The sequence below is a fragment of the Gymnogyps californianus genome, chromosome Z, assembly GCF_018139145.2.
Source record: "Gymnogyps californianus isolate 813 chromosome Z, ASM1813914v2, whole genome shotgun sequence".
NCBI lineage: Eukaryota > Metazoa > Chordata > Aves > Accipitriformes > Cathartidae > Gymnogyps > Gymnogyps californianus.
Window position 1 is genome coordinate 45,240,342 of NC_059500.1, and position 125,306 is coordinate 45,365,647.

At 39.7% G+C, this 125,306-nt stretch overlaps 1 protein-coding gene across 1 annotated transcript; it reads left to right on the forward strand.

The window, feature by feature from the left end:
* The first annotated feature begins 28,471 nt into the window (after positions 1-28,471).
* Positions 28,472-101,705, forward strand: TMC1 (transmembrane channel like 1). Its single transcript, XM_050913071.1, has 20 exons — positions 28,472-28,646; positions 37,149-37,214; positions 37,344-37,716; positions 43,220-43,360; positions 58,712-58,802; positions 60,088-60,169; positions 68,237-68,343; positions 69,611-69,709; positions 73,983-74,125; positions 77,096-77,240; positions 79,278-79,472; positions 86,560-86,739; positions 86,959-87,111; positions 88,508-88,636; positions 92,543-92,610; positions 95,348-95,587; positions 98,171-98,296; positions 99,969-100,047; positions 100,144-100,279; positions 101,237-101,705. The coding sequence occupies exons 1-20, from the start codon at positions 28,607-28,609 to the stop codon at positions 101,503-101,505; spliced, it is 2,862 nt and encodes a 953-aa protein (XP_050769028.1). The 5' UTR covers positions 28,472-28,606; the 3' UTR covers positions 101,506-101,705.
* The last annotated feature ends 23,601 nt before the right edge of the window (positions 101,706-125,306 follow it).

Consider the following 125,306-nt stretch of genomic DNA (forward strand, 5'->3'; position numbering starts at 1 on the left):
GCATGGCAAGCAGACATTTTGAGTGCCCCCTGCCATGTTTACTTAATATACAGACTAATTCGGAGCATCATCTGATACCAGCTCCGGGGAAAGATATTTCCCTTGTTTGAAAATAGGTCAGTAGGAAACCTGACATTTCCTTGACTATCTGGTTGCTGTGTTTGCCAGTCGAGGCAGCCTTATTCAGAATATCTTCTGGGAATGACAAATAAAAAAAGTGTCAAAGGGGCTGGGAGTCCTTAGTCTGCTAAATTCATTTACCGGTTTCAGCTTTCTGCTCTTTTTTTTCCCAAGAACAAATGACTCTCAGGCTTTGCAGCCGCAGTGTTGTGAGCATCTGATTAATTTCTTGGGTAATCCAGAGCAGAGAGGGGAAGCGGCTGGTTGGAGGGGACTGTTTCTTACTGGCTGGGGAGATAACTGCGAGGTGTGGCTGCGACGACAGCTTCGGGGGTGACTCAGCAGACGCTCCTATTGTTGCTGGGTTGAAAAAGTCGTCCAAAAGCAGCTGGTGCTTCTCTTTCTATTTTCGTTCACTTCATCCAACTGCACCAGTGAAAAACCCTGTAGTAACATGAATGAGTCATTTCTTACATTGCTCAATATTTGTTTTGAAACTCTGACGCAGATTTGAGCACCAGGCTACTCCTTCTTCCATGTTGACTTGGTTTTAAAAACAAATACAGAATTGTTGAACACTTGGTTTACGGAGTTACAACAGGCAACAGCCCTGATGAAACAGGAACACGCTTCTATGTATCTGAGAGTAGGGTTAGTCTCTGGGATGGCTCGAGGATTTTTTGTGTGTGGTGCAGCTTACGCTGGAGTGATGCTCTGGCTGGAGTCTCAAAAAGAAGAGTTTTGTGGCCCCCAGGCACACAGAGTTACAGCATCCATGCATACAAACAGGCAGGGAAGTTGTTTTTGTACACATACACATACCTACTTGTGCAGTTGCAACAAGTGCTTTCTTAAAATAGTTAGGCATCAGCAAGTGATTCTGGAAGGCTTGCAAAGTTTCAAACCCCAAGTTCTCAGAGCTACACACCTACCTTCTACATAGCAGGAAAAGGAACAGAGTTTAACCTGCTGTGTGCAAAGGCTATAATAAAAATGGAGCTGCACCCACTAAAAGATGGTTGGAAAGTCTACAGATTAGGGCCAGCCTTTTTCTCCCTGTCTTCCGAGCTTTCTCTGAGCCGACTCCTCCATCTCGGATTACTTCCCCTCTCTCTCCCCCCTGCCTGCACTACAAGCAGGTGATATGAGATGATGGATGTGAAAGTCACAGGATGCTAGCAGCTGACTTGTCCAGCTCTGGACAACCCTCGCAGCTGTTTGGCGTCTGCAACGTGCTGCCCTATGTGGACCTGAGGAGTGGGGACAGCTGCCACCACCCTCCTCTCAGTGCTCCGCAGCAAGTCCTGGCAGCCTGAGGGAAGGGGATTAGAGGAAAGTCAGGTGTCTGTGACCATTAATAACAGAACAGGGTTTGTTGTGTTGTTAAACTTGCTGGGCCTACTTCTTCCTGCTGAAGCGTGGCTGTTCAGGACAGCTGAGGCAAGCTCTGTGGTTTCCTAAGACTGCCCCTGAAGGGGATGGAGGCTCATGCGGTGTCTTTGTTTCAGCTGGGATAGAGTTAATTTTCTTCTTAGTAGCTGGTACAGTGCTGTGTTTTGGATTTAGTGTGAGAATAATGTTGATAACATACTGATGTTTTAATTGTTGCTAACTAGCGCTTATCCTAAGTCAAGGATTTTTCAGTTTCCCATGCTCTGCCAGCAAGCAGGCATGCAAGAAGCTGGGAGGGAGCATAGCCAGGACAGCTGACCCGAACTAGCCAAAGGCGTATTCCATACCATAGAAGGTCATGCCCAGTATATAAACAGGGGGGAGTTGGCCAGGAGGGGTGGATCGCTGCTTGGGCATTGGTCAGCAGGTGGTGAGCAATTGCATTGTGTATCGCTTGTCTTTTCTTGGGTTTTATTTCTCTTTTTTTTGTTACATTCCTTTTCATTACAATTATTATTATTATTATTATTATATTATTATTAATCTTAGTTAGCAGTATATTTTGTTTTACTTTAGTTATTAAACTGTTCTTATCTCAACCCATGAGTTTTACCTTCTTTTTCCAATTCTCCTCCCCATCCCCCTGGGTTGGAGGAGGGGGAAGCGGCTGCGTGGTGCTTAGTTGCTGGCTGGGGTTAAACCACGACATGCGGTAACACAGCTTCTGCCCCGACGGCGAAATCTGGCTGATCCCACAAGGAAAAAGTAGTCACTGATGTGGCTTCGCCTGTATTTGTCTTGCAGTGAATTGGTACTTTCTAATTACCCTGATCAGTAACTATAGATTCCTTTAGGAAGGTGAACCAATCTGGTGCATGCTGCAGCATCATGAATCATGGGCTTTGCTGCTCCAAGCTACATTTATCATGGATGGCTGAATGTGCTTAAAGGGTATAGGGACCCTGTTTAAAACTGCACCATTCTGCTTTCTGTTTGCATGACTGTGTCTTGAAAGGTTTCATGATATGTGGACAGAGAGTGAGTAAATTTTCTGGAATACAGCCCTGGACTGAAGAATTTGGCTGTCCCGTAGGGGCTGCCTAAAGCAAGTGATCGCAGATGTTCCCTGAGTGCACCAAGCAATTCCAGGGTCTCCTGCTTCTTTCCCTGGGCAGACCTGTGACTGTTACACAAAAAATGCTGGCCAGGTGAACGCAAAAGAGCGACAAAGACTTGCTGGACTTGGAAGACAGACATGTGCATATCAGAGATCTGTGATAGAGGAATCGCTCATTGCAATGTAGGGAAAGAAGAGAGGAACTGAACAGGGGGGGAAAAGGGGAAAGGAATGGTAGGTGAAGATTTAGCCATGTGGTACAGGGTAGTTGAAAAAGGGAGAGAGCCAGGACGAGGTACAGGGTGAGGCCATGTTTCAGTAACAGCACTTGTGTAAGGATATCAATTTCCATTCCCATGCTGCCGCATGCATAGCATAAGCACCATTACACCATAGTCAGGAGTGTTGGGATATGGCCCTGCAGGGATGGGAGGTTCTCAGCCTCATCCCCATCCGGTGAATCTTAGCTGAGGACACCTGTCCAACTCCTTGGAGTAAATGAGACTTCACAAAATGCTTAACTAACCCTGAGCCTCTGTACCTGCGCCGCTGAGTCTCAGCCAGGGAGACCACCCAAGGTCGAGAGAGAAGGACGGGAGCGGGAGGGGGAGAAAACGTGTGGGACTGCAGACAGAGGCCCCGGCAGGAGGAGCTTTTCCAGCGTGCACGCTCCGACTCAGCTTTGAAAAATCACATTGCCAGCACACATGAACTTCGCAGTGTGAAGTAGATTGCTTTAGTCATTGTTTTGGCATGTAAAAAGCCAAACTCCCCCTTGCCCCTTGTAGCAGAAGAGAACATTGTTCATTAGGCTCAGTAGATGCTGGGGTTTTTTCTTCTCTTTTAGCAATCAGTGAAAGGAAAAAGGCAGCAAGAATGAATAAATAAACAAAAAACCAAACAAGAGCCAGCCTCTTAATTCCCAGTGGCAATGTGTGGCTTTTGCTCTGGGAATCATGCTTGCTTCTGTACAGAGATCCCAAGGGTCCAAATCGCCCCTGCTCCACTTTTCAGTAGGCATCTCTGACTGTAACTTATGGTGACTTATCCCAGTATGTCCCCACAGGATCTCACTGTTACTGCCTCAGGAAAAACTAGCAGTAGCTCCTTTCTCCTCATACCATGCCACTGTGTCTGTTGTATCAGTCCCATCAAAGGTCTGGATTCAGAATATTTCTTCTACTGAAATGAAAAAATTTTGATTCACTGCCCAGCACACAGAGTTAGCTCAAATTGAATCTTCTAAAAATAAAGTGTTTGAAATTCTTTCACATCTATGCTGACGGCTATTATCTAGCTCTTACCAGTTCTACATGCAAATTAAATAAGCAGCTTAGAAAATAAAAGACTTTCGGAAAGCTAATGTTTGCAAAGAGGGCAGAAAACCACCCTGCCATGCCTATGTTGCCACTGAGCTCCGCGGCAACTCGATGGCAAACCTTCAGCTGGCCTGTGCACGGCATGGCACGTGGCAGGACTTGGCAGAGGGTAGCCACGTCTGAGATACCAGACCAGTGTGGCTTGTCCTCAGGGATCTGTCAAATCATGAATGCAATGCATCAGACAGGGTCATTTGTTTGTGGTCTCTTCCAATGTGAGTGTTGGGGGGAACCAAAGTGGGGCTGGATTCGGCACGAACAGAGGCACTGGTTCATCAGGCTGATAGGGGTCAGGGTGTGGAAGGGCGCCAGAATAATGCATGGGCTGAAGGACAAATTCATGGAATAGAAGTCTCCTGAGGACTGGTTAATGCACAGGAACCACGTCAGGCTCGGGAGGTCTGTGAACTGAAGAGGGTTAGAGGCTGTGAGGAGGGCACTAGAGGGAAGAGTCAGAGATGCCTGTCTTCCATAGCTTGTGCTTATGGCCACAGTTACAGGCGGGATGGACCTTTGGTCTGGTCCAGAAAAGCTGTTCTTATTTATATATATGCAAACGTACACAACCTATTTTGAAATAACAAGCCATTAAAAGAGTGGAGTGTTACTTTGAAAAATGCCCTAGGAATATTTTTGAAAATAACAAAAATGACAGAGGATCTTGATTCTCCTGATGATTTTTTACAATATTGTTCTCTTGCTCACTCTTCTAAAATACTTCTAAAATGTTCATATGTAGACGAGGAATAATGACATTGCTGCGGGTGTCTATCATGAATAGGGATTGGCCTTTGTCATGGGGAAACGTTTTAACTCAGAATTTTTATGTAGGCTCTTAGCATCAGTCATAAGTGTATAGTCATATATTTTTTAGGAATTCCATGAGTTAGAAGGAAATTACAATACAAAATGTAGGTGGAATGGTTTCCAGAGGCAGGCTCTGCCTTTGCAACAAGTGTTCCCACACACATTTTAGTACCTGTGACTCACCGTGGAGGCTGATATTAATTGTTAGTGCCACTGCTTTCATGAGAGCCCGCTGATTTAGTGTGGCTCAGTGTTTGGGTGCTCAAATGAAGATGTCACCGGGAACTGCCTCTAACTGACTAAGTCCCACTAGCTTCAGTGGGTGTTAAGTGACCAACTATGTAAACATCCCTTGTGAATCTCACTGCCTGTTCTTCTGCATTGTAGTGAATATCTTTCTTGGTGCTCTATGTTCTGTCCTGGGGACAAACAAATGTGTCTAGAGGACTTTATTTGCCCTCACACATGCCTCTGCTATGGAAACTGTCCTTAAAAGATCCCCATAACCTTTGCTCACCAAAAATTGATTTAGCTGAGGTCTTTGGGAGGGCATTAATAGTCCAGCACAATGTTTTCTTAGCTCATGAGGCAATGAGTAACCTAGCTAGACTTGGCATCGTCTACAAGAGTGGCACAACTCTCACATGACAGATCAGTGTGGTTAAAAACAGGAAGGACAACTTCCATTTTTAAATCATGGGGCGCTGTATAAACAGTAGCACATGTGAGTTTTTTATAGCTAGCACTGATCAGTGCAGTTAATTAATGTAACTGTCATAAAGTCACAAGCTGGTAATTAGCCTGAAGCACGTTTTACTATGGTTGTGCTTTTTATATTGACTCACAATAAGTCAGCAGAAATAATGGGAATGTCATGATATAAAATCCATTTTTTTTTTTGTTGTGACAAAACAAAACTCACGTGCTGGATTGTTTGCTGTCTAAATTGTAAGAAACTGGAGCCAGAGCACAAATGTTAACTCCTGGTTACAATTTTGTTCTGGGGCTTTCTGCCAATTAGGAAGACATTGCTTTTCCTTGAGCATGCCCTCTGTAAAAGCAACTGAGAGTTGGTATAATGTCATCACTGGCAATATTACACTATCTGTGCACCCTGAACTGGTTTGATTGGCTTACTGACAGTAGTGATTTAATTACTCTGAAAGGCACAGAATCCAGGTGCCTACCCTTGCAAATGGTGTGTGTATATGAATAAGTTCTTTTTTAATGGTTAGTGTAAAACAAACTAATAGAGAAACAATCACAAATAGTTATACTAAATCTGACTGATTTAGTGCACACCAATTAGGCTTCTGCTTATGGAGGACCATCTCTGTTCTCTCTCCTTCAGAAAGAACCTAGGGAGATAAACTGATCATGTTAGTTCATTAATACAGATATTGAAATTTGAATGAAATATATACCTACAGTATATAAACAGTCATCCACAAAAATGGGATTTTGTATGATTTTTTCATCTTCTGCATTATATAATTAATGTCAATGAAATTTTGACATTAAAAATGAAATCCAATGAAAAAGTAGCATATTAGTACAAAAGTAGCTTTTGTATTAGTTTGGCTCAGTTTAAAATTCTAGCTGTGAAAATCATCTGACATACTGATATTCTTTTTTGATTATTTTTCTGTCTATGTCCATTGTCCTGCCTGAACAAATGCAGTAAGCCTTATACATAAACTACAGCACTACAAATTTGCAATTCCCCAATAATAATTGAACAGGCTCTACTGTGAAACTGCTTCAGATCTTTCAATAATGAAATCTATTTATATTTCATCTTATCAAAAATCAATCTTTTTGGTTGAAAATATGTGATCTGTGTAGTATTTTTTAAAATTAAATTATGAGGGCAAGAAAAAGGAGTGAAAACAAAAGGAGCAAAGGAGAGACCACTCTCTTAGAAGAGAGTAAGCTGAAAAGAAGGTAAGAGAGAAATTTATATTAAGTTCATCATTAATTTTAATCGAGTAAAATGTTAAGGAAAAAATAATTCCCACAAAGGATTTGAGATTTGCTCACTGCTGAATTACATCACTTTTATAGGTTCGAAACTGGTTTTCAATGGAGTTACATGTCCAAAACCAGAATAATGAAATGGTGAATTGCAACAGTGCCTTGCCATTTGTGGGAAGACTCCCACAAACCTCCACAGTCTGATTTGGGCACTCTTTGGAGCGTGTGGTTGGGCTGATCCCTAGTCACTGACCTTGACGTGGTCTGTTCTTCACGAGGGGTTTGCCATTGGCTTTGCTGAGAATGAAACACCTCATGCTTATGCCATTTGATAAGTAGGAACAAGATTAGTCACTTAAATGTCTAATGGCTAATTGGTTTCCTGGATGAGGCTGCTCACATGCTTCAGGGTAAGCATGTGCTTCAATGTTCACCTGAACCAGGGTCTCCACTAGTCATCTGGGCAACCTCTACGGTAGTCTGCTGGCTCTGGTTGACAATGGCTCTTTGTAGGCCGTGACAAGGTGGCTATACTTTCTGAAGGTTTCATTTCATGCTCACAGAGTCTCAGAAAAAAAACCCCTACATTACTGTATGCTTCAGTTAATTCCTAAAAAACGACTGTGAACTAATAATAGAAGATGCAGAAGTAGAAATAAAAGAAGAAACAAAAAGATTGCAGTATTCTCTTACTCACTCTGCACCAGCGTAGCCAGGCTGCAAATACACTGCAGGAGAACGCTGGCTATAGCATGTGTACTACAACGTAGCTTGTACAGATGCAGTCTTCTATCGCTAGGTCTCAAGGTGGTGATCCCTTGCAGCAGATGAGGAAGCAAGAGCACAGAGAGGTGAGATGTTCTGCCTAAAGTCACCTAGCATTTTGATATTAGATCCAAGTCTCCCAAACAGTAGCAGTCCCTTCTCCATGCAGCAGGCCAGAGTCACTTCCAAATACATTCAGGAGTCTGTATAGACAAATAGATAATCTAGCAGTATTTCCGTCTCGATGAGAGAAAGAACAAGAAGCAGCAAACGGTAGTGAGTTGAAAAAAAAGCAGAAGTGATAACTTAGACACATCTAGAATTCTTGGAAGCTCGGAGTCTGATGCGCTCTCAATTAAAAATAAGCATCATCATCTCATTAATGCGTGCCAGCCACAACTGTTCTGAAATCATAAGTCTAAATAGCAACATGTAAAATGTTCACATATACCTTCTAGCACTTGCAGTTTTCAGAACATATTTGTAAGCTTATTATGAGGGCTATTCTTTTGAAAGAGAGGCTATGTTCAGATGACTGAAGATTGATGATTTTAAGAAGAAATACTGAATATTGTGAAACTTCGAAATAACTTGCCAGTGTAGCAATGTTATTGTTTGCTACTAGTTGAAAAGTAGGGATGGAAGACAGAAGAGGAATAAAATACAAAATAATTTGTGTCTATGCCAAAATTGAATCAAACATATATATCTTCTGATTCCAAAATATATAATTGCTGTTCAGTTTTATTTGAATTCCTGATTTTGCCTGATCAGGATAAAGAAATGCTAATATAGTAAAAGTAAGACCACAATTTTTCTGGCCTGGCTTGAAGATTTGAAGATCTTGTAAATTTATCTGTTCTTGTAACATTTAAGGTTTCTTTGCTGATGCAAGGGGCTTGTTTAGTTAAAAAAAAGGCACCAGTTCAGGACTTTTGTCCTTCACCATTACTGTTGAGTTTGAATAGTGAACCAAAGTGACTTAAAAGTTTACAGATATTATGTCAACTTATAATATGGAGGATGTACAATTTGAAATGTAACTGCTCCCCAGAGCTATACATAAGAAAGTGACCCCTTTTTCTACATCAGCTGTACAAGTGAGTGCCACCATATGCAGGGATAGGTGTGACACACTGATTCTGTGGGAAAAATGCATATTTTCTGGTAATTGCACTTTTTTGTAGTGTTACGGGTCTTTAGGTTTGTGTGTAATGTGGAACATGTAGCCCCATTTACTGTGACAATTAAAATATGACAAGGGAAAGACACTGGGACATCATAAAACATGATTGAACTTTGGGGTAGACATGGATGTTTTCATTTAAAGTCATCACTCTGTGTGCACTCCAGTGACAGGCCAGCCCCTGTCTGCTGGGGAGCAAACTCTTTCCACAGGTGGGTGCATGAAAGAAGTTGCCTCCATGGTTTAAAGGCCAGTGAGGCAGAGCCTCTTGGTTATCTCCCTTCAGTCTGCAGTTCTGTTCTGCAGAAGAGGCAAGCGAAACCTGCCTCTTTTTAAATTTTCAAAACAACTTTTAAAGAACTTGGCCATGATCTGTTAGAAACAGAAATGTGCTGAAATCCCACAACGAAAAGGTCCTTTGTGATTCATGAGGAGAATATCCTTAAACGGTAATCGCTAAGTGAGTTGGAAGCACCTACAACTGACCACAGCTGTTGCTAACAGGGCTATGAAAAAGGTTGTATTTGGCAGACTGACTTGAATCTGCTGGTTGGTGTTAGTGTCTATATTAAGGGATCTGTGAGAGCGTCATCTGCATTAAATGTGCTTTCATTTACAGTACTGAAATTGAAGACTGCTTTGTATACGCGTGATACTGCAGAGAGCAGAACATGACCCATAGACATACACACATATCCCCAAGACAGCCTTAAATGAAAATCCAGAATCTGAACATCATAAAAATTTTAGTGATGCTCTGATGTGGTAATGAACTTCATGTCTTTCCTTCTTATGACAAAAGTCTGATGTCATTTGCACAGTTTACTAGAGTCTGTTCTTTAGGGTACGTAGGATTTACACGAGTGAGAATGAAATTAAGTTGCCTAGATCTAATACCTTGAATCTCTGAAAGATTTCGACCCTGTTTCAAACACAGACTCATTTAAATGACTTGTCATAGAATCATAGAATGGTTTGGGTTCAAAGTGACCTTAAAGACCATCTAGATCCAAACCCACTGCCATGGGCAGGGACACCTTCCACTAGACCAGGTTGCTCAAAGCCCCATCCAACCTGGCCTTGAATACTTCCAGGGAGGGGGCATCCACAACCTCTCTGCACAACCTGTTCCAGTGCCTCACCACCCTCACAGTGAAGAACTTCTTCCTTACATCTGATCTAAATCTATCCTCTTTCAGTTTAAAGCCATTACCCCTTGTCCTATCACTACATGCCCTTGTAAAAAGTCACTCTCTGGCTTTCTTGTAGGCCCTGTTGAGGTACTGGAAGGCTGCTATAAGGTCTCCCCAGAGCCTTCTCTTCTCCAGGCTGAAAAACCCGAACTCTCTTTGCCTGTCTTCGTAGGAGAGGTGCACCAGCCCTCTGATCATCTTCGTGGCCTTTCTCTGGATTCACTCCAACAGGTCCATGTCCTTATGTTGGGGGCCTCAGAGCTGAATGCACTACTCCAGGCTGGGTCTCATGAGAGCAGAGTAGAGGGGGAGAATCACCTCCCTCAACCTGCTAGTCACACTTCTTTTGATGCAGACCAGGATACGGTTGGCTTTCGGGGCTGCAAATGCACATTGCCGGGCCATGTTGAGCTTTTCATCAACCAACACCCCCAAGTCCTTCTCCACAGGGCTGCTCTCAATCCATTCTCCACTCAGCCTGTATTTGTGCATGGGATTTCCCCGACCCACGTGCAGGACCTTGCACTTGGCCTTGTTGAACTTCATGAGGTTCGTACATGGGCCTACCTCTCAAGCCTGTCAAGGTCCCTCTGGATGGCATCCCTTCCCTCCAGCATGTCGACCGCACCACATAGCTTGGTGTTGTCGGCAAACTTGCTGAGGGTGCACTCAATCCCACTGTCCATGTCGCCAACAAAGATGTTAAACAGCGCCGGTCCCAATACCAACCCCTGAGGAAAGCCACTCATCACTGCTCTTCGCTTGGACATCGAGCCATTGACTGCAACTCTTTGAGTGTGACCATCCAGCCAATTCCTTATCCACTGAGTCATCCATCTGTCAAATCCATGTCTCTCCAATGTAGAAACAAGGATGTCATGCGGGACAGTGTCAAATGCTTTGCACAAGTCCAGGTAGATGACGTCCGTTGCTCTTCCCTTAGCCATCAATGCTGTAATTTCATCATAGAAGGCCACCAAATTTGTCAGGCGTGATTTGCCCTTCGTGAAGCCATGTTGGCTGTCATGAATCACCTCCTTATTTTCCACGTGCCTTAGCATAGTTTCCAGGAGGATCTGCTCCGCTATCTTGCCGGGCACAGAGGTGACACTGACTGGCCTGTAGTTCCCCAGGTCTTCCTTTTTTCCCTTTTTAAAAATGGGGGTTATGTTTCCCCTTTTCCAGCCAGTGGGAACATCCCTGAACTGCCACGACTTCTCAAATGTGATGGATAGTGGCTTAGCCACTTCATCCGCCAGTTCCCTCAGGACCTGCAGATTCATCTCATCAGGTCCCTTGGACTTGTGCACCTTGAGGTTCCTTAGATGGTCTTGAACCTGATCTTCTCCTATAGTGGGTGGTTCTTCCTTCTCCCAGTCCCTGCCTTTGCCTTCTGTGACTTGGGCAGTGTGGCTGGAGCACTTCCTGGTGAAGACCAAGGCAAAAAAGTTGTTGAGTACCTCAGCCTTCTCCATCTCCGAGGTAACCAGGTCTCCTGTTTCCTTCCTGAGAGGGCCCACACTTTCCCTAGTCTTCCTTTTATTACTGTAGAAGCTTTTCTTGTTGCCCTTGACGTCCCTGGCCAGATTTAATTCTATCAGGGCTGTAGCTTTCCTAACCTGATCCCTGGCTGCTTGGACAATTTCTCTGTATTCCTCCCAGGCTGCCTGTCCTTGCTTCCACCTTCTGTAGGCTTCCTGTTTGTGTCTGAGTTTGTCCAGGAGCTCCTTGTTCATCCATGCAGGCCTGCTGGTGTTTTTGCCTGACTTCCTCTTTGTTGGGGTGCATCGCTCCTGAGCTTGGAGGAGGCGATCCTTGAATATTAACCAGCTTTCTTGGGCCCCTCTTCCCACCAGGGCTTTATCCCATGTTACTCTACCAAGCAGATCCCTGAAGAGGCCAAAGTCTGCTCTCCTGAAGGCCAGGGTAGCGAGCTTGCTGTGCACCCTCCTTGCTGCCCTAAGGATCTTGAACTCCACCATTTCATGGTCACTGCAGCCAAGGCTGCCCTTGAGCTTCACATTCCCCACCAGCCCCTCCTTGTTGGTGAGAACAAGGTCCAGCATAGCACCTCTCCTCGCTGGCTCCTCCATCAGCTGGAGAAGGAAGTTATCATCAGTGCATTCCAGGAACGTCCTGCATTGCTTATGCCCTGCTCTGTTGTCCCTCCAACAGATATCGGGGTGGTTGAAGTCCCCCATGAGGACCAGGGCTTGTGAACGTGAGGCTGCTCCTATCTGTCTATAGAGGGCCTCATCTGCTCGATTTTCCTGGTCGGGCAGCCTGTAGCAGACCCCCACTATAATGTCACCTGTCCCTGCCCTCCTTTTAATCCTGACCCAGAAGCTCTCGGTCAGCTCCTCATCCATCCCCAGGCGGAGCTCCATGCACTGCAGCTGGTCATTGACATAGAGGGCGACACCCCCTCCTCATCTCCCCTGCCTGTCCCTCCCAGAGAGCCTATATCCTTCCATTCCAACACTCCAGTCATAGGAGCCATCCTACCACATCTCCATGATGCCAATAAGATCATAGCCCTGCAGGTGTGCGCATGTCTCTAACTCCTCTTGTTTATTCCCCATGCTACACGCGTTTGCGTAGAGGCATTTAAGTTGGGCCCCTGATGAAGCTGACTTAATGGCTGGAGTGGCTGGAATTCCTTTGTGCAGCTCTTCAGGTGGTCTCCTGCTGACCTGTGATCCCTCTCCAGGCTCTGGACATCTGTTGCTGGCACTGGCATCAAACTGGTAGGAATGGGATGGATTGAGGTTCCCCTCCCCCAGCACCTTTAGTTTAAAGCCCTCTTCACCAGCTCGGCAAGCCTATGACCAAAGATGCTCATCCCCTTCTCTGACTGATGGACCCCATCAGCCCCCAGTAGACCAGGTTTCTCAAAGCGAGTCCCATGGTCTAAGTAGCCAAACCCCTGGCTGTGGTATCACTCCCGTAACTATTTGTTGATTTGCCAGATTTACTGGCCCTTTCAACCCCTTCCCTTTGACCAGGAGTATCAATGAAAAAACTACCTGCACTCCAGAGTCCCTTGTTGCCACTCCCAGGGCTCTGTAATCCTTCTTAATACTCCTCAGACTGCTTCTGGCTGTATCACTGGTGCCCACGTTAAAGAACAGCAGCGGATAATAGTCGACTGTACGAGGCTTGGTGGATCATGAGGATCTCGGTGACATCCCTGATATGAGCCCCAGGTTAGCAGCACACCTCTCTAGAGAGTGCGTTAGGTTGGCAAATGGGTGCCTCCGTACCTCTCAGAAGAAAGTCGCCTACTACTATCACCCGTAACCTTTTCTTAGTTGTGCTGGTTGTTATACGGGGAGCAGATCGGGCTGCCTTACTCAGCTCCAGCCTCTCTCCTGATGTGACGGGTCTTTCCTCTTCAGTCTGCAGAGCAGTGAAGTGGTTCTGCAAGGACACCTCAGGCTTCGGGGGAAGTCTCTTCGTTCTGCTGGTCCTTGCCATTGCAAGCTTCCATTCTTCTGCATTATTGTCCCCCCTTCCCTCCATGTGTGCCGGTGGGAGAGTTTTTGGCTGTTTGGCCATGGGCTGTGGATCCAGTGCAGACTGCACTTGGAACCAGCTATCTAACTCCTTCTCAGCCTCCCTGATGTTACCAGCCTTCTCACAGCCTCCTGCAGCTCAGCCACCTGCTGAGGTCCTCCACCTGGGCACACCTTTTGCAGGCAGGTCTGCCGCCTGTCCCTGCCCCAGGAGAAAGGTCTAGGCACTGCCTGCAGTCTGAGGTCTGCGCTGCAGCCTCTCCCTTCAGCAGCTCCCTCTGGGTGGAGGCATCGGCCACTGCTGGGGGAGATGGTGCAGACCCCCCAGCCGGAGCTGCAGCCTCTGCTCTCAGACGAGTGCCCACCGTTCTGCCTTGAGGGTCAGGCAGGATGAGTGCCCTTGACCTGCGCAGGTGGTCACAGAGCGGTGCCTGGTTGCTGGGTTATGTGGACTTCCAGCCTCTCCACTCGGCCAGCGGAATGCCCCTCCTTTGCAGAGGCGCCCTCCCACGCGAACTGCTGCGCCAACTGCTGCGCCACGCCCTGGCTGACGCGCCACGCCCTGTTCTCCCATCCTGGTCGCTAGCGCTCCCCAGGGCTGCCTTTTGTGGGAGCAGGGGGTGGCCGCCCTTACTCCTGGCCCTGCCCAGGCCTCGTCAGCCGCTCTCCCTCGTGAGAGCTGCTGGCTCCTGGCAGGTCTCTGCACTCCCATGGGGTTTCCCCGGCTCAGGAAATCCCCCCCGTATGCCGCCATCCCTCGCTGCGCTGCGGAACGCGCCTGCACTGGAGCTGACTGCCTCTGCTCTGTGTTAGAAGAGAGGACAATTTGAGTCTGCTTTACTTGCAGAACCTTTCCGGAAAGCGCCAGAAAGAAGCTTTGTCTCCACACCACTGCTTAGCTTCTCCATCTTAAATTCTTGTATTGTGTTGACATAAAGACAATGAAAAATATTCTTCATAATTAGAACAAGGTGAAAATTTAAAGGAAATTTAAGTCTTCAGGAAGACCTCATTATTTAAAAAAAAAAAAAAAAAGGACAAGACATGAAAAGTTTTATAAAGGAACTTATGGAAAAAATGTGATACTTGACAGAAAAACTGATTCCCTCCCCAATTTTTTTATTTAGCTGCTACATGAGGCACAAAATTAAAGAAATACTTGGCTTTTATGAGCATTTTAGTGTTAATTTCCTCATTGAAGGTATCAGAGCTCATTGGAAGGATTTGATGAAGCCTGGGGCTGCTCCAGTGCTACCTCTCCACCTCCAGGTAGGTACGTGGTCAGGCACTGCAGGCTGCATCCTCAGTGCATCACTTCTGCCCTGTCCTGGTTTTGGCTGGGATAGAGTTAATTTTCTTCTTAGTAGCTGGTACAGTGCTGTGTTTTGATTTAGTGTGAGAATAATGTTGATAACACACTGATGTTTTAGTTGTTGCTAAGTAGTGCTTATCCTAAGTTAAGGACTTTTCAGTTTCCTATGCTCTGCCAGCAAGCAGGTGTGCAAGAAGCTGGGAGGGAGCATAGCCGGGGCAGCTGACCTGAACTAGCCAACGGGATATTCCATACTATGGAATGTCATGCCCAGTATATAAACAGGGGGGAGTTGGCCAGGAGGGGTGGATCGCTGCTTGGGCATTGGTCAGCAGGTGGTGAGCAATTGCATTGTGCATCACTTGTCTTTTCTTGGGTTTTATTTCTCTCTTTTTTTTTGTTATATTCCTTTTCATTATAACTATTAATATTATTATATTTTTTTATTCTTAGTTAGTATTATATTTTATTTTACTTTAGTTATTAAACTGTTCTTATCTCAACCCACAAGTTTTTCTTTTTTTTTCCAATCCTTCTCCCCATCCCCCTGGGAGGGAGGAGGGGGAGGCAGCTGCGTGGTGCTTTAGTTGTTGGCTGGGGTTAAACCATGACATGCCCATTGAGCTACTTTGGTACAGCCTGACCACTGCTGCCTGAAGGGAGAAAAAAACATGGTCAGCTGTAATTTTGAACTCATTGCTGTTGGTGAAAGAACACCCTTTAAAGAAGCGCTACAAAAAGTTGGATCCTATCAGAAGATAAGAAGGGTCTGTGCATTCAAAGCACAGCTATCCTCTGCTGGTTATTTTTCTAAAACACTTTCCTCTGCTAAGTCGACACCTACTCTGATTTGCACATTGACTTTGTCTGACTGACTTCTGCAGCTTGCCCAGTTGAGTGGTGAAACTTTGGTGATTCAGCGTAGAAGCTGCAAGGTCCCTCCAGCACCTTGGGGACTGTGGAGGCCTCCAGAAACAGACTCATATGGACCGGTGTGGAGATGCCTCATTCCTGCGCCTGCATTTGCAACATCCCTAAGAAATTCAGATTCCCCCACTGCGTGTAAAAAGCAGCGCACAGCAACCCGTAGGCATGTACAACAGCAAGTTTTATCTGTCCTTGACAGTCCCATGAAGAGTGCTGCATATTCTTGAGTGCCACCTACTGGCACTTTCCCTACGTCATATATACAGTCATACTTTTCTTACAAGCATTTTCATATTAGTTTCTTCATAATAGCTTTCACTGCCAACTTTGGTGGTGGGGGTTACTTTATCCAGGACTGTAGGGTAAGTTCTTCACCATGCATCCCAAGGAGGACCCTCGCATCTCCCACTGCATCCAGGACCCAGACCCCCAGAGACCTGCACCCATCTCCTAGACCTACAAAGTCTTCATGCTGATCCTCAGACAAACACCGTACATATCTCAGCATCCTAGTTCTTCACTTGCAATGGTTATTCCTTCTCCTTACCCTTTCTGCTGCCTTTGAAGGTATCTTGGGACAGAAGCTCAAGTGCCCCCGTTGAGGCATATAAACAATGTACAAATAGTTAGCTAATAGCAAAACAGCTAATCATAGAATTACAGAACCATAGAATATCTCGAGTTGGAAAGGACTCATAAAGATCATTGAGTCCAACTCCCTGCTCCTCACAGGTTTCCTGGTTTTGGCTGGTACAGTGCTGTGTTTTGGATTTAGTGTGAGAATAATGTTGATAACACGCTGATGTTTTAGTTGTTGCTAAGTAGCGCTTATCTTAAGTCAAGGATTTTTCAGTTTCCCATGCTCTGCCAGCAAGCAGGCGTGCAAGAAGCTGGGAGGGAGCATAGCCGGGACAGCTGACCTGAACTAGCCAAAGGGATATTCCATACCATGGAACATCATGCCTAGTATATAAACAGGGGGGAGTTGGCCGGGAGGCGCGGATCGTGGCTCTGGCATCGGTCAGCAGGTGGTGAGCAATTGCATTGTGCATCAACAGGTTTTCTTCCCTGGCGCCACCCCCCCTTTTTTTTGTTATATTCCTTTTCATTACTATTATTATTATTATTATATTTCATTATTATTATTGTTAGTGTTATACTTTAGTTATTAAACTGTTCTTATCTCAACCCACGAGTTCTGCCTTCTTTCCCGATTCTCCTCCCCATCCCACCGGGAGCGGGGCGGGGTGGGGGCAGGGAGTGAAGGAGCGGCTGCGTGGTGCTTGGCTGCTGGCTGGGGTTAAACCACAACACAGGACTACCTAAAACTAAACCATGTGACTAAAAGCATTGTCCAGACACTCCTTGAACTCTGACAGGCTTGGTGCCACAAACACTCTCCTGGGGAGCCTGTTCCAGTCACCGACCACCCTCTCAGTGAAGAACCTTTTCCTAATGTCCAATCTGAACTTCCCCTGACACAGCTTCATTCCATTTCCTTGTGTCCCATTGCGGGTCACCAGAGAGAGGAGATCAGCACCTCCCCCTCTGCTGCCCCCCTTGAGGAAGCTGTAAACTGCAATGAGGTCACCCCTCAGTCTACTCTTCTCCAAGCTGAACAAGCCAAGTGACCTCAGCTGCTCCTTATAAGTCTTGCCCTCAAGGCCTTTCACCATCTTGGTCACCCTGTTCTGGACATGCTCTAATAGTTTGATGTCCTTCTTATACTGAGGTGCCCAAAACTGCACGCAGTACTCGAGGTGGGGCCTCACCAGTGCAGTGTAGAGTGGGACAATCTCCTCCCTTGACCGGCTCTCTCTGTAAGGCCTCTCTACCCTTGAGGGAGTCCACAGCTCCTCCTAGTTTAGTATTGTCAGCAAATTTACTGAATGTACATTCAATTCCTGTGTCCAGATCATTTATAAAAACATTGAAGAGCACTGGCCCTAAAATTGAGCCCTAGGGAACCCCACTGGTGACTGGCCACCAGCCTGATGTAACCCCATTTACTGTAACTCTTTGAGCCCAACCCATCAGCCAATTGCTCACTCAACGTATTATGCACCTGTCTAGCTGTGTGCTGGACGTTTTGTCCAGAAGGATATTGTGAGAGAGTATCAAAAGCTTTGCTAAAATTTGAAAAACCCCACATCTACTAGCTTCCATTGGTCAACCAGATGGATGATCTTGTCATAAAACGAAATTAAGTTGGTTAAGTAGGACTTCCCCCTTGTGAACCCGTGCTGGCTATGGCCAATGACTGCATTGTCTCTCAAGTGTTTTTCAATAACTCCCAGAATAACCTCCATAATTTTACCAGGCACTGAAGTGGGACTGACAGGCCTGTAATTACCAGGGTCTTCTTTCCTTTCTTGAAAATTGGGACATTTGCCAGCTTCCAGTTGACTGGGACCTCTCCAGACTCCCAAGACCATTGAAAAATAATGGAGAGAGGTCCCGCGATGACATGAGCCAGCTCTTTCAGTACCCTGGGATGAATCCCATCAGGCCCCATAGACTTATGCGCATCCAGCTGGAGCAGCAAGTCTTGAACAAGTTCAGGGTCAGCTGGGAGTTTGTCATGCCCCCAGTCATGGTCTTCCAACACAGGGCTCCGGAGGTCCCAGGGCCCACCATCAGTGTTGAAGACAGAGGCGAAGAAGGCATTAAATGTCTCCGCTTTGTCTGCGCCCCCTATTTGTGAGGTGACCAAACTCATCAAGCAACAAACCAATGTTATCTCTGATTCTCCTTTTGCTATTAACATATTTTAAAAGCCCTCTTTGTTGTCCTTCACAGTGCTGGCTAGCTTGAACTTTAATCCAGCTTTGGCCACATGCATTTTCTCCCTACAGTGATGAACAGCATCTCTGTAGTCCTCCTGTGTCACCTGCCCTTGCTTCCAATGTCTGTACACCTTCCTTTTCCACCTAAGTTCTAGAAGAAGATCTCTGCTCAGCCAAGCTGGCCTCCTGCCCTGCTTGCTTGACTTCTGACACTTTGGAATTACCTGCTCCTGTACTGTTAAGAGACAGCTTTTAAAAAGCGACCAGCATTCATGGACCCCAATACCTTCAAAAGCAGATTCCCAGAGGACCTTACTAAGGTCAATCACTAAGATTTGGAGTGATGATACAGGTAAATAAATTTATGTGACTGATTATTAGAGGAAAACTGGACTTTATTTAAGAAGAGGGGAGAGGTGACTGGCAAGGTCAATATATTTGAAAATACTTGTTTGCACCTGTCCACCTGCCTGTCTCTGTATTTATGTCTGTCTTCTCTGTATGAGATTGTTGCTACATATTGTTCCTGTAAGGATAGGTTCACAGAACTATTTGTAGATGTTTAAGTCTTACAGCCACATTTAGGTTTTTGATTCATGTGCCTTCTGAATACGTGGAGGTAGAATTATGTTTCTAAACCTGCCTTTTCTCCCAGATGGAAGAAGAGATGGTATAAAGCACATATATCTTCTTGCTCCTCTTTCTAGTTTGCATTGTTGAGTGGTGCATTTTGTGCACTTCAGCATCCATTTACTGTTAGAAACAACAGCCAGAGAAATGAGGTTTGCGTGTAATACCAAAAATGGACTGTCTTCACAGCCTTTATCTCCTGTAGTTAGCTGCAGTCTAGGTGTGGTTCTGAAGTTGTTTTGCTTAAGCCATACAACAACACTGAAACAGAAGAGAACATTGTTTATGTCACTGCCAAATTGACCAAGAATTTTACCTCTGCCATCCAAATGGTTGATCAATTTAAATCCAGCAAGTCATGGAAAATAGGGATATAACTGACATGGTACAAGATTAAAGTGGTTTAATTTCGTGCTCTCTCTTTGCTGCTTCTAAGCAAAACGTCTGTTGGGTGGTCCTCTGCTTTCTTAAGTAATGAGTCCGTGATTTTTCTTTGACTGAGGGTTTTGTTGTTGTCCTGGTTTCGGCTGGGACAGAGTTAACTCTCTTCTTAGTAGCTGGTACAGTGCTGTGTTTTGGATTTAGTGTAAGAATAATGTTGATAACACGCTGATGTTTTGGTTGTTGCTAAGTAGCGCTTATCTTAAGCCAAGGACTTTTCAGTTTCCCATGCTCTGCCAGCAAGCAGGCATGCAAGAAGCTGGGAGGGAGCATAGCCGGGGCAGCTGACCTGAACTAGCCAAAGGGGTATTCCATACCATGGAACGTCATGCCCAGTACATAAACAGGGGGAGTTGGCCGGGAGGGGCGGATTGCTGCTCTGGCATCGGTCAGCGGGTGGTGAGCAATTGCATTGTGCATCACTGGGTTTGTTTTCCTTCCCTCCCCCCCTCCTTTTTTTTTTTTTTTGTTATATTCCTTTTCATTACTATTATTATTCTATTTCATTATTACTGTTGTTAGTATTATATTTTACTTTAGTTATTAAACTGTTCTTATCTCAACCCACGAGTTCTGCCTTCTTTCCCGATTCTCCTCCCCATCCCACCGGGAGCGGAGTGGGGGGAGCGGGGAGTGAAGGAGCGGCTGCGTGGTGCTTGGCTGCTGGCTGGGGTTAAACCACGACAAGTTGTGAATGGAGCCCTTGCCTTAAGATGCGACTGACTCACATGCATTGCCATCTGCTGATAGCAGCTGAAACTGCAGCTTCTCGGGAGAGGTCTTCATGGTCTGGAGTTTCTTACAGCAAATTGTAATCCAAATAGTTTAACAAAACCTCTGTCTGTCTGTCTGTGTATCTATCTATCTATCTATCTGTCTACATCCACCTATCTAGAAGTTAGAGATATGACATATCATTCATCAACACTGCCTATGTTTCTAGCTTTGCATATTTTTACAAACTGAGTGATGTGTTTTGAAGATGTATGAAGGCTCTTTCCTGACACTTTTCATTACTGTGATAGTCAAAGAATGACAGAAATATTAAACTAATAATCTTTCTCTACTTCTGCAGTAGTTAGGAGTATTAATTAAGTCAATTAATATAATTTGACAGATATGCATGTGTGTATGTGGAGAGCTGAAATTATTGGGTGAGTGTTGCATCACATAATAAAAACAAGTATGTGCTAATAAAACTGTCCTATTCTTTCCCAGAATTTGACCCAGAGGCCTGGGCCAGGACTGTGCGACACGGCATGTTAGGCACAGAAAGTGGGTACTGAAACCTCCAAGGCATTAAGAAACATTAGGAGGAAAAGGAAAGAAAGCTCTTTCCATGCCTCGTGCTCAGTTGCCTCACCTCCTCTTGGGGTTGGTTGGAAGGCTGACCCAGGGTTTGGAGTACCAGGAATGTCACTGATATTAAACCTTTGATTGTGGCATCTTATCATGGCGGTGCTGGAGTCGTCTCTGCTCAGGAACACAAGGCTGTGTTTTTCCTAAGGATCTTCCCTTGATAAATGATGACACAATGCTGCCATGTTCAGGAACAAGGACAAGGGTATTCTGAAAAAGCTCTTGCAAAATTGCCTTTGTCTTTCAGCAAGTAGCAAAGCTTTTGTGAAGAAAAGCTCACTTGCAGGTCATAATGGTGTAGATTTCTGTAATTTTTTCAGTAGCTGATGATCTGCGTTTTGCCCAAATCATAGTAATTTTAAGACAAGCTTTAGTCTCTGCTACATTTACTGATATTTTTTCAAAGGATCTTTGACGTTGCAAATCATTCTTTCAAGGGTGCTTAACTTTATGGCTTTGGTTTTAATGAGAATGTGTTTTTATGGTTTCAAGCATATATTTCAAGCCTCAGTTTGTGTGTTCAGGGTTGGACCATACTAGTATTTTTCCAGTCATTGTTGGCTTGTACGTATGTGTGTATTTTTGCAGGCCTTCATGTTTTGTTTTCAAAACATTTTCTCTTATTTTATCCTTGGTTTGTTCTGTGTTCACTTGATACAAGCATATTTATTTCTCTTATCAGTTGAATTGCTGGGTTTGTGTCTCCAGAGATCATTAATAGTCTAGGAAACCCTTAGCATGCAGTTAACTTGTTAAAACTTTAACCTGTTGTATGAGTTTGTCCAGGGTTGCCAAATAATGACTTATCACTGTTCAGCAACTATTCAAGAGGTCAGTAGAGAATGAGTTAATACTTTCAAAATCTTTCCTAGTGAACGGATGTCCACATATCAAAGACTGATATTATCATTGACACTGACTGGCATCCATTCTGGCACATCATCTCACAAAACTACAGCTGAATGTGTATGGAAGTTAAAAAATAACTTTTCACTTATATGTTCATATTCTCATAACAACCCTGAGGCAAATGGGTTTTATGGGAAGTTTGCCATATTAGTAGTTGAAAAGACTCTAAGTAGTATGTTTCTGGGTTTTTTTTGCCTTCATGAAAACAATTTTCTTTTTATTCTTCTAGTACTAGGATTTTTTCAGTACTACAATAAAGACTGCTGGTGTGCTTAGCTTGTTTGTCCATGTCCTCTCAGGATACTTATTAGCTCCTAGGAGCAGGCACTGATTGAGTGCATTGGAGGATTATAGGCAGTGTTATTAATAATCTTTCATTCAGTGGCTGAAGAATTTGTCACTGAATTGACTACTTGTTGCACTGTTCTTCCCTCGACTCCTGCCTTTCATTTGTATTGTATTCACTTGATTTTACAGGCAATGTGAAATGGAGAGGTATGAATAGACTGGTTCCTCTGGCTAAAGGCACTGTGCCCTTGGTCATTCTGCAGAATTTGCTTTTTTACCTCAGGGTTTTGTTATTTTGCTGAAGCTTCACATTCAAGATTTTACTTTCTAACTCCTGACTGTGATGGAACAAGGTTCTGCTGCTCTTTGCTCTATGATTTCCCTGCAAAATAAAAAAAAAAAAAAAAAGAGAGGGGTCATTGTTGTTTTTATAGCATTTACCACTTGCCATGACAGCAGAGGAACCAGAGTAGGGTACAGATGATAGCTAGGGAATATGCAGAGCTCGTTATGGTCCTAGTGCCTTCATGAGATATAGACAGGCCTGTTCCAAGGTGCAATGGTCAAAGTCCAAAGAGAAGAGTCCCTAAAGATGATTACAACCTTTCCACTTCCTCTGGCATGTGCAGTGGTGAGGAGAGTTTTGAGCTGTGCCACCTGTGCCGGCTAAGTCCTTTGCAAACAGTCTGCCTGAAAAATGCAATGAAACCTTGGAGTGGAAAGTAGTCACTTGAATGTTATGTTCTCTGAGTGATAATGGCTTGTGCAAGTGTTATCTGCTGTAGTAAAGTACATTAAAGTGGACATGGTATTTAGGAGGACCTGATCTATGATTTACATGGAGCATTGATGGCTATGGAGTCATAAAGTCTCAGGATTTTAGTGCTGCCAAGTACATCCTGCCTCAACCAGTACGTTCAGGCTAAGACTTCTGTTGACCCCTTTTTGGCTGCTCCAGCTGCACTTACTATACAAATAGGTACTTCAAGACATGTAACAATTAGTGTTTTTTTAAAATCTCATTTTAGAACAAATAAGCAATAAACGGTTGCACCGAGAAGTAAATCTGAAGTCCCTCCACTGAGTGCAGCCACAACTAAGCAGCAAATGCAATTATCTGAGCAGTGTGCCCATTTGTCAGCATAGCAGGTGCTGCAAGCAGTCAGACATAGCCAGCAGTGTGTGATATCCGTTGTTATTAAAGAAAACAGCTGTATTAACGACCATTCAGTCACCCATTCATTTTGGATAGGATAAACACAAGAATATGACTCTTAAGTAGAATTATCTAGTTCTAAGTAGCGTTATTGTTAGAGGATATATATACACACACATCTTCAGGTGAACTTCTTGAATGCTTGCGGCTACAAATTGTCAGAAGTGGTCTAAAGAACAGAGCATACGGATATGTAGAAACTCTGCTAAATATTTCCCTTTCTAATAAAAAATTAATTTGGCAGAATTTTAATGAATATTTAGGAATTTAAAGCTGTTTTTGATCTTTTAATAAAACATTCTGATTAATGATGGATTCAGTGATCAAGAGCAATTTGGATAAATTCCTCTAAATCATATATACCACCCCAATTTCTTGTGATCCACATTAATTGACTAGAAAATTAAAAAAAAATGGCTTCTTCATGAAAGTTCTAATTTTTTTTTACTCTGACTCTGGTGATCATGTCTACCAGGAGAGTGTAAAGCACATAAGTATAATGAAAAATACATCCTGCTGTACTTTTAGCTTAAATTCCAGTTTTTCAGAGAAACTTGAAATACAGTATTTCAGAAGTGTCTGAAAAGCTACAAATGGCTTAATAAACAATAATTGCAGAAGTCTGTTGGAATTTCATGTAGTTTTTTGACTTAGCTGTTAGATTTCCTTTTCAAGAGCTGCTCAGAGACGTCTACCCAAATAAGTTTTTTTCTGCAAGTAGATTTAAGCTGTAGCTGTTTTCTCTGTGAATACCAGTGCAGCATCAGAGCAAGGTTACTTGTGTTTCTGTTACACGGCATTCTCTAAACAGTGTTCAAGAGCTGAACATGTTGACTTGGGGTTTTATGTTTGAAAAAGATGCGAGTCAGCTTTTGAAAGTTTCTTGCATGAAATTAATCAGTCATCTCATTTGTCATCTGACTGTGCCTTCCCACCCTCGCCAGGGTCCCCCCAGTGCCAGTGTCACCACCCTGCTCTGCTTGCCCTGCTGCAGGATGGTGCCCCTCGGGGAGGTTTTGACCCTCATCCTGCCTTGGCCCCCTCCTGGTGCAGCCTCCTGCTGCTCCCAGACATGATCAGCATAATCATCCTCTCAGCTGTGAAAAAATGTGGGATAATGAGGATGGTAGTCACAGACTTACCAGTTAATGCTGTTCAGGCTCATCTGACTCATTTCAATGCAGCAGGTTAGGGAAAGATCAACCTGAGTATTCTATTACATAGGAAAAGGCATTTTCACTGGCACAGCTACAGTGCCATGACTTCAGCTTGTTTTTGTATCTACTTCCAGAACTGCCTGATTTTATCATGTCCTTCAACAGGGCAGAATATACATTTTGCGTGCCTCAAAACAAATGGCATTTTAAAATCCCATCCTGAAAAGAGTCACCTTTAGCAACAAAGTCTGACAGAAAATCATTTATTGCCCTAAGTTTTGCAGTATGTTTAGAAACCAATGGAAAATGCACCTTGAAACATGGAAAAATCAACATTCAGGGTATTGCATTGTGGTAGAAAGTGTTCACAGCTGATGTGCAGAAGTGACAGGAAAGAAATTACAGTGGTTATTTCTTTGTGAATAGGTTGTGGCACTGTAACTTAAATGCTGATTACAAGCAAAATTGGTGCTTGCAAATTTACTGGGGCAGTAATGTTTGTACCAAACATAGTTATGTCATCGTTCTTTGGTGTCATCTGTATTTCCCTTGGATGGGTTTATCTGGTTGGCAGATGGCTATCAAATGGGTTATCAGTTTAGTGGTATGAGGAAGGAAGGGTATATGCACCAATACTTTCCATTTCTCCTTCATTACAGGTTTTCCCATGAGTTTCAGCTGTGGTAAAGGGATAAGTGTGTATTTCCATCCTCACCTTTCGTGTACCATGCGTGCTTCAGCGCTTTGAATATATAGTAAGTGTCTCTGACAAGGAGATACAGATTTGAACAAAGAAACAAAAATGTGGCATGCTTGCCAACAGAAATTTTTGCAGTGTTCAACAAACTCATTTAGGAATGAGCCCAGTTCTCTGAACCTGTCTGCACTGGGGCTATTTTCATAATTTATTATATATTAAAACCACCCTGTGTTTTTCTGATCTTATTGCTATTAAATAGAGCTAAATTAAATTAAAGGCCTTTTTTTTTTTGCAAGACTGGTATGCTGTAAAGAGAACCTTGTGTAAATGAAAACTGTCTGTGCTCTCTATGCAGTCATTTATATTTGTGCTAGAGAAGTAGGATGCTATGAAGTTAAACCAGTACAGTTTGTCCTCAATCTCTGCTTGGTATTTGGTCTCCAAGGATAAACAGAAATATAGGATGTAGCTCCATGCTATGTTATCTGCAGTGGCAAGTCTGTCTTCAAAGGTTTGCACCCTCTTTCTGCCTCCTGACCCTGGCTGCCCTTTCCCACATCATGTCACCATTTGACTCCCCCTTCTGTACTAATACAATTGTTTGTGGGACCATGCTGTGGATGGGATCACTGCACTAAGCTGACTTAAGAAAATGATTATTTTCTTTGATTAGTGACCCAGTTTACAAGGCAGCCCCATGGACAGTTTTAGTGGTACACCAATGAGGGCAGCAAGTGGTGGAACTCATGGAGACAGTTAACTCTTGCAGCCACAAAAGTAAACCACAAACCAGACTGGATCTGGCTTGTCTATGCTAAAAAGTTGCACTGTGGTAAAAGTATTTCACTAAATCTGATCACTGTCTGAGTCAGGAGACCTTGAGAAACAAATAAAATGGAGTGTGTAATTCACCTATATCATAGCCAATGTTCACCCAGAGACCACATTCAGACTGTGTATATGACCTTAATTCTTTTATTTATCTATCTTTTTGAATACTGCCTTTGCATCTTTGATATTCATGTAATGTCATTCTTGTTGGTAAGATTAATAAATAAGCCCTTAATGTATGTCCCTTTCCTTTTCATATATCCAGTCAAATATTTTCCAATGTCGCTTATAAATGGAAGTGAGGTATTATTAACATAAATTTCTGACAAAGGCTTATACAGTTCTGTCAAGGCTAAGGTCCTGATTTGACTGCAACTGCGAAACATCTTGTTACAGTTCTTTCACTGCTTCTTTTTGCAGGTACTTGCAGAATCATTAACTTGAATGCCATGCTCATCATTCCTCCCAAGGTGTTCTTTCCGTTATTAAAGAAGTACAGAAGTCTACCAACTGAATTTTTAGAACATGATTATTCTTTTTCTGAGTTGTTAAAACCAAGGCTTACTAGACATGGTCTAACTATGGATTTTTAGAGGTGGTTTGAGTGTTTTCTTGCAATTCTTTTTTGCATTAGAAGTCTTTCCCAAGTATATAAAAGCACAGGAGCTAGCATGTTATATAATGATTAATATGAGAAGGCAGTAAAGGAAATAATAGTTCAGAAAACATGTTTTATAGACCAAGGCGTAGGACCTCTTATAATTGTATGCGTAGATTTAATCTTTTTGGGAATATTTGAAACATAGGATGTTAATGTTCTAACAGAAATAGGACTAAACACCTGGATGTGTTTTGTCTGTAAACTGAATTTCAAGTCAGTCCAAACAACACCCACAAACATTTTCAGCATTTCCAAAAAAACCCCGATGCTAAAATTTGAAAATGAAAAAGTAAGGTAGCCAGCATCACTGGATAAACTTCCAGATAAACTTCCTTCAGACATCTGAATGACAGCTCCAAAGAAAAACAAATAGCTTTCATAGTCATGTGGGTAAGAGGATCCAGAAACTGCTCCAGAGCATCTGAGAATGTGGAGTATTCTGCAGATGCTTACCCTTTTTTTCAAGCTGGGTCACACTGAAAGAATTCCAGATGAGGAATACTGGGGAAGTGTCGTGGTTTAACCCCAGCCAGCAGCTAAGCACCACGCAGCTGCTCCCTCACTCCTCCCCTGCTCCCAGTGGGATGGGGAGCAGAATCAGGAAAGAAGGTAGAACTCGTGGGTTGAGATAAGAACAGTTTAATAACTAAAGTAAAATATAATACTAACAATAATAAAAATGAAATATATTAATAATAATAGTAATGAAAAGGAATATAAAAAAAAAAGAAGAGGGAAAAAAAAGGAAAAAAACCCAGTGATGCACAAGGCAATTGCTCACCACCCGCTGACTGATGCCCAAGCCACAATCCACCCCTCCTGGCCAGCTTCCCCCAGTTTATATAATGAGCATGATGTTCTATGGCATGGAATACCCCTTTGGCTAGTTCAGGTCAGCTGCCCTGGCTATGCTCCCTCCCAGCTTCTTGCACACCTGCTTGCTGGCAGAGCATGGGAAACTGAAAAATCCTAAACTTAGGATAAGTGCTACTTAGCAATAACTAAAACATCAGAATGGTGTCAAGATTATTCTCACACTAAGTCCAAAACACAGCACTGTACCAGCTACTAAGAAGAAAATTAACTCTATCCCAGCTGAAACCAGGACAGGAAACTATGAAGGAATTACCTAGTTAAATACAGATAGAGAATTGCATTTTATGTTGTTTTGTTTGTAACATGTTGTTTTATTTGTAACAAGTTGCTTCAAATCTTTTATTTGCAAGCCTGACCTTTCTTGTTAATTAAATTGTTGCTTTGTTTCACCATTAAGCTTGTCTGGTGTTGTAGATACAAGGTGAATCAGGGTAAAACCGGTAAACTTAGGATGTAATACCTGCCTAAATGCAGAAGCAAGGAGTCTTAACGGAACTGCAAGGAGATGCAAATATAAACCAGCAGATATATCAGCATCCGGCTCCTTTTGCTAAGATGTTTTAAATCAGTGTCAGGCTGTTAAAGCTATGCAATTTAAATACATCTAAGGTAAAAGCTGTCTTTCATGAGAAAAAAAATCCATATAACGTCCTCAACATGCTGAAGTGTAGACCTGTATACAGCATCAGAGTGTGCCCGTGTGGACAATGTGCAACATCCTTGCTCAGTACGGCACTTAAGCATTTAAACATTAGTGTTAGTCATAAGTAAGTACATTGGAGGAGAGTTTTTCTTTTTTCAGTAATAATAAAGAACGTAAACAACTCCTTCCATTCTTTTGACCCTAGCATGCCAACCCTAAATAGTAAACTAAACATTCATGAAAGTTTAATTACTTAGGAAATTAGTATCTTCTTATATTTCAGTCAGTGAAACTTCACCAGCACCATCCGTTCAGTGACAGACAGCACAATGTTGATGCGGTACACTTCATCTTGAGCCACTCAACCTTCAGACGATCTCTTGTATAGGTAGCAGCTGGAGCAGCCCTGTGAAATAGTCACGATGCCTAAACATGAAAAGCCAACCGCCACTGAAGGAAATGGTAATTACAACTATAATTATGCATCTTAAGCACATATTAATTTTCTGCGTGTAGCTCAACAGTGTGCAAGTTTTGTTTTCTTCTTGTTCTTTCTAATACAAAATCTCCTTTGCCACAATTCATTATCTTTTGTTCAGAAATGTGTTTTACTTGGCTTTTGAAAGCAGCTTTGCTGTGTAAGTTGGCTCGTTTTAGCATGGCAGTGTGGCTTTCCACTTGTTAGTAAATCAAAAGAGTGCAAACACAGCCCTGTTACTTGTCTTACATTTATATGTAGTTTATAGGGAAGATGAAGAAAACAAGGGTATTTTGTGGCTTCTGTAAGCTGCACAAAGGCAGTGCCTCCTTTTCTTATTGCTTTCAGTATTTGGTATGAAATATCAAAACATTCTTCATAGTAAGATTAACAATATTTCTATACTGATACTGCACCGTTCTGGATGTAAGAAATGTTTTTGTAGGATGATAATGCCTAATGGCTTATTCTGGCAAAGTGCAAGGCAACTCTTTGATATGGGAAGTGCTTTCAGTCTCATGGGCAATACTGATCTTTCCAAAATATGGATCTTTTTCGTATGGAACAGGTATGACATTTCTTATCTTCAGCATGGAAGAAAATTGGCAGGGACCTTATTCTAGACTGGTTTCTGAATGAATTCATTAGGTCTTGCTAAGTACCAGGGCTGATACTACTAAACAGTGCTTTCTATATTTTTAATCCACACTTGTAATGTGCAATAGTAATAAAATGGGTTCTGCTTCCATAGAAAACTTCAGAAGGGACTGCTTAGCATTTCAGCAGAATATAACATGTACTTCATTTTAAGAGTCCATTCTATTTTCTTTCCTTTTGTTGTCTGAACACCTTAATTTTTTTTTCCTCCCAGTTTTTTCTACAAGTCCCTTTACTGACCAATTTAATTTTCAAGCAGTACATGCTACTGGAGGTCGTTTTAACATGAGAGAAGCACAGAATTCAATGTAGCATAGGCAAAATACTTACTAGCTTCAGCAGAATTTTTATCTGAATAAGAAACAAAATGAGCATGACCGTAGAACATACACATTTTTATAAGCATTTCTAATGAATAAATTCTTAGAATATCAAGGTTCTAAGTTTACCATAAACATCTGCCTTCTACTTGCAGATATCTGATTGAATTGACTTATCTTCTGATTCAGTGACTTTATTATTCATTCAAAGTACTTAGGTTAGCATTCCCATGGTGAACAAAAACCACACATCTTTTAACTGGAGAAGGATGAGATCTTCAGGCTGCAGAATCACTCTTTGACACATTTTGCATGAAAATTTATCCTGTACATAATTTATAATAAAATCTAACTACATTAATGACAGTGATGAGTATATTTGGAGATGAGATTGTGTGAGTAAATTCAAGACTCTGTCTTAATTTAAGAAGACTTAAAAAGCTGGACCTCCACTGTAAGTAACTATAAGACACTTTCAGAATGTGGTTCTCAGTCCACTTCTGACTTAAAATGGTCCAAGGGCTGGAGTTAGTCAGCACAGAGCCCAGGCACCAATCTAGTTGCAATTTCTTTACAAATGGTTTTGCTTCATCATTGCAGACAGTCCTGAGGAATATTCTTGCAAAGAATGGACCACCCCTACAGTTGCAAAAATGCAGTCTAGGGCCATACATTTTTGCTTTTTGATATCTTTAGCTCTAGTGAAGCCCTGGTTTGGCCAGTCTTCTTGTTTCATAGCATGTCTTCTGCAAAATCTACGATAGTAGGAGATGTATGGTTCATTATACTAAGTTAGTGAATGTGAATTCATTGTTCTAAGGCTTCTCATACAGGAAAAGAAGACTTAGGGCACAAATCTTCAGAGTGGTTGTTTAAAAGAGATCAGATGGAAAGTGCCTATTATCCTCTAAAAATAATAAAGAGGATATGTGGTGAGCTGGTCAGCTGTAGGTATCAACCTTAAAAGAGCTGTCTTCTCATGAGGTACTCAAAAATGCAATTGACTTCAGAGCCATTAAGGATGCTACATTTGTAACATGAACATAAACTGTTTTCCCCGTATTAAGATGTGTTCTTCCCATGTTAACAGTACTATGAATGAATGACAATAAGCTAAGTAAATCACATTTCAGAACCTGAAAAGGTCAGATTGGTATGATTTACTGCAGTCTCATACTTCTCAGAATGCCTTGGACACAATATTATGATGCTAATTCTTGCAGTAAAGACTGCAATGAAAATGAAAAATTGCCCACCATCAAGCCAACTGTGTCATGAAGACACAATGCAAATGTGGCTTCTCCTTGTTGTTTTATTACAATAACTAACAGGTCCTGCAAGCTTGTCAGATCTCTGGTCTTAGGTAGGACAAAGCACTACATGGTTAGGTCTTTGTCTGGCATAGGCTGGGCAATGCAGATGTATCCACAGAGATAGTGTAAGACACAGTGGCCTGGAAATTTTTATCCATGCTTTCCTGAGGGGAGTGAAATACTGAGGGGTTTCTCACTGAATTATCTTTCTCCTCTACCTTCTGTAGGTTTTAAAATAGCAAAATTGGATTAGGCCTAAAATTCTTGCACTGAAATCATGCAATAAACTTATCTGTCCCTGAAGGGGAACTTTGCCTAAGAGAAGTCCTGACCCACAAACTGAGAGACAACACTCAAACCTCGTGGTGTGTAAGTACAGCCCAAAAGGAAACTGGAAAGAAGAGAGTGTAAACAGATGATGTGCTCAATGCCAGCCACAGTACCAACTTGATCTATGCAAGCTCAGTCTCTGTTGTTTTGGTAGAACATTTGTAATTTTTCCTTACCAGCAGAAAACAAATGAGCAATTTATGGATGTGAATTGAATGGATTGCATTTGTTCCCTGTGGTCCCCATCTGTAATTTTCAAATGTTGACTGGGCTACAATTAGCTGAGCAAATTCTCTTTAGTGGCAATCTGCAGAAAGGGAAAGCTTATTGCCCCTCAAACAACTTCTGGAAGCTCTCTGGGTGTAGAAGTCTGCAGGCCACAGCATATACGTTAAGACTAATAAGTCTTCTGAGACACTAGTGGCTTTATGACATAGTAGTATAAATGTTCCGCCTACTTTATTATTTACAACCTTGCCAATTCAGGTGCAGAAAAATAAGCACTATGTTTGCTAGTGTGAGTGTAACTGAATAGGAATTATTATTTTACTTCATAAATTCATAGCTATTGCTGGACAGGATATTTTTGGGGGGGTTATGATTTTTATTTCAGTCCTTTGGAAGAAAAAATTGCACTAACTGGAAAAAACATAGAAGAAAAATCAAGCATGGTCTCAAATACTAAGTGTTCTGGTTATTCTATAAATGTAATTTTTATTTGTAATTTCTGTGTTTCAAGTCCTCTTCTCCTGTGCCCAAGGTGGGCCAAGCTGTTTTTCCCAGTGTTTAGAAATACACTAAGAGGATGGGGTCTACAGTGTTAAGGTCTCAAATCTTGGATGTTGAAGTCTACACCAATTCACTCTTGCCATAGACTTCCTGTGAGCTCTTGGTATATTATTTCTGGTGTGTTTCACAGCTGTTACTTCTAGTGATATTCATCCTCACAGAAGTGTTGTGAGACACTCTCATATTTACACGATCAGAAAGAATAATATGGAAACTTATGTAAATATCTAGAATTGAGTATTATACAAGTCTTCCTATTCTTTTTGACTAGTACTTCACATGCATTTGTTGTCTAATATGATCTTGCATTGATGACATTTCTATGTGTTGGGCACCCAGTTTATTAGCTATCTAGGCTGTTGTCTTTCTGGCACTGAAAAAAGTCCAGCACGGTCCAGTCCAGAGGAAGACACAATAATTGCTTGCAAGGCTCTATCTGCATATGATCCATTTCATTGGCTTGACAATTAATTAATAAAGTAGAAATTTATTTTAAAACATATACAAAAAATCTGATAGCATTTTTTGAATTACAGATTACTTTGCATACCACTGAAATTTTATGGCACCAGCATGCAGAATTGCTTAGCAGCAGTCAGTTTTACATAGAAGTAATGTGAGCAGTAATATTACAATAGTGGGCCATATTTTATGGGGTAGTTCCAAGAATCGTTATCCCCCTCACAGTGAAAAATCAAGGAAACTATGTCAGTATACAAGAAGTTTAAAAAAAATTGAAAACATGAAATCTGAGTAGTACCCTCTGATAAGTGGTGTACAAACAACTTGGGAAAATAAGGTAAGGATACAACAGCCCCCACAATCCGCTAAATGGCCACCTCATATAGCAAAGACTCCTATGGTTTTATACATATTTTCTGTCCTTAATTTCCTCACCAGCCAACATGTCAACAGTTTAAGCTCTCTCCTAAGCTGTCTGATGTTCTGTCTTCACTGCAGTCTGTGACTTGAAGGTTAGTCTGAGCTCATATTCAGGACGCCCTCCTTTTGTCTTGTTGGCTCATTTGTGGCTGTAGTCTAAAACATAAATAAAACTTCAGGTAAAATGATAGCTTAGTCAGATTACATTTTCCCTGCCCTTAGCCTAGAAAGATGAGAAAGTTTCCCTTAAACTACTGTGGAAAAAAAATAATCAGAAAGTGATTAGGTTTCCTAGAGCATAAGGACTTAGGGACTATAGCTCCAAATATACCTAATGATACATCTATCATTAGGGCAGGATGATGTATCCTGGAAGAAGTAACAGCTGAGCAATAGTTTGCTCTGGGTCACATAAACTCAAGTTAGCTGACTCAAAGCTGATTAACCTGATATTAGCCCTATGAATATTAATACTGTGAAGAGATGAGGTCCTACCAACCCTTTTCTAGAACAATGAGTGATTCTCGACAGTGCTTTAGTGAGACTTAGTTTATCTTAGTGGAGGGTTCACTGAATTTTTGGTAAGTGGCATCACATGAAGACCTGTTTAAAAAAGCAGAAGACAAGTATATCAACCTAAAATGATCCCACACAGTGATGATTTTGTTCCTGCATCAAAGACGTGTTTATTTTAACAAACCAGAGCATTACAAATGCTCTTCAGTTTTCCTAGAGGATGATAATACAGTGCCTGAGGAATGCACTCCACTGTTTCTCTATTTTATTTAGAGAAAAACATTTAAATTTAGTGCTAAACTGCATTTAGATTTAATGTCACCATGAAATGTAATTTGTGTATCGTTGAAATGCTTCTCCAATAATTCAGTAAGACAGGGTTTGCCACAAGCACCTAAAGCCCTGAGTTATGAGCTGCCGAGCCTCTTGCTTTCCTCTTTGAACAGTATTACAGAGTCAATGACCTGAAATAGCTTTCTAATAATAATAGTTAAGCACAGTAATGATTATTTATCTTATTGCTCAAATACCCAACCAACTAACAACATTGATCTTTTAATGATATATACAAAACCCCCAGACACAAAAAGACGTTTATTAATACAACTTGTCTGAATTACAAGTCTCCAGGGATAGCTGTAATGTGGGTGCGGTGTGGGGTGACTGTGTAGCTTACATGAACGCATGCATATACTCTGTACAGCACATACCTCAGGGGTGGTAAAGCTCCTTCATCCCCCCTCCTCAGTGATTTTGTTCCTCCTAAACAGCACCAACTGCTATCACAGCTGACACAAGTGAATAACTTTTAGTTCTACCCTGAGCTTCAGCTTTTATGCTAGTGACACAGCTCATGACATAAAGTAGAGTGCGAGGAAACTGGAGGATCGGAGAGTCCTCCTTGGCTTCCAGCTTCTTTTAAAAATAAATTCTAGTACAATGCTTTCTGCATTATACCCCAAGACCTAGGAGAGATCTCTTATTCTGTGGACACACCAGAATGAGAAAGACAAACCTCTAACATTCTTCATATCAACACGTTTCATCTCTATATGAGCATGGGGCTGTGGATGCAGGAATGTTCTGAAGTTCAGAACAAGCTATAATTTTAGTTTTTTTCAGAAATAACTTTTGAAGCTGCACTTGTGCTTGTTGGGTATGTCTGTAGTACCCACTACTCTTCTAGCTGCATGATTCCATGTAATCACTGGTCATGTTTTCTAGGCTTGTTTTGTGGCGATGTATACTTCTGTTTGATTTTATGTTTTTTCTTAATTTCTTTAAAAACTTCTTCTTTATCACTCATGTGCCTGAGCATTTGGAAGAAAAAAAGACATAAACACACAGGAGTCACTATTCAGATACACTCCCCTCTAGTGGTGTTCCCAGTACTTTCTTCAAGCAACTTGAACTCTATTAATTAGTTTAACACTTTATTTTACCTGAAATGTTGGATTCAGACTGGCATATTTGTTACCTTTATGCTGTTAGAATTAATTAAACCCCAATAGCTACCTTCTGCCCTGCTTAAGGCTCTGTATTGCATAGTCCATTGTCCCTTTCACTTTTATGTCAATATGATTTCGACTCGAGCACAATACACTTTCACTGCTTATGCATGTTTCAGTATATATGATAAACCTCCAGCTGTTTCCTTGTTATATGGGCTCATCAGAATCTGCAGTGAGGTGAATCTTGTACCATTAAAGTGCTTCCCTGGGAATTTCTGTTTGGCTGGAGGAGATCAGCAAAAGCATTAGTTGCAATAAAAGGCCGTGCCCTATTGTTGCATGCAAAGTATCTCTTTAGAAGTGTCTGTCTTCATCTTTGCAAGCTTTCAATAGCAACGTAATGATCTTTGTCAAATGCAGATCCTGTTACTGTCAGCAGCAGAAGGCATATGTCCAGACAGAACAAAGGAGCACTTATTTTCACATTCTACTGATGATATTGAATGATAATATTTTTGCATAGTCTTAAAAAATTATTGTGGAGATGCTGTGGAAATGATAGAAAATGTAATTACAATTAAATGTTTTGTGGAGGGAACTTAGACTCCTGACATATATCCCAGTTTTAAAATGCCTGTCAAATTCTGGATAGTAACCCTTTGCCCATTATTGCACACAGTGAAACAAGACCCTAGATTTCTTCTTGTTTGCAGCCTTACATACTTTACTGCTTTTCTTTGGTACTAGGTAAAGCTAAGAAGTTGTGCCTGATAGTTAGCTACAGCAGTCCCTAGATAAATCACTTTGTGTATAAATTTTTGATGAATCACTAGTGGCTTAATAAAATTTATAAAAGGAACTAGGGAACCAGGGAATAGGTGGAGAAAGACAGAATGCAAAGAAAAATTCAAAATCATTACAGATGAGCGAAGAAGGAAGATAACTAGTTTCTTCTTGCCTGAAAAATGCAACTATATGGATCATGACAAGTCACGTGTCCTGTCTGCACAGAGGGGAAATTAGACAACATACATCTGGAACACACATGATATATAGGGGTGGTATGACAGCTGCGTATTTGTATTCATGGTAATATTTCTTAGTCTTCTCATTAATCTCCTACTACCGTGTGTTTCTATATATTCCACTGATGTGTCTCAAGTGCTGTCCCATGTGTACCAGCACAAAGATACCTCAAGAGAGCCTATCAGCTTCTGGCTTCTCAGGTATTAGTTGAATTGCTTCTGAAGAAACATTGCTGGTGAATACCACTAGCAGTTTCAGGAGTGACCCGTTAAGTAATATATTCATACCAATATTTGCAGAGAGAGTATTAATTGAATATTGTGATGGATATAATGCATATGAAAGAGAGGAGTATTTTTCTTTCTTCTCTATATATGCATGATCCCAGTTTCAAAGTGTACCAGGCAAATGAATTGGATACTTTCCTGGTTGCTGATGGGTAGCAGAGACAGCATCTCTTACTGAACTTACTGAGACTGAAAAACTTAAGCAAGATCCCATCCACCCCAAACCAAAGATATTTCTGAGCAGAAATACTACTTGCTTCGGTAAATAGGCTCTCTCTCTAGAGAGGCTCTCTAGAGTCTCCAATGTTTTTATCATCTCCTGAGTGGTAGAAGAGTACTGTGGTACAGCACACAAGTGTGCTGGGTCAACTTTTGTCACTATGCTTAAGATTTGGTTGCTGGAAATGAGTGTAAGTCTCCTCTTTCTTCTGGGACTGCACTCTTCAGCCATGCTGCAGCTATGAAGCTTCATGCCCTCCAGTCAGTCAAATCAGAAAATGATTCTTTTAATATTCTTTAATCTCAGCCAGTGCTTCTCTTTCATATGTTTAAGAAAATCTCTGAGAATTGCCTGAGAAGCATTTTCATCTTCCTTGTTCTTTTCCCCAAATTGTAGGATATTGCTACCATGTTTCTTTTAGAGGGTCCTCCTGTCCTACATACTTCTTCCATGAGAGGGAGTTCTTCATGGCATCACTTTGGGGCTTACTTATTTGAGTGCCAAAGGAAAGTATAACTGTTTTTTCTGTCTTCATCTTATTTCTTGAAAACTATTCGCCGTGTTCCAAAAAGCTGGGTTTGTGAAATAGTGTAAGGGAGTACAATGCAGTAATTACCAAGAATTTCTTAAAACCCCCACATTCCTAATGACTGATCTACACTCCGCATTCACTGGCCTTTGTTTTCACTCCACAGATGGCAGTGATGTTGACAATGAAGAAGGCAGTGCAGCTGAGAATGAAGAAAATGTCAAAGAAACAGGTCAGTAGTGTGGATTACTTTGAGGCCACACTCAGATGTTTTCTGATTATCTGTATGAATAAAGGAGGAGGAAGGGTCTCCTTCTAATGTGCTGCCTTCTTTCATGTGTCTTTTTTTTCTCCATCACAGATAAAGGGGGTAAGAGAGCAACACCGAGAACCAGAAGGGGACATGCCAGAGGGAGAGCCAGGCGTGGTGGTGAGGAGGATGAGGATGATGAAGACGGGACAAGGAGAGCTGGGCATCGCAGGCACAGAAACCGTAGAGGACGGGGACGAGCAGCTGGAAATGAAGGCAGTGATTCTGATGGAGACCCTGCAAAAGCCAGGAAGAACCAGGCAAATCAGAAATCCAAGGAAGATGATGAAGAAGAGGAAGATGAGAAAGGGGGTAAAAGTGGCAAAGGCAAAAATGAGAAGAAGCAGGACAAAAAGCCTGATAAGAAAGGGAAAAAAGAGAAGGCCAACAAGAAGAAAAAAGACAAAAAGAAATCAGGATCTGGGTAATTCAGTAGATTTTTTTTTTTAATATAAAACCATAATTATCTTACATAAAACCTGCTTTCATTTATAGGTGTGAAATACCAAGAGTCAGTATGACTCCCTTACTCATTACAGTTCAATTAGAGCTGGACAGATATTTTTTTTTCCTGCAGTGAGGAAATGCTGGCTAAGTGAAATGTGAACTTTCCACAAAGCCATATGCACTTCAGTGGAACGAAGTCAGGGGTTTGTCACAGCTCCAGGGTGGGACCTCGGGAAATGACCAGCCAGGATCTTCTGGGACTGCTGACACCCTGAAGATTCGGTCAAATCTGGTCAGGCAGAACAAGGACTCAAGCCAGGGTCACCCTTATGGTAGTTAAATATCCTAAGGTTATGAGCTGTTCTCTGGAGAAAGGGAGTGAAAGTGACAGAGGAGGGGAGCAAATGACAGAGAGTGGTGATAACAGGGGAGATCTCTCCTGCTTTTTCCTTTCCCCAAAACTAAAATCCCCAAAGCCCAAGCTGATAACCGTCCAAAAACCCAAGGTCTAGTTTTATTTCCAGTGCAGAACTAAAATCTTGACACTTTTCACAAGATTGAGTTCTTGTTTCCCACCCAGGTTTGAGCCAGCTTTTTATAAAAGATCAGTGCCAAAATTTCAAGAACACAGAACCAAGGCCTGAGATGGGTTTTTCCAGTCTGTCTCCCACTCACTCCCTCTGAAACATTATTGTTCACTTTTACAAAGTATTTAATGCAACCTGGGGTCTTTGGAAGACCTCACTGACATGGAGCACTTCAGAAAATTATTTTGTATTTTTCTGCCATCCTGGCATTCTTTTGTTCCCTGTCCCTTCTTGTGCTATTGAAAGGAAACAACCCCTGGGAATGGTGTATAATGGAGCAAATGGAGCTAGGCATGCTTATCTCAGTGGAGAAGGAGAGAGATTCCCCTTCCCCCATTCAGCACTTGCTGCAGCTGTCTGTGTTCCCAAAGGCATCGCTGGAGAGCACAGCAGGAGTCAAAGGAAAGAAAAAAATACAGTGAGACATGCTATTGCATTAATTTGTCCATGATCCCATTTCAATATACTTCTACTTCATTTCTCTTCCCTACAAGAATGCCTAAAATCTTTCTTTGTGCTGGTTCTTCACTGTGGTGCCAATTATACCCCTCTGTGCAATTTCCTATACTTATATAGCAACAGTCCTGAATGTGTCAATCCACGTTCCTTTGCTTATTATTTTCTTCCATTGTAAACATTTACTGAGTGTTAATTAAAAAAAGACCATTGAAAAGATATAATTGAATGAGGGCACAAGGTTTTTTCGCTGTCTTCCAAAGTTCTTAACATTGAAATACCTATGTTTGGGCTAAATAATTAGAAATCACTACCTGGATCAAGACTTTGTTCTTGAAACAGTAAGCATAACATTTGAGGAAAACTGGAGGATGGTCTGGAAGATATTTCAAGAACATTATATTTTTGGACTTTTAGGGGACCAGCTGACAGGTTTGCAGAGTAATAAATATATTTTAAAAGATTTTTAAAAGAAAAACAAAAATAATGTAAGAACAAAAGAAAATAGGCTGGTGATCAGTTCAACTGTGATTCAGATAAAGGATTTGCAAACCTTCAGGACAGAAGAGAAGGGTGGTAGCATAGAAATATAGCCTGCCTAACAAGTCCATGAGAACCTATCAAAACAAATGCTATGTACTGTTTAAACGTACATCTTGCTGATGTAGTTTTTTAATTGCCAAGACATTTCAGCAAGAAAAAGCATGATAAGAGTAAAATAAGAAATTGAGAAAGAAAAAACCCAAGAAAACGCTGAAAAGAAAAGTAAAATTAAATGTGATGTTATTCCACAGGGACATAATATTGTATTTGCTGCTGTCATTGTGGATTTTGCTAAACTCTACAAACACTGCCCTTTTTGGCTAGGTCACAGTACAAGTCAGTAGAATCTGCTGCTGTTACCCTCTTCCTCCCCGCTACTTTTCACCTAAATCAGGAAAACCTCTTTATTCTGCCTAATTATTATTAGATTTATATCTACCTAATTAAACCTGATTATTCTACATAAAGGACATAAAGGAATCCTAGATGAACTCTGTGTTGATTCTTTTTTTTTATTTAACCTGATTATTTTGATCTCTGCTAATTTGTGGTAGTGAGTTTCCCAGGGTAATTCCATGGTGAAAGGAGTTATTTCTGGGGGAGTTTTAAATCTGCTCTTAGATGCTATTGGTTGCTGATGTGGCTGATTGTTACCTGTTAATGAGGGTGTGAGGAGGGCCTGCTCTACACTGTTTATAATCATCATCCCAAAAATATTCATGATAAATTGCTCCTTATAGTTTCACTGTGAAGATCTGGGATATTCCTAGGTTGAAAAGCCATTTTGTTCTTTACTGGCTCGTCTGGTTGTGACTGATTCGTCTTAGATAGAAACTGTAGACAGTCACTTGAGCTACAAATCCTCAGAGAAGGAATCTTATATTCTGCCTAGCCTGTGCAATTTCTGTTTTTACTGTATAGCTCTATATGTGAGCAAATCAACTGATTTTTAGCAGGATTACTCAAGAGTGTAAAATTTATGCAAAAGTCCAGAGGTACACGGAAGATTAAGGCAGTACAGGCACTGCATCTTTTTGCTAGCAGGAAGATTGCTGAAGAGCACTAACTGCCAGGGGATGTTATGGGGATTATCAATAAACAATAGAATTTTCACAAAAAACTAGGAAGAAATGTAGTCAAATCTATTCACTCATCACTCCAGACTCTTAAAGTCCTACCAGTCTTTTCCCTGAAAACATCCAAGCTCCAGGAAAACATTTTCATCTTAATTTTTACATCTATAAAATAGTTTTTACAAAAATCATGAGAAAAGCAGATTACAACCATAAAGAGGAGATGAAACTAAAACCAAAACACAGATGTATAATATGGGCATAAAACCAAAACACAGATGAATAGTATGAGCAAGTTCATTATGTGTGTGATTTAAGGAAGTGCCATTGATTTCAAGAGCTCTAATGACTTAGGAAAAGAGGCATTGTGTACACTGAATTGGAGCCAAGGAAGAAGGGGGCTTGATGTGCGATTATTTAGTGATGCTTTATGCTCTGTGTTAGCCTGAAGGTCACAGTGAATCCTTCTGGCCTTCAAATGTATGAATCGCAACCTTTCATGAAAGGCTAAGACTTTTGGCTGCAGAAGACAGAATTTTGATTTCCTGACTTGAATCTCATAGTGTTCAACGACTCAAGCTAAAGGAAAAATCTTCTGTAACTGCATGAAGTTTGACTGCGTAGTGTAAACACTCTTGAAAATACTGATTTCTTAAAGATGCTTAGAAATTTGGAATTTTTATTATTTTCCTGGTTCCAAAGGAAAGTGAAAAATGAAAGATGAGATGTGTTTGCAAAGACAAATAAAGCAGTAGTGGGCAATGGGCAGAAGAGCCAATATTATCCCTACTTCACCTTTTGTGTTCTGCTCAGCTTCCTTTCCTCAGTAAGCTCACTGCATTAGCACCTACCACTCAGATTTCCCACCACTCTCACTGCAGTCTTGTAAAACTGCATATTTCAATTTTGCATAACCCAGCAATCTTCTGTCGAAGGAAATCCTCAATGTTGGGCACGTTGCTGTCTGCTTTGTAAAATGCAAAGCAGCTGATTGTTTCAAGTATGGATTTAAAGCTCTCTCAAAACCAGACTCCTGTAATACTTCTGTTCTTCTTAAAGACATGACTCTCTTCACATTATAATGCCTCAAAACTATATGCAGAAATCTTTTTATTGACCTTCATCCATTTGACTTAAGTTTTCATATAGCTCTTCACTTGCTTATCGCAATACTGGAATAACAATAAATATGTCCAATGTTCAGTAGCAGTCTTTCTTTCTGTAGATGTATATTTTCTGTGGCACCTTTTATCACAAGAAGTCTGAAATTTTATGGCTGACGGGTTCAACTTTCTAACATGACAGTCTTTTAAATAAATAGCATTTGAGTCTTTAATAGCAGGGCATCTGATAACTATGAAAGCCTCCTTCTTTCCTTTGCTAACTTACTCTGTGTGTCTGAAATTTTTAAACTGATCCCCTGTAGCTTTTGCTATAATGATGTGTATTTCATGAAAACTAAAGGTAGAAGACCAATGAGAAATTCATATTTTGCTGTGTTGCAAAAAGAATTTTGCTTTTATTGTATTTGTTTGTTTTGAAACTTTTCATAAATATTCTTGCTGATAAACCCTTTTGTCCTTTGTGTCACACAAATAAACCCTTTGACCTTTATGTCACACAGATCTTTAACTACAGCTGTGTTATCTGTTTTGGTAGAAGAAGAAGTTTATAATTCTTTAGTTATCCAGAGGATAGAAACTCTACAATTAGGTGACTTAGGTAATGAATCATTCAGCTCTGACATCAGATTTTGAACTTCAAACTCTCAGAAAGGTGACTTATAAGCAAAACAGTCTGAAAACTGCTTGCTTGATAAAGTCTGAATGAACTGTTCCCAAAACAAACTAGAAAATATTTAAAAGAAACCTGCAGTACATTTTCAAACATTCAAAACAGAAAAAAAAGAAGGCAAAATAAAACACAACAAGAAACAAATAGAAATGCATCAAACTGCTTTTACTAAGAGCTCACTTAGTGGTAGTCATCACTGTCAGCTTTTTAGGGCAGGAAGTCAGAGTCTAATGATTGCCTTTTTATCATTTTCCTGTTTGCTGGCATAAGAAGAGGAAACACCTGTTGCTAATGATTTGCTATATGCCATTATATGAGATGTAAGATTGCTCACAGAAAAGGATATCTATGCAGGTTTTAGGAAAGTGGACATTGCCTTAATCAGCAATGCTTTCCAAAGATACTACAAACCGGTGCATGGGTGAGAAGTTCAGATTACAAACACAACACATCAGGAGGTGCCATTACTATTGCATCTGTGCTAGGACACATCACAGCCTTGCTGCAATGTGGCTTTGAATCTTTCCAATCTCTGAAATGTTACTGCCTTGATCAGTGGATGGGCTGTCATTTGGTGCTTAAACTTGTCTTTGCTGTGGCTGTGGTGTCTCTTCTCACTCCTGTGGCACACTGAAGTGGGGTGAACAAATTCATTTTTGTGGCTGCAGTTGCAGTGTCCTCACTTGCCCATAATGAGTTTGGGTTGGACTCTTAGGAGGCTGCTTACTCCTGCAGAAAAAATCAGTGGCTGTCAGATACTTCTGCGAGAGCACTGCCCACTCTCCATGGAATGCTCTGGGTGTAGTGCTGGTTCAGCTGGGGCCCTGCACTTTGTGTGCAGGCTTTGCCTTTCATACTGAAATTAATAACAAGTCTAAGTGAATTGTGTCCTTCCTTCTGTGCAACAATGAAGGCATTTATCTAGGTCTCAAAGTTAACAAGAATTAACACCAAGTATGTTCTTCATTGAAAACTTCTGTCCTTGCTGAGTTTTGGTGATGGTTTTTGTTCCTGCTTTTGTTTGAAGCTCTGATTCTGACTCTGAGGAGGAGCCGATTACAGAGGAGGAATTGGCCAAGCTGAAAGAAGAGGTAGAAGAAAAAAAGAAACTAATTGCCACACTACGAAACAAGCCATGGAAGATGAAAAAGAAGTTGTCTGTCCTGAAGTACGGTTTGATTTCCATAACGAATATCTGCCATCCTGCTTTGCACTTTGCACTGTTTATCTGAACTTTCACTTTATTTCTAGACCTACTGACACAATTAACTTCAAACCATCTCTAATCTGTCTTTCCCAGGATGTGCTTTCATAGAAAGTGGAGGTAAATGGCATTGCAGATCAGTGCCTTCTTGTCTCTGCAGACCTGAAATCAAATATGAAAAACTCAGGTCTTTTTCTTTTTTAAGTTTCCTGCAAAATCTTTCATTTTCTTCAGTTAGGTTAATGTTGGTAAATTCTTCCACTGATAAGTTTAATATCTCATTCAAGGAAAATGATGCAATTTCAGGAATACCACAAGATTACTGGGGTGTGAAGAGAGGATTTATCTTTCTATTCTAACTTTTGGAAAGAAAACCAGATTTTTTTTAACTTATGAAAAAGCAAACTGATTGGAAACTGAGCTCGCATTTTCATGCATTTTTAGGTATGCCACATATAAAACTGTATTTTGCCCTAGCAAAACTATCACTACATTTTCATTAAGGCTAAAAATTAAGTTTTCATTTACAGTTAAATTTCCACCAAGCACAGCAAACTGGGTAAACACAGAGAACTTTATTCTTTTGCCAAAACTGTTACGCTCCTCTGTTTCGAATAACTCATTCACTGCAGTACTGCCCAAATACCAACAAAATGTATGGTCATGTTTTGTTAGACACATCTAACAGAGAAAAGATGGTCTCTTCTGCAGACAGTTTTTGATACGGATAGAAAACACAGACATAATGGTAGGAGAGAACATATGAAATATGGTGTGGAAGGTCTACAAATTTTTCCTTCTAGAAGGTAAGGTCATTTTGGGAAGGATACAGTTGTGAAGAGGAAATGGAAGGTATGTTGTGAAAGAAGTTGACATGGAAGGGCGTAAAAGAGAACAGAGTACCTAGGAGATGTAAAGTAAAAACATTGTGAAGGTGAGAGAAATTTCAGAAAAAATAGATGAACAGATTACATAATCAAATAGCAATTACTTTATTTTGCATTGTCTATAATTGAAGAATCCCCATGTACCTAAAGTTAAAATTTGTTGTGTTCTTACTATGAACAGAGCTTCTATTTTTATAGCCATTCTTTTAACCCAGTATTGTTAGCAATTCCTAGTTCCTAGGAAACTTCCTAGCCTGGTACAGCCCTCGGACTATTACCCATTATTGCTCTTCCATGTGGGTGGCAATGAAGCTGCAACACGTAGTCCAAGGGCAATCAGAAGAGACTTCCGGGCCTTGGGACGGTTGGTAAGGGAAGCCAGAGCAGAGGTAATTTTTCCCTCTATCCTTCCAGCTGCGGGCAGTGATATTGGAAGAAACAGATAGATGCAGTCTGTTTTCATTAATACATGGCTCCGTGGCTGGTGTCACTGACAGAATTTTGGATTTTTCAATAACGGGATGGTCTACACAGCACCAGGCCTGCTGGTGTTGGATGGGATTCTTCTCTCTCAAAGGAGGAAGAGGGTCTTTGCTCATGAGCTAGCGAGGCTGATTGACAGAGCTTTAAACTAGACTTGAAGGGGGAAGGGGATAACATCAGGCTTGCCCATGACAAGCCAGGGGATGATTCACCAAGGTTTGAGGGATGGGGTGCTGGCGAGGGCCCTCAGCCTGTTGCTCTGTGACATGCTGGTTACACTGGAGCACACTTGAAGTCTTACAGAGAGGAGCCAGGGGCTCCTGAGGTAGTAGGAGCCAAGAGGGAAACACCAGGGAAATACCTCAAAGGAATTAAGGTGTGTTCCTCTAAAAAGATGACACGGCCGACAGCCCAGCTGAAGTGCCTCTACATCAATGCATCCAGCATGGGCAACAAACAGGAGGAGTTGGAAACCACTGTGCTGCTAGAGAGCTACGACCTAGTTGCCGTTACTGAAACTTGGTGGGATGAATCCCATGACTGGAGCACTGCTATCGATGGCTACAAGCTGTTCAGAAGGGACAGGTGAGGAAGGAGGGGCAGAGGGGCTGCCGTCTATGTCAAGAAATGGATAGATTGTGAAGAGCTGTCTCTGAAGAACAGCCATGAGCTGGTTGAAAGCTTGTGGGCAAGAATTAGAAACCGAGCCAACAAAGGGAACCTTGTGGTTGATGTTTGGTACAGGCCGCCCGATCAAGGGGAGCCTGTTGACAAAGCCTTCTTACTCCAGCTACAGGAGGCATCATGCTTGCAGGCTCTCATCCTGCTAGGGGACTTCAACCACCCTGACATCTGCTGGAAAAGTAGCATGGAGAGCAGTAGGCAATCCGGGGGACTCCTGGAGTGCATCAAGGATAACTTCTTAGGCCAGGTAATAGACAGCCCTACCAGAGGGGATGTGATACTGAACCTGTTGGTCACCAAGGCAAGTGAGCTAATCAGACGTCAAGATTGGAGGCAGCCTGGGCTTCAGTGATCATGCACTGGTGGAGTTTGTAGTCCTGGGGGATATGGGACAGGCAAAGAGTAAAGTCAGGACCCCGAATTTTAGGAAAGCAAACTTCCAGCTGTTCAAGGAGTTTTAGTCAATGGGACCCCTGGGAAACTGCCCTCAGGGGCAAGGGAGCAGAACAGAGCTCACAGATCATTAAGGATGCTTACCATAAAGCGCAAGAGCTCTCAAACCCCGTGTGTAAGAAATCAGGAAAGGATGGCAAGAGATTGACATGGATGAGTCAAGACCTGCTGGTCAAACTAAAGAGCAAGAAGGAAATGCACAGGCAGTGGAAGCAGGGACAGGTATCCTGGGAAGAGTACAGGGACATTGCCTCGTTGTGTAGGGATGGGATCAGGAAGGCCAAGGCCCAGCTGGAGCTGAACTTGGCAAGGGATGCAAAGAATAATGAGGGCAGCTTCTATAGGTATGTCAGCCAGAAAAGGAAGGTCTAAGAAAGTGTGCCCTCCCTATGAACACAACTGGCAAATTGGTAACAACAGACAAGGAGAAGACTGAGGTACTCAACAACTTTTTTGCCTCAGTCTTCACTGGCAACCTCTCTTCCCACGCCTCTTGAGTGGATGGACCTCAAGGCAGGGATTAGGGTAGAGAAGTCCCTCCCATCATAGGAGAAGATCAAGTTTGAGACCATCTGAGTAACCTGAACGTACACAAGTCCATGTGATCCACTGAGATGCATCCCAGGGTCCTGAGGGAACTGGCTGATGTAGTTGCCAAGCCACTCTCCATGATATTTGAAAAGTCAAGGCAGTCAGGCAAAGTCCCCAGTGACTGGAAAAAGGGAAACATTGCACCCATTTTTAAAAAGAGTAGAAAGGAGGGCCCTGGGAACTATTGGCCTGTCAGCATCATCTCTGTGCCTGGGAAGATCATGGAACAGATCCTCCTAGAAGCTATGTTAAGGCACATGGAGGACAGGGAGGTGATTTGAGACAGCCAGCATGACTTCTCTAAGGGCAAGTCTTGCCTGACCAACCTAGTGGCCTTCTGTGATGGAGTAACTACATCAGTGGACAAGGGAAGACCTATGGATGTCATCTATCTGGACTTCTGTAAGGCCTTTGACATGGTCCCCCACAACATCCTTCCCTCTAAATTGGAGAGATATAGATTTGATGGGTGGACTGTTCAGTGGATGAGGAATTGTCTGGATGGTCACATCCAGAGTGTTAGTGGTCAATGGCTCAATGTCCGTATGAAGGTCAGTGAAGAGTGGTGCCCTTCAGGGGTCCATATTGGGACCAGTACTGTTCAATATCTTCGTCAATGACACAGGCAGTGGGATTGAGTGCACCCTCAGCAAATTTGCGGACACCGAGCTGAGTGGTGCGGTTGACACGCTGGAGAGATGAGATGCCATTCAGAGGGACCTGGACAAGCTCGAGAAGTGGGCCCATGGGAATCTCATGACGTTCAACAAGGCCAAGTGCAAGGTCCTGCACCTGGGTCGGGGCAACCCCAAGTATCAATACAGGCTAGGAGATGAAGGGATTGAGAATAGTCCTGCGGAGAAGGACTTGTGGGTACTGGTGGATGAAAAGCTGGACGTGAGCAGACAATGTGCTCTTGCAGCCCAGAAAGCCAACTGCATCCTGGGCTGCATCAGGAGAAGCATGGCAGCAGGTCGAGGGAGGTGATTCTCCCCCTCTACTCCACTCTGGTGAGGCCCCACCTGAAGTACTGCATCCAGCTCTGGAGTCCTCAGTACAAGAAAGACATGGACCTGTTGGAGTGGGTCCAGAGGAGGGCCACAAAAATGATCAGAGGGATGGAACACCTTTCCTATGAGGAAAGGCTGAAAGAGTTGTGGTTGTTTAGCTTGGAGAAGAGAAGGCTCTGGGGAGACCTTATTGCGGCCGTTCAATACTTAAAGGGGGCTTATAAGAAAGATGGGGACAGACTTTTTAGTAGGGCCTGTAGCGATAGGACAAGGGGTAACGGTTTTAAACTAAAAGAAGATAGATTCAGACTAGCTGTAAGGAAGAAATCTTTTACGATGAGGGTGGTGAAACACTGGAACAGGTTGCCCAGAGAGGTGGTAGATGCCCCGTCCCTGGAAACATTCAAGGTCAGGTTGGATGGGGCTCTGAGCAACCTGGTCGAATTGAAAATGTCCCTGCTCATTGCAGGGGGGTTGGACTAGATGACCTTTAAAGGTCCCTTCCAACCTAAGCCATTCTATGATTCTATGATTAACATCAGCTGTTTCTCTTGGTCTGCTTATATGACATTGCAAAAAAGAGGTGTTTGAGGACAAATGGCAAACATATTTGCAGTGAGGGTAAATGGTGATTAACTACAGACAGAAGCCTCTAAATCAGATGTGTTACTTTTTACATGATATGTTTTAGCTCAGCCACTGGTTGTGGGTTTGAATCAGGAGCCCCTCAATGAATGTCTGCAGCCTGTGTCATCCTTTCCAGGTCAGAGGGAGTGGGACTATCAATCCTTTCTGGCCTTAAAAATCTATGTTACTATGAAATGTTTGTAATTGGATGAGTGCTTCTAGTCATCCTCCTGAATGTTAAATTACTGCACTTTTTATTCTCTGAGGTGGGCTTTCTCAAGTAAACCATTAGTGAGTTTTCAAAATACCACCCTTGTTATCTGCCTTTTTATCTGAACAATTTATTTATTAATATTCAGGGTGAAGTGGTCCTTGTACATTCAGCATGGGCAGCAATTCTACCTAAAATTCCATTAGTTTATCAACTTTCAACATCAGTTTATCAACGATCTATTCTGGAAGACTAGACGTGCATTCAGTTTTATTTGCTGATATCAGAAGTTTTGTTTTAGTAAAAAATATGCATCAGTGTGCTCTTCCAGCCGTTTGCAACAATGTTTGTTTTTCTATGCTTTGCTACAGCCCCCTCTGAAGTAGACTTGGAAGCATATTATCAGCTTATTTGCCCTAGGTAAATGTGTATTCCAAGAGCAAATGACAGTTCTTCAGATTAGCTTATATGTTTTGAATCTAATTTTATTAACTGAAGAATTATGTTTATTACTATGTCTCTCTGTCAAATAAGATTTAAAAAATAGTCACCTTTTATTCCAGGCAATCCCATTCAGATTGTCACAGTTCTGTACAGAGTCATGTATATCTCAGCAGACAAAACACATAAATCCAGCAAAAACCTGGAATTAAAAATAAAACCTAAAAACTAATATTTGGTCACATTTTTAAATGTGTGAGCTGAGAATTAGGCATTTAAACCTGTTTGTAGCATCTTAGATGAAAATGATGGAGTTTGGAAGCACTCAGTACCTTTGAAAAAATCGAACCCAACCATTTACATACCAAAATGCAGTCATAGACTAAGTTTTCCAGAGTCCTGTTTTTGTAATTGGCTCTTTGGAGCCTAAGTTCAACTGAGTTGCAATGGAAGACCTGGTGTTATTATGCTGCTTAAAATAGGAAGTAATATCTTATCAATGGGTGCTCTATTATGATTGTAGTTATAACAATACACAAGTGCCTGTATCAGCACATTTTAGGGTACCTATGTATTTGTTTTGTATTTTAGCAAGTTATTTAAGATTTATGCCAGAATCATTAGTCTGTTAGATATGCATTATTCTTGTACATGTGGAAAATGGACACACACTGGCTTTAAGTGCCTTAAACTTGTAAATCAATAATGCGACTTTTGAATACTCTTATGTTAGCATCTCTTGCTGTTGAAACTTTGATCAACTGTTACTATTAGCGAGTATTTCTCTATGTCATCTGCTTCTTCCCCTGTGCAGGTTTTAGAGTATTATGGGATGTGTGGGGAAAAAAGAAACCTATCTTCTTAGAGGTAAAAGAAGAAATTTCCCTATTCTTTGTCTTTCAGCTTCCACAATAGCGAGATACGTCATTGGAGATTTTTTCTCAGCATTATGAGAAATGTTCTTTGCTGTGAGCCAAACCCCACTTCCACGTTTGTTCTGTATTAACACCTATTTTTTTCCAAGAATGGAAAAAAAATGCTCCCCAAGAATACAGGATTTGTTACATATTCATGACTAAATAAGACCAAAAAAATATACTTTTTTCATATTATTTTGAAAAGTGAATATTAGGGTTGATTAGGACTTTTCATTCTAAATATTATTTTTTAAAAGACGTGTTAATTTGTCAGAAGAAACTATTTTTGTGAAAGATTTAATTTCCACTAAATTTTGTGTTTAAAAAAAAAGATAAGAAATTTTAAATTGTTGAAACATTTTGTTTAAACATTTTCAAGACCAAACAACCCCATCGCTTTGATGATTCAAAACCAGTTTCTACTGAGGGAGCATTTTTTCATAGCTTAAAAAGTATAGGGTAGGAAAGATGATTTCTACTTAGCTCTAGTGACTACTTTGTAAAATAGTTAATCTTTTCCTTCATTCTTCTTTTCTGAAAATAAATGAATGAACAATAACTTTAGCGCACAGATGCAGAACTAGTTGCTCTGTAGAAAATGCCTTCTGTCAAAACTTGGCTGAGATACTTATTGCTGAAATGGCATTCTTAATAGAGCTGCACTGGTAAATTAGATCAGCTCTAATTTCTAATTTACATCCCTGTGTCTAGAAAGATGCATTTCAAACAGCCCCTGATTATTATCTGAAGAACTGTGACTGAGGATACTGCTCTGCTGCAGAGTGTCCCCCTGTGGTTTGAAGTTGAGCTGTACCAGCACTGTCAGACTCTAACATCACCTTGAGACACCATAGTCAGACCTTTACAGGTCTGGAGATGTGAAAAAAGTGAGGAAGAAGCCACAGAAAGGAATGAAAAGATGTTATGCAGGAAACAGCATCACCACTCTCCCAGGCCCTAAGCAATAGACATGTTAGGCTGCGGGCTGGGGACATAGTGGTCCATGCTGTTGAGAGCACGAGTCTGGCTGGAGTCCAGACTTTTTCTCATTTCCAAGACAAATATTCTCCTTCAGACGAGTTTTGTTGTTCTTTTCATTTTCCTTCCACTGGTTTACATTGTTTGTGAGTACTGTTGTTGTGCCTTTTCTCTGGGAGATGATAAGTTGTGCACATTTCCTCTTGACACTGCCTACTCAGGCCAGCACAAAAGTACCTGAACAGCCATCAGATGATAATGACCATCAATCATTACTTACAAGACTGAGAATTGGGGTGGGGTGGGGGTGGGGTGTAAACTATTGAAAAGATTTTTTGATTAGAAAAATGTACAAAAAAGTAAAACTCATGATCCATGTCTTCAGCTGTTGCAAATTGGAAAACCTCCAGGGAAAGCTATCCCAATTTACCTCTGGGGGTCTGATTTTGGGGACTGCATCCCTGTCTGTGCACTCTCCTGGTTGGGTTTTGCACAGATACGAAAGAAAGGGGAAGGTATAAAAGCTGAGCTACTGTGTTTGGCTCTGGTATACTAATCTCACTCCCCTTGTTAGTGCACATAACACTTCAGATGATAGCCAAAGTTTTGTGCTATAAAATAGCAAAGACTATTAACAGCTATGTAGTTTATATCCACCAGCAAAGCCTGTTATGGTACCATATAGTCAGAGGATTGAACACCACAACCCAGAAATATGCCAACAGTGGTTTCACTTTAAAGCTGTACCTCAAGCCAGTTAGCAAACTACCAAAACAAGTGAAATGATGATATAAAAAACCCAAAAGGCAGTCAAATATCAAGCTTAGGCTTCTTAAAGGACGTCCAATGAAATGCAGACCATAAAAACAGCCATGACAACTTTTTGGTTTTTCTGAGAAAAACAGAACATAGCAGAGCAGTCTCCTCTGCATCTGCCAGGGACAGAATATAATGTGGCGATTTTTCAGTATTTTTTTAGCATCATTTATTTTGTTACAGGACTTAGATTATCAATCAAGACAGACAAATTGGAAACAGAATATTTTATAAGTGTACAAAACCCTAAGATACATAAGGAGCATGTGTGGGATGGTGGAAAATTCTTATCTTTGGATGTGCTCTTTGTAGTCCAATGAATCAGTATTTCATCTCTTACTGTGGACATACTGGCAGTCCTGGAGGCCAGCTGGGTATTAAATAACACTATAATTTGCTCATTATTACTGCTGAACTGCTTTTCAAGTAAGCTGTGCCTGACAACAGTTGTTTTGCAGTCAGTTTTTAGCCAATCTTTTTAAGACTTGGAGAAGTCCTGGGTGATCAATATTAATACGACATTTCTTTTTAATGAGTTTTTAGATCCTGGAGACTGAAACCTTCCTGAACTGTTACTGAAAAATGTGAGCAATCCGCTTGAATCCTATTCATTATCAACAGCCTCTGAGAGCTGTAATTCATCCTCTCTCTGCAACACTGAAGTGCCCGAAGTACCGTACACCTAGCACTTTGGAAGTTGTAACTCCACACCTAGTATTAATAATTAACTCAGGCTTCTCTGGGACAATAATGCCCAGCCCCATGCAACATTTATTAGTTCCTTGTGTCTGTAATTCAATTAATAAGGTTTCTCTGAAGCTTCTTTAAATTCACAGTTAGCTAACGGGGCACACTTTGGCCTATCTTGTGATATAGATAATTTACCTATAACACATGATACCAGTGATTACAAAGCTCAGTTTTGTCGCTCTGTGTTGTTTTTGACACGTCCTCATGCTAGTGAAGTTGCATTCCTTCCAAGTAGGCATGCAAGCTGTGCATATATATGTATGTGGCTTTGGTTGTTGTGGTTTCTACAACAGTTCTATGACTTTAGGACTACTTTTTACTGCTTGATCGTTCTTCCTGTCCTCTCATTTTATTTTTAGCACAAAAGAAATGGTGGAAACGACAAAGTGTAGCAAAAGTCCACAGGGATGTACAAATAGAGGTCTTTCAGTGAGATAGTTTAGACATCAAGGTAGAAACTTGAATTAAGTAACATATTGGATTATATTTAACAAAAAAGAGCATGTGTTACAGACATGGAAAGGACATTGCAAGCCTGTTCCCTGACTGAATTGTGCCAGGTCATTGCCGAACTTTTAAGCCAGGAAGCTTAAGTAGAAGTCACGGAAAGGTGTCCTTAACCTACAAATCACAGAGGTCAGGAGTAACCCAGTGTGACTAACATGCTGCAGAGCTGGTGAGGGAAGAAAAGCTGAGAGGGAGAAGGAAAACATGTTCTGTTTGATGGCTCAAGCATCGTCTGGTAGTTAGGGTTTCTGTATTAATTCTTTGCACATAACTGCACACGTGTTTCTGCCTCATTACCCACAGGCCCTCTTTCAAGCTCTGCTTCTGCATTGAATTTGCTTTTCAGATATTTCATTAGAACTCTGGTGGGAATGTTTCATAGAATCAAGTTGTTATTGAGATTTGCATTTAACTACCAATTAAATAAGATCTTTAAGTCATGCAAATATTCATGGATGCAGCTAACAGATAGGCTGCTGTGGGGCACTCAATAACTCCTCTGTATATTTGCATGTGGTGGAGTTCCCGTGTAAGACTTAGTGTCTCTAAATGAGTGGTATGAAAATGCTATTTAGAATGTTATTGGTAAAATCCACCACACACCAAAAGGTAAGACATGCTTGTAGAACATCGAAGGTAACTTGATTTCATTTATTCCAAGAGTGGAAGAAGACTTTCACTCTTTTCTTTCAAAAATATTATTTTTTTAAAAAATAATTTCATTTCTTTCAACTGCATAATAATCATAGAATCATAGAATCATTTAGGTTGGAAAGACCTTTAAGATCATCGAGTCCAACCGTTAACCTAACACTGCCAAGTCCACCACTAAACCATGTCCCTAAGCACCACATCTACACATCTTTTAAATATCTTTGGGGATGGTCACTCAACCACTTCCCTGGGCAGCCTGTTCCAATGCTTGACAACCCTTTTGGTGAAGAAATTTTTCCTAATATCCAATCAAAACCTCCCCTGGTGCAACTTGAGGCCGTTTCCTCTTGTCCTATCACTTGTTACTCGGGAAAAGAGACCGACACCCACCTCGCTACAACCTGCTTTCGGGTAGTTGTAGAGTGCAATAAGGTCTCCCCTCAGTCTCCTTTTAAACAACCCCAGTTCCCTCAGCTGATCCTTACAAGACTTGTTCTCTAGAGCCTTCACCAGCTTCGTTGCTCTTCTTTGGACGCGCTCCAGCACCTCGATGTCTTTCTTGTAGTAAGGGGCCCGAAACTGAACACAGTATTCAAGCGATGGCCTCACCAGTGCTGAGTACAGGGGGACGATCCCTTCCCTAGTCCTGCTGGCCACCCTATTTCTCATACAAGCCAGGATGCTATTGGCCTTCTTGGCCACCTGGGCACACTGCTGGCTCACATTCAGCCGGCTGTCGACCAACACCCCCAGGTCCTTTTCCGCCGGGCAGCTTTCCAGCCACTCTTCCCCAAGCCTGTAGCGTTGCATGGGGTTGTTGTGACCCAAGGCAGGACCCGGCACTTAACCTTGTTGAATCTCATACAACTAGCCTCGGCCCACTGATCCAGCCTGTCCAGATTCCTCTGTAGAGCCTTCCTACCCTCAAGCAGATCAACACTCCTGCCCAACTTGGTGTCATCTGCGAACTTACTGAGGGTGCACTTGATCCCCTTGTCCAGATCATTGGTAAAGATATTAAACAGAACTGGCCCCGATACTGAGCCCTGGGGAACACCACTTGTAACTGGCCGCCAACTGGATTTAACTTCATTCACCACAACTCTTTGGGCCATATAGCATGTGCTACTTTTTTATTAACTATGCGAAAATTATTAACTATGCAACAATTTTGGCTATTACTTCACAAGAATGGGAAATATTAATAGCTACAGTTTTTAGTGCATGTTTGAAACATCTTCTTGTCATGGTCAGTGTGAAATATGCATTAATGCCAAATATGCATTAATTCAAAAAATCACAGTGTATTGTAACTAGACTAGAATGCAAATACAGTGTAAATGGAAAATTAAAATAATACTGTAAGTTCACCATCTGGACTTAGTTGATTTTTTTCAAGTTCTATACAAAAAATTTATAAGTACAGGAAAGCAATATATAAAAAAATGAAAGGAGTTGCTTCATACTTTTTTTCATGAAACATGAAAGTATCTTCACAAATATTGTGCATGCATGGATCCAACTGGTTTTGGGCTCCGGTCTTGCATGTGTGACTCAGTTGACTGCATGTGTAACCACTCAGCAAGAAGTTTAACTGGTATCAGATCATTGTCTGGTTTGTTTGTGCTGCAATGATGAACTTAGTCCAATGCAGGCCAATGGAGTGAAAATCTGAGAAAAACAGATTATAAAGCAGTAACATTTAGGGGTGGTTTATAACAGTTCCGTAGCCAGCACACACTGGAGTGGGGCAGTATTGGGGAAGAAAGGATGCAGGGAGAAAGGAAACCTCAGCCACCGGCAAAGTAAAACCCAGGGAAGCATTCAGGAGAGTCAGCAACATTAAACCTGGAGATGTGGATCACCACCTTCGAAACACGATGTTTTGGTTTGTCCTGGAGAAAAAGCTTACATACTGCTAACACTCTAACTTGAAAGATTGCTTGATGGAGAGTCCAGGAGGCAGAAAGGGATAAGAAATACTATTTTTTTTAGAAAACCTTGTAAAAAGACATTTCAAACAAGTGAACAGAAGGCTTGAATTAGGAGTTTAAAATAAAATAAATCTTTTTATGACTTTCATTGTGGAAAGTTCCTTCTTGTTTTGGCTTAGCTTAGTTTTACAGCAGAATATGTTTGTGGAGAACTTTTGTGTTCAGTTACAAATGCAAAATGTGTTCATATCTGCTATGGAGGATTTTTTATGTGTTAATGATTGTTTTCGTATTATCCCCTTAAATTTCTAACTTACTGCTTCACTGCAAAAAACCCCAAACCTACAATTTGAAATCTTCATATTCTGCAGCATAACTGCACATAATTAGTGACTGAAAGCACAGATTTTCTACAGCTCTGTACGTTTTGATTTCAGTAATTTTTCATGAACAAGCTCCAATGCTTGAATTACCTAGTGATAGAAGTGGTGGTAGAAGGGTTTCCTCTTAAGTCCAGAATATGATATGCTGACTTGGGAGACTGGTACATGTCCAGTTTGTTGATTCTGGCTGCTTTTATGGTACTGCTCCAGCACTGACTGCTGAGTTTATGAGGAAGCTGCCGTCTGCTGTTAGGACTACCTTATATCTCCTGACAGTGCAACAAGATTATAAATCCTGAGGAAATGGATTTAAAAGGGACTCTCGGACACTGGTTTCCTGAAGCTGAAAGAATCTGTTTTCTCGGACTTATTTGAGAGGGCTGAAATTTAAGAGTAGAATTTTTTGAGAATCAAAATGAAAGAACGAGCTGTGAGCACTGAGCCAGAAAATCTCTGAAGGACTCAAAGTGGCTTGGAAAATAAAGAAGGCTCAGTCAGTGTCAAAGTTTCTGTAGCACAGTGGCCTGATTTTGGCTGGGATAGAGTTAATTTTTTTCTTAGTAGCTGGTACAGTGCTGTGTTTTGGATTTAGTGTGAAAATAATATTGATAACACACTGATGTTTTAGTTGTTGCTAACTAGTGCTTATCCTAAGTTAAGGATTTTTCAGTTTCCCATGCTCTGCCAGCAAGCAGGTGTGCAAGAAGCTGCGAGGGAACATAGCCAGGACAGCTGACCCAAACTAGCCAAAGGGGTATTCCATACCATAGAACGTCATGCTCCATATATAAACAGGGAGGAGTTGGCTAGGAGAGGCAGATTGTGGCTCTGGCATTGGTCAGCAGGTGGTGAGCAATTGCATTGTGCATCACTTGCCTTTTCTTGGGTCTTTTTTTTTTTTCTTTTATATTGCTTTTCATTACTATTATTATTATAATATTATTATTATTATTATTATTAGCATATTTTATTTTACTTTAGTTATTAAACTGTTCTTATCTCAGTCCATGAGTTTTACCTGTTTTTCCCTCCTCCCCATCCCACTGGGAGGGGGGAGGGGGGAGGGGGAAGTGGCTGCATGGTGCTTAGTTGCTGGCTGGGGTTAAACCACGACATAGATCAGTCTCCAAAATCCAGAGTACAAATGTGATCCAGAATCGCAGAGCTGAGAATAAGGGATCTAGAGCCTTAAAAAGACACTAACTTGATCCCCAAGGAACACTTCGAAGTCATGAACAGGTGGGATGGGTGTCTGGGGTGGTGGCTGGGTATTTTATCTTTTTCATATGAATCTGTGCATGTCTTGTGCCACAGGGAAAAGAAAAAAAAAAAGAGTGATTGGATTGGAATTTATGTCATTGTGTGTAGCTTTTTGCGTCTGCCAACCTGTGTCTTTGAAGGAGAAAATGGGATCTCAGATGGTGGGAAAATGCATTCTGAACTCCTGGGGAGGTCAGGTGAAGTGGCACTGGTCCTGATGCCTCATCAGCTGGGTTTAGGTGTGGACACTTGGAAGGTGAGAGTGCTCAGAGGGCCCTCAAAGAGGGAAAGCTCTCAAAGAGTGAAAGCTAAATTCAGTAGCTCAATTTTGCACTGTCTTGGGAAGCATAGAAACAAAAGGCTGTTTGGAGCCTTGGTACTGCGAGCTAAAGAGACTGGTGCCACAGATGTCTAGTGGGGAAAGGTTTTGATATGTCTTCAAATGATAGTATGAAGATCACCCTAAGCATTTGCAGTTATAAATATGTACAGTATTTTTAAAGATGTTGAGATTTTTAACCATGAGTTAAGAGAAATTATGACACAGCTGATAGCCTTCTTCACACATAGTTTTAATTCTCCTTTATCACAGCTACGCCACTATTCTGCCAATGCCATTGTCAGATTTTGCAGTTTAACACAATCTTTTTGCTTGCTTACATAAAATATATGAGCAGAAGATGTAAGTATGATAATCAATTTCACTCAGTGAACTTATCTGTAGCGCTTCTGGAGAGAGTGCATCACAATTAACATTTTCCCAATAGTCTACCTTTTCCCAAGTGCTTAGTATAATACCTAATATAATGTACAATGCTTTGCAGTCATCTAGTGCAACGACAAAATAGTTATACAGTCTTGTGCATACACTGACAGCTAAGAATTCTTACTCTATTTTCCAGTGTTTTAGATCAGGACATTTAGCCTGTAGGGCACATTTTCTCAATAGAGACACACATCAAATTCATACTTACAAATGAAAATTAGATGAAATGGAGGAAATATTAGTATGCTCTTGATCTGATCTGTTTATTGCTTTAATCCATGGACATTATGCCTTTTTAAAACTATTTTAAAAAATCTTCCTTTCATATTTGTATCACCAGGGTATTATTTAACTTCCATATCTTTATAAGAAAAATTTTAGTCTTTTGGAGGCCACTGAAGCTACACTTCTAAGAAATGATTCAGGGAATGGTACAGTTAGAGATGATATATGCAGAAATTCTGAAGGGTTGAATTAAATCCAGTCTTGAGAAGGGTAGACACAGGGGAACCAAGGCTCTAGTGTATACATATCTCCAAAATAAAAAATGCTGATTAAAAAAATTTCCCTTAGGTAGCTGGACAACAATTTATATTAGATGGAACCAGGAGGAATAACAGTTTGTGAGTGGCACAAATGGGCAGCAGCTGAACTGCAAAAGAAAGTCACTGTGACTAAAAATATTTGATAACATTAACTGGATGTAGGCAGATCTCAGAGCTTCAAATGCATTTGGATTAGAGCAGATGACTGAAGTTGTTTGTTCTGTTTGCACTACCTATGATTAGTCTTCTGTGAAACATAAAATCTCAGAGCTTTTCTTTCTAAACATTACTAAGAGAACAAGATTATACAAAACTCTATGAGGAGTTAGAACACATAAAAAATTAAGTTGCTATGGTAGAGACAATATCAAATTTACTGCAGCATCATCTATACCTCTCTCTTGCCCTCATTTTCCAGGGAAGCCCAGCTTTTTGTTGAAAAGTTTGAAGGTGCTCTTGGAAAAGGAAAAGGAAAAAAATTCTATGCATACAAAGTGATGATGACCAAGGTAAATTTATTGTTTCACTAACTTCATGTAATGCAAATGGGGAGCCTTTTGCAGATTATTGCTGTATGTACACGTCTTCCAAAATAGAGTTCCTTGTCTTTCTTTGCATTTTAACACTTTTATTTCCACTGCTCTCACATGAAAAGATTTCTAATGCAAGCTCACAGTTTGATTGAGACTTGTCATCAAAACAAAAATCAACTGTTTTGCAAGAGTTTGCAAGAGTTTAATATCGTGTGAAAGTTAATTTCTCTTGGTGTAGATTGGGTTTTTCTGTGGACTGAATCCAAAACTCAGTCTTTCCCTTGAGACAGCCCTTTGTGAAGGATCAAAAAGTGTCTTTTTGCCCCGCAGCAAAAGTACTGTAGGCATCTCCACTGAGCCAAGGCTCTAGGGCCACATATATCCTAGGAAGCAATATGGTTCTGTAGGATTGTGACCAAAAGGCCGAATGCTGGTTGCTTAGGACCCAATGTCCACACAATATGCATTCTGGCAGGTCTTTCTTTGGGCTAAGTCCTGTGTGGTCCCAAAGACTAAATACCCAGCAGCAGTGGATGTGGATGTGGATTATCATGCTCCTCAAGTACAGTCCTCAAGTACATCTTTTGACTTAGTTTTATGCTCTGACACTGCTTTACAGTGCAAATGTAAGTGTGGTAAATTGGGATGGTTTGGGAGATTAACTTCAAAAGAACACTCTTGCCCCAAACTAAAATTTTGATGCAGAATGATGCTAAGAATATTTGGCAGGACTACTTGGTATGGCCAGGTTCACCCTTAGTTAGACTGGATTTTCTGCAAGCAGTTGTGTAGTCACTTCTCATAAACATTAATGATGTTCACAAAAAATAATTAGGCTTTCAAACTCAGCTGGGCACAGGAAGCTCAATTACAAAAGTTATACTTATCCAATAGATAAACTACTGGGTAGAGTATTTGTAATTAAATGACACAGCTTGTGCTCCAGATCTGCATTTTGAATAGCAAAGGAAATAACAAATTGAATTCTCAGAAACAATTCTAAAAAATAATTAATGGCATGAAAGGAAGGGATTATTTAGCCATTCTTCTTGTGGAAGAAATAGGAACTTCACACAAAGCCAATAGGAGACATACTCAGAACAAACAAAAGGAGATGGTTCTTCATAAGCTAGTGCTTCTATTGCAGTGGGCTCTGCCAAAGGATACTGTGGATGATTAAGGGCTTACATTAGCTCAAGGGGAAACTGAGCATCTGGGCACTGAGATGATGGTGGTTTTTTTTATCTGTGACCCTTTTCAGAAATGGATGAAATTTCAAAGAGATTTTGAGAATTTTAAGACAGCCTGCATACCCTGGGAAATGAAAATTAAGGAGATTGAAAGTAAGTGCTTATGGAACATAATAAAGAATAGTATCTGGTATCATATTCCTGATGCATGCCAAAATGGTAAATTACTTTTCGATACTTTAGAAATATATGTCTGTATTCAATGTGTAGTATAAAATCAATGAGTGTTTATTTTTCATTAATATTTATTGAGCTTGATATTATAGCTAGTTGAATATTTCCCTGAGAGAGTGTTAGTCACCTTACAGGTAAAAATCCTTAATACACAGGTAACAGATCAGGAGCCAGTGTTGAAGTTAATCCTAGAAAAGTGGAATTGGGATTTAGCTATTGCCTACCTTCACTTTATTTTGTCTATATTTATACTACAATTATTTCTGTGATATTTTTCATCATCTTGAGCCTTATGTAAGAGGTATTTTGGCATTATTTCTCTCATTTTTAACCATGTAATACAACACAGAGAAAACAATAGTTGTCTTGGATGTCTCCATATATTAGGCATAAATATAAACAAAACAGTGTAGTTAGTACTATAAGTATGTTTGAGAGTAGGTTTTTGGCACAAGTCAGTTTTGTGTTTCAGTTCCAGTGATGAATTTAAACTGCAGCCCTCTCTTTGAAGGAAATTTGGCTTAACTGTACGGGTATCTGAGTGAGGCTCTGCCACTGATGAAATGCAGATGAAAGTGCAATGGAAACTGATTTTAGAGAAGTTGCCTTTGAAAGAAGCTGTGGGTTACATCAAAACACAATAACAAGAACAGTAGAAGAACAGGAAAATTATAAATTGTGAATTTTGTGAAGTTTTGGACTGTAAAATAACCCTTGAGAAGAAATTATATAATGTCCTTAAACATATGGTCTACAGACTGCTGAACAGATTATCTACTCACTTGAGGTGGAGTTTAGGAAGAAGCTGTGCATATGTGTAGTTAAAACCAAACTCAGCAGCAAGATGCACGTGGTCTTTTACTTGTCTGGACACATAACAGACATCTTGAGGATTTGTGAGAGTGATATTTCTGCAAGTTTCTGTAAAAGAATAGTCCTGGCACAAGCTGTTCTGCTAGTAATAACTTCCAACAGACACATTTCTTTCCTTGTAAAATCAGAATGCAAAAATAAAACAGGGTCATTTTTCCAGTCCTGCTTTTATATCTATTTATTTTTTCATTTGAAATGAGTAACATTTTTGCTGTCACCTGGAAGGTCCCAAATCACTGTGGGGTAGTACCTTTTCATAATCTCAAGGGGTAAGATTGTGAAGTTTACTCTTTTTCTATTAATTTTTGTTCTGTTCAGCTTATTGCTAAGGCAAGCTGCAATTGCTTTTACTTGCAGAAACAATCCTCTGTCTGAACATTAGTAATTTAAGAAGTATAGTTAAACCACAGTTTGGTCCAAAACTCTATAGTCTAGAATAAAGCTTGATTTCAAGGAAACAGCTTGGAAATATTTCTGAGGAAAAGAATTTTAAGTTACAATTTATTTGATTCTGGTTAATCCAAGCAGTAGCTCTCAGCATGTACCTCATATTAGCAAATTTGTAGTACTAAGATCAAGGTCAGTTTAATGATGACACTGATGAAGCTGCCAAGTCCCAGGAAAAAAAGGGGGTTTAGATACTAAAAAAGGAGAAGTGAGGGAAACTGAAATGGAAAAAAGCTAGTCTGTGTATAAGGGAAGAGAAAAGATTAAGATACATTGAGTCAGAGAGACCAAAAAACTGCTGCTTCAACTTTTTCTAGAAACCTAATTGTCATCTGAATTTATATGTAGGTAGGACATGTACTACACTGGTCATATTGCATCAAGTTTAGTGAAAGGGAAGGAGTTATACTCTGTTTCTTGGCATTTAACAAACTGTTGGTGCTGAGTCAAGGATTACCCTGCATTCTCCCGTTGCCAGGTTAGCAGAGTCAATATGAGATCATTTGTAAAACCATTTGTTATATCAAGCTCTGATCAAAATCTCCATATTTAATCAGAGGTCAAAACCAGAACATATTGGAAGAGCAGCCACCTTTTCAACAGAGTCAGCTTCAAGCTTATATGCATGAACTCCAGGGAATGAAATCTTCTTAACTATTGCTGTCTTCAGACATACAGTTGTGTTAAAGAAGCAGAAGAAGCAACTCTGCAAGGGGAGACGTTGTTCCAGATGGCTCCAAACTGAGCACGGACCTGATTCCCCTTTGACTCCTAGCACCAATGGCTTTGTCTTTTGGGGCTCAGTTCAGGCCCTTGTAAAATGACAGTAACACTACTGACTTAAACACATGACATCAGACAATGAACAGAATGTGCCTAATACTGCTTATAAAGAATTTTGCAGAAAAATATCTTTGGTCGCTTAATACTTTACATAAGACTTGTAAATGCAGCACATCAAACACCTTAGAAAATCTTGTTGGTGCAGGCAACACCTCGCATGTAACTACTGTATCCTTCAGTCCACCTAAAACACTGAGGAGTGGTTGAAGAAAATGGTTGAACACTAGGCTTGGACACTAGGATCAATATTTAAAAAGATACTCTTGTTGGACAGCATGGTTTGTGGTGCATCTAGTCATGTCAGTTCCCATGGGCTGCAGTCTCATGTGGCAAAATATGGTTGCATAAAGGAAATTGGAGGGAGCACTGTCTACAAGACAGCTCATTTTTGGAGGAGATAGTACAGTGAAACAAGCAGCACATGACATCAGATTGTGACAGGTAAAGTAGGCTGTTTGGACCACTCTTGGAAATCTGATGATGCAAAATGTGCTGGCTCAGTTCTCCATCACAGAGTTGGGTCTGTACAACTGCTTTCCATGTCACTACACAGTTTAGCATTTTTAAACTAATGTTTCTTTTGTGATAATTTTTCCACCAGAACACACGTATACACACAAGTAAGTATCTGGTATACTTCACTCACCAGTTAAACACATTTGAAAATGAAATATTCATAGATAGCTTCTGCTCCTTCCAACAGACAGGATTACAGTTAGACGAGCAGCCTCTTAGCCCAAGAAACCACAGGTAAAACTTTTATATAATCCTTCATGATCACTGCTAATATTATGCTATAAGCTACTTTCTTTCCAAAGGCAGGCACTAAGCACAGAAGTGTAAGTATTAACAGAGAGTAAGAAGAGGTTGTGTCAATAGCACCTAAAAAAGAGGCAAGAACTTACGAAATTTCAAGTTCTGTTTGAATCTTACATGATCCCAGCTAAAAGAAAGTATGAGCAGCAGGAGCATAAATGGAACAAAAGCCTGACACTTATGTGCAGACTACTCTGTATAGGAAACCTCTTAATTTGGCTAAATACCTCTGTCTGAGGGAATAGTTTATGCTCAGCGAACCTTTACAGGTAGCTTCCAACCAGTTAACTTCTCAGCATAAGTCATTTCTGTACTCTTACATGAAGATGATTTGCATTTTCTGATCTCAAAGTGAGCTCTTTATAAAAAAATCCCAAGCAAACAAGGCAGTAACTCTTTACAGTAGAAAATGGAGGAAGTAAACATAATTTTCTAACCACTGAGAAACACTAGTATTTATTCTTCAGTCCTTCTAAAAAACTGCATCTGAACAACCAAGCATGACTTGTCCAAAACAAAACGGTTTCAGAGCACTAACAATCTTTGCCCTATAAATCAGCATTAGTGCAGAACTATCATGATACCTACTTTGAAATCTAGACGATCAACAAAGCAAAGGAGATCAGGCCATATATTAACAGAATGGCAAAGATCTGTCTTCTTTGTGATGCAGTTCAGGAGTTAACATGTATTAGAGGCTCTTTTTTAGAAAACCTGATGCTTATACTGTAGTGTTGTCGGGTGTTGGTCCATTCTCAAAACTAGCCAGGGTGGTAGACAGATTGCAAATGGAAAGTGAATTAAGGTCCTGTATAGTGGCAAAAGATCAATTAGGTACTACTGGGGAAGATTTCTTTGACTTAAAAAGATATACTGTACTGGTAAAACAGTGTTAGACGACATAGAAAGTTTTCTCTCATGCAAACTGAAGAGGATGGGTAGCTGTGCCTCCCTACCACTGCCAACTGATGCAGGAAACTTAATGGGAAAAGCAACATTGAAATAAACACACTTTATGAGAACAACAGAACTGCTAAATTCACATAAAGTCAATAGAAATAGTATAGCTTTACAAAAAAAGATGTCAAATGAAGAATGTGTCAAACTGGGGCAAGTGACACACATATGACTGGCAGTGCTACTGAACTGAAAAGTTCCTTGGGCCATTACTTATACACTAGAAAGACCTGGGAAGAAAATGTTTCATACTGAGCAAACTCTCTGTATGGAGTTGTGTTGGTATGCCTGGGAACACCTGTGTATGCCCAAGGTGTAATACACAAGTTTTATCAGGCTTTTTTTTGTTACTATAGTTTCAGCTTGATGCGAAAATTTAAACAGACTTCAAGAAGATACCTTTGATAAACAAATGGCTCCTTTAGGAATGGTCAGACTAATCTAAGAAGGAGACCAGCTAATGTTATAAGTAAATCTAAGCGCTCTTAGCTGCTTTGAAGAGACAATTCTGATTCTATTTCAAGGCCACTTGTGGATACCCAAGAACCACCTTGACCACATCAAGTCAGATAATTCAACAGTCACACTACTATGCCTTAGATGTGCTACAGAAGAGTATAGGAAAAATAAATAAATATTATTCACTATTAATCATTATTAATATTGGCATGAGAAGACACACTCCTGTTTTAAACTTTTCATATTGTGTCCTAAACTACAAACTTACATTAACCACACTTTTAAACTTTATACAGGGATTGTTTCTGGTGGGTCTATGGACTGGCAGGAGGGGTATTGTTAATGTTTAGATACTAAAATTCTTGAAAGAATTTTCCTTTCTGTGATAATTACAATCAACCATGTCATTTAATAAAAATAAATAAAAGAATAAAGAAATAAAGTGAGTAATAAAAGGAAGAAGAAAAAAGGGAAGTACTAACTACATTTAAGCCCTTAGCAAGTGTTGTGGTTTAACCCCAGCCGGCAGCTAAGCACCACGCAGCCGCTCGCTCACTGCCCCCCCACCCCTGGGATGGGGGAGAGAATCAGGAAAAAAAACCTCGTGAGTTGAGATAAAGACAGTTCAATAGGACAGAAAGGAATGGAAAACAATGATAATGATAATAATAATATGACAATAGCAATACTAAAAGAATTAAACTATACAAAGCAAGTGGTGCACAATGCAATTGCTCACCACTCGTTGACCGATGCCCAGTTAGTTCCCGAGCCGCGACCCCCCCTCCCAGTTAACTCCCCCCAGTTTATATACTGGGCATGATGTCATATGGTATGGAATAGCTCTTTGGCCAGTTTGGGTCAGCTGTCCTGGCGGTGTCCCCTCCCAACTTCTTGTGCCCCTCCAGCCTTCTTGCTGGCTGGGCACGAGAAGCTGAAAAATCCTTGACTTAGTATAAACACTACTTAGCAACAACTAAAAACATCAGTGTGTTATCAACATTTTCCTACTAAATCCAAAACACAGCACTGTACCAGCTACTAGGAAGAAAATTAACTCTGTCCTAGCCGAAACCAGGACAGCAAGAAAACCCATCTTCAACCTCTGCTTAGTTTCATAATGATCCCCACTATAATAAATAGGGCCCTTCTTATCACAGCCATCTTCAGTTGGGTCTGACTCTTCCAGGCTGCCAGGTATCTAGAAAGACCAGGTATCAGCATGAAGTGCTGGGCTATCTCAAGTAGGCTTCCTGCTTCAAGATGAGAGTCCTTTCTAGCACAGGGAGCCCAGCTTCAGAATAACAGGCATCAAGCTCTGCTGTGCTGCATCCTTGGTGTCAGAAATAGGTGAATCTGCTGCTGGGGTTTTGATGTTTAAGACAGATAGAAGTTGATAAATATATGAAGTACTTGTATCTAGAAAAGAGACACTTCTTTTCCTTACAGAATAGACATTCAGTAGTGTCTGTGCAACAGGACTTCACAGGAAACACACATTGCTGTGTTGGGACAAGGCAAGCTTCTTCATTCCACTGCTGAAATTTATACTATGCATGCCAATCTGCATGCCAATGCATAGTATGGTGAGGCTGTGGATGCAGAAAAAGATGGCTAAAGTCTACTTTAAAGTATTGCTCTTTCATTTATACCTGGAACATGTTGCATGCCAGAGTGGATTCAAAACACTGGTGAAACTTAGACTGGTTTTGTTCACAGCTGGTGCAGGCTGTTTGTACCATTTTCTGTGTTCCCTGTTGCCCCCTGTTTGGACCTGCCCACTCTGGAAATGTAGTTAAGGGCATCCATAGTTAAATTATCCTCATCTCCAGCTAAGCTTTTCACTTATCAGAAGTTGCTGTTCTTGCCTCATTGGTGAAAAAGAATAAGGCCCATGCGCAGTCTGTGCATTGTGACTTGCAATAACTATACTGACACATGTAATTCCAATGTGGTGCCTTACTGCAGACTTTCCAGATGGATGCGTGACAGTGATTTAATCAGGATAACTGATACAAGAACTATAATTCAATACATGAAAAGAAGCCATTCCCAAAAGAATGGGGATATTAGGATTCAAGGAAAAGCGCTCATGCGGCATGGAGAGGTCTATAGTATCAAAAGTGTTTTGAAATCAGAAATCTTCCTAATTTCCTGCACTTCATTTTTTTGAGTCCATAGCATCCTCAAAGGCCGTAGCTGGGTTATAATTGGGTAATTGACATATCACAGCCAGATTTACTAACTAAAAGTCTCTTGCTTTATGCCTCTACCCAGACTTCCCAGTATGTAGGCCACTGCTAAGATTGGCTACTTCTTCAAGCAAAATTTCAAAATTGTGGTTTCATTCTGAACTGTGAATAAAGCAGATTTTGAAACACTGAAACCCTTGACAGAATGGCTTGTTCCTCCCTTTGCACAGCCCTGATGAGTGCCTCTTCCCAATTGGTCTCTGTTTATACTCTGGGGTTATACCAGTTTAAATGTATTAAATTTTCTACCGGATTTGTTGTTATAGTAAAATGTGCATATATATGCCCCGAATAGCACCAGCCATGTTAACCTAATTTTACAGAGTTGAAGAATCTGTTACAAGGCTTGCAAAACAGTGTGGAAATACCAATGTAAGCTCCTCTGAACACAGAGATTTCCTTCTCATTATTTGCCATCAGAGTGCATCAGGCTCCTTAACTAGACCGTGTGTGAAAAACCTGTTGAAAGGTCACTTTTTGTCCTGCAAATGACTGGTAACGGAACTGAAATCTGGTATTTTGCTAACTCTGACAGACAGATGAGCACAACTGTCAGCTGTTCTATATTCAGCAGAGCTGTGCTGCAGCAAGCTGGGGTTGAATTTGAGCTTTTACTTCTGTTTGGCCTGACTTGCAGAGTGTTGGTCAAATCAGGCCCTTAGTGCTCACCGCTTCCCCTGTAGCCTCTTCTTCTTCGCACAGGTCTGGGTCAGGGGTCTAGAGCCGGTGGAGTCCAAGGCTTCATCTGTGCACCTGGCGATTGGACTTCCTCCACATCTGGGTGCAGCTGGAACACATTAATAGCAAAGTAAGAGAAAGAAAGGGTACAAACGTTTGCAGATATTTTTGTTCTTCCCCGGTGAACAACTCTGGCGAGCACTCCAATAACAGCACTTACAAGCATTTTCTGCCCTTGGAGAGACTATCCTCACTGGCTGATTCTGTGCTGTTTCCTATTAAAACTAGGGTGGTGCTGGTTTAACATGTCCAGAATGCTTACAATCCACATCAGACAGAAAAAAAACCCCCAAAAGTGTGATTTGCTTTGAATCCTGCTGCTAGAGGATTTAATATTAGTAAATATCACAGCTTTTACATGACCCTAAATACTCTGTATAAATAATACTTTTATATTTTTTGTTTCTCTTTTCTCTGCCAGGTCAGTGAATGCTAGTATGCAATCTGGAAAAAAGTTATTAGAATTATGGTAATAAAGAAAATGAAAAGCCTCCACTGACTTTATTTATTTCAAATAAACTTTAAGCATCTTCATCTTAAGGTAAAATAACATAAGAGGACTAAATTATCTGCTCTTTTTTCACATCTCATGTTTTCATAGGTCACTTTGGCTCATCAGTAGCATCTTATTTCATATTCTTGCGCTGGATGTATGGAATAAACATGATTCTATTTGGACTGACATTTGGACTTGTAATGGTGCCTGAGGTGGGAATTTTTTAAATTATCATTGAGAATTGTTATGTGAATTTCTGTCTTTGCAGTGAGATTTCATAGGACTGGATCTTTAAATAAATTTGTAATCTCTTTATGCTCCATTTAAAGTTATAAAGGTGTACTAAGGCTGTGAAGATGTACTTTCTTTGTAGTCAGCTGTCTCTACAGAGAGATGTCTTGGAATAGACTAATGTATATAGGGTTGTGTCCTGCAAGTGTTTTCCCATGGTCTGGGATGGTGCTGAACTTCTTTTTTTTCTATGCTAAACTAGGGAGAGGAACTGAGACTAAGAAGCAGCCAAGTGGAGTATCTTGACTAAAATGTGTATTGCAATAGAAAGATACATTCCAGGCCTCTGAGGCACCATGGATCCTTTTCAGTTGCCTTAACACTCACATGCTGATAAGGCCCAACAGGGCTGTAAAGTCACGAGAGAGACCCCTCATCTTTTGTGCTGTGTGCAGTATCACTGTTAATAGTGCTGCTCAGAGCAGATGTAATTCAGGCAGAAATCACTTCTGTGAAAAGTAATATTTTTCTAGCTCCTTTGAGCCACCATATTGTCTTCCTTAAAAGAGGGCTTATATGGAATTAAAAGTAGTGTGCCGTCTCCCTGATTTCACTGTTCCACAGCCTCCTACTTGTCTTCTAGTAAGCAGATGGGAAAGAGTCAGGTAGAAATTTCCAACAGCTTCCTAGTACAGCGTTTCAATAACATGATCCATCTTCCTTTGAAGCCAAAACAGAGAAAAAGCCCAACAGTTTTCAGGGTAAAGCCTGGAAAGGACCCTGTGAGGACATAGACTGTGGCTGAGCAAGCATCACGCCAGCAGCAGTGGGACTCTCAGAATCCAAAAACCGAATCCCTAGCATCTTCTCATACATTTCAATTAAAAAACCAATAAAATCCATAGTGCAAGAAAAATGAATCTTCTGGTCTTGTCTGTAAGACAAACACCACTCATCAGAGGAATTTGGACTTCTGTGTTGCCTTTGGATGTAAGAGCCATGGTTTGACAATCCATTGATACTAGTGGAACATCACTTTAAATTTAGAAAACACCATTAATGCATACTCTGAGCATAGTTTCAATCACTAATGTGAGGAGCAATAAAAAGAATTGGAGAAGTAGGTCATCCTCACTAAGGAGTTTAGGAGCATAAAACAAGTCTTCCTAAGAAATGACAGATCACTGTCCCTTCCGTTTATCGGTATTTTGCTTTAAAGTGTAAAATGCTCTCATTTTTTGGTTCCAGGCTTTGATGGGGAAGCCATATGGTTCTTTGCCTAGAAAAACTGTGCCAAGAGCTGAAGAAGCAAGTGCTATGAACTTTGCTACTCTCTGGGATTTTAGCGTAAGTGCATAAACTTGCAATACTGCATATTCACATGACTCTCTGATTATTATGGGCTTTTACTTTCTAACTTAATATTCAGAGATTTAATGAAATATTTCAGGAGAAAATGGCAATAGAATTAATTTACTTTTTTTTTCCCCACAAGTTCTGAGTATAGATGTTTCCTTCAGACAAAACATATAACGAAGCTCAATGTCCACACACATTTCAGTATATGTAGCAATCCAAAGATACACGGGAAAAAGTCTCAAAGCTGGATTCACATCCCTGGTACTGACTTTCCATTTCTTATGGGTAAATTTGGTCCTCTGTTTTTATATGATTAAGGTTCTGAATTTGAGGATGCAGTGTGAATTAGAAAAAAGAAAATAAATTCCAATAATGTGCTCTGTAGGCTTTTTCTAAAACAAAGAATGCTATTTTTAGTTTTTCTGAGTCTTATAGAATATGCAGATATTTTAGCTGAATTGAGAAGCACGTCTTAATTCTTTACTGTTGCTGTGATGCCCAGTCTAGCCTGTGGATCTATACCTCCTGTACTGACAAGCTAACAGTATATTCCTAAACATGTCATACTACTTTTTCTTCTTGAAAACAACAGTTTTATCTAATTTTGCATGTGGCATGTCTCAGTAGTCGGCCTCTTTATATAAAGATGATAAAACTTTGCATAAAATCAGCTGAAAATAAATTCGGTATTACAGTATGTTGCTTAGAAGGCTGTTAGGTTTCTCTATGGTGTGCAGTCAATGTCATCAAAAGGTACTCTTCACCTGTGAAAGGATGCAACCATCTAGTTAAGGTTTTCCTTCAGATTAATGGAAGCAACATCCATTGAACTGTGATTTCTCCATCAATCTGCGGCACTCTTTCCCTTCTGTAAGAAGTACCAAGACTTTTAAAGAGTTATGCATATACATATCTTTTAGCACTTCAGTTGTTTTAGCAACAGCAAGCATGAATATGATGTTGGAAGCGGACCCATTTCTTGGAAAAATAAACTCAGGCACAGGTTGCTCCAGTTTACAACTCAGCCTCTCCAGCTGTCTGCAGAACGACTCATCTAAAAGTGGCCTCTCCATGTAGGTTTGGCCCATGTGAGGTCCCGTTCCACCCCTGCCAGTGCGGAGAACTGTGTAGGCTGTGGAGCTCTACACAGGCAATCCCAGGAGGGGCACAGGCAGATTTTCATACCTGTCCCCTTTCTAACAGGACGCCAGCTCTGACCTCACCTAAAAAAATATAAAAAGGGTACGGTGTCTACGCTTCTCGTTAATATTGCCATTTTTCAGTATGGTTAAGGTGTGGAGAGATCCCTAATCTTGTGATATGCAGATCTCAAACAGGATCCCTTGATTTGAGGCTCAATCCTTTCATGTGGAGACTCAGATGATGCCAGATTTTGATCCTTTATTTAGCTTCCTTGGCTCTATTTTCAATCTTCAGCTACCAGTGGAGGAAGAATCAGGTTGTAAGATGACAGAACATTGGAAAAAACTTGACTGGATATACCCGTTTTCTCCTTTACAAGCAAATCTTTCAGGCTTATTAACAGTAGACAATTGATTTTAAAACAAATAATATAATAATAGGTAGAAATTACAATGTTTGTCTGTCTTTTGACTATAAAGATATGTAAAGTGAACAGATTACTTCTGCTTTATTTTGCCACACAAAATGATGGACCCTCCTTGGATACAAAAGGATAGAAAGATCTTTCTAAAAAGCCACGTATGTAACATTTTGCAATGACTGCAGCATGAAATGACATTGTGTCTGGTTCATTAGGAGTTGTATATTTGAGTGACAGGAAGAATACATCTAGACATGTAGCTGGGAAGTTAGATAATGACGATGACATTATAAAATAAGAAATAGGGAGACATTGGAGAAAAAGGAATCATAGTAACTGGGAGATTTTGTAAAGAGAATAGAGACTAGATGTGCTTTATACAGCAAATGGGAACAAAGTTTTTAAAAGAAATGTGTTTGAGAAAAGATGAATGAAGACAGATGGTGGAAAGAGGGGGGAAGTTTATAATAACTGTCAGAAACAGGATCTGACAGCTCTGAAGAAGAAAGTATAGTAAATAACAGAGTAGCAGTTAACACAAGGAGCAAATGCAAAGGTAATAAACACAGAATAGGGCAGTGAAAGAGATAGATCCCGTGCAATATTGAGGGGAAAAAAGAATTTTCGAGGCATGTCAGATTGACAAATTCTCCCTGAAGACAATGACATCTTTAATTAAACAGCACAGCAAATACTACCTTTCATCTGCTGGCAGTTCTTGTATGCTACCAAGTAAGTTACAAATAAATGAACCTACATCAGCAAACATTATTTCATCCCAAAAAAACCTCAAAACCCCACCCATCTTTAAGACAGTAAAGAACAGATGAGCTCAATATGTCTTTTGCTTTTTTGTGCTTGAAATTATACTCGTTTTATTGACATGGCAAAGAGAAACAGTTTTAGATTTTGATATATTTTGCTTGGAATTCAGTTTTAACATTGTATATTTTACAGCTTAGATAATAATCCAAACCTAAAAAAAATCAGACTCTCAAGGCTCGTTACAATAAAACATTTGACTAATATTCTTACCTCACCCCTCTTTTATGTTAGTCTCAGAAAGGAGTGAAAGAGATATTCCATGCATGCCTGCCTTTACACAGCTAAAGATATTTCAGGTCTCATGGTGAAATGCAGTAGGCAAAGCCCAGGAAACAACATACTGAATGACACGCAGTGGAGGAATTATCTCTGACTTTACAGAACACAGCAACTTAAAAAGCATTTTTATAATCTGAGGCACTGAAAAGGCTCTCCAGAGCTGCATTAGGCTGTATTGAAACCTGGGCTAAGATGGAATTATAGGATGCTTTAATGAGCAAAAAGATGCAGAAGATGTACTATTGAATTTGAATGTGTCCTGACTGGTGTAGATGTTTTACTAGTAATTAGTAATAAATGTGTTTTATAACAATATTTCCTTTATCAGAGAAGAACGTACTATTATCTGTGATGTGTAAGCACATCTCTCAAAGCTAGTCTGATATGAAGAAAAATGAGCTATGTTGATTACCAAATCAAGACATTTTGAATATTTCTGTTTATCATATATTAATATTTCATTTTCAGCTTAGAATTGCGAATTAGGTTTTCCAGATAACATTGTGACTCATTTCATATATACTAAGAGCTACAATAAATTAAGTGCATGTTTTGCAATAATATGTAAGAGAAAGATGTTATTTATTTGAAGTAAAATGAGCAACAGAAAATCAGAAGGGAAGTAAATGGCTTTTTTAATTCACAAAACACTCAGCTTACTGTATTAGTGTCAAAATAATGCATGGTCTATCCACCAATTACATGATCGAATACTCTGTATTTGACTTGAAATCATTACATCCAGCTGGAGCTTTGCCACTGTTGTGCATGTGCTGAGCAGTCCTTCTAAAGGCTCTGGATACTAGGATACTAGTATCTGGATACTCCTTGTTTTAGGAGGCGAGTTCTTGTCAGATGTTATCAGATTATCAGGAAGCTTTACCTATTTAGATCACTTTAGATATCAGGAATTCCTTACAGTTAATAACGTACTAGTAAATTACTTTGAAAAACCAGCAATTCGACCTATAGAAGAGAGGGTCGTTCTCATTAAGATTTTTAGAAAAGGAGATACACTTTGAATTGCTGAGAAAGAAGGTACGCTTACCTTGCACTTTTTACAGCCTTGGAGTCTAAGTGTTAAAAAAACCCCGCATAGTGAATAGTCATCCATAAAATGCAACTATTGGTTAACGTATATTCAAAGATCACCCAATGAACAGCAGACAATATTGCTAAACAGGGAAGACATATGAGAATTTTATATCAAATAGGCTATGCAAGTAAATTTTAGAAATGTGAAAATTAAGTTAAAAACCTGGCATTTTATTTGCAAGTAATTTGTAAAACAAATTTTGTAAACTGAATTGTTTTTGTCTTTACAAGAAGTATGTTGATGAAAAGGTTTTGACTCATAAAATTGTAGATGGAGTGCCCATGAAGAGTTTTAAAAGATTTGAAAGCTGACATGAAATATTCTAAGTCTTTCTAAAAGAAAGAAGAGATTTTCCATCCTGTGAGATTTATTGTAGTGATGCTTACAACTGTTTTGAATGCATGGAAATGAATGTTTCTGTACGTTGTTATTGGTACGATTTCTGATGATGTGCATATTTAACAGACGTGACATTGTACTTTATGCTGACTTTTCAGGGCTTTGCACAGTATTCTGTACTCTTTTATGGTTATTACAATAACCAGAGGACAATTGGATGGCTCAAGTTCAGGATGCCTCTTTCGTATTTCCTTGTTGGAGTTGGGACTATTGGCTACAGCTTTATGATTGTCATTCGAACGTAAGTTCTCCTTGGCTCGGGAATAAAGTACACTCAAATAGGCAGATGATTCCACTGCTGACCACTGAGACTATCTTTTTAAAAATATGATAATTGTAAGGGCAGGGCAATGCAAGACCAAGTGCAAGGTCAAAGTCATGTCAGATTCCTTCAGCCGGTATTTATTTATCTATTGTTCTGCACCAGCAGCTGTGTTGCAGTGTTGTGGAAGTGGGAAAAAATCTTGACTGAAATAACATAACACTATCCTCCTGCAACTTCAGGATGAAAACTGAATGCATAGAGTAAGGAACAGAGCTGTCAGCCCATCTTTTCATAATACTCTGCGTCTAGCAGAATGTCAGCTAACATCCAGGAAATTCAATTGTTCTGCCTTTAATGACACCTCATGTGAGTCAAATTCTTTTGTGAAGGAAAAAGACAAGAAAGAAAGAAACATATGGCAAATAATTCTGTGTGTAACTCACAGTCAGCAGTAAATGATTCTCAGCAAGACTATAGTGGTTAGGTCACATTTCCACAGTGGTGTAGAAGAATTAATGCTATTGGCCATAGTAAGGGTTTAATGTTCTGTGGAACACAAAATAATCTCCAACAGTGTGAAAACTATGCTTACTGTAATGTTAAGAACATAATGTTAAAACAGTAGGAAGCATAGGGGCAAGTGAACCAGGGCCTAGGCAGTACCACTGGTGATATATTAGCCTTTTGGCTCTCAAAGTCTGGACTTCAATTTTGTGTTAGGATAAGAATTTAAATGAAATAAAATTATTATTTTATAGCCAAATTCACTATTGGAATAAACTGTGATAATTCTTATAGTTTCTAAGGAGACAGGCTGCCAATGAATATGATCTTTAATACTCTTAATTCAAGCAAGGTGAGCACCTAACCTACCACAATAATACAGTTACTTGTAGTGATGGCTTTAAAAGATGCCTACGGTGAAAAAAATCAGAACATTGCAGGTCAGGATTGAAGGACACTTGTGAATATAGATGATGTGGTTTAACCCCAGCCGGCAGCTAAGCACCATGCAGCCGCTCGCTCACTGCCCCCCCACCCCTGGGATGGGGGAGAGAATCAGGAAAAGCAACACAGTGGGCACAGAAACTAAAAGCAGTGTAACAAGAGGTGCTACCATTTTTCTGTTGTTGACCGAGATCTGGGAAAAGGAATGTCTATGTGAAAGAGATAGTGAGGATTATAAGCACCATTATTCTATTTAGGGGAAATATCTAGATTTAGGGGTCCTCTCTGCAGCTTTTCCAGTGCATAACATAAAACGGAAACAATTCTGGTCTCAAAGAAATGATATCCCAACCACAAGACTGTTCACTATTTCATTAGGAATTCCTGAGAAGGAATTATCTCGGTCTAGAAACCAGCAGCAGGGCAGATCCTACCAAGAACCTTTCATGATCTCTGTCCCTTCTGTATATGAGCAGTAAAGCAAAAAAACCCAACAGTGATATTGATTTATGACAGCTCAGAAGGATTTTCTGTATTATTTACTTACTATTCTCTTCCTAGATTTGGGAGTATGTATTTTACGGGACTGTTAAAAATGTGATATGTAGAATGTATTGATATTTTTCCTGGTTTTGGCTGGGATAGAGTTAATTTTCTTCTTAGTAGCTGGTACAGTGCTGTGTTTTGGATTTAGTGTGAGAATAATGTTGATAACACACTGATGTTTTAGTTGTTGCTAAGTAGCGCTTATCTTAAGCCAAGGACTTTTCAGTTTCCCATGCTCTGCCAGCAAGCAGGCATGCAAGAAGCTGGGAGGGAGCATAGCCGGGGCAGCTGACCCGAACTAGCCAAAGGGGTATTCCATATCCTAGAACATCATGCTCAGTATATAAATGGGGGGGAGTTGGCTGGGAGCAGCGGATCGCTGCTCTGGCATCGGTCAGCAGGTGGTGAGCAATTGCATTGTGCATCACTTGTCTTTTCTTGGGTGTTATTTATTTTTTTTGCTTGTATGCCTTTTCATTATGATTACTATTATTATATTGTTCTTATTCTTATTCTTAGTTAGTATTATATTTTATTTTACTTTAGTTATTAAACTGTTCTTATCTCAACCCATGAGTTTTACCTTTTCTTTTTTCTCCTCCTCCCCACCCCACTGGGAAGGAGGAGGGGGAAGCAGCTGTGTGGTGCTTAGTTGCTGGCTGGGGTTAAACCACGACAGCCCGCGACATATTTATAACATAACTCTGCTGCATTAGTGAGCTTTAAAATAGGTGTTGTCTTTTCCTGACCAAGAAATCAATACAATACTGAAGGCTAAATGTTTTGTACCCTACCAATATACTCCGTCCTTGTGCTTAACAGTTTGAATTAAGTGATAAAGTATGCCAAAGCAAGACTACTATTATTACATGAATGACCACACTTTGAAATAGAGAAGTTAGTGGTCATGATTAAGTCAAATCACTGAAGAAATAATTTGATGTTTCTGGATACTGTTATAAATCTTGTTTATAAGTGCATAGGAGATTAAAGGGAAGATAGAAACCTGTATTAGTGATACTTTTGTATGGTATAACCAGATTTTATTCTGGCTTGTTATTTTAGAATTCTTTTTTTTCTCTTTGTGAACTCTCTAATAAAATCTATTCCGTTTAGGATGCTCTGCAACTTTCCATTTGAGAGATCTTCTTGATATTATTTTCCTATTGAGCTTCTAATCCAGCAGAGTTTCTCTGAGGTGTTAATGAAATAAATCCATTCTTTCTCATCAAAATGTGTGTTGTGAGTTCATAAATTTTCTAAATATGAAAATCTCCATTCTTCTCTCTTGTTTCAGGCTGAACTTTCCAGATTTAGTATAACATGACTGACTGCAGTAATAATATAGTTTTTTTCAGAACAATGTTGGAATTTAGGAACAATTTAAAAATCATGCTCACATAGCAGAACTAGTGCTAACAAGGTCTTCCTGTGTCTTTCTGGCTTTCGTAGAATGGCAAAGAATGCAAATGAAGAAGGTGGTGGGGATGATACTAGTTTTAATTTCAGCTGGAAAATGTTCACAAGCTGGGACTACCTGATTGGCAATCCTGAGACAGCAGATAATAAGTTTGCCTCCATCACAACAAGCTTTAAGGTAAAATAGAGCTCACTAAGGAGAGGTAACTTGATTTGTCTTTCACACTGGTGTGAATCAGATGGAACTAAGGTTAAGTATTAGCTGTGCCTGGGGCCTAGAATCTTAAACTAGAATTGCCAGCTCTATACCCTTCTGAGTCTGGGTCTTTGTGCCTTGCCATCTTAATTTTTTCCTTTTGATTGTGGAAGAAGAACCATAATGGCAGCTTTGGTGTCCTCTGTGACTGCAGTACTAGTTTTAGAAAAATGATTCTACTGTAAAAATAATCTTTTCCTTTTTCTCATCTCTGATGGCTTCCAGTTTCTATGGTGCTTGTCTGAAAAACCATTTTTTTAAAATGCTGGTGACATTTTGCCAACCTCACATTATCATCTTCTCTTGCTCACTGAAGAGATACCATAAGATAAAGCAATAGGATTGCCTATAAAGGGCTATTAATCATGTCAGAAGAATTGGCTTCAGAATTTTGAGTGTATGCTTGCTTTTCAGTAAGAAAAAAAGCTTAATTTCCTTGCATAATAAAAATTTTTTATTTTCAAATTAATTGTGAAATATAGCCCAGTTTGCAAGGCAATGCAAGGTGTTCTTAGGCCTCTTTTCAGTTTATGGGGTATGATGATTTCAGGAGTCATTGTGTGAGGAATCTGGGGCAGGATGCGAGATGCACCACAGTGAAAACAGTGAAGGGGATATATTCTCTCTGTTGAGTGTTAAAGAATGTATGTGTTTCTACACTGGGGTCACTGGGACACACCAGTGCAGCACATAAAGGAAAATTTAATTTTCAATTTAATAATGTACAGGGAATACATTGGCAAGGTGTTGCCAGGTAATTAAAAAGATGCTAAGCTTGCATTCACACTGACAACATATAGCATGGGAGCTGGAGGACCAAGCACTAGCTGCGCTATCCAATCATATCCAGTATAGCCAATATACCACCTCACCCTGCCCACCCTCCAACTGTAGGCATAAAAGATAACTGCACTCAAAGTCAGCAGAAAGAAAATGTCCCAGGAAAACAAATATTGAAGAAATATTGACTGAAAGCACTGAAATAGTGTGGGCTTTCCCTGCCCACCTACTAAGGTCAGTTGCTGAAAGCCATTTGGAGAAGAACACAAATCAGTTGAGACAGAGACTTCATTTTGAGAAATAAACTCATGAAGCTTTACTGCGATCTTTGCAAATGAGCAAGGAACCTCAGAGAGAAAGGGTGAAGTCTTGGCTTGGGAGAGGTCATGGGAGTTTTGTTCAAGAGCTGCTGCAATCTCCTTTCATTTATGTAACAAACACAAGTCGTAAGAAAAGCAGAGCCATGCAGAGTAATTACTACAATGCAGGAGTTCAGTTTCCCCTGGGGGCAACTGATCTCTACACCAAAGTGAGAAGCTGTAACCAAACTCCCTTTCATGAGGACACTTCAGAGCAAAAGCTCTTTCCGCTGGCAAAAGTAGGAGCTGGAGATTATAGTTACACCAGAGTTTTACTATTTATCAGTCTTGGCCAAAGGTAAGTGTGGGGCAAACATCTTATTCTGCAGTCTGAAGCTGTGCACTGTTTGCCTTTTTTGGGATTCCTGCATCTAAACTGTCTTTTCATTCCTTCTGAATTGCTGACTTTCAAAATAAAACTTTTTGCTCTTTTCTCACAAATGCACATTTTTAAAGCATGACAGTTCCTTTTCTGGCAGCTAGTCATGCATTTATCCTGCTGGGTCACTTGGCCTCATAACACCTCTGAAGCTGACAGAACATGCTGGTTTCTTTTTGGCACATGAGTGCAGGTGTAACGAGACTCAGTGGGGACATGCTCAACAGAAGGAAAGCGAACTCTGGGGAGTCAAAACCCCAGGGTCCGCCAGGATCCAAACCAGATTTTATGAGACAATATAAGCTCATCTCAAAACATCATGCCCAGGTGTGCATTCTCATCTTCGTAATTTATTTAACTGACTTCTAACAACTGGGGAAGCAATGTGGGATCTTGACCATTAAAGTACTCACAATATTCTTTTCTTTCTAACAAGTGCAGGAAGCTATCGTGGAGGAGCAGGAGAGCCGAAAAGAGGAAAATATTCACTTGACTCGATTCCTGAGGGTTCTTGCTAACTTCTTAGCCCTATGCACACTTGCTGGGAGTGGCTACCTCATCTTTTTTGTTGTCAGAAGATCCCAGAAATTTGCCCTGGAAGGTCTGGAGAACTACGGGTGGTGGGAAAGAAATGAAGTTCGTGCTAGCACATTTCTAAAATAGATGTGGTTTGAAACTGTGTTTCTTTGCTCTGCATGTTGCCTTTTTTCCCTGAGGATTCTGAGTGTGGGTGGTAAATGTCTAACAAAAGAATTGTTCTTGTCTCTCTGCTTCCTGCTCCATTAAAATGATTATTCCTTGGTTGGTTCTTTCAAATGTCCCTTCATATTTTGTTTTCATTTGAAGCCTTTACCTTTCCTCCTCTGTGCTCTTAAGATTGTTTTCCAGACACTCTATGGACTCACAAGATCTCTTCGAGGAGCCTGCTCTCCTGTTGCTTTCCTCCTGAGACTGGCCAAAGCAAAGTGACTGGTGTGTGAGCATATCCAAAGTTATTTGGGGCCTCATGGATACAACCAGCAGTGTAGCAACAGGATGAAACTCATGCCTTCCAGTTCCAGCTGCCCAGTTCAAGAGTCCAATACCATTTTTTTGTGTTTGATCTGCTTTATTCTAGAGCAGATGCAGCCCTCCCTGATAGAGGTGTATACTGATAGTGATTGTGTTTGCTCTAACAGTGTGCAGTAAGCACCTGAAGTCAGTGTTGCTATACGAAAGCCTGGGCAGGTTTTACATTCTTAGTGAAGACACTGCTGTGTGTGTTGTAAAACTAGCTGTTTGTTACTTAAAGCTCATCTTCCGAGCTGGAGTGTGGAGTAGATACCTGATTTAAGGTAAGGCAAAAAGATGCTAGCTTCACAAAGCTGCTGGGGTGGGTGACGATGGCACGAGGAAAGTCAATCCTTAATTTTCAACACCAAAACCTGGCTGAGAAAGTAACACAAAAAACTCCAGCAATCCACCTCTGGAATCCAGAGAAATGATGCTGTTGAGATTGGGTTAAGTTACTTGATAAAAGTTATTACATTTTGATCTGATGGGAAAGAAATGTTGTGTACAAAACTGCTTTGCTTAAAGCAACACGACCTCTAAGTGTGACAACAGACTAGCAGATGAAGACAGTTCAGGAGGAATTCAGCTTTCTCTCAGTTGAAAGGTGTGGTAACAGATTTGTACTAACAAGAACTGTGCTACCAAAACCTGTTAGATTAGCTTATGCTGCAATCTGGAAAGTAGTTAAACATATGCATGCTTACATTCATTGTTTTACTTTTGTTTGCTTTACAAAAAGATACTGCTAAGGAGACTCTGTATCACAGAACTAAGATCTGGAGCAGGTGTGTCTCTAAAGGAGAGTGGATAAGGCAAAAATGCCATTATTTGGTTAAACAATTTTTCCTATTGACAAGTAATGAACATATTTGTGAGGTACAAAATATTGCCTTTGATTGGATATTAGTATTTAATTACAGATATATATTTGGCTTCTATTTAACAGCCATTTAAATTTTTTTCTTATTTTCTAGATCAAGCTTTCTTATATTTGTGTCATTAATAAATGAATTGAGATTTTGATCAGAAAAAAACCCTTAAGCACTTAATTTACTACTTAGAGCAAAAGAAAGTGCGGCTTTTCCGTACAATTCAAGCAACAGTATGTTAAAATTAACATTCTTCATAAAAATATTAAGCTCCTCTTGTAAGAAATTTCTTTTTATCACACTGGATATATTAAGGGATTAAAAAATGTTTACACGCAATTATGGTGTCCTTGGAACAATCCAGGGTAAATAAATTTTATATCTTCTGTTCCTGAAGCTCACAGCCTAATAAAGTGCCACTGGTGACTTTGTGGACAAGATCTTTTTCTCTCTGACTATCCTCTTCTGTCATAATGTTGTAAATTTTTAAACTCCCTCCGCATATTGGTAGTACCTAGTTCTTTCAGATCACAGTTCAGATAAAATTGTCTAGTGTGCCATGGAGAGCAGGAAATTAGTGGATACAGGCAGACTGGGATTGTTATGGGATTTCATCAGCCTTTGCATCATTCCTCATACATGGCTGTGGCCTGGTGGTTGGTCATGGATGAATGATGATTCTGCACCATGTGACAATTTCCCCATGACTGTGGAAATTTTGATAAAACGGACAATAATGCCACTGATTCCCTTGGTAAAGTGTTCTGAAATTGGGCGAAAATTGCTGAACAAAATTGACTTTTCTCCTTTGATGGAAGATAGTTTGCAGTGCTAGAAGGTAGTATGAGCATCTCTCTGGTACTGAGGTACCCTGTTTTCTCAAACATGTTCCTGTACTGTTTAAAAATAAAGCTACTTAAAAGCAGAGAAAACTTACGAGGAGACAGACTGATTTCTCTGAATCAGTCATTAACAACATTTGGGCAAAGAGGAGATAAGTTTTACACAGCAATTTTTTTTTCCAGTAACAAAAAAATATAGCTTTAAAATTTCAGGTCGTGCAAGCTGAAACAATCCCATAGAGCTTTTGCCAAAAATATCCTGCTATTTACTTTAATGTTCCTAGTAGTGGATATGGAGTACATTTATACTGGAGTTATTAAGCCATGTTGTCAATGCTCTGTTTAATTCTAGAAACTGTCAGGCAGCTTTTATTAGTATGAAATATAACTTCTAATTCTGATTTTTTTTAAAAAATGAAACTATTTACTAGAAAAATAGGTCTTTATTAGTGCTTTCTGCAGCAGATGCTAGACAAATCTATGACTACTGCAATCATTGTTAGTGGAAGATATGATTTATTTTAGCTAGACTACTTACTCTTAATGAACTTATCATTTAACCAACAGGCAGTCAGCGTTCAATATTTAATGTTGTGTTGACACAGTTTAATGTGCTGGTGTGCTGGTGTTTAGATGTGATTGCAGTCCCAGGATTTCTTACCAGATTCACAGCAGCTGGAAAAGCTTGTGTAAGCAGTAATTTTCTAGCTTGCAGAGTGTAATGCAGGGACTTGGTGTCTGGAGTAGTTAATGTTACAGAGAGATAAAAAACTGTGTTTTGAACCAGAGTTTTAATAATTAGTGGGTGCCTCTTGGTTGTTGTTTCTTTCTTAGGGAAAATTCTGTATCAGTAGGGCAGAGAGGGCTTTTGAGATTCACTCAGCGGCTAGTGAATATAAGACCACATTGGGTATCAACTGTAACTCTACCATGTATGCATGCTGGCATGCTGCCCCTCTTCTGGCATATCATTCCACAATTTTTACGTTACACAGAACAGTGAAACTGTCACTAATAAAAACAGGGGAAGAAAATCTGCTCCAGCACCTGAGCTTCAAGTTGACAAGAAGTCCAGAATATAAATCAGCTCCTTTCTGAAATCAAACTAGATTTCAGTGGCTAAAAGTGGCTAAAATTCAATGGACGATTCAATGGATGATTTCTTTGTTCAGCAAAATACTTCACAAGAGACTAAAAAGTATAATGATAATGTATCTATGAAACTATATGAGAAATGTTTATGCTTTTAAATATAGAACCTATCATAGCTTTTGGATTTTGAAAACTCAATATGCTACATTTTGTCTCAGTAAAACATTGCATTTTTGGTTGTAATAATTTCTCACTCTTTAGCTTTGCAAGTTTCTTTGCCTCATTTCACCTCTTATCTTAATAACATTTTTTCTCCAGAATTAGAATTGTTCCTGAGATGGGGAGCATGAATAGTCAAGGTATGGAAAAATGCAGATAGAAAGCAAATGAGAAAGAACATGCTTGCTTCAGATAAGTGGTAAAAAAGGGAGAACATAATAAAAATATAGAAAATATTGAAGGTTCAAGAGAAAGAAAAGCAGTGGCTTCTGTCCTGCCTCTCCCATGCAGCAACAAGGAAACTTTCAATAAAGTTAGCAGGTACCGTATTTAAAGCTGCACAAAGGACATACCTTTTCTTCCAAAATAGATACTTACTATGTCTTCCAGTATGAGAACTAAGGGACATCAAACGAATTGAGTAGAAACCAGGTTTAGAAAAAGCGAAAGGGAAGGAATGGTAGGTGGTGGGTACCAGTGCTATGAATGCCAACATTTACATCTGTCTGAAGGAAGACTGATCTAAGGCATGAAAGAGAAATCCTCTGGGGGTTATTAAATGCATAAAACCCACATCTGACTGAACAAGTACCCAAACAATATAGTTGTAATCTAGGTTTTATTATTCATATGTTTGCCCTGTTCTTGCTCATCCCTGGGCATCTGTTGGGCTAGGTCAACCTTTGGTGTGACCCAGGACATCTTCTCTTACGCACACATTTGCCCCCGGAACTTGTTGCCACGGGACGATATGAGACATCAGAGTCAGTGAGGATTCTGGTTTGAGATTCAGCAGTATCACAACAGGACTGAACATTTCTGTTGATAAACAGGGTATACAGCCTGTTACAATAAGTTTGAATTTTAAGAATTCATGATTGGTTGTGTTGTCTGTAGTTGACCCCTGCAGCTTTGCCATCTTGGGCCATATTGGGCGTAAAGTCTTTGGCGTAAAGGTGACTGAGACAAAATGTGTTATAAACTATGTTAGATACTTTGGAGACTTTAAGATAAAAAAGTTTACACAGTTCATTTTGAAGAAAAAATAACCAATATTATGATCACCCACATCTCATCACCTTCTAGAAGTACCAAAAAATAGGAATATCCACAATTCTCATAAGAGAAAATTTATTCAAAGCATTAACATATGAAACCCAACACAGCTGTTAATATAATAAGGTAGAAGGTGGCAGGAGATTGAAATATAAATTCTGCCTTTTTAAGTTATAAACCCAAGTGCTGCAAGAGATGATAGCTACAAGTTTTTGCTTGGTTGTTTCTTTTTTGAGTGTTATGAGGTAACAGTGACTTTTGTTATTTTAACAAGGTAATCCCCATTACAAATAGCACTATCTAAATACATAGGAAACATCAGTGAATTCCTGTAATCATTAAAAAAAATCTACATACTTCTTCCAGGGTGCCACAAGGCATGCACAGAATTCACTACTGATTGCCTACAAATGCAAAAATCCAGTAATTAGCTCTAGAACTCATTAAAAACCAAGAATAGAAAAACAGCAAAAAGAAAGCCATTTATTTCTTTTCATTAAGAACACCAGTCTCATGGATGAAACTTTTTAAGAGTGGGAATGTACATATTTGTGAGTGAATTTATTTGTTGGCATAGTGTCTTTCTGCTGCTGTATGATTTCTGAGAAGCAAGAACAGTCCTAACTCTCTTGGTAGCAGGAAGTTAGAAATTTATCAAAATTTATAATAGTTCTGGCAAAATGGAATCCAGCATGGCTGAGAAATGCCAGTTTCAGAGCAATTGGAAGACTAGAGTTCTGTGAACAATCACCTTTTTTTTTGTGACTAAATCAATTATTTTTCCTTAATTGTTTTAATATGATTCATCTCAAATAAATACCTTTGTGTTTTCCAACAACAGTTGTGAGTTAGACTGAGACAATGTTTTCTGTTTCTTGTTTGTTGTTTTTAGTCCCTTAAAGACACACTTTTTGTTATGCAATTTTATTTTAAATTTAAATTGAATAACTGCACTCTTAAAGTTTTTCAATTATTTTCATTTTCGGTTGACACAACGAATTAGAACCAAAAGGTTCAAGTAGACTTGAAATAATTTTCAGCAATCACTTAGGAATGTTACATCACTAGAATGCCTCACTTGTCTGTGGAATTTATAAGGTATACTGTATTTCAAACTGTCTATAAAAGCTAGTTATCTGTTTTTCTCAATTTGCTTTCAGTAAAGTTGTTCCATTTCCATACTGCTAAGATGATGAGTTAATCTTATTAGAGATTTCTAAGAAAATTGGGCAGAAAGAACCAAGGTTGATCTGAATTTGCTTATGCAGTGAAGACATGGGATCTGAGATAGACTAAAGAGCTGGACAATCACCAACCATATGAAATTTAACAAGAGCAAGTGTCAGATTCTGCACCTGGGACGGGGTAATCCTGGTTATACATACAAACTGGGGGACGAGAGGCTGGAGAGCAGCCCCGCAGAAAGAGATCTGGGGGTCTGGGTTGATGGCAAGTTGAATATGAGTCAGCAGTGTGCCCTGGCAACTAAAAGGGCCGACCGTGTTCTGGGGAGCATCAAGCACAGCATCCCTAGCCGGTCGAGGGAATTGATTGTCCCAGTCTACACTGCACTGGTGAGGTCCCACCTCAAGTACTGTGTGCAGTTTTGGGCACCTCAATATAAGAAGGACATCAAACTATTAGAGCATGTCCAGAGGAGGGCAGCCAAGATGGTGAAAGGCCTTGAGGGCAAGACTTATAAGGAGCAGCTGAGGTCACTTGGCTTGTTCAGCTTGGAGAAGAGAAGGCTGAGGGGTGACCTCATCGCAGTCTACAGCTTCCTCAAGGGGGGCAGCAGAGGGGGAGGTGCTGATCTCCTCTCTCTGGTGACCAGCCATAGGACATGAGGAAATGGCGTGAAGCTGCATCAGGGGAAGTTCAGATTGGACATTAGGAAAAGGTTCTTCACTGAGAGGATGGTCAGTCACTGGAACAGGCTCCCCAGGGAAGTGGTCATGGCACTGACCCTGTCAGAGTTCAAGGAGCGTCTGGACAATGCTCTTAGTCATATGGTTTAGTTTTAGGTAGTCCTGCGAGGAGCAGGGAGTTGGACTCAATGATCCTTATGGGTCCGTTCCAACCTGAGATATTCTATGATTCTATGATTCTGTGACATCTAGAATTAACTTCAGGTGAGATCTCAGATAAATATAACTTAATGCAGCATTTTTGGAGGAACGCTTTTTATAGAACATCTGTGTGTCTATTGGGAAGATGTGGTAGAGACGTAGCATAAAACAGTACTGGAAATAGGTTTTGCTAAGTTCTCTGATAGTAGAATTTTGGTTAAAATGTAGGCTCTAGTTAGAATAACTATCAGTTGATTATTTTGGAGGTTTAAGTGAAATGTAAAATGAAAAAAAAATCTCATATATCCATCTGCAGTAGATTACAACTGACTTTTCATCCCTTTCTTCCTTTGTGAAAACATATTGTGACTCCCAGAGTGGATTTTGTTTTTCATTAAATCAAAAACCAAATAAAAAGTAGTAATGGAAATACACCGCCCACCCAAATCAATAACAATAAAAGAACTTGCCTCTAACATTTCCTGTAAACTTCTCTTTTTTTTTTTCTTTTTCCCCCTCTCAGGTGAACATGGTTATGTCACTTTTAGGAATGTTCTGCCCAACTTTATTTGATGTAATCAGTTCTCTGGAAAACTACCACCCTCGAATAGCTCTAAGATGGCAGCTGGGACGAATCTTTGCTCTTTTTCTTGGCAATCTCTACACTTTCATTATCGCCCTAATGGATGAAATCAATCTCAAGGCAAGCTATTTACTTCCCTTCACTATTTTTAACGTGTAGCTGCGCAAGGATGAGGATTTCCAGCCAGTCACAGACATGTCAGCGAAAGACGTTCTTTTCTTGCTGTACTGTAAATCACATCCATGCCTGAGCTGGTAATGGGAGTCTTGGAGCAGAAAAGATTGAGAGTTGGTAACAAGCTCATGTTGGTTTTTTTTCCCAATGTATTTCTTTACTTAGTTGGAAGAAGAAAAGATAGTCAAGTATAACATGTCAATATGGGAAGCCAATCTGTACAATGGTACTATTCCAGAAAATTCAACTGCTCATCCAATACAGGTGGACCCTGCAGATGTTCCCAGAGGGCCGTGCTGGGAAACAATGGTAGGACAGGTAATGTAACTGCTTTGAGCTCATATTTGAAAATAGATTATAGTCTGTTACAAGATACGATATCTAAACCCTCTTTATTTCTGCTAACGTGGCATTAAGGTGGGAGAACATGAGGAAAAGCAGATGTGGGACTTTTTCCTGAGCTAAAAAGTTGAGAAAAAATTATTTTAGTTTCTTTCAACCCTGTTTAGTAGGGAATTCTTTCTCCTGATTATTGACAGCATTGAAAGCATTTCTTTTTTTTCCCCTCCTTTTCACTATTCATTTACCTTCCTCTTCCTCATTCCACCTTTGTCTTGCAAAACCTGTTTAGCAATTTTGAAAAGTTGGCTTCATCAAAACCCCTAATAAATGTGGTAATTCTGATTAGAATTTTGATCAGGCAATATCAGTTTCTGACTACAACAGAAAAGGTAAAAAAAAGGAGTAGCTCAACAAGGAAATACGTGTAAGATAGCTCTTACAGCGGTGTGCTTTTGAGAAGGCATCTCTATCTTTAGCCAAGTAACATAATGCGAAAGAACAACAGTGGTTTAATGGTAAATCTGCTCAGTTATTTTATTTGATTCAGCTGAACGTTTGTTCTTATTGACATATTAATATAAAATATCATTTCCAAAGAATTTTCTAACATCCCCCTTTCCTCTATTTGGTCATACCCCATTGTTGTTGTTTTGTGCGTGAGAAAGAATTCACCACTGAATCACAACTTTTGCTGTTGCTCCATCACTCTGACAATCTCACCTCCTGACTGAATAAAGCACCAGCAGGGAGCAAATAGGCAGGAAAAACAGCCCCTCTGTTCTTTTTGCTGATGCTGAATAATAAGCTAAGAACACCAAAAGCTCATCACTGCACTAATTTTCTCCTTAATTTCAGATCAGGGAAAGTAATAGCCTTTTGGGCTATTGGGGTAAGGTCTGCTACAGTAGGGTTTAGTGGGACTTACTAAAACAAAAGTAGAGGAAGAGGATTTCCATTAGGATTTTCTTCTTTCCTCTCCATTTTCACTGGGACTTGGTGCTCCTTGAGAAAGCAAGCCATTCACTTTTTTTTTTTTAATCTTGCAAAGTCAAAGGCATCAAAAGCAGTTTAAGATATCAGCTCAGATTTCTGTAATAGCAGCAATCTTGGCTGGAAGCCTTTCCCAGTCTAATCATACCCTGGAAGTCTCATCTGATAATATGAACACAAATTAGAGCAAAGGATACCTCTAGCAAACGAGTGGCAGTTTTTCTCCTGGCATTCTTCAGAATCAGTGAACATAGAGGAGGAGAAGAGTGTTTTCCATGTTGAAGCAGGGTAAACACAATTAGGGATCTAGTCCAGTATTTCATTATTACTGTAATTATTAATTGCTTAAATATATTCTTAGAAGAAAATATTGCTCTAACAGGAATTTGTGCGGCTGACAGTCTCTGACACGATGACAACATACATCACAATTCTAATTGGCGATTTCCTGAGAGCTGTCTTCGTTAGGTTTTTCAATTACTGCTGGTGCTGGGACTTGGAGTATGGATTTGTAAGTATCTGATTTGCTACTTTAAATGTCTTTGTCAGATTATCACTTTACATTTTTGTAGTAAATTACATTTTCCTTTCAATCCTGCAGAGTTAACAGTTGGCTAGACACATCACCTTCAAAATCCCTGAACAACATTGCATTAGTTTTTCTCAGAATTTCCTTATGCCTTAATATTTGTCTTATTCTTTAGACTTTGGTAACTGGAAATGTATTTTTTTTTCATTTGATTGTGTAAGAAAACTGGGTACACATTTTTCACACGTTTCCAGTTTGAAGACTCGTTTCCTGTTCCATAGAATACAATCTCATTGATTTCTACAGGATTTTGGATAGGGTATTCTAGCACACAGTGTTTGTGGAGAAAAATATGAAAGAACTTGTTCTAGAAATCTTATACATATTTTTTGCTAGAATTAGTTTAGCTGAAATAAAGTTAGTAAGTCCCATAACATAAGTGGGTGTAGAGCTCTTCACTTGGGAGTTGAGACTTTCACTCTTTTACACAGATCTGAGCTAGGTTAACTTAGCCAGCCAAGATACCTACACTGTAAGGTCTGATGCTGCTTTTTCACCTGTTAAGTAATAGTCAGTGTGCTGGCAAAGCTTGGGAAGCTCCTGAAGTCTCTTTTGTACTTACTGAGAGGTGTGGAAAAGAGCTAAATCATTTAAAGCTATCTTGGGTACATCTGCATGAGCAGCCATCGTAGCTGTTCTGCCATCCTTTTGTCCTTCTTTCCTCAAAATTTTACCTTAGTATGTGTACAAATTTCTTGTTTTACTAAAAGCAGCCTCTTGGGAAATGATAATTTTCCAGAGAAAGAGAAAGTTTTGGTGTTTTCTATAGAAAAAATAGTTTTCTGGTATAGCAATCTCATTGCTGTTAGCTGGCTCCTGTGAAATTTTGGCCTTTATAGCAAGGTTCAGGTTTCTCCTTGTTAATTCTACGATGTGTCTCAAACAGGACTGGTGTAGGGCTGGAGACAAAGACTACCAGCCGGCCAGGTTGTGGACAAACAAATTATAACCCTCGCAATATCAAAATCAAATGCAGGAATTTGAATACAGCATGGGCAGAGAACCAGCGCAGCTTGTGGAACCGCGTATTTTCATATACTTAAATTGCATCTGGAGCTTCCTCACATTTTCAGATGTTCCACAGCTATCACAATAGCTAAGGCTGGATGTGGGGAACACATGAATCATTGTAGCCAGTGCTACATCTGACAGGAAATAGCGCAGACATCGTATTTTCCAAAGATGTTGAAATGATAGCCTGGATCTTTTTCCTCTCAGGATACCCACAATCAATGAAAGAGCCTGAATGAATGCAAGCCTGAAAGCCATTCTGAAGACTGTAGGACAGATTCTTTAACTAGGATGATTTGGCTTCCATTTGGGCTTCCTGAAGCCTCTTCTGTCTTGCTCTTTACTCTGAATCAGCTGCCTTTTATGCAGGGACTTTTTATTGCATGTTCTGCCCAACCACAGGTGCCTAGTGCTATTTGAGATGACCCTGGGTATCCAGAACAGCTGGATGAGGCTACTAGATGTATTTTTTGTGAGATGCCTGCGGTGTCCTGGTGTTGGGAGCCACACAGTGAACTGTAGGGAAGCTTGACTTGAATTGAGAGTGCCAGTTGTCAAGTGAAGGTGCATACATTCATCCATTAACACTTCAGACTTAATTTTTACTCTTTGTTTTTTGTTACCATTAGGGATGTTAATGGAATATAATACAGTAATTCAATCAATAGAACAGAGCCTATAAAAGAAAAAGCTTTAATTAAGGATCTGGACTGAAAAGCTACACAGATACCATCCTTCTTTCTAGCCGTTCATCAATATACAAACTAAAGAACACAGAGAGAGGCAATAAGCAGTGAGAGTGAACCTCACAGCTCACACACAAGGGCTTCAACACTGTTAATGGAACCTGTGGCATGTTTATCTAGCAGTGAGGGGATACTTATTTCCATGATATATTATTGTTCTCAAAGTGTCAACAACACGTCTGCTGGTAGGGGGTGCTGAAACCAATTTATTATTGACATTTTTATTTGGCAGTATATAAGAATGGCTGCAATGGTCTCATCCATTATGGTCCTCAGGTCCAGTAAGCTGCCTGAAACAACAGCCAGAAGTGGAAGTGCAAACTGGAAATCATTGAATTTCTGGAAATATCTGAGCTTAAAATCTTCCTTAAGAAATAGCTATACCTGTGTCTCTGTGGTTAGTGGCCATGATGTATCTGTCATCCATTAATTTTTAGAATTTTTTTGTACCCTAAATATTTTTGAGAACCAAAATGTCCTTTGGCAAAGAATTCCAGAAATTAACTTGCATGTTGTGTGGGAAAACAATTCCTTTTGTTTGTTTAAAAATTAAATTTCAAATTACTTTATTTGTTAATGCTAGCCCCTATATTATGAAGAACAGTCACATATTATTTGATTCTGTTTGATCCTATTCATCTCTCCATGTCACTTATGATATTCTATCCCTCTATACAGCTCTCCTTAGTCAACCGCTTTCCAAGTTGAATACTAGTAATCTATTTAATCTTTCCTTGTATGGAAACAGATTCATAAATACATGCAACATAAATACAGCAGTTTGCTGTAAACATAGACATATATAACTGTACATATACACAAAACTACACAGAAGGAGTGTAGGGGCTCCAAATATTCCAACAATATAACATAGTACAATTCAAAATTGTGACTTTAATTGGTGATTTTAATAGAATAACTTTGTCTTGGTTCAGCCATAAGGGAATAGTTATTTTTGTATCTCATACCCCTTCCTCCCTCTGTCAGTCATCCATGTAATTAATACCTGGAAGATACATGTTATTCATGATCTTTTTGTCCACCCACTATGGTGAATCATGCAAGTCACCAGCTATGGTCTACCAAAATTCTCTTTTATCAGAAAGCTGATTAAACAAACTCTTGTGACAATGCAAAACCATATGAATAATATGCTTGAATCATACACTTAGGTGTAAACCAAAAGTTTACAGCTACAATTTCTTACAAGAAAGTTTTGTTCTGGTACATATGCTCACAAACTAATATGTATGTGTGTGTTTCAATCGTTGCTCAAATGCAGTGTATTCAAAGTTTGCAGATGGAAGTGTTCATAAATTAGAGACTAATAAATAGGGTAAAAGAAGAGATGTGGAAATGATTAAAGATTTGGAAAAAGAGAATGAAAGGGTCAGATGAATAGTTCAGAAATATAAGACTAAAGAATTATTTGTTTGCGGTATTTATGTGTCTATACTGGAAACAAAAATTTATGATACAGTGCTTTCTTCAGCAGACAAAGTGATAATAAGACCCCATGGCTGAATCTTGAAGTAAAAATTAGAATCAAACACACTCAAATTAGAAATAAGATATTCATGTTAAGCAGGGAAGACAATGATTGGCAACATCTATCAAAGGTTAAAAAGAATTATTCAACAGTGTAACTGTTAAAATGTGAAAGATAGTGTTATAGTTCAAACAGGAATTAAATCACGGCAGCCTCAAGGCTGGTACTGTATTGGAGGACACATTAGATGACCACCACTAGCCACTCCAATAGAAAATTTATTAATTGTTGTTTTAAAATTTACCCAGTACCCAGAACTATTTTCAATTCTCCATTAGCACCTTCCTCTTAACAAATCTCAAAAAGATTTTCAGTAACATACCACAAGCTGTATTAAAGTCTGCTTGTTGGCCTTGAGTCATATTAATTTGTTTCATGATTCCCTGATAAGATACAACAAGAGGCCTTACAACACAATGCCAATATGCTGCTGCTGTTGGAAGTGACAGTTTTAATCTACTATAAGTCATCTCAAAACCCTTTGTGCAAGCCTAATGAAAGCATCTATATTATTTCTTTCAGCCATCATATTCTGAGTTTGATATAAGTGGAAATGTGCTGGGACTGATCTTTAACCAAGGCATGATCTGGTAAGTGTGGCAAAGCATGTTGCATCTGCAGGACTGCAGGATTTAGCTGTAACTATGAAAGATTCTTCTGAAATGCTGATCCTGTCCCATTGCTTTAGTTTGATGGAAGTGTAATACAATATATATCAGACTCTGGTACACTGCAATCAGTGCAACCACTTCAAAACTAGTTCTGGGCTAAGATTATGGGACCAGATGCATCAGGATTTTGCAATGAGCTGGTAAGACCAACCAGTAACAAGCTGCATAGATGAATCTTATCTTTTTGTTGACTGACTGCTTGCTAGAGCAAGCACCTGGCCTGTACTGTTTTGCTTTGAACTTCAGCCTTTCAAAATACCTTACCAGTCTTTTCTGATGTGCCCTGTGAAAAAAGGCCTTAAAACAAATGTACGTACACTTATCTGTGCAGGCATGTGAATGTGTATAAAGTGCTACCGCTACAGTATTAATACTTAGCTCTAGAGGAGAAAACTTCTATGTTACATCCCATTTTTGGACTTTACATGAGTGGTAAAGAATACCAGTGTGTAGAGTCCTCATGCAAGATGCTCAGTCTTCCTGAGGAACTGTCCTCCTCAAGCACTGTTGACTTCTCAAAGTTAATTCTTATTAAGGCCTAATTTTTTGCTTTTAATATGACTTTGCTGATCAGACTTTTTGCTTGGCGAAAGCCCTCACTTCTGTAAAGCCCAAAGGTTGTGTGTTGTGTGCATGTCAAAGAAAGAGGCTGCAAATATCTTGCAGCCCCCGCAACCAAACCCTGTGTCGTGGTTTAGCCCCAGCCAGCAGCTAAGCACCACGCAGCCGTTCCCTCACTCCTTGTCACTCCCAGTGGGCTGGGGAGAATCAGGAAAAAAGGTAAAACTTGCGGGTTGAGATAAGAACAGTTTAATAACTAAAGTAAACTATAATACTAACAATAATAATAATGAAATATAATAGTAATAATAATAGTAATGAAAAGGAATATAACAAAAAAAGAAGGGGGGGGGGGGGGGCAAGGAAAACAAACCCAGTGATGCCCAATACAATTGCTCACCACCCACTGACTGATGCCAGAGCCGCAATCCGCCCCTCCTGGCCAACTCCCCCCTGTTTATATACTGGGCATGAGGTTCTATGGTATGGAATACCCCTTTGGCCAGTTCGGGTCAGCTGCCCCGGCTCTGCTCCCTCCCAGCTTCTTGCATGCCTGCTTGCTGGCAGAGCATGGGAAACTGAAAAGTCCTTGGCTTAAGATAAGCGCTACTTAGCAACAACTAAAACATCAGAGTGTTATCAACATTATTCTCACACTAAATCCAAAACCCAGCACTGTACCAGCTACTAAGAAGAGAGTTAACTCTGTCCCAGCTGAAACCAGGACAACTGCCAAAACCATGTTTATCATTAAAACCTACATAGGATAAATTGGTTTCTGTTTTATCTGAGCTTCACAAATGCTATTGCACATGCTTGTGCTCATCTGAAATAGAATAAAAAAGAGTTTCAGGTGCAGCTCGTGAGCTGGTGCTATCACAAAGCTAGAAAGGATACAAGAGGCATCTATATGTGCATTTATTTTTGTGTATGAGAGAGAGACCATGTGGTTAGGAAAACGCCTCTCTTCTCTTTCTCTGTGTTTTCACAAAGCAAGTGGGATGCAAATAATTGGCAAGTTTTCTCCGTATTAATAAGCTTTGGCAAGAACTTGTCTACCATATAATAGAAGTTATACTGAAATATTATGATAAAGGCCATAAGTTACCCAGATTCTGAACTTGTTGAAATTGAGTATTTTGCAACTGATTTCCATGAGGGTAAGGAACAGGGCCATGAGATGTTCTCTCCCTTCAACTGTAGACTAGCAAACTCTTTATCTTTTTATTGAAGATATATGAAAAGAGGAAAGAGAGATATTAATATAATAGAGTCTGTCATAATATTTCTGTACTTGGAAGGTCTTTCCAACCATGTAGATCTATTTCCTATTTTTTAAATAGAAAAACTGAGACACTCAGAGGCAAAGAAGCTCAGCCCTGGTCACCTGGACAATGATTAAGGAAAAAGTAGATTCCTGATCTCTCACATTCTGTATCATTTGGCCAGGCAAATGAAAGTAATTGCTCTTCAGTCAGCATGGCACAAGAAAGAAGGTGTGATAAAAATAAAATGGTCCCGACTCTTTCAGTGTTGTAACCATGCAACCATACATAATAAGGAAAAAAATAATATTTAGCAGAATCAATAAACAGTTTGTTGGAATGAAGCACTAAATAACCATGGTAATAGAAATAAAATAAATGTCAACTAAGCAAAAATATTCTTCCTAAAATGGTGTTAGTATATTAAGAAAAATAATAAAGAATAAACTAGATTATTTCAGTTATACCTGGCTTTAGGGTTATCCTTTTTCACACAACACAAGTGAGATGTTACCTGAACTAAAGGGACAAAGTAAGGGTGGGTAACATTTCACCAGGTGATAATTTAATTTGCAGAGAAAGAGGGCTTTGTAACTTTGAAACAAAAAGTTCATATGGACAATTCTTTCCATAAGCCTCCAGTTCTTCTTAAAGCAAGACTGAAGAGACAAGACTAGTAAAAAAAATATAAAGATGGTTTTATGAACTTGATTTCTGAGTGCACAGTGTGTATGGCTGCAAAGCACATTGACATAGGGAATGGGTAACATATCTAGGAAGACAGAAGTCCTACAACAAAGTGGTTATTTTTCTCTTTGCTTCTTTTCTAGGATGGGATCTTTTTATGCTCCTTGTCTCCCAGCTATCAACGTGTTCCGCCTCCACACTTCAATGTACCTGCAGTGCTGGGCAGTGATGTGCTGCAACGTCCCCCAAGAGAGGGTCTTCAAGGCTTCTAGATCCAATAACTTCTACATGGCCATGCTGCTTTTCATCCTCTTTCTCTCCACACTGCCTGCTGTGTACACCATTGTCTCCATCCCACCATCTTTTGACTGTGGTCCTTTCAGGTTTTTTGCATTTTACATCCATCTTTTGTTATTGATGTAATGAACCACCTCGTCACATCACAGTGAATGATGCAGTAATGAAAAAGAGCTTCTATAATAAGTGTTAGCACCTGATAGGCTGAGTACGTAATTGTGTCACGGTTCTCATTGTGGATAATTCCTCAAGCTGGGATCCTAGAAAACCAAGTAATTCTTTAGAAAGTTTTATCTGAAGTGTAGAACAGAAAATCTTTTCTTTTAGTTAATTGTAATGTAAAAAATTGTCATTACTGCTGCAATTAAGCCAGAAATTATTCTTAAGAAGTAGAGCAGTGACCTGTTATGCATCTCTGGTCTGCTGGCTTGAGAGTGATGGCTTTCAGGAAATGTCTGCATATGCCCTGTAGGAGGGGCATATCAGAACGTATGGTGGTTCACTAAATGTATGGTGGTGGAGTATTTGACCGTTGTGACTCTCTCCAGTTGACACAGCATTTCATGCATCTGTATTACCACTGTGAAGCTGATTCTGTTTCTGAAGTCTTCAAGACCTCCACGTTCATTAGTCCCTTCTAAAAACTTAGGCCTGTCTTGCCTGTGCAAACATGTGCCTTGCATTCAAGCTAGCTTAGATGTTGCCACACTTTATCCTTCTTGTGCATGCTACCTGGGCAGTCCAGGACCACTTTCATCATTAAGTGCCAGGTAGCATGACATACAACGATAATGAGTACAACAACAGTCAATATATGAAATTAAAATTTTTAAAAGACTTTAGTCTTTGGTTTTGAACAAAGTATTAGCAAAGCAAGAGTAGGAGAATATTAAAAGAGACATCCTGATTCCAATGAAAGTTTTGAATAATACATTACTGTTGAGAGCAAAATGATACCTGCATAATCCCCAGAGCACTTTGTAAAGGAGCAGAAGTCTTGCTATATTAACTTTGGCCAAAGGCAAAATATCTGGAAGATTTGTTTCTAACCACCTGCAATAGTCACAGTCACCTAAGAGGGAGAATTGCATGACATGCCAAAAATTCTGATGAGACAGAAGATTGCTTGAATTTACAGAAGCAATGATAACAAAACAAGTGATGCAAATTAAGATTTTTTATTTGAATCATAGCAAAGAAAGTACAGAGGGAGACATCCGGAGTCAGATCTGAGTAGCTGCAGTTATTGAATTGAATATTGCTGAAATGGTTAGATTACTGTTCAAAACGAGAAAGATAATAGTGCCTGCAACTTTTTCTCTGTCAAATACAGAGATACTTTGTTCTTCATAAAAAATGTGAAATCTTCAACATAACTTTTAATGGGGGAGGACTTGAAACTAATGAAGGTTCATTCAGTCTGGGTATAGGTAATGCTACTGTTGAGCAGCCAGTGGATAAATAATGGTAGTGCATGGCTCTATATTAAAAAAAAAAAATATTTTCCTATTGTTAACTCAATGCCTCATCTTTTATGAAATTTCCAATTCTTTTGTTTTTTTTCTGGGTTTTGGGGTTTTTTTTAACCCACCATTAAAGGCAACATGTACAACTCAGACACCTGCCAGGAGTAGGGAAGCCAGGACAGAATTAGCAAAGTTACAACAGAATAAGCTTTGTGCGTGCTGGGGAAAAGATAAGGAGAGCACAGAGTGGAATTTCTCATCTACCTTGGTTGGTTGGGGAAGTGGAGAGAAAGAACTGGTCTGAAGAAGAATTCTACCTGCAATGTTTTTACATTACTGGGAAGAGGGTAAACGTTGAGAACAATGAGTTAAGAAAAAGATCTAGTTGTCAGAAATTCTTTACAAGAACTGAAAAGGGGTGACAGGAGACCTCGATGACTGGAATATCAGGTGGCAATTTGGTGACAATTCCTTCAGCCAACTAAAACTACCAATTAGTCTCTATACACATAAAGACCCATTTTGCTGGTCTTGCTCAGGTAAAAAACTTCAAACGCTATATTGTGAGGCACAGCCAAAAGCAAAATAAACAGGAAGGGACTTCTGGAACATCTATTAAAATGCTTCTGCAAGAAAAAACTTAAAGTTAATGGTCTAGGGAGAAAATACTATCTAGATAAGCTAGCCATGGAACAATTATGCATGAAGGTTATTAGAGAGCTGTAACAATAACAAAAATCTAAAACACAGCCACTGACTTCTATAGCGTTGGTACACAGCAAAGAGAGAGGAGAATTAGGCTAAACAGAAACCAATTGCAAGCAGACTATTTTTTGCTTTTCAACCATACAAAGATGAGATTTGAATTTTCACCAGGACTTCATAGAGCACAAATTGCACTTCACTCTTTGGTTGGTGGTATGGAGTTCACAACTCAGTACATTGATTCTTTGAGGAGTAATCTTGGTGGTAACTGCAGGCAAAATCTATTAGCATACAATAAAAGTATTGGTGTCTATTTTCCCCCTTAAAATACATAAATACTATTTTAAATATATTCCTTTCAGAGTGTCAAGATGTAAATAATGTTAACATATAGTTTATTGGTTTGATGTGATGTGATTAACCTATATATTCATACTACTGCCTTGACATTGCCATAATATTTGTACGTGATATATTGTCAACTTTTCTGTTTAACAGTGGGAAGACTAGAATGTTTGAAGTCCTATCAGAAACCCTGGAGCATGACTTCCCTTCCTGGTTCGGGAAGGTGTTTGGTTATGCCTCTAACCCTGGACTCATCCTACCTTTTATATTGCTGATGGTGTATGTATAGAATATTAACGCAAAGCTTGCTTAATCTAAGGTTTGCTAAGTTTCTTTCACTCTGAATCTTCACTGCCTCAAAATCTAATTAAATATAGTGCTGATTACCCTGTGGTGAGGGACTTGAAGAACTCATGAGTCTTTTATTTGATCATAATTAATGTGCCTTTGCACGAAGGGTAATATGTCTTTTTTGTTCAATGGCTTTCTTTTTGGTTTTGTTATTGCTTTTCAAAAATGTTGTTGTTGCCACAATAATGGCAAAGCTATTAAAATGCATAAGCCTATAGGGGATCTGAAGTGCTGTGACTTTGATCAGCTTGTCCAGTAGGCAGAACAGCACATCATAAATCCTTAGCAAGTTCAATAGAAACATGATCACCATGAAGCAGAGTTATTTCTTGGTAACTTTCAGTGAGTCTGATCTTCAGTGCCTTGGCCTTTCCTTGATAAACAAGGTACTCTATGCTGGTGGGACAGGAGTGTGAGACAGGGTGTTGGAGACTTTATGAAACAGGGCTAGTAGAGATTTTTTGTAAATCAGTACCTGGTAAAGAATAATGACCCCAGAATAGCTTTTCTCAAAGGCTGTATTGAGCCCTGCTTTATAAAGGCATCTCAAGCTGCTGTCTACATATCAGATTATTTAGCATACTGTTGAAATAAAAGTTAATTCTATGTAAAGATGAGCTGGGATTTAACCCTGCATTGTAGAACCACCAATAAATATAGAGAAGATTACAGAATACAGTAGAAATTGCAGAAGGATGTTACATGAGCAAAATGAAATTCTGAGATGAAATTTTGCCAAGGCTCACTTAACATCATATTCTATTTTAACCCTTGGCTAGAAAAACAAAGAATCCACACTGTCCTCTGAAATACATGGTCAACTCCCACTGATTTTTTTTTTTTGAGCACTAGTCCTTTCTTGGAATGGTCCAAGGCAAAGATACTAAAAACAAATAAAGAAAAGAGAAAAAAAGAAGGAAAATACAAGGCAAAATCAGGCAAAGCAGAGAAAACAACACGTGCAGATTAATTATTTACTGCTTACATCAATAAAAGACTTCATATCAGAATTTCTCTAATTAAATCAGGATGAAAAATACTAATTTCATAGAGTTATCACAAAAGTAATACAATACACTGAAAAATGAAAATTGCATTATGCAGTTATGTTTTTGTTTAGTAGAAGAAAGAAGTCATAATTTAAAACAAAAATGAAAACCTATGCCTTTGGCTGTTTTCTTGGCAGTACTTGAGCTTACCTATTGTATTAGTTCAAAAGCTTTTATAAATATGATTTACTCATTTTTAAGGTATGCCATACAAGTTAATTAACTTTTATAAGTTATTCTTTAGAACACACTTCATAGTGAGGCATAGCTTCATGGAACATCTTCCTTAACTACTATAAGATTGAATGTAGAGTATTAATAGACAGAGTAATTTCTTTCAGCTTTTCCCCCCCCGATATAACAGTGCCTTCTTCATACTGTAAGGAAGCACATTGTTCATTCTCAAAATACTACTACTGATTAGACATGATAAATGAGGAAAAGATACAGACTTTATATTAGCACAACTGTAGTTGTTGCTATAGGAACGTTGTGAGAGTCTTCATATTTAAATCATTACCTAACAAGAAATTATTTTTCTTTAAATTTAGCCTGAGTATTTATTATCTCAATGCTACATCCAAATCCTACAAGGAAGCTAACTTGGAACTTAAAAAGAAGCTACAAAGTGTAAGGAATAGAGAATTATTGATTTTTTGTTTTACTAAATATTAGAGAAGCCGTTCAGGTCACTGAGAGGTGCCCTCTCTTTCTCCTCATCATTAGCAAGCAGAAGAAAATAAAAGAAGAAATAAACAAAAGGCACAAAAGTCAAATGAACAAGAGGAAAATCCATTTGAGACAGAATCACCACAGCCAAAGCAAAAAGGAGGCAAGCAAGATGAATCCACTCCAAACCAAGGTAAGGACTGTTTTGAACTCCTCAGGATGAGGAATTCATGTATGACAGACCATAGTCTTCCTCACTGCCTTGACTGCTTCCTTTGCCATAATCTCCTGAAAGATATTCACAATACTGAATCACAAGTATCAGCCGAATCTCCAGTCCATTTTTCTTTCTTTGGATCATTTAAGAAATACTGTAACATTATTCCACACCAGGCAACACCAAAGTAAAAAACACCTGTAATATAGCTATAATGAATTGCAAGATCCCAGCCCCACAAAAAAACACTGAAAGGCTGGTCTGAATGTCAGTGACCCCTCTTATCTATCACAAACCAGTTGGGTCCAAATCTTGCACCCTCCTATCATATTTTGTTGATCCAGGACTGCTCAGGACAGCGTTTGTCCTCTGTGCCAGATTCACTGGGAGAAGGTATAGTGAGAACACAGTATGGTAGCAATCCTTATCAGAAAGCCTGTCTTGGTCAGGTAGGTTTCAGTCTGTCCTGAAGGATTTCACAGGCTGTTACCTTTTCCCTGGACACTGCTAGACTTTCCCCATCATGCATGCATGCCATACAGGCAGTATAGGCCTAAGCCTAACAGAGAAACCCAGATTAGAGACGACTGTCTTGGAAGAACCATGTGCATGGCATGTCTGCAGCCTCAAAACCTGTCCACTTAACTTTGAAATTGCTGCCTTCATCGTCATTTATAGATGATATCTAAGTGCATCTAGCTACTTGGGAAAAGCCTCCACTTTCCTCCATTGGGACCTTGCAGAAAGGACTGGAGGGAAAATACGGAGCAAAGGTTGCGAAGGTGCATTACCCCAGATTTCAGGCTGTTGGCAGGGGAGGCCCCAGACTTTCCACCACACTCTGGAGTGGACAGGTGGCTACAGGATTTCTTTCTCAGGGAATTTCTAGTTTGCATGTTCATTTTTAAATTCTGTTCTCTAAACACATTTCAGACAACAAGAAAGGACAGGGTGGCAATGAAGCGAAGAAGACAGGCCAGCCACAAGAAGTCAGCTCCTCTCAGGCACTCCAGCATCCAGGCCCTGCCCTGAATGGCCACTATCCCCCACAGAGCAGAGGAGGAAACCTTCCTCCTCCATCCATAGCTGTGACGAGGCCACTGGGGCCCAGGGGGTATGGAGCGCTGGGCTCTCCACCCGGAAATCCACGCTTCCCGGGGGCACAGCCAGGAATGCCCAGGGGCCCTCCCAACTACAGATAAGGATCCTCAAGCACATTGTGATATGATGAAGGACGCTGAGGGATAGAAGAGTGGTCCTAAACCCAAACACACTCCTGCAAGCGCAGAACCCCGCTGTGTTCGTCGTAAATCTTCATGTGCATAGAAGTTACCCATGTGCTTCAGTTTTTGCAGGATGGGAGGCTTCAGAAGAAAACATTGCATATGTCTCCTTGCATTTGAAGGCATTGCAAAAATGCATTATGTGTGTCAATAGGTTACTAAACTTAGGGATATTTATTGGAAGATATTTATCAGAAGAATGAAAAACATTTTGTATTCAATTGATTATTTTCTTAAAAGCCTGAAAGTGTGTCCTTAACATCTTTTCCTTTTTCTTAGAAGCACAGTTTGCTGAAAACATAGCTTTGTACAAAGTGTATGAGAGTCAGCTATATTTAAACATTGCATATAGCTTGTCTCCTGTAGGTCAGATATGCTTACCAAAAGATTTCAGATTGTACATGGGAGAACTAGGCTCTTTTCAAAAGCTGGATGATTACCTCTAAAGTCTTTGGGAAAGTATTAAAAAGATAAAAGAAAAGCAATATTCTGCCTGTTGCTAGAAAGAAAATTTAAATCCTATTACGGTACCATTTTTAGATAATAATAGTTTTATCATTCATTCTGAAAGACTAAAAATAAATTTGAAAAATCAAAGTAGTGAAGAAATATCTCCTGTGCAGAAACATGTATTTGAGGAATAGAGGTAAGACACTTATATGATTTCCCCCAAATACTCACCAGGATTGTGTTACGGCACAGAGACACTTATTATTGCATAAGAATGTGTGCTATACAATCCACTCTGTGGATTTACCATGGTATATTTGCATTGTCCTCTGTAGAGCCCAGGGTGGAGCAGGTCCTTAGTCTGACAGGTCTTGTGGAAACACAGGATAGATGCAAGCCCATGTGAAAGCTGATGTTACTTATTCCAATGAGACAGCTTTATTGTTATGTTCTGATTTTATTTCCTTGTCCAGAATTTGGGCCTTGATAATGGTTTTAAGACTCACAAGATTAATAACAACAAAATTAGTCAACTGACTGTCTTCTAAAAAATAAATGTAGTTCCATTGGGGCCCTTCTGTATAATAGAGGTCCATTTTGTACCGTAGAAAAACTTAAACCATGTCTCAGTATAAAACAAGTATGTGACATCACAAAATCACTTCCATGTAATTAAATTTTTGAACTTACTGAAAAAGGCTTACAAAACCCCCCAGTATAGACTATGTATCCCCATAAAACACAATGATCCAGATGCAATTTCCAGCTCAACCAGTCTTTAAATCAATTGCCAGAACCTAGGAGGATAAACCAAAGGAAAGTTCACTTTATACTTGACTTGACTCTTGTACTGCTTCCATAAGCATCTGCTATCAGCCGGAGATAAGATATTAGATCAATCAGACCTTTAGTGAGCACCAGCATGGCTGTGCTGCATGTAAACACTAAGCACTGATAACCAAATTAAGAGAGATGTGTATTGCAATAACTACAAGGGAGCATCTTTTCTAGCAAACATGCTGGAAACGTGTTGTTACTAGGTGAGAGGACAAATGAGTTAAGACTGGATCGCAAGACATGTCTGCATATAGGGTGCAGCGAGTCTTGTATTTTAAATTAGAGAAAGTACAGCTAAGTGCAATGTAAGTTGTTCATCTTTCTCAGATAAGATTTCTAATCTATGGACTTCAGACCTGTGGAAAAAGTACAGTAATTCAAACGGTCTATTAATTTGAAGTCTTCTAACATGATTAGTTTTTAAACTGCACGTGTTTTTAGCCCAGAAACTTGCAAGATTGTCAGTAGTCTTATTGAAGTTAAGCATGGGCCCCAGTGCTCTAGTGCTTCCATGCTTTTAAGATAAACTTTTCCCTACAATCTGGGATTGATCTGTCATGAGACACTGATTTGGACAGAGGTTTAACTCACTGTTTGTTAACATTTCATAATAAGAAAACACTGGATATTCCTTTGAAAAAGGAAGATTGTTTACAGAACAAGTGAAGAAATTGATTTTAAAGATGGTTTATGGTGGTGATCCCTCTGAGTTTTTCAAGGGGTATTGGAATAAATCAGAGTTGTAAACCAGTTTTGATGCAGTCTCGTTCCCTGAAATGTAGAGGGAGGTTTATGCTACGTACACAGATCTTAATAAGGATTCCTTGTTCTGTTAGAAGTGAAAATTTTCTGTGGGTATTAAAGGCTTTCTCACTATTATCAGGCTTAGTATTTCATTCTGTGGGATTGCTTTACATCATGAATGGGAGAGAGACAAAGCAAGGTATCCACCAGCTGAAATTATTCTGAGGAACTTTCTGTTAGATCTGTATGCTGTATTGATTTTCAAAAATAAATGTGTTCTCAGAATGCACTTGTATATGCAGTGATGAGTATGTAATAGCCAACATGAATAACAATAACAAGACTAGATGTTGCTCGTGCCCTGTGATCAGCATCACACTGCTGTGACTGAAAATGAAATACTTATTCTTATTCTTTGGTACTTCTAAGTAAAGGTCTTTCATCGTGTTTCATGAAGCTGCGCTTTCAATGCTTCTGAGCTTAGTTCTGTTTAATTGCCTGCCATCTTGTTGATAACATAACATCAACTTAGTAGACAACCATTTCAGTGTTCTATACTAAGCCCACCTTTAAGAAAGCATGCTGTTTACCTGGTAAATGTAATTTTGAGATTGTTACAATAATTCTGCATGATCAGATTTCAAGTCACATTTCCTTTCTGTACAACCTTACTCTATTCCTCCTGTATTTTGAGTCTTTCAGTTCAAATTTTTTGTCTCTGCTTTTTTTGAAAAAGCACCGCAAGCAACCTTCATCCACTTACTCACACAGCTACTTCTCTGTTTGAGTCTTGTACTGTGCTGAACAGGTAACAAATGATCTTGACAGCAGGAATAATACTGTGATTCAAATCATGGCAAATCATCTTGCTTATAGAAACAGAATAAATTTTGTTTTCATTGGCAACACATATACTATTTTTGTTCTTCTATGTTGTTAGACCTGCAAATTGTGCTAGGGATACCTCAGAGCTCTATTATCCAATTACTTTCAGTGAAATCAGGGCTCAGTGCATCTTACTATGTACCACGTCTTCCTCTGCACAATTTACATGCCATCTTCATAACATTTGGCTGAGCATTTCGTATAATTTTGTGCATAATAAAAGTGTACTTCACAATATTAGTGTACTGGTACAGAGGGACCTTCAAAATATTTTGAAGTCCCTGCCAAAGATTTAATTTCTCACTGATCTGTGAAAATTATAATTACTGTAAAATGATGGTTATTGAATAAATCTCCCTTCTTCTATTAGTCTTTTTTTCTGCTGTTGAATTAAGTATTTTTGCTCAGTGACAAAGTCCTACCATGGGACTGTGTAATGCTCTCAGATTAACAGGAAGCAAAAGGATGAAAACAAAGTCCAGACTTGACTGAATTCACAGCAAGTGAGAGACAGGACTTTTTATAACATATCCTTTTCAACACTAGATTTGTGGTAGCCGGGACCTGAAAATAACAAGTATAATACGTGCAATAATAACATCCATGGAGATCTGCGGAAATTCAGATCTGTTGTAAAGCCGATAGAGGTTTAAATCCAAGGAATTATTTTATTACCCTACGTTGTTTAAAAAAAACCACAAAATGCTCACTGAAAAATTAGGTGCAGTTTTTATCTGCCTTGAATCGTTTGCTTCACTTTCTAGTCCTCTGTGAAAACCAGGCTGTTAAATTCATTATGTCTAGAGATTAACTTCAAAAGCAGATAACATCTGCTCTGTTTGTCCTTTGTTGAAAAATGAGGCTGTATGAGTTCACTGTGAGTTTTATGCTGTCTTTGCCACATAACTAGTCTGTATTAATTCCTTGAAATCACTGAATGGACAAAAAAAAAAAAATATTATAACGGTACAGTGACACAAACAGTGCTCCCCTACCTTCTCTAAAAATGGTCATTATAATCTGAGGGGCACCCATGACCAGAGGTTATAAAAAAGCTGTGAAAACTAGTATTTCCCTAAACTAAAGAATGACCTGGGGGTCGTGATAGAAGGTTCTATATGGATGTGGCAAACTCCGCTTTACCGGCTGTTTACAGTCTATGAGGATTGGACTATAAAAATGTCTGTGTGTGATTGCGCTGTATAACTGATGTTACCTACCAGGTTGTAAGCATACTCAGTGGTAGCTGTGCTTCAAGTTGTTGAAGTCCAGTTAGTAATGGAATGCATACTTTTCTGCGAGACCTCTGTTTTCTCCATCTATTTCAGATCAACTAGTGTCTCTAATGCATTCGTGAGCCTAGTTATCACCTGGTAATCGGGAAGCAGCATTCACCATAGAGGTCTGCGGTTACATTATGGATGTGGGACCTAACTATAGGATAGTTTGGAGAGACAAAACACATAAGCACCCACTGCCTATCTTGTAAGTGTGAGGGAAAGGATGTAGTTCTCATTCCCCTGGCACAGGGAGGCTGTGGTAGTCCACGGAGAGACACTGCTACACTCCTTTGGTGTATCAGCTACCTCTGTGAGAAGCTTTTTTGCTTTTTGTCTGCCTGGTGGGTGGAAATAAAGGTGTTTCCAGGGTGTTGTGTCAGAGGAAACAGCAAGGCGGAAGGGTGCAACTCCCTGGTAGCCCGGCTGTGGCTCAGCCTGCTGGCCCAAGAGAACATGAGGGTGATTTCAGCAGCAGGCTTCTTCCAGAGGGGCATAGTGCAGAGGGCTTTGCAAGCCCCACTGGGAGAGTCAAAGAGCTTCTTCTGACAGCTCAGTGATGCTGCCTCACAGTGCTGGGGTGGGAGACTGAGCTCCTTGGGGCAGAGCTGTGTGCTGATGAGCTCTGTCTCACATGGCTGATTCATGCAGTGACGCTAAGGCTGACCTGACAAGGGAAAAGGAGACCAGGTCAGAGTCACTAGGATGCCATGGTAATGGTTTGTGAGACTCAAATGCCAGCATGGTTGCTTGTCACATACTCACTGAAATATTTCCCTGGGTGAAACTGGACTGTGTGAAACTCTTTCCTGTCCTGTTTTAGTTTAGCTTCTTTCACTCAGTACCACAAGCAAGAAGCTGTCTCTCCATGTCCCTACTCCATCACATGCAGTCACTAAGTCCTACATACAGCTCCCATGTACATACTGTATGACAGGTGGCCATTTCCCTAAATAGCAAGGTTATCCAGGGGATTCACATGTGTCTGTGTTAACAAAAGCCACAGAACCAAGATATTTTTACCTCAGTAAGTTTTTGTCTTATTGCCCAAACGCTGTGAGAGGAGATTCTGTCATAAATTACAAATCCTATTGACAGCTTGCAAATAGAAATGTTGCTAAGGTTAGGACCCAAATGTACTACCAGTATCATATTTGGGTATAAACATTCTCAGTGGAGTATTTGCTTGTATTTACACTATTAGAAGATTTTAGGTTAGTGTAAAGAACTGAAAGATGTTTGGCATTAATAGTAATTCAAGGTAGGAATAAATATCAGCTCTCTACACGTCTGGGGAACACCTGCATACACTGACCTGCACTTCAGGGGTCTGATTCTTTTATCCTGCTTAGCATGAAGATCTAAAGAAAGGAGCTTGTATACCACATCAGAATTTTTTTCTTTCCTTTGAGACATAACATCTCAGCTGCAGTGCATAGTCATAGAAAGCTATGAACCACATCTGCTGAAGTGTTAGCAAAATAATAAAAAAAAAGTGTATTGCACACTTTATCTGAGAGGGTTTTTTTGTCCTTGACTTTTTGTTGGAAGATGTTTTGTGTATTTGTACATACTACTCTATGCAGTTAATGTCACAGTTATGTACATTTTAAAAAATATTGGTTATTTAATTTTGAAATGGCACACAAATGGAGAATTTCCAAAACTTGTGGTGGATTTTCTGCTTAAATCCATTCTTATCATGTGTGCATTGCTATCATACAATAACTAATGAAGTTTGCAGTAAATTATGTTTATCACTTACCATTTGACTCTCTTGTCTGTGTCCTTGCCAGCTCTCCACGGCTGTAGGGAGAGCTTTTAATATTTCAAACTTTTAATCCATTGTGAAGAACTTCCTAAAAAATAGAACCAGAACATTTTTTCCCTCTCTTTCTTGGAATTAGATCAGAAAAAGAATTCCAATATATAAACTGTAGTCAATAATAGTTATAACCCATTATCTCAAAACACTGGAGCAGGAAACACATCAATTATATTGGAGATATTTAAATTACATAATTCTTAGAGCAAATAGTTTTCAATCAATATAAATTCTACTCATGAAAACTATTAATTTAAAATGTTGAACTTTCTGACTACAAAACTGTGCCTGTGCTTATCCCAAGTGATTGACTCCACAAACTAAAAGCTACTTTTATGCAACAAGCTAACCAAGTCAAATGGCTAACAGACCATTAAAACCATTAGTTTGCATCTCCGGTAAGGGATGAGTCTTGGTTTTTCCACTAGATAAAACCTTTTTTAAGACCTGTAAAAACAAATAGAAGAAAGAGAAAAAGTCTTATGTAATAATTGTAGGGAAAAAAAATCTTCTAAAATTCTTTCAGAGGCTCTCAAAGTATGAAGGACAAATCTTCAGCAAAACACCAATATCCACTGGTAAGATGATATCAGTCTAATGCGTATCTTATATAAAGTAACAATTTGATCTTTATAGTGTGACAGTATGAAGCACAACTTCATTGTAATCAACATGGGATTAATTTCTTGCTAGCTGAAGGTAATTGTGATATTGCAAAACCTTTACTTTTCTTTCTTCCTTTTTGCTAGAAGGATGAAGCAAATGTGTTCTCAGTGTTGTAATATTTTTTTGTCAAGAGCATTCCCTTCTTTTTTTTTTCCTTCCTTTTTTTTTTTTAAATCACTCAATGACTGCTCTGCAGACAGAGCCACAGCTCCAGATACCTTGCATAAAGGAAGTTTTTAGAAAGTCTGCAAGCTACATTCCTTTGTTTAAAGGAATCATATTTAAACATTCAGGACATTTTTCCAAACACCTTGTAAGGCTTGTTATTGCTTGTAAACAACTAAGGCTGAAAGCCTCTAAAATCTCTTATACCATTCTAAAGGCATATTCTTGTTGCCAGTGTACAGCACCAGTCTGGCACCTTCAAGTATCTCTGATGACCACATATAGCAATGATGCTGGTGGACCATAAATCACCTTATATTCCAGCTGCAACTAGATTAAAAACATGGAAGTGTATTTTTTTTTAATAAGCAGTTTCTTTTTGTCAAGATCAGCCTCAGTCCTACCTAGCATGCAAAAGCAGACAGAGAGCTCTGTCTGTGCCACTGCTGCTCTCATGTGCTGGATTAGCATCACGAAGATGGGTATTCTCAGATCGTAAACTGTGCTCTCACTAATTTTGTCTGCTAAAATAAGCTCCTTGGCACTTGGCATTTCCTCTCCCCAAATGAACTTTGCTGCACAAAGTGGAAAGCAAATATTCTGTCATTTCCACACACAGAGGAAAGCGGAGTAACATGCATTGGAAGTGACATACTTTGGGGCATGGTGACAAATTGCTATAAATAGCAGTTTTCAGAGAAAATGAGTGCCCACTGTCTGCCTGTATAATATGAGGTTTCTTTCCTCACCAGGCAAGACTAGGAATAAATCTAACTACCTATTTATCCATCTACCTACCTATAAACAGTCTGTGTCCTAGGTTCTGTGACAGCTTAGAAAATGGGATATCATATAATAAAGAACACAAAGCACATTATGCATTAACATCTGATTTCCTCTCCTGCTTCAGTATTGTCTCCCAGGTGTTTTCCGAATCACCTGTGATTAAGGCAGGTTGTAAAGGTAGCTATCCTCTACCCCAGCCATCCCCTCCACATCAGGGTGCTGATGGCACTGGGAATCCTGGTCATCAGCTTGTGGGCTCCCATCTTCTAAATATTGCCTTAAATCAGAGAGGGAGACTGATCTGATTCAGCAAACTGAGCATCAAGATAGGAAATATCTCTCTCTCCTGCTTTGTTCACTAATCTGTGGAAGAATGAGTTAAATTAAAAGAAACTAAGCCACAAGGAAGACACAAGAAACATTCTTTGGTTTATTGCTGGGCTGTCTCCTGGCAGATTCATTCAGTGAAAATACAAATGCATCACTGTCGGTACAGAGCTACCTCTAACCTTTGCTTGGTCTCCAGTTTGGTTTCGCTTCGCACCAGGCTTTTAATGATAATTAGTGGAAGGATGCAGCAGGCACAACAAAGAGTAGATAGGTACTAACAAGAATAGGGAAGTAACTTGCTTTCCCTTCTCTGTGCAGTGTTGTGGTGGTGCAGCTCTAACAACAGCCCTGGCTGTAGCCCCACCACCCTAGTGACAAGGTGGTCCGGCCATGCACTGTGGGACCACCCCGACCCAGCAGAGGCAGGATCTATTTTTTCTGAGACTGCAACACTGTCTACTTGCAGCATGGTGAGAGGCTTTCCACCCCTTCCTAGCTGTACAGCTGCTACTCCCTTATGCCACGACTCAGCCCCATACCTGGGACAGGGAAGGCACGTTCATGTTTTCTCTCTGTTCATGCTACGTACCTGTCTGCTTTCTGTGAAACACGAGACTGGCAATCCCTGTGTGTTAGGCTATGCATATTGCACTAGTGGCACTGTGCTGGGAGGGTCATGCTGCAGCTGAGGCAGGAGGGGAGGTGTCCTGTGTTTGTTTAACCAATGTTGTTGAAAGAGCAGCCCTGCCAGGCAGCCTTTTCTGACATCAGAAGTCCTTCTTCTTTTACACATGGGATCAGCTCTCAGGGCTCAGTGTCTTGTTTACATAATTTCATGTAGTTCTCTTTTTTTTCCTTCTTTTGCGTGCAATGTGTATGATTTAATCAACAAAGGAAGTTTCTTTTGGACTGCATTTTGATGAAGAAACTCTGACAATTCAAAATTACTTCCCCCTCCACCCCCCCATCTGAATAGTGGCTTCTTTGCCTGCAATCTTCTCCAAGCATTCCACATGGGAGAATCCAGCATTTCATTCCTGTTTTGATGAACAGCTGAGAGAAGTCCCAATACTCTTGTTCTTGCTCTTTTTCTACTGTTTCACTTCTCAGTTCACAGCAGAATTTAATTGAGTCAGAGGCTAAAATTGTGTTTGCTTACTTAACATATGAGTTTACCTCACTGCCTTATACTTCCCATACTCACTTCCATGCTGCAATTTTGCAGAATACCGTTAGAAAAAAAGCCACTGGTTATACATAGGGTTAGTCAGACCTTTACCTGAGCAAGCCCAGGCTGGACAGATTTACTTTTAAAGGTTATATGATATCTCCAACATGACTCTAATGTTTTCTAAAAGACACTCATTAACTCTTTGAATCCCACCTTTAGTCTGTTTCTTTATTAGAAGGTCCCCCTAAGCCAAATTAAATTAGGTTGCTAAAATCCCTTTTGTATTTTTGTATTCCAGAGTGTTTAACTAGGAGACGGTTTATCTCAGTAGTTCATCAGCTTTAACTGAAGAAAGACAAATATGTCACATTTTTCTTGTCAGTATCTAAACTTAATGAAATTTTGTCCCTGAATTCTTCCTTGTCTTTCTCTCAACCTTCAACCCTCTCGTGAAATCTTGCTCTTTGCCTTTCTTCCTTGCTAACTGTGGACATCCCTTGTAGTTTAGCTTCTACCCTATTCACTCTATCACTATAAACTATAGATACAGAGATCATAATCCAGCATTTAAGTATGAATTTAGTAAATAATAGTTAACTGACTGCAGAAGGATGCCTTGTGTACTCACTTTAATAATTGCTGAATTTAAGGTAAAGTTAACTCATGAAAAAAAAAAATTACTATTGCCTTCATCTGCCTAGCCACTTCCTTTTCAGCTATTTTTCTTTGTCAAACTTACTGTCTGCATCATGTCCTAAGCTATTTGTAAACTCTTTGGGGTAGCTTAGCCTTATTATCTGTTTGTGAAGCTGCCACTGCAGAGCTGCTCCAAATCTGACTAGGATCTTTGAGTGTTACTAGTAAAGTGAACATCTAGGTGTGTGAGTACTTAACCATTAGTTTCACACTGATATGTGCCATCAGATATGAATTAATCTATTACCTGAATGCATAATAAGAAATGTTTTAAAAGCTTACAGTGAAGTAAAACGTACCTTTTTCTTTGCCTTTCCAGTTGCCTCAAACGAACGAACAAACAAACAAAATTTACATGTGCCTTGGTCTTTTCTCCACCAGAGGTCACAACAACATAAGATATTGCCCTGCATCCATGTGAGCAACTGCCTTAAGAAAGGATAAATCCTTACTATTTGATCCCTTAAAAGTTGACAGAACTAAGGCTGCTAGTGGAGTTTCAGGTCAACTGGGAATTCATGGGAATGCCAGAAGTTTGCTGATGCAATGTTTGGACTAAAGTACAAGCTTTGCTGTGCTGTGGCTATCTAAAAGGAACAAAGAATTTAAAAGGCCATCTGAAATAGTGCATGGGAAAATTCAGTAAAAAAAAAATCTTTCCAACATTTGTTTGTTTTTCAGATATAATAACTGGTAGTATAACTGCTTGGGAATAAGTCTGTTGGTTTCTATTTTTAAAAGCAGCATTGCTGAATCATATAGTCTGACCCATAGGTATTTTGCAGGTCAAAATAGTCCATATCCCTTATTTCAAACATGACAATATGTAATACTTGTTCAAAAAGCCAGCTTTAAACATCATTTATAGGTACATAGAAAAGGCAAAATGCAAAATCATCACAGAGAGTTTTCATTTCAGAAGCCTCTATTTGAGAAGGGAAAATAACACCCTTTGTCTTACATGTCTTGTTTAAAGTAACTGAGCAATGATTTTTGTTTTACTGGATAAATGCATAGATATGTGGCAATATTCAGATAGAAAAGCCTCATCCAGAATAATTTGGGAAACATTTTTGCAAAGCAAAGATGTTTGGACAAACTGTAAATTGTTATTCGCTCAGTGCAGGTAGCAAACAGCTCTGCAAAGAATTCAGCCGTACCCCATATTATGGAGCATCTGTAATGGCCCAAAAACCACAATAATGAGAAATCACATGCAGAGATATGATTGCCCATGTAGTTAAGTACAACACAGCTTCAAAAGCTGAGACATCTGTTGCAGGAGGTTACAGGTACCTATCCCTTCTTTCCCACATCAGGAGTGAACAGGATCAAAAATACCTCAGATTACACCTTTCCATTCTGTAACACAAAACAAGTATGAAGGTGCAGGAAGGATCTTATTTCCAACACAATGTAAGGCAGAGGGGCAGCCAGGTTCCACGCACAGCAGTGGTATATCCAATCCTTACTTTGTATTTTAGTTAACTACAACAAATGAATGTACCATGGCAAACAATACTCCTCCTAGACAACCTCTAGCATTGCACTAGAAAAGACAAATATCACCATAACTCCAGCTACCACTGTGCAATGCGGAGTGAGTTCTTTCTGTCTCTGAAGAGTTACAGGCAAACTAAAATAGTATGGGAATCTGACAGCAAGAAACAAGGAAAGCTAACTCCAGGGAAGTAAGAATAGAAAACCCAGCATCATCAGGATAATTTTCTTCACTGTATTCATGGCTAGCAATATTTTATTACTTATGTGGGATTATTTTTCTTCCTGTGGTGTTTTATGATGTGCCAAAGATACACAGCAGAATTGCTCATGCTACATTTCAAGTGATGGTACCGTCTCTGCAAATGTGGTGAACTTTGGTTACATCCCAGCACGGCTGCAGGAGACTCTGCTGCTTGAAACTGCTCTTTTAGTTTGGATCCTCTTTCTAGGGTTAGTCTACGAACAAACACATGGCTGTTCAAAGTGACTCAGTTGAGACCTCTTTGCTGGATGGTCAAGGAATTAATTAGTGGATACTTTTCCTGTGTCAGCTGCACCCAGCTGAGAGATACAAAGTAAGGAGCAGTAGCTGAATCCACAAACAAAATAGGCGTTTAACTTCCACTTTCATTATGTGTATTCAGAATTACAGAATAAAAAATTTCCCTTTCTTGCTGCCTTGCCTGAAGTTATCTGAGTTTTCTGTGAAAACATCTTTCCACTAGCCAAGTTACCCTGGTACCCAAATGTCTACTAGAGCATGCATAGACCTGCTTAAAACTTGATAGCTACAAGTGCCGAAAGCTAGGTCACACAGTATAGCCTAAATTACACCGAGAGTAACAAACTCAGATTCAGGCTTAAATCCTCCAGCTTTAAGCGTGTAAGCGTTGCAGAGCGTGACTAACACTGTGTGAACAGTGAGGCCTGTGCTCCCCTTTTTCTGTGCTAGGGTCCTGGTGGTGAATGGATTTTGTTAGGACTCCAGTTTCAAATCTCTGGTACCAGACTTTTCCCAGTGTCTCTTCTCTCTCCAGGAAATGCTGATACAGCAGCCTGCTCTGTAGATGGCACTTTCTCCTTTCCTCCTGTTTCACTTGCAACAAAACATCCTTTCGCCAGAGGTTAAGTCAGAATGACTCTGGAGCCTAGTGATTATAGGGGCTATTCCCTGCAAACGCAGGAAGCTGGCCCCTAGTCTGTGCTGTGTTTAGCTGCCCCATTACTCTTGACTGTTTTGCAATTGTTAGCTCAGTGCTTAGTATACAAGCTTTTGCAGATTTCATTTCAATGTTCTTAATATGTCCGCTTGGATACTGAGAGCTCAGGGCACCTCCTGCAAATGTTCGTGGACAGAAGGGTTCCTTCCAGTTAGACTGCAGCCCTGAGCAGGGTAACTTTTATGCTATTTTGTCAATCTCCCAGGAGTTCACAGGTGTGTTCTAGGAGGGATTTCAAGGAAGAGTAAATAAAAAAAAATGTTTGTTTTTTTTAAATATTTTAACTCAATTGTACTGTAGCTCTACTCACAATTTATACGGGATTGTGGCATAAAAAGTATGATTTTCTCCCAGTCAGAAAATGAAATAAAGAATATTTCAATCCTAGGTTAAAATAGGATCATTCCTGGTTCTGCAGTAACTATATCATTGTTCATTCATCTGTTTCTTATTTCACTGACAGATGAGGCGAGTTAAAGTAATGTTGTGCCATCACCTCCTTGAGGCTACGAACATTTCCTTTATATAAATCCTTCTGCAGGTATTCTTTTGACAGATGATTTTTCTTCATATATAGATGTATTTTTTTTGTTGAGGAAGTGTTTGTATTGCATTATGGCAAAGGAAAAATTTATTTACTGTGAAGAGGAAACAAGACCCATCTGTCACAAATGTCATAGCAGTAGAATCAGATTTCACAGATAAGCCATTGTTCAAAGACTTCTTGAGATCCACATTAATAACTACATCAAAGATTGAGCTGAATGGCATCCTACCCATTAGTAGGTTATCTGTGGATGACTCTGCTTTTTTATGCAGCTATTTCTTAAGTATTGACAAGAAGAGAGAAAATATAAAAATCTGAAACATAAATTAAATTAAATAAGTTAGCTCCTCTAACCTGGCTATACAGGTTCTCAAATGGCTTCTTCTCCTTTGCTGACTACAGAGTGTCACTGTAAATATTACTGATGTCTGAGGGCCACGTTGTGGCTTTTTTGCCTTATGTACTTGCATTTCTTTTAAGTTTAATCTTAATTATGAATTCCCTGAATCTGTCCATTATGCTGAGTTTGTTCCACGTAATCTTTTTGCTTAATTCTAAATTCTTCATATATATGCTGATCTGTAGCCTTCTGGGATATGTATTCCTTAAGGAAATAAATAAGGAAGAGCTATAAAGCTTAGGAGCTGGTCTTTTTAGAAGCTGACCAAAAAATATCATGGGGTGGAATGTTTAATTTATTGTCACTTTCAAATGTTGTAACCAAAAATTCTTTCTTACAAATGCTAAAATATCATAATTGCCTTAATTTTCCAGCCTATTACATAATATGAGATATTTTCTTTCTATCTCTGCAAAAGGTTCAGTGTATTTTTCTGCATCAAATCCCCTTTGACTTTTCTGTTAGCATATCTGTTCTGTGGGCATATATATTTTCTCCCTTCTCAGTAAGGATTCTTAATTTACTCTACATCTTTGCTCCTGATTGTTTTTTCGAGCTTTACTTTTTAAGCCCATAAAGGTTTGGGGAGATATAATCTTGTCCACCTTATTCACTGGAGTCCCTCTGCCTTCATCTGATTATTATGAACAAGATTTGACCTTAGCATTATGGATTTTGCTAGGTGGTTGTAGTCCACTGCCACGCACACTCACAGATTTGTGCATCAGTACTTTAGAGCAGCAAGTTTTCTCACAGAGAGCATGATGACTAAAAAGTAAACAGATATTTTCTGTTTAATCATGTAATGTCTTATTTATACAATGAGAATTTCAGTTTTAAATATTTAACTTGTTTCTGGATTCTCTCAACTGCTGTGCTCTTTTTTCTGTCCTCACATTTGTTATACATTTCCCTGGTTGAATACCATTATTAAAAGTCTCACCTTCAAAATAATTTATTCCATGCAGCATTCAAGAGAAAGATTAGTTTTAAAGATGTCCATTTGGTTTGTTTAAAAATTAAAGAGCTAAAATGCATCTTTCAGATAAAACATGCTTTTGGAAGTTAAAGCAATAACGTCACGCAAGCAACCCTGAGGCAGTAAAGCACCAGACCACGATGAATAGCTGGTTCTTCTATTCAGAGCATAGCAATGCTCACAGGAGATGTTTACCTCAATCACATGGATATCCGGAGCTGTCAAAATTAATGCTGGTGACAGCTGACACCCCTAGAAATCTTCAGTTTAAAAAGTCTCTTTGTGGATGAGAGTGAAAATTTTGTATAGGCTATAGAGTTCAGGCTGGTCGCTGTCGTTGACAAGTCAGTGCCAGCATGGACAGTGCTGAGTGCTTGATTTACCAGTCAAAAATGATGTCAGACTCTGCTAGATTTGGTGGTTATGGAAAGTTTCAGTCTGTTAGGAATCGATCACTTTAGTACACAGCTAGCTTCTCCCGTACAGCTCTTCATATAACATGAAGGAACTCCTAATGAGCTGTGAATCTCTTCTTTCCAGCTGCAATAGTGACATAAAACCGCACAAAAATCTGAGTCAAACTGACTCACCCCACTCTCCTCCCAGGCAGCTGCTTGTGTGCTAGGGAAGTAGGCACAGAAGGAGCCAGTGAAACTGCTATGACCTTGACCTGGACAAGTATGTTTGGTGTGAAGGAGAAGGCATATGTATTTTTCTTCTTATAGGTCCAGTATATCCAAGTTTTTAATTTTCGTAATATCCTTTATGAAACAAAATTCTGCCATGTTTTGTTCTTGTAAATATAATCCATAATACAATGACTTACATATAAGCTCATATTTGTATATCAGTTGCACAGGATTAGTAATTAAATGCAGTTTTTTGTAAGCAAAGTATTTACAGAAAAAAATAAGAATTAAGCAAATAGGCAGTAAACATGTACAACAAATACATCTCATAAAAAATTAGTCATTTGGCTAAATAAGGTTTAAAAAGTGTCTTCCAGTGTCCATAAAGCCACATACTTATATAGCCCAATTTCTAGCAGCAAATAAGCCAGTGGAGGTTAACTATTCAGTCTACATATTCATGGAGGCAGGGAAAAGTGACAGATAAAATGTTGAAGGTTTTGCAAGGGCTCCCTTGTTTAGTGGTGCCTAGTACATCACACACAGAAAAGAAAACAATAGTAGGTGATTCCTGAGATAGTGACATATTGTCAGACATGATCTGTCTTGTATCGGTGAATATTGTAAGGCATGGACATTTTTCCTTTTGTCAAAGATAATTAAGACCTCTCTGAAGAGGAGTGCAGTGACAGTGCAGGCTGAGGAAACATATTGTGAATGAAACACACACTTTGCTTTGTTGAGTGTAAGGTTTAGGTTCCCAGGATACTTTCTCATGGAGATTGACCTCTCCTTAGTGTTAATGGCACCAATTGTTTGCTTTTGTTTGTTTGCTGAGGTCTAGAGAGAAAGATAATGAAACTTACTTTTTCCATCCACAAATCAGCAAAATACAAGATATGAAACATGCTGTTTATTAGACTGTGAAGTTTCTTTAGCTCTACAGAGAGGACTGGTTTTTTTACCTATTTCTATAACACCATGGCTAATTGTCCATGTAGATAACTCCACAACTGTTTTTCACAATCATATTGACATTATTTATTATGGCATTCATCATGGAAAGCTAATTTCGTATTAAACACCTCCTTTATATAGATGTGTCGTGGTTTAACCCCAGCCGGCACCTAAGCACCACACAGCTGCTCACTCACTCCCCCCCCAGTAGGATCAGGGAGAGAATCAGAAGAGTAGAAGTGAGAAAACTCGTGGGTTGAGATAAAGACAGTTGAATAGGTAAAGCAAAAGCCGTGCACACAAGCAAAGCAACATAAGGAATTCATTCACCACTTCCCATCAGCAGACAGGTGTTCAGCCATCTCCAGGAAAGCAGGGCTCCATCACGCGTAATGGTTACTTGGGAAGACAAAATGCCATAACTCCAAACGTCTCCCCCTTCCTTCTTCTTCCCCCAGCTTTATATGCTGAGCGTGACATCATATGGTATGGAAAATTCCTTTGGTCAATTGGGGTCAGCTGTCCCAGCTGTGTCCCCTCCCAACTTCTTGTGCACCCCCAGCCTACTCGCTGGTGGGGTGGGGTGAGGAGCAGAAAAGGCCATGACTCTGTGTAAGCACTGCTCAACAATAACTAAACCATTTCTGTATTATCAACACTGTTTTCAGCACAAATCCAAAACATAGCCTCATACTAGCTACTATGAAGAAAATTAACTCTATCCCAGCCAAAACCAGCACAAGGTGTTAACAGAGAGGTAGCCATGGAGCACAGGGGAGTATGTGCATCAAGAGCAGGAGGCTGAAGTAGTAGAAACCTTACTGCTTTTCCCATTGCATATTAGATGCCATAAGGGGAGACTAACAAAGAAGCTATATGGGGGTTTTTTTGCTGAGGTGGAATTTGGGTATGTGAGCTGAGAGTGCTCCTCTCCTCTACCTCCTTACTGTTACCTTGTGATTGTTCCCCCTCATTTGTGATCAAGCTTGAGAACAGGCAGCCAGCACGTGGCATGGAGAAGGCACTTTGTACCCAAGAGCTTCTTTGTTGTTCTGCTATTTAACTTGGTCTTGTAAAAGGTTTCACCTCTTTCTTAATCATGTTGTTTTGCCTTTAGACCTCTACAGCCGCAACAGCAGTAATGGTGAGTGCTTGTATCTCCTTCCTCCTTCTGACTGAATCTCCCTCATGACACGTGGATATGTGGAGCTGTGACTTCAGGTTCCTTCTGCTAGCTTTCGTCAACCCATGCCCAAGGCCTCCCATATTCAATAAACAGAATGCCTTTAGTGCTCAGGACATTAAAAATGAAATACTTACCTTTATTTTATTTTAGAGAATTTTGACTTAGTACACATAGAAGAAACAGAAGACTGATTTTCCCTGGAAATTCCCCACTAGGAGAAAACAATAGGTTAAGAATATTGAATAATAATTAGTATATTAATATTGAATAAGTAATTTTCAATGAATGTTTACTGTATATATTCATCATACTTCTCTGCTGGACAAATATCTGTAGACAGATTATGATTTTCTTGTGTTCATTCATCATCCAAATGTATGCATTAGCAGTTTTCCCTGTAGTTTGAACTTGATCAATGTGGTGTATGAGGGCCCATGCATTGTGTTGAAAATAAGTGCTCTGTTGATTGGTGATGAGGATTTATAAGAGGATTGCATGGATTCTTTTCCTTGAGGATTGCTGGAGATGGAGAAGGTCACAGAATCTTATGTCTTTTAAAGATTGCTATCAACACAGTGTATAAGCAGGGTCAAAGATTCTTTATGTAAGACTCAGCTCTCTAATAGGCACTGTGCTTAGTAATACATGCTATTTGTCCATAACATGAGTTCTAAAATATGTGTTGATGTGTCTATGCATAGGACATTTATAGTCCAAATACAATGTTCACATGACACATTTCTTCCTTCACACACGTATAGAGTCTTCCTTGGTTCTTGAATATAGTTAATTGTGGACAGTGTTGCTTGTTCTCACTTGGTTCACTTATTTGCTTGTCAGACATTCTTCTCTTCAAAGGGCAATAGATCTTTAATCTTGCTCAAATTTTGCCAGTCTCATTGTTGCTGTCATCACAGGGTGTGCTCCTTGGTCCTAAATGTGGTCACTACGTGTAATAAAGAGCTATAGTCAGAAAGAACGTAGAATCCATATTACTGGAGTCACCTACCTGCAAGGAGCCCATAGGTAAGGCCTTGACAGCTTGTACCATTTGGAAAGGTATAATGATACAAAGGCATTATTCTGTTTGCCACAGCTGGATTTGTGCTGTATGGATCATGCTATATTATCAAAGCTTCTTAACAGTCCATGAAAAAGGCACTGGTGGCTAAGGGATTTTTCTGCACTGACAGTGAGAGGATGGTGCCCAGTTTCAGTAGTTTGTTTAATAACTTGAAATGCTTCCCAGAGTTTGTCAAATTGCTCTCTATGTCCAGAGCCATCTTGGATTGGGGTATATTGAGCATTTGTAATTGTCAAGTTATTATTTAGTCATAATCTTATACTCCACATAGAACTATAAGCAATATGAGGATATAAACTAAAATAATTAAACAAATCCTCTGCTTGTTGCTGTCTCTTCTAGCTTGTTTGCTTCTGAATAACCCTCAGGACTAATACATTTTCTTGGAAGAGTTAGCTACTTCTATTCCACTCCCATCGAGGACAACCTTATTGTATTTTGGTTAATACTTCTCCCAAATCTCTCTGCAATGCCTGCTAGTAACGTGTAAAAGCAGCTGCGATCTCTTCCTCTTGCATGGCCAGTTTGTTATACTGTGTATGAATCATCTTTGTTGCTGCCTTTTGAGGACTGTTTCACGAGTTGGATTTTCAACAGTCAAACCACCCGATACTCAGTTCTGTTTATTGGATCTTTATGCCTGCCCAATTTTTCATGCAACAAGTGATTTATATCCTTCCTACAAGACTATGCAGCATTTTATTTGACTGAGTCAGTTTATGTTGTGCTTCCAGATCTTTAACTTTTGTTTCCAGAGCAGTATATTCATCAAGCCACTGTTTTTCTCTCAGCATAGCAAAGGTTATAATTCAGTCCTTAGAGCCTCCCACCAAGTTCACAGGGAACTATTATTCACAAATTTTCAGAGACTCTTTTTTTGCTACTTTATTTTAAAGTGGACTTTTCCTAATAAGAAGTTATTTAAATCTTACTTTTCAGTAGGGGAACAGATGGAAGACAATATTAACACCAAGAGAACTGGAGCATGACTTGAATGAGAAGAGGGAGAGCAGAAGGATCAGGCAGGACAAATACAATCTAACAGCAAACTTGATGATGGAGGGGCTAGAGAAGGACAGTTCATCTATTAAAGCCCTTCATGTTAACTCTTACAGAATTATAATTAGATCTTACAGGGAGATCTTTCAGAATCTCAAGGTGATCCTTAGTTTTGCTTTCATTCCTCATCAAACTCCTTATACTTCTGCTATTGCTCCCTTCCTTTCTCCCTTTTCTGCACTTATCTTTTCTGTCCCAGATGGAATATCCCATTCTTCTCCCCCTAAGCCCTTTTGCCTGCCAAGATCTCACATCTTTCAAATTCCTCTCTAAAACCTACTTCATCAGGGAATTTTCACTCCTTATCCAAGCCAGATGCCTTTCTTGCTCTGAATATTTTTTCCATATCTTCTCTTGTCTGTCTTAAGACCTGGATATCTGGCAGTTGAGGATTATCAGTAATTTTCTGTCTTGAGACAGAATGAGAATTCCTCACAGCTTCACTATTTTGACTGAAATAGCCTGAGGGTGCCTTTATCCTGCTGTTGCCATTCAACAGCTTCCCCCCTCTTAAAAAAAAAATAGTGTGTTAGGGGCAGGGGAGGGGGCAGGGATGGCCTCAGAGATGGCAAGACAATGGCTTTAAGGATCCCAAGTTTCTGGGACTTGGTTTTCTATATGGTATAAAATTGCCTGAAACAGGTAACTTTCCAAGAAGACTGCAAAAGCACCTCCTTGGTCATACTCTCATGAAAATTACAGGTATGCATTCAATAGTGTTAAGGGGATAGAAAGGTAGTTCACTGGAAAAAGAAATAGTCCCATTCAAATCTGCTGGGATTTTGCTGTACGTTATTTATTCAGGCACTCAGTGCCTTGGAGAACAACATGAAAAATATCACCATTTCAATCCAAACATAAAATATAAATTTAGTAATTGCTGCTGCCTATAGTAGTCAGTTTTCAGGGGCTCTGAAAGGAAGTGCAGCAACTTCACTTCTCTTGTTAATTTTTATTCTCTGCGAAGTGCTGACTACAACTTCACTGACATTATAAGCAATATTTACATAGAGATCAACTATTGCTCTTCTCGTGTTTCATCCTAGTAAATTTCCATGGTGCTGCTTTGCCGTGTAACAGAGGTAACATGATAGTGATTCAAGCCCAGAAAGAAAGGGCCTCCTTAATTACCTGTGTGATATTTGCAGAGTTTAAGCCCTCATTTATTCCTGCCCAGATTGGGTGACCACAAGCCACCGTACCCATGTGCAGATATAATGCAAAGACATAGCAAAGATATTTCACTGTCAGATGGAATCTTTAATACTATGAACACAGTTACAAACACTCTTAATTGTGAAAAGACATTTCTTGTACTCACAGAGATTGTATTAGTACTAATAGTGTGTGCATTGTGGAGAGAAATCCACTCCTGACCTTGACTCTGAGTTAGTAACCAGGCAGTTGAGGAACAAATGGGACCATATTCTGAAATTCTTCTAGGTTGGACACTTTGCCATGCACTGTGAACTAATGTGCTCTTGTAAGGTAAGCCAGACTATGCAATTTATTGAGCCCTTGTTTGCCTCCTTCAAACATATCTCAAGTGCTTTAGGCAAACACACACATATTGAATTCCTCAAACTTACTAGATGCCAAAAGGTGTATCTCTTTACATTGGCATCTCTTGGGAACAAATTCAGTGTGTCATCAGATTAACCCAAAGCTATACTTGGCACTCATGAACAAGTTGGGTGCTTCACCTTGGTTGAATGACAGTCTTTGCCTTCTTTTGCTCTTCTCTCTCTCTCACTCTCTCTCATCCGTAATATACACATGGAAACACTTCTCTGACTCAAGGCTTTTGAAAAAATGAGACCTTAAAGTCACTAATAGATGCTACATTTTGATCACACTGAAACATTTAAATTGACAAAACAAGACCATTGCCAGCTTTCTTCTACCTGTAAATAAGAGAAAGACTCTGTCAAACAAGAACTAAAATAGATTTACAATGTTACTGAGAACAGTATTAAAATATTTTAGGTATTGTAAAGAAGAATGCAAATATACATGCAAGGGTCAAGTTGATCCTTCTCCTATACCCCTCTATTTATGTTGTGTTTTCCCTTTCCTTGGGTTATATTTCGAAGTCGTTCTTTGCTTGTGCTTGCAGTTGCAGGCAGCATAGCCTGGTAGGACTGGATTTGCAGTCCTATGCTGCAAAAGCACACTGTGAGGAGATGAGAACCAACCACCCACATATAGTACATATTCAGAGGGGAGTTGTTTCAGACTAGCCTTAGTCTGCTTCTTAGAGCTGAATGGTTATTAGTGGTTGAATCATACCAGACGCAGGCCAAATATCGAAAAGGCACCCAGTTGTGCTCCCCTGTATCACTCTTCTGTATGAACCAAAGAAGGTAAGTGGGGATGATCAGGAACATAATTTCAGAAGTGCACTCCAGATCCAAATCAAAATGCAAATGCAGACTTACTGTCATTTGGCTTATTTATCCTCCTTTGAGACTTCTACAATTGACTTCAGCAAAAGTAGAATTTGGACAGTAGAGATTTATGAAGACCCCTACCTGCTCCACATGCTGCTTTTCATCTCTTTTAAAATATTTAATCTTTCATTGTATCCAGGTTTTCTCTAATACTATGTTCATTACCACTTTTAAAGTCTTTTGGAGTGCTTTGCCATTCTTTTCTTCTCTGCAGCTTATTTCTTTAGGAATTTTTCTTTTCCCTTTATTTGGCATTTATTTTGATTTCTGTGCTTTCTTCTGTACACTTTCCTCTGCTGAACAATCTCTGCTAATTATTGCCACAGTATATTTTTACTTTTGATTCACTCTTCCTTCTTTTCCTTCTTCTGTTATTTTGTTACTTGTTTCTTGATAAAGGACCAGGATTGGGTTTGTTTGACAGCTATGGCTAATGAAATTATTTCAGAGGCATATGTATGAGATTTGGAACTGACACCTTTCAAGAACAGACAATGTTGAGACTTGTGGAGAGATATACCTGTGCCACAAGTCTTATGTCCAGTTCTTAACTTCATGAAAAAAGGCATCCAGAGAAGAGTCATAGGGTGCAAGCCTGATCTGGGTTTTGTTTAACTATCTTATGGGAAAAAAAAAAAAGACATGCATATCCAAATGAACAAAACTTCTTTCCTTTCAATACTGTACAAATTCTCCGTACTTGCTGCTTAAAAATGTGTGGTGTGCTATGTTCTTACTAATGGGCAGAGCTTGTATGTAAGGTTGTATGTAAGGCTGACCCTCTCTAACAAGAGACGAATTGTGGCTCTGGATTCAGTCCAGACAAAATATGACCATGTCAGTAGCAGGCTATGTAACTGCTGTACTTGGTGTCTGTAGACCACTGTCCCAGAGCTTATCTGGTGGCTGCTGATGATGAGTGGCCGTCGGAGGGTGCTGATAGCTGCGCTGGCAGAGAATTGTGAAACACCGAAGCTGCACAGACTGAGAGACCTTAGAGGTTATGATCAGCTTGGGACGCACATGTCTGCAGAGGGCCTTTATGAGAATAAACAGCTATATGAAAAAGAGAGGATGAGGAAAAAGGATGAAGGGAAATAATGGACTAGAGGAGGAAAGAGGAGGGAGGAAAACATGCAAGTTATATGCAGGCATATCAGTACAGGAAAAATGGAGCAGGTATAAATCACAAAGGAGATTGCCTTCCCTCACCTCCCCTTCTCTTCTTTCCCTTCGATATTTCTTGCTTGTTATCTGTTAAGACTTTTTTATATACTTATCATTACAAAGCCAAGTGCTGGCTCTTTGCAAATTGACCAGTGTTCTGTGTGTCCATATTTTTCCATTTATAATACTGTCAAAAAATTAGGGACTTTAGTCTCCATATAGCCAATACAGTATACTTCTGATGACCTGAACACATCACTGAGACAGTAGTGCCTCTTTAAGGATATAAAATACGCGCTACATAGTGCCCAGTGGTAAACCAGTGTAATAGAAAAGGCTAATAAAAGGAGCAATATTAGGTTTTGAAGGTGGATTTTAATATAGTTTAATATTATCCAGATTACATTTGTGTAGTATGATGAACAAATTCAGTAGTCTAAAAATATATCTAGAAGAAGTCCATTATTTTTGAAAGACACAGAAGAGTATCTATCTGCTAATTACTCATAAGTGCTTTTGTTAAGGCCACAAAGAAAAGAAAATGCAAAGAGAGCTTGCCATCTAATGTTTAGAAGAGCACATAAATTCGAACTGTACCTGTAGAATATATTGAAAAAGGAACATTTTCATAGCACTACAGACACCTTCCACTGAAAATAAAAAATAGTTCTTTCTGAACATGAATTTCAAAACTAGTTAGCTATGTA

Coding starts and splice junctions, on each gene's coding strand:
- TMC1 (XM_050913071.1), top strand. CDS start 28,607: ATGCCTAAACATGAAAAGCCAACCGCCACTGAAGGAAATG. Junction 69,710..73,982: donor CTACTCTCTGGGATTTTAGC/GTAAGTGCATAA, acceptor CTGACTTTTCAG/GGCTTTGCACAGTATTCTGT. Junction 87,112..88,507: donor GGGAAACAATGGTAGGACAG/GTAATGTAACTG, acceptor TTGCTCTAACAG/GAATTTGTGCGGCTGACAGT.